At 47.7% G+C, this 144,179-nt stretch overlaps 2 protein-coding genes across 9 annotated transcripts in view; one reads left to right on the plus strand and one right to left on the minus strand.

Moving 5' to 3' along the window:
- Positions 1-686: 686 nt before the first annotated feature.
- On the plus strand, positions 687-84,800 carry CPLX2 (complexin 2). 8 transcript variants are annotated; one of them, XM_041750018.1, is made up of 5 exons: positions 703-1,165; positions 13,214-13,294; positions 79,330-79,449; positions 79,598-79,773; positions 80,532-84,800. In XM_041750018.1, the coding sequence occupies exons 3-5, from the start codon at positions 79,419-79,421 to the stop codon at positions 80,727-80,729; spliced, it is 405 nt and encodes a 134-aa protein (XP_041605952.1). In that variant the 5' UTR covers positions 703-1,165; positions 13,214-13,294; positions 79,330-79,418; the 3' UTR covers positions 80,730-84,800. The 8 variants fall into 8 exon arrangements, with proteins under 8 accessions (XP_041605948.1, XP_041605951.1, XP_041605949.1 ...); XM_041750020.1 differs by lacking the exon at positions 703-1,165 and adding an exon at positions 2,338-2,480; XM_041750014.1 differs by lacking the exons at positions 79,330-79,449; positions 79,598-79,773; positions 80,532-84,800 and adding exons at positions 39,027-39,187; positions 39,356-39,651 and having other exon boundaries at positions 687-1,165; positions 13,194-13,294.
- A 51,494-nt stretch (positions 84,801-136,294) lies between these two features.
- THOC3 (THO complex 3) overlaps positions 136,295-144,179 on the minus strand; it is a 20,805-nt gene continuing 12,920 nt past the window's right edge. The window contains exon 6 of the mRNA XM_041746890.1: positions 136,295-136,974. Coding sequence (XP_041602824.1) covers positions 136,811-136,974 — 164 coding nt within the window. The 3' untranslated portion in view covers positions 136,295-136,810. The remainder of the gene's footprint in view (positions 136,975-144,179) is intronic.

The raw sequence follows: 144,179 nt of genomic DNA on the forward strand, positions 1-144,179 counted from the left end.
CAGGCTGTGATTAAAAGAGAGATGGAGAAAAAGAGAGAAAGAGAGAATGAGAGCGAGAGAGAGAGAGAGAGAGAGAGAGAGAGAGATTGAGAGAAATCAAATGAACAATCAAGGGCAAGGAAGTTACTTCGACCTCCGCTTCTCATATGTGCATACATTCAGCAGACACAATTCAACATCTCTTGTGTGTCAGTCATTGTGTCAGGAGATGGAGATACAAAGAAAAACTAAAATATGGAACCAGTTTTTATGAGCCTGGTAACTGAGAATATAGATGCATAAGTAATTTTAATACAAAATGATAAGAAGTCTCCTAGAGGGATATAAAGGCTAAGGGAGCTTAAGGAGGGAGTGATTGTGCCTTAGGGATCAGGAAGTTCTCACTGAGAATGAGGACACTCTAACTTGCAAATAAAGTGTAAGCAGTAAGGGGAAAGAATGTTCCAGTCAAAGGGAGCAGCAGATGCTAAGGCACTGGGGTGAACCTGTTCAGAATGAGTGGTTATCTGTTCCGGTGGGAACACACCTAGAAAGGAGGCCCTGGATCTTGCTGGAGAAGGACCTTCAGTGCCACACCAGAGAGTTTGCATCTTATTTATGATGCACTGTATATGCGGAAGCTTTGGCAAGCTCTAGGAGGGGGTGGGTAGATGACTGCCTGGAGGGAGAGATCAGAGGCACTCGCTAGAGGTGCTGCGACCGAGCAAGTACGCGACCTGCGTTTGCCTCTTGGTCACGGAAATGCGGGAGGGGGGCGGGTAGGGCAGACTCCCAAGGCAGGCTGCCCTCTGTCCTCCAGGTAACAGGGCCCCATGCTCCCAAACTTCAGGGCAGAACGGAGTCTATGGGGCGCTCCCCCCGTCTCCCTGCAGGTTTCGCGGCTGGCGCCCTCTCTCGTCCCCGTCGCTAGCCCCCGCCTCCTCTCTCAGGAAGCTTGGGTCTCCCTGGGAGCGGGTCTGCCCTTGGGGGAGGCCTCTCGGCTTTGTGCCCCGCGGCTCGGCGGACCTCGGGCGGACCGAGAGGGCTGGGCGCCCCCCGCGAGCACAGGTGCTAGCCCAGGCAGGAGGCAGCGCCCCGGCGGAGGAGTGCGGAAGGGGGAGGACGCGCGCCGGAACCTCGGTCCGGGCGCCCGCGTCGGCCGCGGAGGAGCTGCAGCCTCCAACAGGTTCGTAGAACGCGCGCTCGCTCGCCGCCGCCCTGCGCCGCCCTCCGCGCCCTCCGCCCAGCAGCTTCGAGCCGCTTCGCCGCGGCGACCCCGGCCCAGGCCCCGCGCCCCGCGCTGCCTCGGGGCCGCCTCCTCCGGCCCGCCCCGCTTCTCCGGCCGCTCTCAGCCGCCTCCGGCCCCTCCGGGAGAGGCGGGGGCCGCCGCGGGCTCCCGGCTGCAGCACACCCCGGGGACGGCTCCCGCGGCCGGGTCGGCCCTGCACCCGCGGGCGACGGCCGCCCGCCGCTCCCCGTCCCGGGGTCCGGGCTCAGCGCCACGGCCTCCGAGGACCGCCCCGAGTCCCCGCCGACTCCGCTCCCCGCGTCAGCACCGCGGCGGCAGCAGCCCCTGCCGGCCGCCCGCTCCCCGCTCCCCGCGAGCCGCGAACGACGCCGCGGCGCCGGGGCCTCTGGCTTCGCCGACCGGGGACGTCGGCTTCCCCCGGGGCAGCGCCCGCGGCGAGTGGCGGAGGGAGCGCAGTCACGGGCTCGAGGCTCTGGCTTGGGTCTGCAGCTTGCCAAGGCCTGGCCGCGCAATGGCGGGTCCCAGCTGGAAGGCGGAAAGAGGGTGGGAGGGGAGGCAGGCACGGAGGGGCGCTGGACTCCCGGGCGGCGGGCTGGGCCCAGGCGGGAAGGGAGGAAGGCGCCGCCCGCCCCACCCCCACCCCGCCCCGCCCCGCCCCCACCGCACCCCACCCCGCCCCACCCCCACCGCCCCCCACCCCGCCCCCCAGACCCCCGCCTCCGCCCTCGCTCAGGACCGCGGACTCCCTTCCGAGAGCCCAACACCGACGCCCGAGGCTGACAAACTGCAGTCTCTGACTCAGGCTGTCCCCGGAACATCCCTAGAAAGTGTGAGGCTGAGTTTCCGTGGGGGGAGGGGGCCGAGAAGCCGCGGGGAAGCCTCGGGAACCGGGCAGCCACTTGCTTCCCCTCCTTCCTGCCCAGGGTTCCGCCCCCGCCTCCGAAGTGATGCCCCAGAGGAAAGAGGGGGAAGGGAGGGACCCCGGCACCAGGTCCTGAATGGCGGCTTGGCTCCGGGAGGCTGCAGTTAGTAAGAAAAGAGGCTGAAAGAGCATGAGAAACGGGCAGCTCCCCACACTGGGAAGCCAGCTCGGCGGGGCGGCAGAAACCAAACGGGTAAGAGGAAACCTTTTCCGTGCGAGCCCAAGCCCCGAGGGCCCTTGCCTCGGTGACCCTCTCCATCACTGGTAGTCTCTACCGGAGACCCGAGGCCCCGAGACAAGCAGAATCCAGAGTTGGCGTAGAGGGCTGAGGTGAGTTGCCCAAGGTCACTCAGCCACTTAGTAGCAGAAATGGGCCTAAAGCTCAAGCTCCCCCAAATCCTGCCCCTGTTGTGTAACATTCACGGAGAAGCCTTTTCAAAACCCCAGATGCAGACAGAAGAGCCGAGCTTTTTCCATTCTGAGTCCAAAATCTGAGCTCTGTCACTTACTAGCAGGTAACCTTACGAGACTGACCTTCTGAAAGGCCAGGTTAAGATACCCCCACCTGTGGTGAGGATTTAATGAAATGCCTATATAATGAGCTTAGGGCAGTGCCTGGTACACAAAAAGTACTCAAAAAAAAAACAAAACAAAAACGAGCTACCGTTTCTGCTACTAGTCCCTCTGTAAACATGCGCTGAAGATCTCTTATATGCACTGGCTGTGCACTGGGGAAACAGAGAAGTGTCCTGGGGAGGGCATAGACCAGCAGAGGAAGCAGAAAAGAAATCAGTTGCAATAGGATGAGATAAGTGCTATAATTAAGGTGAGTACACATGGCAATGGGATCTCAGAGGCAGGAATGATGAGCTGTGGGGAGACAAGGGGAAAGGTATCTCAAACAGATGGAACTGTGTGTAAAGGCCAGGAGATGTGAGATCAGAGCCACCAGGGTGATGCCAATGTGCTGGAGAGTCCTCGGGATGGGGACTGTGAAATGAGAGTAGAGAGGAAAGCTGTAGCCAGTCCCCAAAGGGCCTTCTGTGATGAAATATTTCAACCGTATTTTAAAAAATAGAAAGAATAGTATAATAAACCCCCACGTATCCATCATCAAGCTTCAACAGTTGGCCGATTTTGTTTCATCTATACCCACACCCACTCTGATCACACTCACACACACACACATACACACAGAGCTTATTTTGAAGCAAACCCAAGACATCATATCATTTAGTGCAGAAAGATTTTAACATCAACAACAACACCCTGCCATTCAAATGTTGTTCTACCTTGGAAGTCTCTAACTCAAGCTATGACTTTCCTTCCACAATCTGTTCTAACTGTTCCTGTGGCTTAGCGGTAGGTTTTGAGAGAGGTCCACTCTATGGTGATGAGCCATGTGCATTAGAGAAACTAGTTCAGAAAAAATGGAGGGTCATCAGCCTCAACAGATTTTACCAAGCCAGAATTGTTTATCTTCACTATCTACACTGTGGCTAGAGACCAGTAACTATTTTCACGGCTGACCCAAAGACAAATTGAGACCCATAAAGAAAAAGACAAAAGTAAGAGCTTCCCTTTCAAACTAATCTGAACCATAATGTTATGAGAACAGAAGGCTTGAAGTCATGGAAGTCTCTGATTTGAAAATCATCAAACCCAACAGCCACATTTTATAGATGAGGAAGAGTCAGAAATAGAGAGGAATTTACACAAAGTTCTACAGTGCTGAGACCAGAGACAAGACCTTTGAACTCATAATCAAGAGAGAGTTCTTGTCAGTTCACCATTCTGCCTGGAAGATTAGGTCTTAGAGTTTTTCAAGCCATAAGCTTGGGATGCCATTTCCTTCCCAAGCTCAAAGAGCTGGAAGGAAGAGAGGGAAGTAGGACAAGAAATGTCCTTCCTGGTTCTCAGAGGATGGCAATGTATGGTAGTTGGTCTTTGAGACACCTTGACATGTTTCCCTTCCATATCCTTCTGAAGAATGTCTATGACAGTGGTACCTATATTCTGGCCACTGTGTGCATCTCCTGTCTCATCACTTGGTTCTCATTAACAAATTTCTTCAGTCAGACACCCAGACCTCATTTCTGTACAGTTTTGCCCATCCTGCTTGAATGATGAATATTAAGCCTCTCTTTTTCCATTTGCCCTGAATTGGGCTGCACATCTCTCTCAGCTACAGACTCTGAGGTACAAATAGTGTTTGGCCCAGGTTCTGGCACAACTCAGAGTTCTTGTGCCTTTCTGGAGCATGAAGTCTCTCCTGTTACTGATGAAATATGATGACTGTGACAGGTATGTGTGCTCCCATCGGGCTCTGGGCACTTCACAAGTCAGCATTTTGCTTTTCAGGGACGTCCCTCCCTGCAAATGGGGAAGGCAGTATCTCACAAGTCCGAGTCTTAGGTGGGCAAATTAAAGCACACATAAGGAGTTCTAAGCATCTCTGGTGAAGAGAAGTCAGCAGAGAATGGTCAATAAAATTGTCTCACTTCTGGAGTATGACTGTAGGCCAAGCTGTAGGAAGGTGATAAAGATAGTAAATTTCAGTTTGTGAAATTATCCCAGCTTTTAGTCTGAGGTGAGACCAATTCGGATATATTACATACATTATATTATTAAATTATATTTTATTTTATTAAGATTATCCATGTTTTCCCTGCTAGCTACAAGTTTGCATTATGTCATATCACTTTTGTGGAACCTACATTAGTACTCGTCTTTGCTAACCAAAAGAAATTTTTTTTTTTTTTTTACCAAAAGAAATTTGAAGAGGATTTCACTTTTACAAAAGGGTGATTGCTTCTTTGCTTTACACCATTTCGGTTTACAAAAGGTTTCATAAGAACACTCTACTTTCAGATAGAAGGGGAAGGCTGTATTACATTATATTATCCGGGCCTAGTTGAATTGCAATAGGTAAGATTCCAAAGGGACCTTAGCGAGCATTTATTCCTCTTCCAACATTTACTCATTGAGTGGCTGTTCTGGGTCAGGCATGGTTCTAGGTATGAACAAGACACCTCACATGCCTGTTCCCATGCGACTTACAGACTTGCAGTAGACATAATTGTTAATAACAATTTAAAAATTAATAAAAAACATTTAAGCAAACAGATAGATAGGAAGGGTCTATCTGAAATGGCTACGGGAAACTCAAGCCCAAATAACAAGAAGTCAGTCATGTGACGATGTGGGGCCAAACACCCCAGCAAAGGAAATAGCTCTGGAAGAGGCCCTAAATGTGAGCCTGGTCTCTTTGGGGACAGACAAGAAAAGACCAGTGTGGCTGGAGCAGGAAGCAAGGGGAAGAGTGGCAGCAAATGAGGGTAGAGAGGGGACAGAGACCAGTGCCTCACACAGAGCCTTCTATGCCAGGGTCAAGATTTGGGATTTTATTCTAAATGCAATGGATTGTCACTGGATGATTTTAAGCAGGAGAGTGATATAAACTGATTTTGCTTTAAAAAGATGCCTCTGGTTACTGCATGGAGAATGGATGATGTGAACCTGCTGGGCTAGGCAAAGAGCAAGCAGAGAGGGTGAGACACAGCTTCACCCATTGAGGTGCTCAGCAACCATTGAAGTGTTCAGCACCCAGCAGAGGAACCAGAATAGCAGAGCCCTGGGGGAAGGGCTGCCATGGGGAGGGATGTGCAAGGCATTGTGGGAACACAGAGCTAAGAACTCATTGAACCTGGGAGGCATCAGGGAGGACTTTGTGGAAGTGGACAATGGCTGTTGGAGCACAGCTAGGAAAGGATAGAGCAGGGCTGGTACCAAGGACAGAGGGCATGAGCTGGTGGCCAGGCTGCCGGGGTTCAAATCCCAGCCACACCATTTCATAGCTGTATGGACTTAACACAAGTTGCTTACTTCTCCGTGTCTCAGGGTCCTCATCTTGAAAGTGGGGATGACGAGAATCCCAATATTTATTTTAAGGGAGTTCTGTGAGGGTCAAGGAAGTTAAATTTTGTGAAGCCCTCAGACAGTGCCTGGCAAGCACTTAGACAGTGCTGTTATGTGTGTTGGTAAATAAAAATGGAGTGAATGGAAGTGGGAGAGCAGGAACCTATGCTGGGAAAGGTCAAGTAGATAGAGCCCAACTCTGAGGGACCTTGAAGACCAAGCCAGAGATGCTCATCTTCTCTGTGAGCAACAAGGGGCCATCAGAGGCCTTGAAGCAGGAGAACCAGGGGAGGAGAGTAAGCTTAAACCCAAAGGCCTGGAGAGGGAGAGGGACCTACCCACAGTCACACAGCCAGTTACAGGTGGAACGCTGTCATTGGTCCCCCTACTGCTTCAATATTGTAGGAAGGTTAGGGCAGTATATCTTTTGTTCCCCCATTGCATCCTTAGGAGTAGAAGGGTGCCTAGGAAATTCTCAGGATTTGCTAAACCAATGACTACATCATGCAAGGAAGATCAGAAACCTTGAATCCTCAAGGTCAGTGTATTTCCAACAGTGGAGAAACTGCCCTCAGGAAAACTGACTAAACTAGTGATATTGACTTGGGGGCCTCATGCCCTCTAAACCCCCGCTCCCCCTGTGACTGAAGATACTGCTGCCCACACTGCCCCAGACACCCACTCAAGCTGCAACAAGCATTGCTGCACAGGTTCAGAAGTTAATCTTGGTGAAGTGCTTGGCAGATGAAAAGCTTTCCCCAGACATCCAGCGTAGTGATTGCCAATGCGGAGAAAATGTATCTCTACATTTGCAAGAGGCAGGCCTTTGTGTTCCACAAGAAAACAGCCATTAGAATTCTCATCTCTGAATCGTCAGGAAGCTGTGACAGCCTGGCAGGCAAAGGAGGGTCTTGCAGTTCAAGCAGCAGATGGCAAGAGACTCGGAGGAACTCAGATCTAGCTATCCCATTCCTGGACTCCTGCTCTGGGCAGGGTGTGGGGCCAGGCACTTCTCCAAACTGGAGAGAGCCCCAGCCCCTTCATTTCTTGGCCGGTGACTTTGGACAAGTCCCATATTTCTCCGAGCTTCAAGTTCATCAGCTAAACAAGAGGGATAATACTGCTGGCCCCAAACTGGGTCATTTTACTTTTGATTCTGACCGTGCTGGGTTCAGGTTGCAATCCCATTTCAGAGAGCTGGAAACTGAAGCCCAGGGTATGGTTCACTGATTCCTCAATACTCACTGAACACCCATGATTGGCCAATAACTATCTGAGAGCTGAAAAGCCAATGAAGAATAAGATAGACAGGATAAGGTCCATGCTTTCCCTGAGTTCACATTCTAGAGTGGAGACAGAAAAGCAATAAAATAATTTCACAAAGTCATAAAGGTGCTAGGAAGGAAATAGGAGAGGATGTATCAAGGAGGCAGGAGCTGTTGGTGTAAGACAGATAGGGATTTAAGGAACAGGCACTGAAGCTGACATCTAGACAGGGAGAAGCTGCTGGCCATGGGACAAGTGTCGAGGCAGACCGTGCTGAGGTAAGAAGCTGAGGAAGAGAGGGAGCGGGTGGTAGAGATAAGGGCAGAGAGCAGGCAGGGCCTTAAAGACTGGGTGAAGCAGAGGGGTGGCATAATCTAGACTGCAGTGAAGTCACTTCGCTTCCTCTTCTCACTGGTAAGGGGCCTGATGGAGCAAAGCCCACATCAGAGGGATCACCCGGACCCCCATTAGGCCCACAGTTCCTGCTTCCATCTCTAGAGCAGGTCAGCCAAAAGGCAAGCAAAGTGATGGATTCCCCTGCTGAGAAATAAATGCATCGGCTGGCTGGCTGCTGGGTGGGCACCGCAGCACCTTGCAGGCAGCATCCTAATGCCATGAGGCAGGAGGGGGTGGGAGAAACATAGGGCTGGCCAGAACTGGGATGAGGCAAGGGAGAGAGGCACCTGTCTCAGGTACAAAATGTAAAGGGATGTTAAAAAGCTCAGTCACCAAAATGAATAACATCTGGTGCAATATTTTTTAAAAACAAAATTAGTGCCCCCAAAATCCATGATGAATGAAACATTACAATTTTCAAAGAAAGGGGCACCTGCCTTTGGTGGCTCAACTGGTTAAGCATCTGCCTTTGGCTCCAAGGTCATGATCTTGGAGTCCCAAGATTGAATCCAGGCTCCCTACTCAACAGGGAGTCTGCTTCTCCCTCTCGCTCTGCCTCTCCCCCTCCCCCTGCTCTCCTCTGTCTCTGTCTCTGTCTCTCTCTCTCTCAAATAAGCAAACATAGTATTTTTAAAAATAAACATAAATAAAATTTTCAAATAAGGACAGGATTCCAAAAGGGCCAGGTTGAGGGTAAGACACATGGGGTGAGTCATACATGCACAGAATCTAATCCTGATTCTGAGATGTTCATTCAACTACAGGGACACTTCCTGGGCCAGGGCTCTGTTCTCACTGGAAGCCAGAACCCAAAACTGGTCTGCTCATGACAAACAGTACAAAACAATTCCCAGTAGGTGCCTCAGGGACCACCCTCTGCCTTGGCTGTGGAGACAGAAGCCTAAGCAGGGACCTCACAGCCAGGAGGTAACACCTGGCATGCAATCCCTGGCACCACATACTCCCAAGCAGACCTAAGTTCGAAATCACCCCTTGTATGCTATGGGACCCTGAGTGAGGTACATTGCCTCTCAAGCCTCAGTGTCCCCACCTGTAACCCCAGAGCTAAAAAGACCTAGCACCCAGAATTCAATAAGATAATATTTGAAGTCCTCCAGCACCTGGCTGCTGGAAGTGTGGTCCCTGGACCAGCAGCATCAGCATCTCCTAGGAACTCATTAGAAAAGCAGAATCTCAGCTGCATCTCAGACCCACCCAACCCCCCTCTCCCACCAGGGATTGGCATGCACGGAAAAGCCTGAGACGCTGCTCAATTCTTGGACTTTGAAGATGCTCAATAAACAAATGATAGTACTGCCCCTTTGCCCACCCACCAAACCCTGAAGGAGATCCTGACTTCGGGCAAGGGGAAAAACTTGAGCAGTAGAGAGAAGGAATCTGAGGTGAGCACCTCATTAAATATTAAGTGGTCAAGTTTTAAAGCTGAGCTCCTTCTATACAGAACCATATCAGCCTTCCCTTGTTCATCTGGAAAATGGGAATAATAGCAAATACCTTACATGGTTGTGGTGAAGATGAAATCACATAATATGAGTAAAACCTTAGCACAATGCTTGGCACACAGTAGGTGTTCAGTAAATGCTTGCTGGTTGTGGGAGAGGTGGAGGGGGTTCAGTAAATGCTTACTGAGCACAGCCCATGTGATGAAATAGGTCACGTTTGCATAGCTCCTTGCCACTTATATTTTCATTTATACCATTTCTTCTCATAACCTCTTGGGCACGATACCATAAAATATATTCATTTTACAGAGGGAAAAAAATCTAGGCTCAGAGAGGTAGAGTGATTTGGCCAAGTAAACCAGGATTTTTTTTTAATTAATTTATTTTAGAGAGAGAGAGAAAACAGGAGCAGGGGGCAAGGAGCAGAGGGGACAGAGAGGGAGAGAAATAGAGGGCTGGTGGAGCATAGAGCCCCACTCAGGGCTTGATCTCATGACCCTGAAATCATGACCTGAGCTGAAACCAAGAGTTGGATGCTTAACTTACTGAGCCACCCAGGCGCCCTGCAAACCAGGATTTAAACCCCCAGAATCTGACACTAAAATCTGTGCCAGCAACAGAGCATCCAACCAGTAACCATGGGGAAAGGTCAGAAATGGAATAAGATAATATTAGACTCTAGAGATGGTGTTGTTCAATCTCCTTATTGTACAGAAGAAAAACCTGTGGCCCAGGGAGGGGAAGAGGCTCATCCAAGGTCACTCAGAGTGGCAGCCCAGGGGTCAAAAGCCAGCTCACCAGGCTGCAAGTCCAGAGTCCTATCCTGAGTCCACACCCATGTCCTGCATCTGATTAGCCAGCCTCTGCCTCATGAACCCCGGACTGTGGGGCTGTGCGGTGGGGGTGCCCCAGGCTGGTTCCCTGAGTAGATCTAGTGGACCGGAGGCATTCCAGCCCCACCTTCCTTTTCAGGTCTATCTGGAAGAGAGTGCAGAAGCCCTCGTTGCCAAGGTGAGGGCTGTGAGGTTGCTAGGACACAGTTTGGGAGCAGTCAAGTGGCAGAGGAGGGCTTGGCTGGGGCTGGGGCTGGGCCTGGGACAGAGACTAGGACCTGCCACAACCTTCTTGAGGGTTGGGGAGGACCTCCAATTCCACAGGGTGGATCAGCCAATGGGAGAGTTGATTTTCACAGACCCTCCATCTCCATGCACCACCCAAGCCAGGCAGAGTCCGATTCTCCCTCTAGCCCAGACCTCATCAAGCACAAGTCCTGCTACCAATCCTCCCATTCCCCCACTCCTGCCCCTGCCCCAGGAAGGAGCTCCCTAGAGCACAAGGCTGAGCCCTGCAGTGGCTCTCCATCATCCTCTGGGTGAAGCCCGCGCCCCAATATAGCTCCTTATAACCTGCCCCAAAAACTTCCACCCTCATCTTTCTCCCCAAGAATCTGGCCAAACGAAATTCCTCCAAGTGAGACCATGCTTCCTCCACACCTTTGCAGATGCTGCTCCCTCTAACCTGGAAAGCTCTTCCTGCTCCTCTGTCCTCTGAGCCTCAGCTCAAGACTCACCTTCTCAGGGAAGCCCTCCCCTGATACCTCCTGGCAGTGTGGCACCTCTGACAAATGTGCATTTAGGGGGATGTCACGCTGTATTTTAACTCTCTGCTTTCCTGTTTGTGTCCCCGTTAGACTGTGGGCTTTTTACGTCTCACTCCTAGAGTGAGACCCAGGTTCCAACTGTGCAAGATCAGGACTTCTCTGAGTCTCTGTACCCTCCTCTGTGTGATGGGGATTGTGACCTTGGCCTTGCCAGGCAAATGGGAGCATTCACGCTTGTGGATGTGAAGGGCTTGGCCCATCACAGAGACACTGAAAGTGCTGCTGCTGTCGCCCTGTTGTTTATGTCAATACCACGAGCACCCAACCCAGCATGCTCACCTGACGTGTTCTCAGTGTACCCCTCACCTGCACCGGAGAACAATAACTGCCGTGTGAATGGGCTCGGAGAACAGTGAAGCCCCATTCAAGTGTACGTCATAATAATTCCAATCCTTAGCACTCTGGATCCCCACAAGCCCTTATTTTTTTTTTTTTAATTTTTATTTATTTATGATAGTCACAGAGAGATAGAGAGAGAGGCAGAGACACAGGCAGAGGGAGAAGCAGGCTCCATGCACCGGGAGCCTGACGTGGGACTCGATCCCGGGTCTCCAGGATCGCGCCCTGGGCCAAAGGCAGGCGCCAAACCGCTGCGCCACCCAGGGATCCCCCCACAAGCCCTTAGACCTGAGTCATCCTGACACACTCTGCCTGCCCCTTTGAACAAATGGCTTTATTCACTGAACAAAAGTTGAAGTACCTACTCTGTGTCAGGCAGTGTGCTAGCTGTTGGGGACTCAGCAGCAGGGAGACGTTAAATACATAATTGCACCACCTTTCTTTCCTGGCCTCCTTACAGGTCAGCCTCCCCACCCGGAGCACAGATGGCTCTGCCAGAGGCCAGGGAGGCCACCTTTTGCTCCAAGGTGCTCCCTGGGCAGTCAGCAGGCTGGCAAACACTCCCTCCCCTCTTCCCCACCCAGCCAGTCAGAGAACAGTCACAGCTGCCCGGTTTCTAATCTAGTCACTAGTTTTCAATTCAAATATTATCAGGATCCTGAGAGCCAGAGCATACTTGCCCTTTTCCCTGCGGTGTCGCCAGCATTTCGAACACAGCCTGACAGTCATTCAGCCACTATTTACTCATTCATTCACTCACCCAACAGATATTTATCAAGTCCTGCTAAGTGCCGGGCTCTGGGGAATCAGCGGGGCCCTTCCTCACTCAGCTCCTAGTCTAGTGGTGGGACTGGGACAGGAGGAGATTGTAGGAGGAGGTAAGAGTGCCTTGGAGCTGTGGAGACCGAGATGTTAGGTGCCGTGTTCCCAGGATTGTCCCAGAAGACCACCAGTCCAAGGAAGGCGCTAGGGTCAGCTGATTGGTTGGAATCCGTGCTTCACCCGTACTGTATCCCGGGCACATCCTCGGTTCCCATTTCTGGAAATGATACAAGAATGTTCCCTTCTATGAGTCACAGCAGGACTGTGGTTAAAGGAGGGAGGGAAAACAGTGGAGGACATGGCACCATGTTGTACACAGGTGCCTGCGATTGCTGGAGCTTTAGCATCCAGCCAGGAGAGGCCCTGATTGTGGGGCTCTGGAGGGGGGATGGCCTAGAGTGGGGACTGTGGGCTCTTGCCTGGCCCCACACTCACCCCCAGGGGAAGCAGAGCAGATGACCTCCCCTCTCTGCACCTGTGTGCTCCTCTGTAAAATGGGAGAGCATCAACCTCAGTAACCCTAACTCTGAGAAGGCAAACCTAGCAACCTTGCAGAGCACTGTTCAGTCGACTCATGCAAGGCTCTGGAAATGTCATGGAACCTGCCCTTGCCTTTTACGGAATGTTTGGTTCCTCCCAGGGGAAAGCAAGGGAAGGTAACTAAAATTTGAGGGGTTACAATGTAATAGATATCTTCACAGATATTCCTTGTCAACAAGGACAACAGTGATTACAACAAGTGCTTATGTGGCACTGAATGTATGAGGTCAGCACTGTCTGCAGTTCCATTTTACACATAAGGACACCGAGGCTTGGAGAGATGTCATGTATTTTCCCAAAGCTAGAATTCAAACCCAGATATGACTGACAGTAAACCCCATCCATTGACATGGATCAGAAATCACATTTAAACCAGAAAGCAGTGTGGTCAGGGGTACCATACAAGCATTGCCTGAGCCAGTGCCCAAGATGGGTAACTGGTGTCAGGGGAGTAGGTGAGGTGGGGCCAGGGGTTGGGTCTGATGCCAGGTAGGGTCCCATCTTGCCCAGTCCTTTGCTGGAACCCAGGGGATCAGTGGTGGCCTTAGGAGAAGCAAGGGCATGTCCTCAGTGGAGTCTGGGGTTCAGTGCCCTTTCAGAAAGCCAGCTACCTCAGAAGTCCTCTCTTCTCACCCTTAGCACCCTCTCTCCTGCTCCAGGAAGCTGTACATTTCTGGCATGCCACCTGCTCTGCTCGTTGACTGAAGGCTCCTATATCTCAGCTCAGCCAAGAAGCAAAGGTAAGGGTACTTCCCAGGGTCATGCCCATGGGTGGTGTTCAGGGCCTCCGCTCCTGGGGCCCTACTGAAGGGGGTCATGATGACATTTCCCCTCTGTGATCACCAAGAACACTTCTAAGTAGAAAGGGGTTGGATCAACAGGGCAATGTGGTGGAATGGTGCTAGCTTGCATCGTCAGAGCCATTTACAGCAGAGAGGCACTTTCTTGTGCATTAGACCTTTGGGAGTATTGTCCCCAGTTTACAGATAAGGAAGCTGAGGCACAGAGAGGGGACAGCATTTACAGCTGGCAGGTGGCTAAGCCTGAATTCTCACCTACATTTTCTTGACTGTATCCCAATATGTGGCCTGTGCATGTTGTCTGTGCTTGGTACATGCTTTAAGAATGAATGAGTGAATTAGTGAGCTGCTCAAGATCAATGGCAGGGCAGAACAAGGCTGGAACCTGGCTCTCCTGTCACCCCAGTTCCTATATTCTTTCTGCTAACTGTGGCTTCCTGCGCTGATGAGCTCAACACTACCCACCCCCCAGCCTGCACCCTCACCCCAGCATCCCAAACATCTCAAATTGGTGTCCATTACCCCTCCTGCTGCAGACAGAGGATGAAGGTGGAGTGGTTGGCCTCAGCCCCTCTGTCAGATGGCCCCCAAGCTTGGATCACACCCAGAGTCCCTTCATCCACATCGCCTCTTCCCCACCACCCACTACCAGTAATCCAATGTGCATAGTTGTAAACTTGTTTCTTTAAATAAACAGTCTTGAGTTTCATACCAAATAGTCTTTTAAGAGGAGGAACGTCTCCAGGCCACCTCGTATTTAGCATACAGTGAGCCACATATTTGCACAGAGAGAGTGTGTGTGGATATAGAGATCGCTTGATCGCTATAGATATCGTTGCTCATCCAGATGGGAGCTATTTATGATGCTGAGTCACTCGCAATGAATGCCACTGAGGGATTCCAGGCTGGGCTCTGAGCCCCAGCACCACAGACCTCATGGCTCTCTGCCTCATCCTCATTCTTCACAAATGAGAGAGACAGAGGGAGAGTGTCCCCCATCTCAGTGCAGGGACAGAAGGAGACATTTTTGCCACAAGAAATAAAGACTTTCTCATAACCAGGTTCTATTTCATATCCTTGTCCTCCATCCAGAAAACCACACCCTTACAGAGCATCTAGTCCAATTCCTTCCTTGTATAGGAGGGAAAACTGGGACCCGAAAAGGGAAGGACCTTGACCAGTGTCACACAGCAAGTCAGTGACAGAACTGGTCCTAGAGCTCAAGTCTTCTGATTGCTGCATGGGGGCTCTGTCCTTTTCCCTGGCCATCTTCTTCAGTTTTATCTCCAATGTCTTAGCATTTCAACCTCTCCAGAGCTTCCTGTCCTCTGAAAACTTGGAGATATCACTGAGTACTTCTCTCTTTGGGCTTCTCCAGGAGAAGAGCTAAGTCTGGTTTTTTGGGGGCTATCCCCCATACTTACTGCAAGAACTGCACACACTGGGCACTCAATGCATGTGCCTCAAGTGTTATATAAGACCAAACTCAGCACCAATTCTTGGGGAACCCTAGTTCTTCATTTGAAAAAGCATCCATTTATCCCCACCCTCTCTTTCTTGTCTCTAGAAGCCAGTTCTCTATCCATGCAAAAATAGACTCCCTCCCACTCAACACCCACCTCTGCCCAATTCTATAATGAATCAATTTTATTAATAGGCTTTGGGATGGAAATTTGACAAAGGCTTTTTGTGAACGTCACCCTTTATCTCCCTATATAGTTCACTTCTCAAAGAATTCTAATAACCTGGCTCAGTGAGATTTTGCTTTATATAAAATATTCATTAATCCATTCTTTCCCTCCATATGAAAGGTGTTTGTTTAAACAACCTTTATTATGGATGCTATCCAGTTGTTTCAAGAGACAGTGGGGTGAGAAAGAAAGAACATGGGCTTTGGAATTAGCACTGGTCTAAATTCTAACTGGCCATGTACTGGTTTTGTATCCACAATGGTTGTTGTGAGAATTAAATGAGATAATGTCTATAAAGTGTCTAGCACATGGTAAGTGCTCAAGGCAAGTTTGTGAATAAGTGAATGACTCAGGACCCATATAAACCATATCCTAAAGGATAAGGGACCAACTGACCTGCAATCTGAAGTCTTGAAGTCATGCAATCCCAGGAGGGTAGTTTGAGAAGTCTTGAGGAGCAAACTCTAGATATTACATTGCTGGTTGCGATGTCTCCAGGCTAGAAAAGGAAGCTCTTTCTCCAACCCCTTGTGCAAGGATTTCCCTCAGCTCAAGGAAAAATCAGAGTCTGGAATCTAGGTTCAAAACAGAAGACTCCTTGAGAGTAAACATTGTGTCTTATTAACTGTTGGATCCTACTTCTCCCAAAACTAGAACCTAGCTCAGGGTAGTACAAATAGGCAAAGAGATACACAGTAAGTATGCATTGAATTAAAATGAGTGAGTTGAGTTGAGTTGAGTTGGCTTAAATTGACTTGTTTTGGTTTTGCTAATAGACCCAACTCTAGGACCTACCAAGGAAAAAGCTTCCTAGCACTCAAGCTTAGCTTAGCCCAGGTCCCACAGCACAGGAGAAACCCCAAGGGTGATGGTTCTGGGGACATTCAGGGCCTTCCAAAGATGGAGGCATCTTGGAGAGAGCCAGGGCTGTAGCCAGGGCTGAGGAAAAAGGGTAGAAATTTTGGCTTGGTCAGAGGGCAGGCACCATAAGGCTGAATGTCCTTTAGTAATCTTTAAAATTTATTGAAAATCAGACAGGATCTTCCTATATTTTTAGAGTGACAGATTCTTCTCTTCATGGCAGAGAAGGGTCCTTTAAGGGAACCCACTTCAGTGGGAGATCTCTAGGTTGGAGCAGGGGGTAGTCATAGACTGCCATGAGGGTAGAAGGCAGGCTGAGGCCAGGAGCCAGTCAGAGCTCCATACTGCAGATGCTGGCACAATTGTAAATTGGAGTGAGGTTTTGGGGGTCTGAGTATGGTATGAGTCTAAGTCCAGACTTAAATCAGGCATTAGTTGCTAAAGGAACAGTGACCCAAGAACCATAGGGGGGAATCAGACAAGATCTCTGGCACCACTGGGGTCCCTTCATTGGCTCCATCTCAGGCACTGCTTCATATAGGATGCAACCAGGTACCTAAAGGAGGCAGGATCTGAGACAACAATAAGACTCAGATGAACAGGGGCTGCTCCACATCTTATTCCATTTGACTGTGTCTATCCGTCTCCCATATGGGCTTGGGAATCCATCAAAGACACTACATCTATTCCTCTTGTATTATCTAAAAATATGGATACAGGTTAGACATCAGTGTTCGATGAATGAAAAATTAGGTCAGAGAAAGCCTTCAACACCAATGGAAGATTTCAAGATAGTAAGATGGAAAATTTTAAGATTTCAAAATGGCAAAGGTCCAAAGTAGCAAGGCCCAGCCAGGAAAGATAACACAGACCCAGAAGTTGTCCCTCAGGAATTTGGCTCATGAGGAAAATTGGACTAAATGAAGTCAAGAGATAGGGTGGTTCAAAATAACATTCCTCAGAGTCCTGGGCTTCTGAGACAGGTTCTCAAGGGCCATTGTATGATGGATTAGGGCAAGAGAAGTTCCCCGCCCCCCAAAAAAGAAGCTCTGCATCCAACAATCCCATTTAAATAATTCTTTAAAACCCCAATTTTATCTGCTTTATCTATTGGATTTCCAAACACATTTTCATTTTTAACGGATTCTTTGGATTTAAAAAAAATCCATTTGGAAAGGACTGATGTTGAAAAGAGCCTTGGCATTTGGAGTTAGACTGTCTGGATTCAAATCTCAGCCCCAAGCCTTTCTGCCTGTGGGACTTCAGGAAGAGAATCCTTTGAGCCTCTACATTCATACCTATAAACCATCCTTCCAGAAATGTGTGAGAATTAACTAAGGAGCTACAGTATTTCCCAAGGGCTGGTACATGGGTGATTGATGGTGTACACAATGATTTTAAGTGGTAGATGGAAGAACATTTATTATTTTAATAGCTCACAATTGATGCATGTTAGAAAAATATAACTGACGCACCGAACTCTGTGATTTATGGAAAAAATATGGCATATCCTTTTGAAATAAAATTCTGAGCTTTCTAAAAGACAAATCAATTTAAAGAAAACTACAAGGTAAATGAATAGTACCGATATGGCAGAAATTATGAAGGTGGTAGTTGAATGAATGAAATGTAGGGAAAACTGAGATAACCTGAGTAAAATACCTATCAGTGTCTGTCACTTAGGAAGGGCTCTAAAGACTTCATTCTTGTATTCTTCTCTCAATTCAAGGGCTAGACCTAGAACCAAGTTCATCAACTGGGGCAAGGTAAGCACCCAGGCCTGGTCAGCCTGGAATAGTGTGGTGGGTATAAGTGGGGAGCCATGGTCAAGTCTGGACAGACAGCTAGCCACGGGATCTTGGAGCAGGCACAGGCTAGATAGGAACTGCTTTCCACAGGGTGGGGACCAACCATCAGTGGTCCATGATGCCATTTTAAGAGTTACTCAGGCACAAGTTAAGTAGCCCTGGGAGAGAGTTATCTCCTTGTCGGTTGATTACATCAGGGAGGAAATCTCATTTGAGGTTAGCATCCACTTAATGCCTCTGTAACACTTACTGGTCTTCCTTTTGGACCAAGAGGCCCAGATTTCCAGCACAGTATCCCTCTGAAATTAAAAAACAATGTTGTATTTTCTGTGTCCTTGTTTTTACCATTATCTTCCATTTATAGAACATGATGCAGGTTTCTTGTTTATGAGAATGATCAGCATGTTCCCCTTAGATATATATGTATTAAAGGTTAAAAAGTCAGTGCGTTATTTTTGTTTGGTGTAAAGTGAGTAATAGTACAAGATGATATATGCATGGAAACAAGATAAAGGTGGTCTTGATCGAGAGAAAAGCCAGTCTGTCAGAAGCACTGAGAGGAGTCCCACAGCTCTAGAGCCCCTGCTGGGCTCACAGGCAAGATGTGTCCAGACTTATCTACAGACTTAGGTTAAGCCTTGACCTGGGAGGCAGAGGGGGCCCCATCCTAAGGAGCCAGACTGCTGGACAAGTGACCCTGAGCCTCCAGACTAAGCTGCTAGTTCAGGGATGACAACAGTGGCCCAGCAGCAGTCAGTATAGTCAGGGCTACCCCCAGAGGGTGTGCCTGGAAGAAATACCAGTCCTCTGGTTTCTGGTGAGGCTGGGACTGCAAAAGGATGACCTAGTGATTCCAGAAGAGGAGAGGGAAGGAGCTGAGGGTAAGGAAAAGCCTGCCTCTACAGCCTATGTAAGCTTGGCTTGGCATTCAGGGGAATCCAGTGTGAACCCAAACCATTCACAACTGCCTTTGAGAGGGGCTGTGTATGATTGTTGGTAGCAAATAACAGAAACCAAATCAAACAGAACCAGGGGTTATTGAGAAGTTATCAGATAGCATCTAGAAGCAAAAGGCTGGGGATCAGACCCAGGAAAGGACAGGAACCAGAACAGACCAGGGCTCTGGCAGCAGGAACTGAGGCCAGTTTTTCTGAGTTCTTCCTGTGGGATATATTAGCCACTATGTCTGTTCCTCCTTGCATCACTCTGCTCATGATCCATAGCCCCAGGAGGGGCACCAGCTGGCCTGGCTTGGGTCCTGTTTCCTCCGCTTAGCCAGCAGAAAGCACGAAGCTTGATCAAACTCCCTCCAAGATTTAAACACTGAGGAAGGGATGACTCTCAAAAAGAAAATCAAGGGACTATTTCTAAAAAGAGGAGACCTGGACTCCGGGCAGCCAAAAGCAGCAAATGTCTACTATGAGGAGCCAAGGGAGGAGTGAACAATGAAGTCCCCTAGGCCCAACTCTTTGGAGCCATCCCTGGGGTTTCCTTTTGCCCACACTGGCTGGACCAGGGTCACTGTCCTGATCTGGGACCAGTAGTCAGCCATAGTCAAGACAGGAGCCCCTCAGACTTCTAGGGAGGGGCTTCTGGATCCTCTAATGAGCTGTGGGAGGGAGAAAGCTAGATAAGCCTGTCCCTTAGCCCCATGGCTGAAAAGGATCTCTGGGTTGAAGAAGTCTAATGAGGATTACTCACTCAGGGGCAGCAAACCCAATTGTCTGCAGGGCTGGCCAAGAGCAAATACATGAAAGGAATTATGGTGATCTGGAAAATGCATGCCTGTCTAAGGGGGCAGCCACTGCCAGCTCCAGATAATTCTTGCTATACAGACTCATGGCCTCAGTTGTTGGTCGATATCCTGACTTTTTAAAGTAAATCCCCAATTCCAGATTTTTTTATGAGACTCCTCCTTTTTAAGTATTGCTAACTATCAGAAAAACAGTTTAAATACTGTGCTGACCAAACAATACATCCACCAGTTTGTGACCACTGAACTAGCTTCTCTTCATCCACTACAACTCAACTAAGAAGTCACTTCCTCCAGGAAGCCTTCTGCCCTCTGCTTTGCCACCCTTTCTCTGGATTCCCACAGACCCTGTATTTCCTCCTATCACAGCACTCCGAGTTATAAAAACTCATTTGTTTCCATCTGCTGCTCTTTAACTATGCTTCCTAGAGGGTGAGGGTGTCCACCACGCCTTCCATCCATGCCCTGCCTAGTGCCTGACACATTCGAGGCACTGTGGCATCAATAAAAGGGGAGATATGGGGACTGCAGTCAAGATGGCTAGGTTAAACAATGGCAATGAAGGAGTCCTGAAACCTCTGTGACTTTAATACAAGAAAGGCATGTGTCTCCCTCATCTCCTGTGGAGCCAAGCAGTTGTCCAGGTAGCTTCCTTCCAGGCGATGACTCAGAGACCCAGGCTGGCTCCACCACTGGTTGCCAGGGGAGGAGAGCCAGCCGAGAACTCCCACCCACTCCAATAAGTCAGCCTACAAGTGGCATTTGTTGGGTCCCTTCACAGTGCCTTGGTCAGAACCAGTCCTGTGAGCTCTCACTTCAAGGGCAGAGCCCATGGGACCCACTGAGTCCATGTCTCTGTGGCACAGACCCGGGGCAGCAGCTGCCAGTGCTGAGGCTTCCTGGGGTCCAACAGGTAGACTCCAGCTGCTGGTGGGCAGAGGCAGCCAGGTTCATGGGAAGCAATGAGACTCTTCATAGTCAGCACATAGAAGCCACCTCTTAATTTGTACATTTAACTCAAGACATCTGGAAAAATGGGACGAGCATGAGGAGAGAATTTCATTAGCTTGAGCTTTCCACCTCTCCTTATTTTCCAATCAGTAAACATTAGGAAATGGAAATGAAGTTGATGGAAAATAGAGGTCAAATGCCAATGAGCAACCCATTTAGAGTGAAATTGCCACCTGGCCCCCTTAGCATCTCATTTGAGGTCCGTGACGACCTGGGTGTGACTGCAGCTGCTCATAGGACCTGTCTCTTCTGTGATCAAATGCCAGTGCACTCAGGGAACCGGATCCCTACCGTCAGCCTTGCCCAGAGCTTCAGCCAATGGTGCGTTCCCCAGGCCCCACCCGGGGGCTCCAGGGCATTTGCCAAGCCTTTCATCAGCCTGGGAGCAATGCAACAAACAGCTAATGTTGCCTTGGAATGTAATCATGGGATTTTAGAGATGCTCTAGAAAGAGGGCCAGCTTGGGAGCCAGGAGGATCTGGGTTCAAATTTCAACTCTTTCCTAGTAACTCAAATTCCTAACAAGACCTTTCACTTCTCTGAGCCTCAGATTCATCATTTCTAAAATAGGCACAATGATAACACCTTCCTCCCAGACTAGCTGTGCAGTCTATGAGATTACATATGTAAAGAGCCTGGTACACAGAACCTCAGTTGATGTCCTTTCCCTTCCTTTTCCCCATTGGGCTGGAGGGATAAAGTCTAACCTCCCACCCATATCACCCCCAACTGCAGCCAGCCAGTTTCCATTTGCATGCTTCTGGTGACAAGAAGCTCACCACCACACCCTCACCTCTTAAGCATCCCACTCCACTTTCAGACCACTCCCATGGTGTTTGTGGTGAAAGGATCCAATGTCACTAGGGTCTAGGCTTTGAGGGAAAGGCACCTAGCCCAATTCTAACCTCTGGCTGACCAGACACTGCCTTGGCCCCCAGAAGTTATCAGGGGAACTGATTGCAGTAAAAATGGAGGACTTGGGGACGCCCAGGTGGTTCAGCGGTTTAGCACCTGCCTTTGGCCCAGGGTGTGATCCTGGAGTCCCAGGATCGAGTCCCACATCAGGCTCCCTGCAGGGAGCCTGCTTCTCCCTCTGTCTATGTCTCTGCCTCTCTCTCTGTGTCTCTCATGAATAAACAAATAAAATCTTTAAAAAAAAAAAAAAAGGACATGAGGGTAAGGGAATGTGTGTCCATTTCCCAAAGAGAAGACAAAGAAATCCATCACATGGGAGATAGGATCGATCACAACTGGAGACATTTATCCCAGAGAAGAGAAATCTCTCAGAGACTGTCACAAAACAATGATGGAGGTTTAGCTTGATTAAATGAGGGGAGCATGAGAGGGGCAAATAAGATCCCCAAATAAGAATGTCTGTTCCTTCATTCATTCTGCAAACACTCAGTTTGTCTTCCATGCCAGACCCCCCATACTGAGCATTGAGGACAGAGAGACTAATCAGCCACAGGCCCTGATCTTATGGGAGTGGGCAGGGATGTAATACTAATATTAAAACCACATGGGGGAGTGTGGAATGGGACCATGAGAGATCAGAAGAGGAGGGGTACCTGGCCCACCCGGGGATGGGGTATCCAGGAAAGGATGAGGAGACAGACAAAATGGGGAGAAAGGGAGGCCTGCCTGGCTAAGGGACAACATGAGCAAAGGCCCAGAGTTGAGAAATAGCCTGGCATGAGGGAAGACCTACCCACTGTCCCAGAAGTGATGACGGAGGCCAGAGCAGGCAGCAGAGGGCCTTGATGATGGCAATGGAGCCAGGACCCTGTCCTAGGCTAGAAGGGCACCGTGGCAGGTGGAGGTTTTGTAGGAAAATGTTGTTGAAACATCACCTACACTCATAGAAGTACTCTACTCATACTCTACATCTACAGCTCAATGAATTTTCACAAAGTACACCAGCCCCACATCAAGAAACAAACATTACCACCATTCCTGAAAGCCCCTTTTCCTCCTTTCATCACCACCTCTCAGAAAAGGAACCACTATGCTGACTTCTAACCTCATTGATTAGTTGGCTTATTTTTGGATGTCACGTAAATGAAATCACGCATTCTTTTACAATTTGACTTCTTTCACTCATTGTGTTTGGGATTCTTTCATGTTATTGCATTATGTTGTGGCACTCTCTCATGTTCTTCATTCTCACTGCTAAATTATATGCTGAATATAATCACATTTGGAATTATATATATTATATTATAATATTAATACATAATGTATTAGACCATACCAAAATGTATTCATCCATTCTAGTGTTGATGAGCGTTTGGGTTGTGTCCAGCTTAGGACTCATGAAAATGCCACTATTAAGATCCTTATATGTATCTTTGGATGAGCATATAAACATATGTCTTTTGGGTCCATGCATTGGAGTAGAATCATTGCATTATAGGGGATATGGGTTCATTTTTAGCAGATACTGTCAAATGTTTTTTTTCCAAAATGGTAGTCCTGATTTACACTCTCTATGGTACTATGTGAAAGTTCTAGTAGTTCCATGGCCTCACCAATATTTAGTGTCCTAAATAATAATTATAATAATTATAATAGCAATATTATAATTATAATAACAATTATAATGATAATTTTCTGTCCTTTCCATTTTAGCCATTTTGGTGAGTATATAGTGGTTTGAATTATAATTTGCATTTCCCTGATGACTAGTGAGGTCTACCACCTTTTCATATGCTTACTAGCCATTTGGACAACCTCTTTCTTAAACTGCTTGTTCATGTCGCTGGAATTTGAGGAACAAGGTCTGCATTTCATTTTAGAAAGTCATCTCAGGCAGCTGAGTGGGGTGACCGGGATTATAGAAGCAGATTCTCTGGAACCTCTGGCTAACTCCAATGGCGTCTCACTTAGGCACAGAGCTTAAGCTACTTCCTCTTTAAATTCTTACAGCCTCCTTGAGAGGTCAGAATTGTCATCAACCTGTCAAAGATGAGGTGACCAGGCTAAGAGAGGGAAATGACTTGCCCAGGTTCTCATTGTTGGAGCTAAATGTAGAGCCCCAGCATGAGGGCTTTAGCCCTAGGTTCATTTCCTCATCAATCTCAGGCAGGAGCAGGAAGGCTGGGAAGGAATAGAAGAGAAAGGAACAGAAGGAAGGATAAACAGGGGAACCCATGTGGCTCATTTGGTTAAGGTTCTGACTTTTGATTTTGGCTCAGGTCACAATCTCAACATCATGAGATTGAGCGCCATGTGGAGCTCCACACTCAGCACAGAGTCTGCTTGAGATTCTCTGTTTCCCCCCCCCGCCCCTCCCCCTGCTTATGCCCTCTCTCTCTCAAAGAAAATAAATCTTAAAAAAAAAAAAAAAAGAAAGAAGAAAGGTAAAGAAACAGCTGTAAGAACATCTATCTCACTATTTTACACAAAAGGAAATTTTCTCTCCCTTTCTTCTCTTTCTCCCTCTTCCCTCCGCTCTCTCTGTGTCTCACCAAAAGCCCCAGCAGAGGTGAGTAGCCACCAGAAACCTAGTGACTCCCAACTCCATTATCATTTTAGATGTCCAGTGATATGAAGGGAGGAATTGGGCCAACCTGAGTTGCCTGGTCTGTCACCACTCACTCTCTGGCCCAGAACCAGTCACTTTACTTCCTTGGGCCTTAGACTCTTCCCTTGTTTTTTTGTTTATTTTAAAGATTTTATTTATTTATTCATGAGAGATACAGACAGAGAGGCAGAGACACAGGCAGAGGGAGAAGCAGGCTCCATGCAGGGAGCCCAATGTGGGACTCGATCCCGGGTCCCCAGGATCACACCCTGGGCTGAAGGCAGCGCTAAATCGCTGAGCCACCCGGGCTGCCCTTCATCTGTTTTAATAGTCCCTTCCTTGGAGCCTTATGGAGAAAGGCCAATGAGCCAGCATGGTGCCTGCTACAAAGCAGCCCCTGGTTCAGATGGCACATGCTCATTCCTTCCCTGGCCACTTCCAGGACTTGTGTGGCTCCATGTCCTGCCTCCAGCCCAGTCCTTTGGCTCTCTGCTCCCTCAGTAGCAGGGGCAGCATCCCTTCTGTCTCCTGCAGCTACAGCAGGCCTCTAGTGGTTTCCTCCCTGCCAGAGAGCAGGTGTGGCAGGGGCAGGCAGAGCATCCCTCCCCTAGGACCTCCCCGCAGCTGCCCTCACTCTGGCTGCCAGCCAGACAATTAGCCCCAGAAGGGCCTTTCTCTTCTCAAGGGCTCTCATCTCAGAGCCCAGACGCCTTTATTTTGGGAGCCTTGCCTGGCAAAGTGCTTTGTCAAGGCTACCTGCAAGCAACATCCCCACCCCCACCACACACGCACCGCACACTGCCAGCCATCCAGCTTCTTCTTCCATTCATGAATCCACTCAGCGTTTGGTGAACACCCCAGGCACACTGCTAGGCACTAGCAGACCCACAAGGTCCATATCCTCTTGGCAATGCCCCTATAGAGGGAGAGATAGATAAGAAACAAGAAGATGGACAGAATAAATAGGATCACTTTTGGATGGTGCTCCAGACTATGGATGGTGATGGCCAAAGTCATGATGGAGAGGGGCCACTGGTGGACCGCCCAGTCCCAGAACAGAGTGGGGCAACTCACAGGCCTGCTGCCTTCTCTGGTCTGGGCTCCTCGAGGGAAGGCTCACAGCAGAGCCACCACTGGTGGGGAGGTCCCCGGATGTGGCACAGGAAGGTTCTAGGTGCCACTCCCCCCAGCTGCCTTGTCCTTCCTTTCTGTCATTGTGGAGCCCTGCCAGCTCCTTCAGTTCCAGCAGCTCTCACAATTGGCTGGTCTCTCCCACCCCAGTCTGGTAGTGAGAGTGGCTACAGGGACTCTTCTTGACTCCCCAGCTACTCTCCACCCATCCCATGGGGTTTATCCTTCCAACCCTACCCGGTTCTGGGCAAACCAAGTCCTTTCCAGAGGGTTCCCTTACAAAACACCAGGAGTAAGGTCACCTGAACCCCAGTAAAAGCCAGCAGACCCTCCCAGATCTCCATACCCAGAGCATTCTCTCTGGCTTTCCAGCTCAGGCCTCCCCTTGACATGCTCTCTTTCACTTCCTCACTGACTCATTCTTCCTTTCTCTGTGCGTCTTTCTGTCTCTGTGTCTCATCTCAATTTTCCTCTGTCACCTTGTCACTCTGATTCACATCCTAAATGTACTTCTTATATGGACATTAATTTACTTCAAATATTTTTTTTTTTAAATGCATTGAACCCCTATTGCGTGCCAGGCATGGGGCAAGCAGCTCAGGTCTAATCAAGGATGAGTAAAGTACAGACCTCCCTGAAAGGGAGATGAGTCATGTACTGACATAAGTGAAAGAGGGAGGCTGAAAGTGACTGACGCTATGAAAGAGATGTTGACCAGGGCTGAAGAGCATCCAGGAGCAGGGATTCCCGGGGGCTTCATGGAGGAGGTGACTTTTCAGTAAGACCTTGAAACATAGTCATGTAATGGAATGTGGGCTGTGGGGAAGAAGGTCCTCTCCTGTGGACCAGTTCTTCAGTGTCCTCTCTGCACAAAACTGAAACCTACTCCCTAGCATCCTTCTTGTTTAATCTCCAAAGTATCCTTAATAAAACATGGGCTTTGGTGCCTGACAGACCTGGGCTGCATCCCACTGACTCAGCTCTTTGAGCTTTCATTTCACCATCTGTAAACAGATTTCTAGAGCTGTTGTGAAAATCAAATAAGACAAAGGATGTGAAAATGCTTTCCTACTGTTAATGAGATTCTTTACTGTTAATGAGGGCCCTTTTAACTGCAAGTGACAGAAACTTAACACAAAATGACTTAAAATAAAAAGAAAAGTCTAACATTGCTGGCATCTGGCACACCTGGATCCAGGGGTTCAAATGACGACTGCAAGACTTTCTATGTCTCTGGATTCTGCTCTCCTCTACACTGGCCTTTCTCTCAGGCAGGATCTCCCCCTCAGGGAGGCAACACAGCAACTACCTTTCTACAAACTGAGCAAGTCCAGTGGAAATAGGATGCCCAGCCCCAATGGTTCCAGCATAATTCTGGGACTGAATTTCAGTGGTCAGATCTGTAATCCACCCTGTAGCCAAGCCTGGATCACAAGCCCATCCCTGGAGCTGGTAATTACGTGAATCTCCCACTCAATCCATGAGGACAGTGAGAAGGAAAGGGGGAGGTGCTCTGGAAGAGGTGTTACACTATTACAAGAAGGAACAAGGAACACAGAGGAAAAGAAAGTTCACTCTTTCTTACCACTCAGGTCCAAAAACATCTCCAGCTTCTCCTCCAAAAAAGTCTCTGATCCCCCAGGACTATGTTGAGTAACCCCTTCTGTGCTCCTGCAGCATCTTACACTTCCCTTATCATCATCCTCATCACCTTTATTATCATTTTCTGTTTATTTGTCTGTCTCTTTCACAACAAAGTATTGGGAGGGCATACGCAGTGCCTGTCTTGTGTGTTGCTGTACCCTCAAAGTTGACAAATGCTACATACTTAGGAAATGGTGGGTGGATGGATGGATGGATGGATGAATAGATGGACGAATGGATCGATGGATGGATGGGTGGATGGGTGAGTGGTTGAATGTATGGATGATGGATGGATGATTAGATAGATGAATGAATGAGTGGGTAGATGGATGAATAGATAATGGATGGATGGATGGATGGATGGATGGACAGTTTGGAAGAAAACTGTGAGATCAGTTTGGGACATTCTAAGCCTAGGCTGTCTGTGAACACAGAAACAGAGCTATCCCTCAAGTCATTGACAGGTGGACCTGGAGTTCAGGAAAGAGGTCTGCGCTAGAAACAGAGGTTTAGGAGCCATTAGCATGGAGACTGTAATGGAGACCATGGGAGTGGATCAAGATCACCAAGAAGTGGGCAAAGTTGTGTAACCACTTGAACCCAGGGCTGTATAATGTCAAAGTCTGATCTCATTCCTTCATTCCAAGGCAACCTGGCCACTACTTGAGGTGGCCATACACGGTTAAAGTCTCTCCTTTCTCCCTACCCTTCCCCCTCCTCAAACCACTCAGCCAGAAGGGAGCAGCTGCCTGGGAGGACAGAGAGACAGATTATGTAAACTGTGATTGCCACCCACAGGAGGAGGAGGAGAGTGAATAGGTATTGAAATGCGCTTTCAATAATGCATGTCCTCCCCCGCAGAGGCCTGGGGCTTGGCTGCAGGGAGAAGAGCCTTAAAGGGACCGAGGCTCCCATCCCTAGTGGCAGCACCCACTGGCCCCTGGCCACACGGGTCTGTTGTCCACAATTGGAGGGCTCCATGGACATTGACCACAGGGGTCTCCAACCTCTCTCCGTCAAGGACACCTTTTTTTTTCCCCTCCCAGCCCCAGTGGATCTAAGTTTTTAAAGATTCTGTTTCCCAAATGCACTGCATTTAAGTCATGATTAATTCATTTTCCCCATTTTTTATTAATCAAAGACACTTAACTGCCAGTCAGAGCTTTGATCAGCAAGAAGTAAGCCATGAGGTGATATCGCTCCAACCCAAAGCTCAGAAATATGACAACACCATTAACCAGGCCTACCTTGCTACTGGAAAATGCCCTCTCTCCCTAGCCCCCACTCATTACTGTCTTCCCCCAGATTGGGAAGAGTGAGCCTGACCAGCACTCTCATTTCACAGAGAAGAAAACTGAGACCCAGAAAGGTGAATGGACTTGGCTGGGGTCACAGGGTCTGTGGGATCTGAAGGCTGAGACCTGACCTCTCTGGTTTCAAGTGACTTAGAATTTGACAATGTGATAGGTCATCCAAGGATTCTGAAAGTCCAGAGCAGGGCGGAGGTGGGGGGGGGCGGGGAGTCATCATAGCCAATACCTTCACTGTACCACTATTATGAGCCAGACGCAGTAGACATGTTTTCCCACTTTGTTCTCACACAACAGCCATGATCGGTGGGACTGTCATTCCCAATGAGCATGTGAGAAAACTGAGCATCAGAGAGGCTTCGTGGTTCATATAACCTACTGGGTCAGAAAGTGGAGGATCAGGATTCCAGCAGATTCTCATCGACTGTTTCACCTGACTGGCCTGGCTGGAATGAAGGGGAAGGGGTCATTTAGACCAGATTTGAAGTTCTTCTTACCACTTACCAGCTGTGTGAATTTGGCTAATGATCTTACATCTCAGGGCCTGCAGTCCCTCACCTGAGGAATGGGGATAGCCCCCTTGTTTCTAGAGTGGTTGCAGAGCATGAGAAGAGATGATGGGGTTCAGGCCCCCAGCCCAGAGCATGGCAATGGCATCCTCTTCCTCCCTTCACCCTCTTCCTTGTTAAAAAGCCTCCAAGCTGGCAGAAGCCAGGGTAAGAGATTTGATTGCTTATGTCTTTGGTTGTCTCCGGGCTGAGGATTAGGAGAACATTGCCCAGTTCTCCCTCTGTTATTAATTAAAGGGACTGTCCTCTTCTGGTCCAGTAATTCTAAGACATGAGCCAAGGATGGGATGAGACTCTCTCCTTCCAGCAGGAATGTGCTTTTGGTCATCACCATCTGCTTCTGCATCTGGTTTTATTGGCATTTGGACCAGGATACCTTGAAAATTCCCAACATCCTCCTGAAAACCCCATTGATTTCCTCAAAGCAGCCTATGAAAGTGGAGTAGAAATCTCAGCTCCCAGCAGCTAGAGGGGGTGACCTCCTGGACTTGTCGCTGTTGCTCCCCTGGACAAGGTGGAGGATGAATAACTGACTCTCTGGTCCCTCTCTCCCCTGGAAGTGGTTTTAAATGAGTAAGCACAAAAACACATGGCAAGTGGGGGGTGGTAGCACTAAGCAACTCCCTGGACATGATGCATGATGTATCAGAGGTCTGCGCTCCCTGCGCCAGGCGCTGGAATGAATGGGGCAGGGCTCCGCCCTCAAGGAGCTCCCAGAGGGTAGAAATGGACACAAAGACAGCCTAGGACCACTGGGCAATTTGAAGATGGTGATGGAAGGATGTGCAAGGTGCTGAGAGGATGCAGGGGTGGCTGGGTCGGAGTTGAATAGGGAGAGAGGCATGAGGAAGCTTCACAGAAGATGGACTCTTATGCTGAACCCACTGAGAAAAAGCCATTTCCAATAGTGGGACAGACAGAAAGATGGGGCCCTGTGATAGCATTTTAAGGAAGGTGAATGGATTGGATTTGGTGGCTGATTGGATGTGTGGATGAGAGACAGGAAGGACTCTCCCAGGATGCCACCCTGCTTTTTGGGCCCTACCAGTCCCTCTACTCCATGTAGGTGGGAAGAGAGAAGGCACTGGTGTGCATCCCCACCCAGGTTCCCAGGGAAGCTCAGAAAGGGAGGGCTTCCTGTTAGCTCTCTCTCTCTCAAAACCCGAAGAGAAACTTTGCCTCTTGCACTCTCCTACCGGTCAACATACTTGCAGTTGCAAGTGAAAGAAACTTGACTCAAAGGGTCTGGAGCAAAAGGGACAATTTATTGGTATACATGATGAGCGGCTCAAAGATGATTGGTTTCCACCACAGCTCAAATGATGAGAGCAGAGCTGTTTCTCTCCATGTCTTAGCTTTGCTTTCCAGTGTTAGTTTCATGTTCAGGCAAGTTCTCTTCTCACTGTGGCCCCTAGGCTCCAGACTTAGATCCTCTTAGCTTAGCAACCTGCCACACAAGAAGGCTTCCCCACAGCTCTAGCATAAATTCCAGAAAGAGTCTCATTGGCCTCTCTTGGTTCACATGCCCATCCTTGAGCCAATCACTGTAGCCAGAGGAATGGACAGCACTGAAAGATAAAACCCCTGTCACATGCCCTCTATTGGAGCCCCAGGTTGGGGGTTCAGTACTACCTAAAACCACATGGAGAGAGACTGGGGGAGGAGCAGTTCCAAAGGAAATTGATGCCATTATTAAAAGAAAGGGAGGGCAGCCAGGTGGCTCAGAGGTTTAGCACCGCCTTCAGCCCAGGGCCTGATCCTGGAGACCCAGGATCGAGTCCCACGTCTAGTCCCACGTCCAGTCCCACATCCAGTCCCACGTCCAGTCCCACGTCCGGGCTCCCTGCATGGAGCCTGCTTCTCCCTCTGCCTGTGTCTCTGTCTCTGTCTCTCTCTCTCTCTCTCTCTCTCTCTCTCCCCCTCATGAATAAATAAATAAAATCTTTTTTAAAAAATTAAAAAGAAAATAAAAGAAAGGGAAATGGATGCTTGGAATGCAAAACCACCAGTTAGCCTATGACCTCCTTTCCACAGTAGCCTGGGGCTGTCCAGAGTGGTTGCCATTCCTTCCCTTAGGCATCCCTGTCATGGTCTTAAACCCAGGACTGCTCAACACACCTCTAAGGTCCAGGAGGAGATGAATGAAGCAGGGACATGCACCTGACCTTTTATACATTCAAATAACCATCAACTGAACTTACCTATCCATTTGTATACTCATTCACCTCCTGTGTGTCCTGGCCAGCTCTAGCTGCTGTGGGTAACAGAAAGACCCAGACTCTCCCCCAAGGGGTTCACAGTCAGTAGAATCTATTTTAGGTATAATTCTCTGATAAAATAGTAGAGTCAGACTTACTCTCCAAAAAAAAAAAAAAAAAATACATTTCACTGCATATTTTTTTTCTGGCATTCAGATGCTTTTATTTGCTTTTAGATTAACTGCCCCACATGAAAGTCACAAATTGAAAAGGCCTTTAAAAATCCTCTTTACCTCTGAGTCAATTTTTTCTTCACTAGTAAAATTTCCTAATTGTTATTGCAGTATTGAACATCCTCAATGAGGCGGCCTGTGGTGTTTTCATCATTTATTCTTTGGAAATCTGGATCTGAATCCTGAGAAGGTGTGATGATCCTTTCACCAACCAAGAGGGTGAGGGTCTGGAATCTGTCCTGTTTGCACAGGGAGCTGCAAAATTGGGAGTCCTGACAATAGAAGACTTGGGACACGTGAACTCTGTTGATGACTATCTACCTGTGGAAGCAATGCATATTGATCCTGAGGGCTGAGGCTGGAGTGACTGGGAACAGATTTTCAGTTCAAGGTGAAAGAGAAATATTCAGAGCTATTACAAATTAAGAAGCTCCCACATAAGGTGGTGAGCTCCTTGTCCCGCAGGTGTGTAAACAGGCACTCTTGGGTGAGAGGTCGGACCAAATGATTTTTTTTTTTAAGACTTTATTTATTTATTCATGAGAGACACTGAGAAAGAGGCAGAAACACAGGCAGAGGGAGAAGCAGGCTCCATGCAGTGAGCCCAATATGGAACTGGATCTCAGGACCCTGGGATCACGATCTGAACCAAAGGCAGATGCTTAACCACTGAGCCATGCAGATGCCCCGGACCAAAGGATTTCAGTCTCCTCCATCCAAGAGATACTTGAACTATAGGTTGTAGTTCTGGCTCAGTCACTATCTTGCTGTGTGAACTATATTGCTTTGGTAAGCCCTGTCCCTCTCTGAGCCTCAGTGACCTAGATAACCCCATAGCTCCCGCCTGTTCTAAATGCTTCTCCTCAGGTTTCATGCCTGCCTCTGCACACTCAGATGATTTCTGTCCCATGCACATTTCGAGGCTCCCAAGCCTAAGTAAAGCAGCCCAGCAAGCCCTGAGGTGTGAGGCACCTTCTGTTCCTAGAGACACTGTGATTCATAGCCATGGGATGCCTCCCCCATCTGACAGGTGGAGACAGTGAGTTCTAGGGAAAGAAACCAGCCACTGAGACAAGATGCACCCACACACACCTGATTGGGTCCTTGCACTGCACCATCTCCTGGCCCCATGATTGGCCCGCAGTCCACAGATGATCTTGGGAACTGGCCTCACCTCGTGGGGTCAGGCAAAGGGCACACAAAGGCAGATGCAGATACCAACATCTGCAAGAGGTAGAAAGTTTGATTCCCACAGGTCTTTTCATGAATGGCCTTAAGACCTCTCTCATTTGATTTTTTACAGCAGCCCTGCAAAGGAGGCATTATCACTCCAGCTTGTCAGGGATATGAAGCTTGTCAGGCTGGTGATGGCCTGAGGCCAGCCCGCAAACAAACAGCAAAGAGGGCATTGGACCAGGCCCACCTGCCCACACCATGGTCCCTCCCCACAATGTTCAGAAACCTACTCTCTAGAAACAGGCATCTACTCCTTCTAGGAAGGTGCCCTTTTGCCAGGACAGTTGGCTAGAGCCCAACCACACCCTTAAGTCCCTCTGTCAGTGTTTGTCAAAGACAAAGAGAATTAGGTGGGCCTGGAGCTCCACCTGTCCTCTGAACTCTCCTGGGGGCTTTTGGAGAGACCATACTACCTCCAGGTTTCATCTGGCTGGGGTGGGGTGCTCACTTCGGCAGCACATATACTAAAATTGGCTGGGGTGGGTGCTTTCCGGCCATACACAGGCTGGACAAAGCATCTTCCACCACCTATCCTCCCTGAGACATGAGCAACAGAGTTCCAGTTGAAGACATGAGAGGCTGCATCTCATGCCCAAGGCTACACAGTCAGAAAGTCACAGAGCCAGAGATGAGGCCCAGACTCTTCACTCTTCAAAGTCAGTATGTTGATATGAATCTGTGTGTATGTGAGGATAACTGCCCCGAATTCCTGCCTAGGGCCCAAGGCCACAGGCTTCACAGATGTAAAGTTCAGCCCTGCGTCTCATCAGCTGCCAGCTCCCCCATCCCAGACCTGTCCTGAAGCCTGATTTCTGCACCATCAAAACTGCTAAGCTAGTACTTCTGTACACCACTAGCGTGGTGGTCCCCAGGACCTCCCTTCCAACACACACACACACACACACACACACACACACACACACACACACACACGGCTGCTTCCTGCACTGTGCTCTCTGGGGTTCTGAATGCAGAAATACATGGTTCCTGGTTATCCAGAAGAGAGGCACTGTAGGCAGAGGAGGCCAAAAAGAAAGACGGTAAGGCACAGCAGGCCTGGGGATGCCTACATGAACCAGGCCTCTCCTTATTTGGAGGGCAGTGAGGGCTTGGGGAGTAGAGGAGAGAGATGTCTGCACCTACCTTCTGTGGCTTAACTTTCACAACTCAAGAGGGAGAGGTGATTAGCCCCATTTTTCAATCAAAAACACTGATGCTCTGAGACATTAAGCAACTTGTCCCAGGTTACAAAGCCAGGGAGTGGCACAGCCCACGTATAAACCACTAAGTAGGTCACGCTGCCTCCAGAAGGTGCATAATGCTTCCACCCAGTAGGGCAGAGCCAGCAGCTGTCCTCTGGGAGGGGAAGGTTCAGCCATGAAGCCACCCCTGCCTGCCGCCCACCTCAAGCATTCAGCCACCTTAGGTATCTTCCTCCTAGCCACAGGTAACATGACACAACCAGGGAGTCAGGGCAGCGCTGGTGGTCTCTTGGGGGGACCATTGCACACAGCTCCATGGGTAGGCAAGGAACAAGTAAAATCCAATCTCTGGAGTCCTCATTCCCCAAGAGCTTTCCTGGGAGCAGTAGGAAGCTATTTTTAAAAGCAGCATCTACAGGCAGTAACCTGGAAGATGAGTCCCCAGCCCAATCCTCACCCCTGCAGACCACGGGTGGGGTTCACTCTGCTCACCTCTCAGCCAAGAAGCCAAGCAGCTACTCTGCCCAGCCCAAGCCTGAGAGAGAGGCCAGAGAGACATGCCACCTGCCAGAGCAGAGATACAGGTCTGCTTCAAATCCCCCACTGCAGCAGCTTAGATCCCCAAAGGGAATGTGTGTGCTTGTGCTCGCATACCTGCTGGTATCAATAAGACTGTGTGAGGATTGAAAAATCAAGTCTTTTGTATCTACAGGGATATGTGTACACAGGAGGCCAAGTGTCTCCATATCCTGTGCAAGTGTGACATTTAGGCACATGTGTGTCTCTGTGTCTCTAAAAGTCAGTATGTTGTTATGAATCTGTGTGTATGTGTACCTGGGCAGGCTGTGTGTGTTCCTGTGTGTGGCTGTGTGTACACAAGAGAGTTTACGTGTGTCTCTCAGTCTCTAAGAAACCCAGGAAATAAATGAATAAAACTTTAGAAGTGAGAGGAGCACCAGCTATCTCTACAGGACATTCTCTCCTCTCCCTAGTCCTCGAGTCACAGAGAAGTCAAAGCTCAGAGAGGTGAAGGGACTTAGCCCAGGTCAGGCAGTGGCAGAGAGAACTGGAGCCCAGTGTACTTCTTGGCTCTTAGAGCCCACCTACCCAGTCAGTAGCAGTAGCCTCCCTGCCACCATGCAAGTCAGATCAACTGGGTCCATCATCTCCATTGGCCTTTGAATTGGCTGGCTGCTGAGAAGGAGCAAGTATCCAGACACAAGTGCATTTGTTCTGGGCTCTGAGTGGAACATTCACTAGTTCAATACACCCTTGCTGTGGGGACATAGCATGACCTGAGCCTTCTAGTTCCAGAATCCCAGAGCCATGGAGATCCCAAGAGAGGCCAGACATAGTCCCTGCACTCAGGGAACCCACAGTCTGGCAGGAGGGCAGTCAGGCAAACCAAAAATCTATGACATAGGATTAAAAGTGTACAAAGGAGGCATGAACAGAATCTTGAAGGGCACTTGATTCTGCCCAGAGGGTTGAACAAAGCTAGTGAGAAGGTGACATTTGAATTCAGATTTAAGAAATAAGGAAGTATGTCAGATGAATTTCAAGCTGGGGCACAGCTTAATCAGAGGTATCTTAACCACTTCCTGATACTTTGTTCTAGAGAAATCCAACTCTTCCCTGGTCTTCCCATAATATTCTGCTTTGTCTGCCTTTCATATCTGTAGTCTGTGCTCCTGTTCTTTCCACCATCTGGAATTTATTCATTCCTTCAGCAAATGTGTCCTGGAGACCAAAATGGTACCTGGCCCCAAAAGTGGTACAGGAGGTACAGATGGCAATCAGGCATAGCCTCCATCTGAGGGCAGGAGAGGGTAGTGGGTGAGAGTCAACCACCCATGGAGCCTTATGTTCTGTGTGCCTGGCCCTGTGCCCAGTGCAGCAAGGGACAAGAAGACTGTGGGAAAGGAGAAGGAAGCTCTTAAGTGCCTTGCTCTGCAGGCAGGAGTCTTCACAATACAGAAAGGTATGTCATCATGGCCCCATTTTCAGAAAAGAAAGCTGAGACTCAGAGAGATGAACTAACTTATTCAGAGTTGAGTCAGATGTGTAGTGGGGGGATAAAGGGGACATGGCTTGACCCCCTCAGTCTTCCACACCTTCCAGGTAAGCCTCTCTGCCCAGAACTCTTTGCTGCTCGGACCAACAGAAGGAAGCATGTACTAAGAGGATCCAACGAGGTCACACACATGAATCTGCTTGCTCCAGAGGAAGCCTTCCTTAACATTAGCTAAGAAAAAATGACTAGGCTCCATTGCATGTCAGTTATGACATTTTTGAGGTTTTTGAAATCTCACTTGCGACTGAATCTTCATAATCCACCCTGTGATTAGGAATCGCCACATCCAGTTTACAGACGAAAAGCACTGCCTACTACAGATGTAGAGATGAGTAAAACAGTCCTTGCTCTCAGGGTCAGGGTCAAGAAATATGAACACACAGTAAGCCTCTAGGAAATGGTAGGACTCCTTTCCCAACAGGGAAGGCTTCCTTGAGGAGGGGACATCTAAGCTGAGACCTGAGAATGAGTCAGAGTTAGGCAGGCAAATGGAAAGAGGAAGGAATGGAAAGCAATAAAACAAAGCCCTGAGCCCAAAGCCCAAATCTCATTCTGTGGGTTCTTAGAAGCCTTGGTTTAACACATCCATTAGATCAGTGAGGTCAGGAAAGGTTTGGCAACAAGGATTTGGGGTGGGGTTGGGAGGCTGGAGAGGTGATAGCTGAACCCACATCCAAAGTCAGTTGGTCCCCAGGCTGGAGGGGCCTCTCTCTGCCCCTGCCTGCCATGGTCTAGCCCTGCTTTGGAAACTCCCTTCCACAGACCTTGCGCTGTGCTACTGCCTGCCTTCTGCTGCTGAAACTCCAGTTTCCCTGTCTCTTGTCTCTTTTCCTGGTAAGCTGTGGACCCATCTCATCTGGAAGCCCAGGCATCTGTAGGGCCCTTGTCTCCAGCCCCCATCGTGGCCCAACACTCCTCCCTGGAGCACAGTTTCAGCACCAGATTTCACCAGATTTAGGGGTGAATCCTAAAACACTTTCCAAATAGCATCCTGGCATGTAACTGAGCTGGAGGGGAGTGGTTGGATTTGGAGTCAGGAAGACCTGCCTCTGCATGCCAGCCCTGCAGTTTCCATAGCTCGGCAAGTCACTATTCTCCTGTGGGCTTCAGTGTGCATGCAAACAGTGACACCGACCACACAGAATTACTGTGAGGATTCAAATGAGAATAAGCCCATGAGAGCTCCTGTAAACTATTCAGAGGTGTGTACACATAGGTGGTTACTGTTGCTATGGCTGTGGGCATGAATAGCAATAAATGTTCATTCACTCATTGAGGGTCTGTCAAGGGCCCATGTGCCAGGCTCTGTGCTCAGAGCTGAAATCTAACAATGAACGGAGTAGATGTAGGGTCTGCCATCTAGAACTTCACAGTCTGGGACAGAGACAAACACAGACCACAGATGACGAGTTTAATATAAGATGACTCCAGCTTGGGGGCAGTGGGGGGGGGCAGTGGGGGAAGAGAGCCCAGAGAGTAAAAAGAGCCAGGAAAGTCACCTAGCCCAGCCTGGGAAGCCAGAAAAGTTTAGTAGAAGTGGTATCCCAATGGAGTAAACCAGGGCAGGGTCAAGAAAGAGAGCTCAAGGTAGAGCGAAAGCATGGACAAGCATGGGAGGTGAGATCGACAGGTCAATCTGAGACATGAAGCTGAAAATTAATCAGGGCACAGCAACTTTAAGATTAAATAAATATTAACTGTATTATATCAAATTTTTAAAAAGATCACAAACAATTTGTTGATTTTTTTTAAGTCAAAACCACAAAACCGGACACATAAATTTAGATCAGAGTTATCAGAGGCTGGAGCAGCTCAAAACAAGAATTTAGGTCACAAAATGTTGGGAAATAGTCCAGTCAACACATAAGACAGAAATCGTGAACAAAACAGCTCCTCGGTTGTTTTTTTTTTTTTAAGGGAATTTATGGCATCACAAATCTGCCTCATGCTTTTCTGGTGAATCCCACCAAACATTTAAGGAACAAATAATACAAACTGCACAAAATCTTTCAGAAAACAGGAAGGAACCTTCCCAAGTCATTTTACAAGGCCAGCATTAGCTTGATCTCCAAACCAGACAAAGCATCACAAGACCATTATGCCTCATGAACACAAACACAGACATTTTCACAAAATATTAGCAAATTAAACCTAAATAAATATTTTCATCTTATTCCCAGATGCTCGAGTCTGCGATATTCCCATTGTCAAAATCAAAGGTTCTGTCAGAATCACATTATTTATTATAGGTGAGTTAGTTTAAAAAAAAAAAAAAGTTGCCAGTGGTTTTTAGTTTTTAAATGCTCTTAGGGAAAAATGAAAAGGTAAAGTAGTGGTTCACACTGCTGAAAGTGCATGCATAGCTGGGTCCTGGTTCTTCGTAAGGTCATCAGGAAGCTAGTTCTCTCCCTCTCTCTCTCAGCTCTGCCCTCCTCCGGGTCATCCCATTCTCAGACAGGCTCTCCCTGCCCCCCAGGGTGGCAAGATGTTGCCATTAGCACCAGTTGTTTGTCCAACTGTCCCAAGTAACAGGAAAAGCAGGACTTCTCTCCCGGGAGCACCCACAAAAGTCCTAGGTTTCATTCTGATTGGTTTGGTTTAGGTCACATGGCCTCCCTAAACTAGAGAAGTGAGGTGATCTGATGGCAGCAGAACTCCAGTAGTTCCCCAAATAACAGAACAAGGAGCTGTTGCCAGACAAAGGAAAACAAAATGGGAGGTAAAGATAATGAGAGGTATAGATGATCCCCCGAATTGGTAGTCGTTTCCCTTTCTACTCTCTTTTGAGAAAGTTCAGAGTCATCCCAGGAAACATTATGGCTTTGGGTTTCATATTTTCTCTTATTTGATCCTTGCTATGGCTCTTCTAAAAGGGCGTTATCATTCCCATTTTACAGAACAGAAAACTGAGGCTTAGAGAGGTGAAGCCCTCAGGGTCCCAGAGATAAAAAGGGGCAGATTCCAGATCTGAGCCCAGGTCAGCCTGACTCCAAAGCTCATCCTCTGCACATCACCTTCTGCCCCATTGGTCCCTCTGGTCTCCCAGTATTTTAAGCAGATGAAGCCTTTTAAACCCAGCACCATGGTGAGCTTGACTGGTACTGCCTTGTTGGCTGCACTGCTCTTTCTTGCTCAGGGTAGCCCCTCTGTTTCTTAGAATCCAGAGCCTGCTTTTGAACATTTGTGTTCTGGGTCCTGGTCCCCTAACTGAATGGGGGCAGGAGGAGAGGCATGGATAGAGCCCAGAACGGTGATACATTCCCAGCCAGGCCGGGTTACATATGGATTTCGTCCCAGCATCCTACCTCCTTCAAACTATCTCCCCCCAAAACCCCCCCGCCTCTAGTCCACAGCCCAAAAGACAGACTGTGGGGCAGAAAAAGCGAGGAAACAGAAGCAGTCATTCCCATGTGTACCTCCCTCTACAGTTTCCAAGCCATCGTCTCAGCTAATGTCCACTCCACAAGGCGGCAGAGCAGGAGCCACAGTCGTGCCCATTTTGCAGATAAGAAACGTGAAGAATGAAGGAGATCACACAAGAGTTGGAGCCACTGGCTTGTGTTCAGATCTGCAAGATTCCACCTCCCAGGTGTTTTCAACTCTATGAAAGCCTCCCCAGAGTAAACCAAACCCATGCTTGGGTGTCCTAAAGGAGTCAGGGAGAAGGGATTTGTGTTTATTGGGCACTGACCATGGCCAGGGCACCAGGGCCAGTGCCTTCTCAGTCGGGTCTCATGTACCCACTCCATCCCTTCAGGACAGATATCCTGGATCTGACACTTCGAGGGGAGCCATGACCTGCTCAAGGTCACGCAGCTAGGAAGAGGAATTCAGCCCCCAAGCTGTGTTTTCCCCTGCCCTTCACCTGGCTTTTAGGATAAAGACCTCTCCACAGCCACACAGCCATGGCCCTGGGCTCCTGCATCAGGCAGGGGCTAATTGGAAGCCAGAGCGCTGAAAACCTCCTGCTGGTGCTGGGTGGCCCCGCCCTCCCTTTCTCCACCTGGAGCCAGGGCCATCTGTTCCCTTTTGTTGGGATGCAGGGGGAGATGAAACTAAATTAAATACTAATCATACTTAACACTGGTCTGGAAAGTGTTTTGCACACTAAATTGCTGGTTAATTCTCTCCAGGACCCAGAGAGATCCTGTCTTTGTGTCCCCATTCTACAGACAGACCATAGGGGACCTGGACTGGGAGGCTGGAGAGTAGATTCGGGGCTTATGGGGCAAAAGTCTGGTCTCCATCTCTACTCCACAGGATAGGGATGGGTGAATAAATCCATCCAACTCACTGCTGCTCCACAGCTAACAATAAAGCCAGAAGCTGGTCCAAATTGTGGCTTGGCTGTCTATTAGCAGCTTAATCGAGCTCAGCCTTATGTCCGTGAGTCTTTGTTTCCTTATCTGTAAAATGGGAATGATGTTCCCTTTTATTCCGGTCAGTCACTCACCTTGTGCCTTCTGCTGGGCCAGGCCTTAGGAACCCACACTGAATATGACAGCCAAGGTTCCTGCTCCCTCATGGCCCACAGTCTAGTTGGGGAGACAGATCAAACAAGATCACTATAGCCAGTGATCATGAGGTTGTTGGCAAACAATTTGTAACCATATTTTTTAAATCACAATACCCCTCAAAAGTACTTCTGGGTAATAAAGTGACTCTTATCTTTCTTGCAATGTTCATCTAGCAATCAGAGATACATTCCCAAAGTGGAGGGAGGCAGAGGCTGCCCCCACCCCGTGGGTTTCCCAGCAGGGTGCCAGAAAGCCCCAAGATGCCACAACAGGCCCTGGGGGCCACCTCAGGGATGAGAGGGACCCACGCAGAGGTCTCCAGGCACCGCTATCCTAGCCAGCACAGCTTCATTCCAAACTTCTTACATTCTGTTTCTTTAAAAGAGGTGGAAAAATAGGTGTCTTGGTGGAGGTGACCTGAGGTCAGAAGGCCAAGACTCAAATCGGACTCTCTTGCTTAATGGCAAGTGACCCTGAGCAGGCTGGACGCCTAGCCTGTAAAATGGGGCTGCTGTCTGACCAGAGGAAGTGAGACCACACAAGTGACAAACTAAGGGCAGCTCTTGACTAGGTGGAGGCACTCGAGCATTTTTTAATCTGAATCATTTCCCAGGTATTCAACAATAGAGCTGGGTTGCAATGTCCAATTTCACCACCAGGCGGACCCTGCCTAAAAAGACCGTAAGATCTGCAAAACAAACTCACGCCTTACTTTATAAAGCCTACAGCTTCAAAAATTCCGTGCATTCCATTCATTTTAAAATAGGAGTGCCTCCCTTTTTAGTTTAAGAGCTTAATGTCTAGCCTTCCACAGAGGGTGAAAAATCAGCACAATTCATCTCAAGGCAAAGTCTAGAAAGCCCACACAAGCCACGCTGTCCCAATGCCAAGGTGTGCAGTTATTCTGAGTCATGCAGCAGGTCCGAGAGGATCTCGCCTCTTCTGCATTACTTGGTGCCAGAGAAAAGGATACACATGGCCAGGAAGGAAAGAGATAGTCTTGCAATGATGTCAAGGAGCTATCCCCTGCTTACACATGGTTTGACAAGATGTCTTTCTATAGCATAGTCACCTCGAAGAACCTCCTGTGCACTGGGCACACAGGTGTCATCTCCGGTCATTACAATCGTCTGACAGAGGAACCCGGGGCCTGGGAAAGTGGGTAACTCACCAGCCTCCCGCACAGCAGATGGTGGAGCTAGGATTTGAGCTAGAACTCTCTAACTACAAAGTCTGTGCCAGAAATGTTTTAAGGTAGAGACAAGGAAAGCATTGAATTTCATTACATGAATGATTCTAGAAGCAGAGATCTCGAGGGGGACCGTGAGGCTCAGTGGCTGCTGGAGGCCCCTGTCCCCATATGTCCCCTTTGGCAGCTCTCACCTTCCATCCCAGCCCCCGACACAGACACAGACACACACACACACACCCTAAATTGCAAAGTTGTACATGGATACAAACATTCAGATGCACAGCCAGAACTCATGCCTGCACAGGTACGCACTTCATGCAAACCCCCAACAGGTGCACACACAGTGACACACAGAAGCCCACCCAGAGAGCAGTTACACCCATAGAGATGGCACCTGCACAGGGGAGATGCACAGGGAACACACAAGCTGAGCCTACTGGTGGGGAGGACCCGAACATAGAGCTGCTGTGGTCCTGCTTCGAGCCACAGGCTCCTCAGGCCCAGGCTCCTGCTACTGACGAAAATACAATTTCTGATCCGGAGATTCAAGAGTCCCTAAGCCTCCTCCTCCCTACAGGCTCCAGAGGACCAAGGTCCCACACCGTAGAGACACACAGGCACCTCAGCTGCAGAGGAGTCCTCTGAAGTGGCTCTCAGACACGTGGGGGCCCTTTGGTGCTCAGGCATGGGGGCCAGGGCAGCGGTTTCCCTTCCTTGCCTCAGACCAGAATGGAACAGTGACTAGAATCTCTCTGAGCCTCCATTTTCTCATCAGCAAAATGGGGGTATGATACCTACCTTGCAACGTTGTAGTGAGACAAGAGATAAAGTATGTAGAACATCTAGTAAGAGAAGAATAAACGTTAAGTATCTTCCCCTGGACCTTGCCCTTCCACGGCTCATGGAACTGTCAGTGCAGCAGACAGACAGACTGATCCATTTAATCAGCCATAAGCATTCCTCCCAAGGTCCCTCCCTTCCAGAAACTCTGAGAATTATGGCAAAGACAGAGATAGGGACAGATAGATTGTCCAGCAGATAAGGCTGTGAAAGAGAGGGACACAGACCCTGCGGGAGCCCAGAGGACAAAGAAGCAGAGCAGGCCACCCGGGCGGGGGGCTGGAGCTGGCCTTGCGGGATGGGCCACTGGGCCGCATGTCCATCCAGAACAGAAGGTCCCTTAGTGCGCCTTTCATAATCGCTTCCTCAGTCACTCCCAGTGTTGACACTTACTGAACACCCACTATGTGCCAGACCCTTTACATACCCGTCCCTATCTGATGAATCTGCTCCCCATAACACAGCCAAGAACTTAGTACTATCTCATCTTACAGAAAGGGAAGCTAAGAGAAGGTCTGTGACCTGTTTAAGGTCACAGAGATGAGTATCAAGTGTGGCTCCAAACTCCATATGCCTCCCCCATGTGCCCCTCTCAGCCACTGCAACAACCCCCCACCACCAACCTGACTGTGGTCCTCCCCAAGTTCATTGAAAGCCACGCTGTATCCCCTCCCCGCCCCCCAACTGACCTCTCTTTAGACTCTCAGCGCCTGGGAAGGATGGCCTTGGGGTCAGTGTTCCCCAGCACCCAGCCCTCCTCCTCTGGTCCTTACTGGCCTCAGTGGCCCTGCATGCCCTCTTTCAACTGCAAGATAGCTCTGTGGTGGCCACGGCCCAGGCTTGCGCCTCTGGGTATTGAAGCAGCCCTTCCAGAGCCTGAGCATCTGCTAGCCCTACCCTCCTTAAACTCTCAACATGCGTCTGCCTGGTGACAACCATTTTGCAGATGGGACTGAGAAAGTAAGACCAGAGGCCCCAGAGAGAAGGGCCAGAGGCTCTGGGAAAGCAGTGAGTCTGAAGGCCTAAAGATGCTTCTCACTGCATCCAGAGAATCAAGAGTCATGGCTCCAAAAAGCTAATAGCCCACAGGCTGAGCTAGGATTTAGGCAGGTTTTCCAGAGAATGGGCTGCTGAGAGAGATGAGTCACTCAGCCTCACGGGGTCAGCCAGCCTGTGCCTGGGAGGGTCAGTGAGCCGGGCAGACATCATCAGCCACCCGTGGCCAACGGGCAGACTGAGTCAGTCAGGCAGGGTCAGTGGGTCAGACTACAATGAGCTGGCCCTGGCTCACACCCTCCTCCAGGCCTCTCTCCCCATCGCTGCCTCCCGGGGAGCCTTGGGGGAACACACTCAGCTCAGAGGCATCACTGTGATGGCCTGACCTTCCTCAATGCATCCGCCAGAAAGCCCCAAGGTGTAAACAGTGAAACAGTAGCCCCTAGGAGCACACATTGTGTTTCCCCTGCTCTCCCCACATACACGTGCCTATCGTGTCATGTCACACATATGCACATGCTCAGACTCACGCACACCCACACATGCACACACCCACCACATACACACATGCGCATATTGTATGCACGTACTCACAGAGGGTGGTGCACATCCACCCGTGCACACATGCAGATACACACACACACAAACACACACACATGCACATGCTTACTGCCTCCTTCCTGCTCACGTTTTGCAATGAAGGCACTCAGGTTTTCCCCTGTGGAGGGGGCTCCTGAACAAGGGAATGCCCCAATCCCTGCCTAATCTGTCACAGAAAGGGCAGAGGAAGCCTTCAGGGGAGAGGCGGTTATTCCTCACCAGCAAGGGGTTAATGAGGGAGGAGGTGGCTGGCTCTCTGGGGCCCAGGGTCGGCTCTATGGAAGCTAAGCAGTGACCCTTCAAAATTATGCACATTGCTCCTCTCATCCGGGCTCCTCTCATGTGGACTGGGCAAATCAGCGATGAGGAGGGTTTTCTGCGAGCAGAGAGCTGTGGGGAACCCATGGCCCTCTGAGACCTCTTCCACTGCTGAGGCCTTTCCTCACCATACCCTGCATAGTCTACTGTGCCTGTTTTACTCCAAGGCCTTACCTGTGTGCCCAGATTTGAGGGCAGACGACGTGCATGCCCCCTAGAAATGCCCTTTGCCCAGCTCCTGACCTCAGGCACACTCATCTCTCTTGACCTTGGTTTCCTCGTATGTGGGACAAGGTCAATGAGTCTTGTTAAAAGGAGGGTGTGGGGTTATATGCAAAGTTGTCTAGGGAGCAGTTTGCAGATTTCTCATGAAGCCACCAGCCAGGGAAAGAAAAAGAACAACCCAGGCATAGCAAATGCAAAGGTCCTGGTGCAGGAATGAACTTGTCATACCTACAGAAACAGAACAGAGCAGAAAAAAACAGGAATAAATTAAAAAGGAGGAAGAAGAAAAGTACCTTTGCAGGGTGAAAAAGGGGCCAGATTATATAGGACATTTAGAGTGCCGAATGCAATGTTTGTCAACTACAGGGGCTGGGAAGATAAGCCTCTGTTTGGGGGCTGGATTGTACTTTAGGAAAGAATGTTTCAATCAGGAGCCCCTAAGAGAGAAGGAAGAAACAGAACCCCAGAGACACGTGTTGGTGGGCTTCCAGTCACTGCTCTGCCTAGAGCAACCCCTGACAAGGACCGGCTCCCAGATGGGGATGCCCCAGGCAGACCTGAACCTCCAGGAGGCCTTCCCAGTGCCCATGACAGGGCATGTCTGCAGGTGTGGCGGTCAGCAGCTCACGCTCCTATAGGTTTTCTCACTTTATCTTCATAACTAGCCTATGTGACAGTCCACAGCAGACCCCTTTTCCAGAACACAGAGCTTAAGTTCCAAGATGTTAGGAGGCCAAACAGTGTTTGGTGTCTCTACTGTCTGGTCCACACCATGACCTCTTGTGGGGAGCAGCTGCAGCCTTCTAACCCATCCCATGCTTTCAGCCTTCTCCCCTAATCTGTCCTCCATACAGCAGCCAGAGGGGTCTTCTTAAAAGGCAATCAAACCTGTTCCACCACTGCTTACAATCTACAGAGACCCACTATTCTCAGACAAAAATCCACAGTCTGCTCTGGGAACCTCGGCCCTGGGTGACCTGGCCCCCACTAGCCTCTCCCAGCTCATTTCCCCAACTTCCCCCACCCCGCTCCCCCAGCTCCAGCTGCATAGACCTTCTCTCTACTGCTCCAAAGCACCAAGTTCATTCCTGCCCCAGGGACTTTGCACCTGCCTCTCCCTCTCCTTGGCACATTGTACCATCTCTACCTCCTGGCAAACTCTACCTCCTTGTGAGGGCTGCTCCCTCTAGAGTAACCCCTCCCCACATCTCCTCCCCTGAACACCACACCCTGTGTTATATTTTTGGCATATTTACTGACATCTGAAATTATTTTGTCTTTTTGTTTGCTTAAGTATTGTCTATAGCTTGTTCTAGACTGCAAGCCTCCTAAAGGCAGGGATCTCATTAACACCGCTCAGTAGGGCCCGACACACCTCCCGGCACAGAGTAAGAGCCCAGAGGATATTTGTGGAATGAATGGATGGGTAATGTGCCCAAGGTCACATGATTGTCAGATAGCAGAGGCACGATTTCCACCCAGAGCCAGAGACCTCAGGACTCCAGTACTGCGAGGGAACCCAGGATGGTGGTCCTAGTATCAGGAACTGTGAGTTCATCCTCAGCTGTCTGACTGGTAGGATGGCCTATCTCCTCACCCACCCACCCCTCTCTTGAAATCAGGGGGCCAGACCTGAGACAATGACTCCTGCCACGTGACCTTCATGGCCCTTTCCTTCCCTCATTCTGAGGCTCAGCTTGCAGTCATTCACTACTGACCATGCACATACCCACCCATTTCTGGACTGGCGCCTGTCCAGTTCTCCTTGGGGGTAGGCACAGGGACACCAGAATCCCCACCCGTGACTCCTCAGGACAAGCACAACACAACAATTGGCCATGCCCATTGGTTCCCAGGAGCTCAAGGGCACGTGTGATCAATCAGTAGGCCTGCAGCGGGGTGAAGATGTGGAGGTCAGGATGAGGAAGCCAGAGACACAGGCCCCAGGCCTCTCCACCTCCCTCTAGCTGTGTGACCTTGGGCAAGCACTCTGCCTCTAAGGCTCTGTTCCCTCATCTACAAAAGGAAAGCAGGGTGGATTTAATGATCTCTGAGAACTCTTCAAGCTTCGAAGAGAAAGAAAAAGACTTTTTAGATGCCAGGCATTTATTAAACACCTGCTGTATACCACCATCGTATTTTATTATCACACAAACATACAGCTACACTCAGGGACTCAGAGAGCCAGAGGCCTGCCCTCACAGCCTGTGGGTGGCACAGCTGGGGCTTGCACCAGGCCTGGCACATTCCCTTCCACCTGCTGCTCTAAGAGCCTGCCCTGCCTCCGGACCTGCTCAATGCCCTCTACCTCACGCCTGTATGTTGGGCCTTCAGCCTCTCCCTCTGAAAAGTTTGCTTTTGTGTTGAAGCCCTCCAGGGCTGCCAGAGTGATTTGCTGCCTGACAGCTGGAGGTCCTCAGAGTGGCAAGGCTAGCTCCACCCCACAGGCCTAGCTGAGTTCAGGGACCCCAAAGCCTAGGGATCTCCAGGTGCAACTAGACCCCACCTGGGTGACCTTGGGCAAGTCAGTCAACCTCTCTGAGCCTCGTCTTCACCATATATAACATAAGAAGCATACTTCTTATCTTTTGGGTGACACTGCAATGACTCAATGAAGTGTTGGCACCAAGCAGACGAAAGGAACACTCTAGACTGGACCCTAGGCACATAAGCCAAGAGATGTGGGGCTATGGAGGGCTTGGGGTGCTGGCAAAGGAGCCAGGCTCATCCCAGGCAATGTGAGGTCACTGCAGGAAGTTTCTGAGCAGGGGAGTGATATGATGTGAGGAGTATTTTAGGAAGATTCCTCTGGCAATGCAGTACAGGTTGGCTGGGAGGAGCTGTGTGGAGGAGTGTGGGCAGCATTTATGCCTGGAAAACACTTGCAAATGAGGCCCCCTCTCCCAGCCCTCCAGCATCTGAGGGAATCTGAGAAGCAGGAGCTGTGACTAGAGGTCCAGTCTTACCCCCACCCACCCACACTGCATCCACAACCCCAGGGCCATCAGCATGCCCCAGAGCAACTGCAAGCTTGCTTCCTCCACCCCCCCCAGCTGCAGAGCACCTTTGCCATTAGAGGGTGCTTTCTTGCATGTCCCATTTTGTCACGTCCATCCAGCTCAGAGTGGCAGCAAGAATAGGAAGCTGGAACTTGAACCAGGTCTGTAGGACGCCAAGTCCTATGCCCCTCCACTCAATGTCAGAGATATCCTGGGAGGAAACAGGCTATCCCCAGAACCCTGTCTAAGCCTCAGACAGGTACCCTCTGCCCCACCTCAGTCCAGGGCAGGATCAGAGAAAGGTTCAGCCTTGCTCAGCCCAACCCCTCTACCCCAGGAGGGGCCTGACAGGTGACTGCAAAACTTCCCAGATACAGACAGGGCCCGATACTTGGTACCAGTCACAAAGGAGTCAATCCCAGATTCACCAGGCCCCACGAGACAGTAGAGAGGAGAGAAGGCCACAGGCAATGACCATGGAGGAGAGGATGCCACTGGCCCCACCTGGTCCCTGGTCTCTGTGGTTCCCCCTGCAAGGCTCAACATGTCTCACTATCAGAGAGCTTTCTGGCAACTGGTAGTAGCAATATAACTCTAGTCCCTACCCGGCTGCTGCCTCGCAGGGTTGATCCTCACTTCTTCTTCCTTCAGCAAATCCTCTTCTGTGCTTGCTTTCTGACAGGCCCTGGACATTCAGACATGGCCCTGCCCTCAAAGAGCCCACAGACTGGTAGTAGAGGCCAGAACAGTGCAGGGTAGTAAGTGCTGCAAGCGACGCAGGCAAACATAGCCAGATGCAGGAGATGGAGGGGTAGGGGGTGCTCAGCCAGGCACAGGGGTAGGCAAGGACAAAGGAGGAGTATCTCAGGACAATAATGGGGTGGACAGATTGCTATCAGTGGGGTACCTGTTGGGGTCAGGACATGCATGATTCAAGTGGTGCTGAGCTGAGTCTTGCTGGGGATGTAGGAGTCAGCCTGGTGACAAGAGGAAGTCAAGGTACTCTAGACAAAGGGAGGGGCAGGCACAGAGGCAAGAAAGAATAGGCTACTTCCGGAAGATTGCAGGTAGTTCAGTATGCCTAAAGGAGAGGGGGCTGGAGGGCAGCTTGGAGCAGTAACAGAGACCCTTTTCCACTGTGTTGAGGAGGTAGGGTTTGTGAGTGCTTTGTGTGCCCTTGGGTGACCTGGAGCAGGTTACTAAACCTCCTGGTGCCTCAGTTTCCTCATCTGTAAAGTGTGATGTCATCCACTAACAAGTGGAAGGACTAGGATCTGAACCCCAGCTATCAGCGCAAGTCTGCATTCTAAAGCACCTCCTTGTCTTCCTACTCAGAGAACAAGTCTCTGGATTGTCCTCTCTGTGCCACTGTGGGTGTTATAAGCAGCAGGACACAGCAATAAACGGGGCAGATGGGGTTCCTCTCCTCATGGCAATTTTATTCTAGTCAGAGAGGCAAGCAATAAACACATAAACAAATGTATTTAAACAAATAAAATAATTTCAGACAGTGGCAAGGGTTATAAAGGCCATTAAACAGAGTAAGGAGATAGGAGGTGACATCCTCATTTAAATAGAATTAGATAAAAGAGGCATAGTCTCTTTGAGGAGGGGACATCCAAGCCTCAAAGTGAACACCAAGAAGGAGCCAGCCAAGTAGGGATGTAGGGCGAAGGTGTTCTAGATGGAAGTAACAGCAAGTGCAAAGGTCCTGAGGCAGGAAGAAGGTTGTCAGCTTGAGAAAGACAGAGTCCTTGTGGCTGGTTGGAGCAAGGAAGGGGAGAAAGGTGGGCAGAGGGATAAGAGGGCTCAGCTCATGTGGAGACTTGGAGATCCAGGAAATGACTTTGGATTTCATTCTAAGTGTGGTGATTTTATTCTAAGCTAATAGAGGGTTTTGAAGAGAGGTGTGACATGATCTACTTTGCATTTTTTCAGGATTCCTCTGCATACTGCAGGGAGAGACTGTGTTGGTGTGTGTTTTAACGACAACCAGTATTGCTGTGCAGCTCTAATGACATACACATTTCAACAGCTAGTCAGTTTGCTTGTTTGGGTAGTGCTGACCCATCCATGTGACCAGCCACCTCCTATTGGGGGTTAGTGGCTCAAAATGATGCTTAGTCATCTAACAGGCCATTCACCCTTGAACGAGAAGAAAAGGATAGGACTTATTCCATAGGAACGCATGATGGTGAGTTTCAAAGCACTGGATCTCTCAGTCCGTATCTTCCTAGGGCTGTTCCCACAAAGACCTAGAATCTTCCTCAGGCCAAGAAACATCTATGCCTCGCCCCATACACACAACCTCATGCACGCAGCCAAACTCCATGCTAGATCCTGAAAGTGCCAAGACAAATAAGACTTGACCTTGAGGGCTCCTAGCCTGCTGGGGATGATAATCATAACACAAGCGGAAGCTCTGCCCTAGCATGGGAGTGGGCACACTCTGGATGAGGACAACGCCCCAGCAGGGGAAGTCCCACGCAGAGGTGAGGGAAACTCCTGGAGGAGATGTGCTCTGACCTGAGTCCTGGTTGGGGGCCAATAGGAGAGGCAGGCTTTAGCACTGCATTTAGCTGGGTTCCTATCCTGGTGTTACTACCTGCCACCAGGAACTGCTTGAGCTGCGCAAGTTTAAGCAGTTCCCTCCAGACTCTAGCTCCTCCCAGGGGCTCCCAGCTGGCACGGCTCTGGCCATCAGGTGACCTGAGATGTGTAAAGCATCAAATACTGTGTCCTGCGCCTCACAGGTGCTTAGTAAACATTAGTCCGCTCCTACAACATTAATGGAATTGTCCCTTGGGGGGAAACAAACATATGACAGAGCATGTTCATGTATTTTAACTTTGGGTGCTGTCTGACCAGGGTGCTCCTTGGGGAATGTAGAGTCCACGCAGCAGGCTACAACCACTGCATCAGGATATGTCAGTGGTAAGATGCCTCATGAAGGAGGGACCTGCACCGATGCTGATTAAGATACTCAAGTTTGCAAATGACTTTTTTTTAAAGCAGATTAGAGTGGATCCAAAGATTTCCGTATAATAACATCATATTCAGAATGACCTAACATTGGCCAGACTGGAGCCCAAGGGGCAAGATTTCTCTCATGCTACTATCACTTGGGAAGGCTTGAGAAAGGGTTACATTTAGGCTGGGACTGCCTGGAGGAAAGTTGGCTTTGGAGGGAAGGAAAGAGTGAGTCTGGCAGGAGGATGAGTGGGCGGCAGACAGAGGCAGGAAAACCACAGCAGGCACAGGGAGCATCCGGAGGTTCTTTTTGCCTGGAACTTTCTGGATCTTTGCAGACTGGCCAGACCAGCCATTGGAAAGGTAGGCTTGGCGATGCTATAAAGGACCTTGTCTACCCAGGTAAGGAGTTTAGGCTCTAGCCAACATGCCAGCATTCCCCAAAGTGCATTCTTCAGCACACCCCTTCCCTTGAGACTCTGCATTGAAAGGTTCCGTGATCCTATATGTGCTAGAAACACCACACATTGTGTCACCTCCCCGAGAATCATCATCCACAATAGCTCAACCAAAGGCCCCAAAAATTCCTGAAGGGAAAAATCCGTTTGACTTCATTTAGCCCAGCAATCCCCACTCACCTGACCAAGGGGCCCCTATTCACAGAGCCCCTGTTAATAGCTACACAATCCACTTTGAAAAATGCCAGCAGAGAAAAGGGTGAGTTGCTGACTGTTTTGAGCAGGGTCAGCGCTGTGTGGTCAAAGCTGAGCTCACAAAGGATCTATGAGTCAGCCCCATACAAGGCAGGTGAATGGAGATGTGACCCAGGGAGCCAGGTAGAGGAGGGGAGACGCAATGAGGAGGCTGGGCCAGAGTGCAGGGACCTTGGGGGTAATGGGGGTAAGGCCTGAGGAACCCACAGGCAGTGGGGAGGGAGGCAAGAAATGGCTCGGGGCAAGTAGTCTGAACTTGGACCTGCACATCCATGCTGACCAGGGCTTTCAACTTGAGGAACCAGGGAGACAGCAGAGCCCCAACTGTGACAGCTCTGGCGGGAGATGAATGAGTCAGGTTCGGGGCATCTTGTACGAAAGAAGCCTATGAGCAAGTGGCTAAACCACTCCAGAGCCAGGAGCCTGTTTTCTTGTCTCCCTGAAGCTACCCTCAAGTTAGGAAGCTTGAAAGAGGTCCTATATCCTCTCTTGCCTGACTGAGTGCTGAATCAATCTCTGTGGTTTGAGTTGAGGAGCCCCTCAAGGAAACACTCCAACACCATTCACTCCTTCAGTAAACATTTGTCAGGTCCACGCTGGGCAGGCCCACACTTGGTCCTGCACCCAGAGATGACTTTGCCCTCTCTGACAAGCAGCTGTGCCAGGTTGCTGGGCAAGCAAATAAGGGCCAACATGAAGCCCCCACTAAGTCCCGATGAGGGAGTTGCCCAGAGGAAGAGACCTGTGTACTGGTTGGGAATGATTGTAAGAGGGAGGAAGAGCATCCTAGGCAGAAGCCACAGCAATTCAAAGATGCAGAGGAGGGCTCGGAGAAGAGGACCATGTGGCTAGGATGAGATCTCATCACCAGAAGTCACTTCATGGACTGCACCTCAGCTTTCTCACCTGTGAAATGGGTATGATAATCCCTCTGCAGCCTCCTCTGCAAGTTCCACAGAGGAAGAGCTATGGACAACCCCATTCCACTTGCCAGACCCTGCCAGGCCCAGTGCCAGCCATGAGGACCACAGAGACAAGCAAGCATGGAGACCAATCTGGGTTCCTTCATGCCAGACATAGGAAATCTATTTTTCGCCCTCTAGTGCTTGGAAAGTGGTTATTGCTGGAATCAAAGCCAGAGCTGTCCTCAGCTCCCAGGGGCCGAGTTCCAGATGTGCACGTCTGGCAGCCGTTCTTTGGTCCTGGCGAGAGTCTGAGGATCCGTGGGCCGCTCAAGAAGAGGCAGATGTATTTTGACAAGCCTGCCACAGCTTCTGCAGCATCCTGAGTCAAAATAAGCCCTTCTCTTGGGCAGCCCCTGGGACGGGCTATTTCTGCACCACGTTCCTTTTTTCCACATGGGGGGCTGAGCAGCAATGATTCCAGCTAAAAACAGAAGCTGCCTCAGCTGGAGCCCACGACATTCCCCTCAATGACAGAGGCATCAGCATGCAGCCTATCGCAAACTCAGAAAGCCTTTCTGTGGACTCAAACTCAGATAATTTCCCCTGAGGGTGTAGATAGTCCAACCCAAGGAACACTCTGATAACCCTCCCATCCCAGAGGATTACAAATCACAAAAATAAGTCCTTATGTGGGTACAAAACTTTGCCAATGACAAAAGTATTTCCTAATCCATAGGGGAGCAATGGGCTCCTGCTAATGGGCTGCTGTTGCTCCCATTTTACAGATGAGCAAACTGAGGCTCAGGGAAGTGATCTGACCCTGGAGGGAATAAAGGAGAGAATATTTGAGTCCAAGGCTGTTGGACTCTCTAGGTAAGAAAGAGCCTGCAAGAGAGGAGCTGAGGTGAATGTGTCTGTGAGCAGAATTTCTAAATTTGAGCAGATGAGAATCAAAGGGCAGGAAGGCTCACTGCCTGAGTCCCTACTCCCTGTGCCAGACACCACACAGTCACTTTGACACTTTGATGTAGCATCTCATTCTAATCTTCCAAACAGCCCTGGCAAGAGGACTCGTCATCCCCATTTTCTAGATGAGGAAACTGAGAATCAGAGAGTCAAAGGCCTCGCTTCCTTGGTGCTGGTGGAGCTGAGGCCAGGAAGAAGTTCGGGAGGGGAAGTGAGGCTGGCCCCAGAGACAGCAGGTGGCCAGGCCACATGTCTGCCTGCCGGTGTTTTCCAGAGCACGGAAGCCTCAGCACCTCAGGGACTGGCTGGAGGTTGTCAGGCAGGTTCCGCTTTCAACAGCAAGTCAGACACAGACAGCTGCAGGGGCACCCACAAGGAAGTCTCCCGCTGGTGCCAGGGAGTCCCTACCACCTCTCTAATATTAGCCCCCTCCCTCTCAATGACCAGAGGGCTAGCCTCGGACTTAGGGCTGGTGCCAGGCCCGCAGAGCACAGAGCTGGGCATCAGCACACGCTTCCTTTTCATTGAGTTTATGTGCATTGTCACCCTCCGTTCTAGCAAGTGACACTGGTTTTCCAGTGCGAAGTGGCAAGATGAAGTTTCCTTTTTAAGTAAACGCAATGAAGGGTTTTATTTTTGCAAGTGAGTGAAATTAGAGGGCAATGTTAAGTAAATAGCAGAGGTGGTGTGTAGACGTGGCAAAAACCGCGGAGGAGCTACTTCAGCGTGCGAGAGGCGGGCGCAAGCCGGCTCCTCCTTTCGAGGCCAGGCCCGGGACCAGCCCCACACCGGCACCACCACAGTTCACGATGAGACCCTTGAGAAACCTGGCGCCGACGCCCCTCCTCCCATGTGCAGCCGAACGGGCTGTGCCTGACTGCCAGCATGGGCACCACAGGTTTGCTGACAAGTGTCTCTCCATTGCCCCCTGAAATATGTTAGGGAAAAGGGAAATTGTCCCTTGGAGGTAAAACCATAAGCACAGAAACTTGCCAAAAGAGGCAAGAGTGAAAACTGAGCAACCCCCAGCCCCTTTTCTCACTGAGATCCAAGTTCAAACCTTGAGAAGATCAGAATGATAAGGTGGAAGTTCTGGAACCACGAGGCCAGAACTCAGAGCCAGCTGCCTTGCATGTGCTTGATGACCCTGAGCAAATGGCTTGCCCTGCCCTACCCAGTCTTCTCCTCTGCAGAATGGGATCAGCGGGGAGCCCTCTCCCTCGGGTGGTGGAGAGGATGATCCAAGTTCATGCAGATGAAGAATGACAGCAGCCTTGGCCCGTAGCCTACACCACATACACAGTACCTGTTACTCTTCCTCAGACCCTGGCTAAGCAATTGCCACGTGTTATGTCAAGGCTGGCCTCAGTATTGCAGTGGGCTTGGGAGGTGCAATGCCTTGCCACAGGTCACACAGCCAGGAAGTGCTAAGGCCAGGGTAAGAGCCCAGAGTCTCCAGCTTCATGCCTGGTGCCCTTTCTCCAACACCCCTGAGATCTCCCCGACACACACACACTCTCTCATTCTGAGGGTCCCCTTCTCTCCAGACTGCTTGGCCCTCCTTTGACGTGCACGAAGAAGACTCTTCCTTTCAGCAGGGCACAACCAGGCCTCCACCTGCTGGGTCAACCTTTTAGTTCCCCTTCAGCCTCCCGCTGTTCTCGCTGCCTTCCAACCCAGCCTGACAGTCCCACATTCAAGTCACTGGGAAAATAAGTTCTCTTTTGATTGCATGAGGCAGACCCCAACTTTTGAAGCAAAAGAGGCCACAGAACCTCTCTGAGCCTTAGTTTGGAAGTAACTACAATGGGGTCATTATAGTATATTTGCATACAATTGAAACAAAGATTCGGTAAGGTAATGCGTGTAAAGCCCTCAGGGCTGTGCTTGGCAGGTGGTAAGTGCTCCTAATTAGTATTATGCCTTGTTTCATTGTTGTTAGTATCATTACTACTATCAAGGGATGATGGTCAGACACCCTGCCCCAGTCTTCAAAGAACTTACTGCCTAGTAGGGAAAACCATCTGTCAGTATTTCCACAAAGATACGGAAGCATCCAAGATCACAGGTACCCTACAAACAGCAGAGCACAAGCGAATTCTGCAGTGTCAGAATGATACAACACTGCAGTCAAACAGGTGTACAATGATCCAGGGCCGCAGTGGGAATGAAAAAGCTGCACACTTCATTTATTCAGCAAACATTTACCAGGTGCCCACCACGACCCAGGCACTGTGCCAGGCTGCGACGCTGCAACAATGGGCAAACAGACATCATCTTTGCCCCTGTGGGACTCCCCCCACCCCAGCCAAAGAGATAAACCTAGAACAAACCATTATGGAAGTTCAGTTGAGCTAAGAAGAGTACCTTGTGCCATAAAAATGTCTACCAGGAAACAGAGCTTAGTCTGAGGGTGTAGCCAGGGAAGGCTTCTGAGGAAAGGGGAGATTAAAGGGAATGACAGGAAAAGCAGGGAGGGCAGTTGGACATGACCTGGAGAGGAGATATTACAAGAGGTTTTTTGGGGGGGGGGGGGGGGGGGCTGGTGAACGAGGGGGAAAACCAGCCTCTTGCCATACAGCAATCTAGAGTCAAAATGTCTGGGGTCTAATCCTAAATCTGCCTAGCTGGGACACCTTAATCAATAAAAGTCTCTCTGAAGCTAAGTTCCCTCATCTGCCTAATGGACACCCTATCAACTACCTTGTTGGAGTAAATGTAATAACATACATGAAGTAGTTAGCATAGTGCCAGTCAACCCTATTTTACATGCAGGTAAATGCTTTTTTCTATCGAAAAAGCAATCAAAATACTTTAAGGGCAGAAAACAGGATTGTATGAGTTAGTGTGACTAAAAAATTCAAGGGTGGATTCTGGATTTCAGGAAGAGCTTGATCCAGGAATCAGACTGCATCCTTAGGGCTCAGTCTCTACCTGTTCTGGCTTGCTCAGTTTCTCTCTGGCTTGGCTTCCCCCTTACAGTCTCCTTTCACACTGTGACCTTGCAGCTCCAGGTTCATACTTTCTTAGTTCAGTAACTCCAATAGAAGAAGAATTTTTCTAACATTTCCAGAACAATTTCCATGACTAAGTCTTATTGGACCAGCTCAAGTCACACGTCCATACCTTAATCCTAGGCCTGGGTATGCACCAGTTCCTAGAGCTTGAACGAAAGAGGATTGGAGGACCCCATCCAAACCACATGACCAGAGAATAAGGGAAGGGTGGATCACCAAAGGAATATTAAGCTGCCATACAGAAGAGAGGCCACAGGGCAAGCTAAGACAATCTATGTCCACCATAGCAAGCACACAGAGACACAGGGTGACCATGGTACAGTAGTCAGTGGCACACTGAGAGTGCTGAATGATCACTTAGGGTCTCCTCACCCTACACCCAGCCGTGGAGTGAGCCCTGTCTCCCATTCTGACCTCCTGGTCCCAAAAGAGCAGAGAGGCAAGTGCAGACTCCAGGGCCAGACAGGATGCAAATCCTCAATGGCATCTTCTAGCTATGTGACCTTGACAAGATCCCTGTCATCTCTCTGCCTCTTTCCTCAACTGTGGAAAGGGTATCATATCAGTTCCTCACCTCATAAGGTTGCTGGGCAGCTTAAATAATATATAGAGAGCACACAGCACAAAGTAGCTTGGTGAAGTGTGCTCCTGTTATTATCATTATTCCACAGGCTCTGGACATTAGGGGTCACGTTGGTTCACCCCTCCCCATAGGTAAAGCCCCTTTCCATTTCTTCCAGAAGATCTACCAAAACCCAGAGAAAGGCCACATTTGACTTCTCCCATCCACTTGGTGAAATAAAATGTATATATGAAAGTCCGGTTGAGCAGGAAATCTAAGTAAGTGGATCCTGCAACGTGAGGGAGCCTGCAGCCAGCCCTGAGTTGGAGGGAGCCCTTAGGAGGAGGCACCAGAGACCCCTGGACAACCCGGGCCACATCCTCCCAGTGACCAGCCTCCCCCAGGTTACAGGCCCTGTGCAGGTCTGCTCTGGAAGCTGGCTGCTTCCCATGCCCTTACCAAGGAGTCCAGCAGCGTCCCTTCACTGTCACCTGCCTGAGCCTGCAGGCATCCAAGTGTATGGACCCTGACCTCCACCCAAAACATCTAGAGGCAAAACTGATCAGGGAAGGAAAAGAAGAAAAGGAGAAGGAGAGAAGGGAGAAAAGAGGAAACATTTTCATTAGGCACTCACATGTGTTCCACACTCGGCCCGGCACCTGTGTACAAGCCCTCATCTAATCTCCATCACGGATATGAGCTACTATCCCCCCTGCACTTCTGGTGAGGAAACTGAGGCTCAGAGAGGTGAAGTCGCCTACCTAAGGTCACTCGGCTAGTGAACAAAGGCGCCTGCCCGCCCAGGCCATCAGATGCATGTTGCCGCCATGCTCCGCACTGAGCCAAGCGGGGAATCTCACAGCCCTGCAGCCTGAGTCCAAAGAGAAAGCAGGTTTCCAAGGAGAAGGAGGAGAGGTGTTGGGAACATGCAGTTATTTACAGGGTGCCGTGTGGGCTGCTGCGGGAGGAGGGAGACACGTCCTGAGGTGAGCAGGGAGTGGGAGAGGCTGGGTCCTCAGTTTCCTCATCTACAGAGCCGAGATGATAACAGCAGCCGCCCATGGAGGTGGGAGCCCAGGAAAGGAGATAGCGCATGCGCAGGAACTCTAGCACCTGAAGCACAACAGGTTCTCAGGCTGGAAGGGATGGCTGTGGTCTCCCTCAGGTGGATCAGAGCAGGACTCCTGGGGTGGTGGGTCCCAGTTTCCTTAGAATTGAAGAGGAAAACTGCTTGGATCTTTAACAGAGACTCTTAGTTCTCCCAAAATGGCAATTTGTTAAAGAAATAGTTTGGGGGGCCTGGGGGGCTCAGTTGGTTAAGTGTCCAACTCTTGATCTCAGCTCAGGTCATGATCTGAGGGTGGTGAGTTCAGGCCCCATGTTGGATTTCAGTGTGGAACCTACTTAGAAGAAAAAGAAAGTGAGATAGATAGAGATAGAGATGATATAGAGATAGAGAGAGAGAGAGAGAGAAGAAAGAAAGAAAGAAAGAAAGAAAGAAAGAAAGAAAGAAAGAAAGAAAGAAAGAAAGAAAGAAAGAAAAAGAAAAAAGAAGGAAGGAAGGAAGGAAGGAAGGAAAGAGGGGGCACTTGGTGGCTCAGTGGTTGAGCATCTGTCTTTGGCTTGGCCCAGGGCATGATCCTGGAGTCCCAGGATTGAGTCCCACGTTGGCTCCCTGCATGGAGTCTGCTTCTCCCTCTGCCTGTGTCTCTGCCTCTCTCTGTGTCTCTCATGAATAAATAAAATCTTGAAGAAGGAGGAGGAGGAAGAGGAGGAAGGAGGAGGAGGAAGGAGGAGGAGGAGGAGGAGGAAGGAAGAAAGGGAGAAAAGAAACTGGGCAAATGAGGTCAGAGGAAGAAGACTTGGAACTGGAGACAGGAGAATCCACAAACTCACTGCAGGTTGGCCAGATGGATGTCCCCCATTCCAGTTTGATAACATCCAGGCCCCTCCCCTGGTCTGACAAGGACCCACAGGACCTGGATAGCCCACTTCTCTGTCCTGGGGTACTACCACTACCACTGTTCCCCTCCTTCCCCACACTCCCCTATCCTGGGCTCCATTCTGTCCCAGGAATGAGCCAAGTTCTCACCCAGCTTGGGGAAGTATCCTTCAGGACAAACTTTCTGCCCCAGATCTTCACACAGGCCTCTTACATTCCTTCAGATCAAGCTGAAATGTCATCTCCAGGAGGCTTTCCAGGACACCCTGCCCCATCTGTCTCACATCACCCAGTTTTATTTCTTTAGAGCTCTCATCACTCTCTGAATTATCTTTCTATTGATTTGTTCATTGCCTGTCCACTCCTACCAGAAACACTGTGCGAGGCAGGGACCTCTTCTGTCTCCTTCACTCTGTATTCCAGCACCAGATATGCTCAGCCCAGAGCACGTGCTCCAGAAACAGTGTTAAATGAGTTAATAGATGCTGATCTTTCCAAGCATGGATGTGATGGTTAATCTGGCTGTGATTTCCTGCAAGCCTCCCATGTGCCAGGGCCTATGTATGCTCTAGCTAAGCCCTGCAATGTGCCTGCAATGGAAGTGCAATATGTTTTTACAAATGAAGAAATGTAGGCTCAGAGAGGGATGTTGGCTTGCCCAATGTCACACAGTGAAAACCCAGCCAAGTCAATGCAGAAGCCCCTTGCATTCCATGCCATGGGAAAGGTGCTTTGAAGAGCAGTGTGCCACAGGAGGTGTGAAAACTCCTTGGGAAGAACTTACTGGACTCCCAGACTGCTCCATGCCGATGCCTGGGAGCTATCTGCCTGTGGTGGAGATGGCCAGGGCACACCCACACCTGTCTTAATTCTCTCCCTGAGCACAAGCAGCTCCATGCTTCCCAGCCCCTTACAGTCAGCTGGCCCAAGGCACTAGATCTGGCCAGTGAATGGGGAGCAGAAGTATGAATATTAGTGAGAATCTTGTCAGGAAACACGGGACATTCCATGACAGCCATTTGAGAGCTTCACTAAGGGTGGGCAGAACACGCAGATTTCACAAGGGATAGCACAGTTCCCAAGGGCCAGCATTAGTGCAGAGCCATTGCCACCTCTAAGCATGAATGACAAGGAGGGAGTGGCTACCAAGCCTGCAGAGGGGACATGTGTAGGAAGGACCACTGCCAGGAGCAGTCGCCTTCAGCCGAGGGACACTCTGATCTTGTTGTCCTCATGCCTCCAAACACTGCCAAGGCCTCCCTTTGATAGAAGCCAACCAGAGGACAAAGGGAACCTGCTGATGGATCCATACCCATATGCCTCCTGGGTTCACATACAATAGGGGGAGTGAATTTGGAGGAGGAACCAGAATTGAGCCTGCAAGATCACTTCCCACCTGGGGCCTCGGGGAACTCTGTGACACTCCAGCTCTCTCTTCCTACCACAGTGATCCTAGAATCTACATGTTGAGGTGGTGCATCCCAAGATAGCACAGAACCTCCTCCCTCCAACCACAGCCCAGCAGAGTCTGACCATAACAGTGAGAAACAAAACAAAACAACAGGCTAAGGAGAGGCCATTGCAAAGAGAAAGGAATCTTTTGGGAAATGTTTAAAACTGATGGCTTAGAATCAGGAAGCCTACCTGGAACAGGGGGGCTTTGAAATGATGCAGTCCAAAGACACCCTGAAAGTCACCTTGAGATGGACTGTAGGGCCCAGGATCAGAGGTCTTGCAAATCCATCAAATGGAAAGCAGGTCAGATAAAGGACCAGTGAGATGCTTGATGATCACAGCTCTGGGAGAGAGCTCCGAGATGAAAAAAAGATATCCGGAACAACTGAGAGCCTCAGCCTCAGCCATGATTGAGGAGGACCTCAGGGCAATTGCTGCTCCCAAACTGTCTTTTGGAAGTAGGGGCGCCAAAGGCACTGCTCCGGCAGGCAAATGTTCCAACTCCAATTGACAAACAAGATGCAGACAAATTGCCAGGAACGGATGGCACCCACCCAAGAACGCTGATGCCACTCAAGGGTGAAATTGCAGAGCTGTTGGCAAAAAAAAAAATACATGCATTTTTGAGGGGCTGTGGAGACATGAACTGGGATCTGTGCATATGAAATCTGAGCTTTGGCAAAGCTTTGGGTGTGGACTCACAGTGTGAGATCCTTCTCTCCCCTAAATCAGCACAACCATGGAACATACGATACAAGGGAGGAGGCTGCTTTAAGACAGAGATCCAGGAGTGGGATTATCAGCTCCTTCTTGGAAAGTGAGAATATTAAAGGAAGAATCCAAAGTCAGATCCTGCTTGATCAGAAGTTTTCTGCAAGAAGGGACACAGCTCCAAAGTTACAGATTCCAGCAGGCTTCTCCTAGGTGGAAGAGACAGAAACCTCATTCAAAAGAACTTAAGTAGAAAGGCAACATTTATTGATCACATAACGGAAAAGTACAGAAGATGAGGCTTAAAGGCACATCAGAAACTGGGCACTCACACACTGTCACCAGAAATGTGTCTCCTATCCTCCCCTTGGCGCTGCTTTTCTCTGTGTTGGCATCACCCTCCAGCAGGCTGTCCCTGGGTGGTGGCAAAACAGCACAGCTGCTCAAGCCCACAGTCCGCCAGCTCTGCAAATCCTATAGAAATAGAAAGCATCTTTCCTATAAAATCCCAGGGCTGGTTCTCATTGGCTTACCATGTGTCACTCGCCATCCTTGAGTCAATCTCCATGGCCACAGCTAATAATGTTTTAACTGGCTGCTAGAGGGTCTAATGCTCACCCATGGGAGCAGGGTGTGGAGTTAACTCCACCCAGACCATAAAGTGAAGAATAGGGGAGGACAGGGACTCCAAAGAGATACAAAATAGGCCAAAAACATATGTCACACAGCAAATGCCACCAAAGACATTCCTCATCACTGGCCACAGCGATGAAGCCAAAGCACAGAAGGAAATCATGGGGTTATATGTATGTATGGACTAAGAATGAAAAAAAAAAGTTGTGGGGGGACAAGTACAAGATTTAAACAAGGATGGCAGAATTACTATTAGCCCAAAGGGGGACTAAGTCTGCCCCTGAGATGGGGAGCCAGGACAAGTCATTTCAACCCCAAGCACGTGGGGCAATGCTATGCACAGATTTCACCTTGAGGAAGGTTCATTGAACAGTTACAAGTGAGAAGGCTTTGGGTCTGATGTTGATGTTGATGATTCAGGGATGAGTAAAACATGATTCTTGCCCTCAAATAGCTTACAATCCAGTGGGAGGAGACAACCAAGGGTGTGTAAATTAATTAAACCAAGGAATAAAATGAACATCAGAGGTGTTGAGTGTTCTGTAGCAGTGAGCGCTATGTAGGAGAGCAGTTGTGGTAAACAGGCTGCAAAGGAGGCAGAAGGCAGATCAAGGGAAGCCCTCATGGGTCTGGACGTGATGTCGTTAGGCAATAGTGAGTCATCGAAAGCTTTTGAGCATGGGAGCAACACAGGCAGGATGAAGCTTCATCGTCTTAATGGAGCCAGATAAAGCCCAGAAGAGAGTCACAGGGATGATCAAAGGGCTGGCAACAGGCCTGTGGAGGAGATAGATGAGTGAGGACTGGAAGATGAAGGCCAGTGGAAGTCTTGATCAAAGTAAGGCAGAGGAGCACACAGCTTCCTGATGCTGGACCAAGGCAGGGATGGAGCCATACCATGAAGTCAAAGAGAAATGTGGCTTTTGTTCAACTCTCATCAGGAAAGGTGAGTGTTGTATGCATTAAAAAAAATGTCATTTATATAACTATACCCCAAGAGGGGGTATAGGCTGAAAATGGAGAATAAATGACTATCAAAGAGGTTCTGATAGAGTCCAGAGTTACCAGTAGAGTCATAAAGAGAGGCTGAGGGGCACAGGGATGTCTGGGGATGTTCTTTATTCATTCATTAAATGGTCACTTCCTGAGGGCCTACTTTGAGCCTGGCCCTCCTCTAGGCTCCAGGCCCAGAGACAGGAAGCCAGGCATCCCCACATTGTATTATTTCACAGCCCTATCACTTTCTGAAATGACCTGGACCCCATGTCATTTCCTCATTTAGCATCTGCTTCCCCTAATAGACGAGAGATGGAACTTTGAATATATATTTTCACTGTTGCTTCCCCAGCACCTAGAGGAGTCTCTGGCATGTAATAGATGCTCACTACATATCTGCTAAGTGAATGCATCCCTCATCTTCTTTTTTTTTAATTTTATTTTTATTTATTCATGAGAGACACAGAGGGGGGGAGAGAGATAGAGAGAGAGAGAGAGAGAGAGAGACAGGCAGAGGGAGAAGCAGGCTCCATGCAGGGAGCCCGATGTGGGACTTGATCCAGAGACTCCAGGATCACACCCTGGGCCAAAGGCAGGTGCTAAACCGCTGAGCCACCCAGGGATCCCCATCCCTCATCTTCTAAGAGTTCAAAATCTTGGGAAAAAGTCAGACAAGGAAACCAACCTTAAGTGCCAAGTTTAGTTTCATTGGTGCTACAATGTAAAGGTCCACATGGGAGCATATGGGAGACCTCTGTTTCAATCCCATTTCCCAGGAGGGATTTCTTTATGCTTTAGCTGAGCCACAATGGTCCAAGTAGAGGCTTACCAAATGAACAGAGCAGACAAGGCCATTTCTCCAGGAGCAAACAGCATGGGCAAACGCTCATAAACACCAGGCAACAGCATGTCCAGGAGCAACATGGAACACAGGTGGCTGGAGACAGAGGTCAGAGTCTGATCACGGAAGGCCTTAAAAGCCGATTTGAAGGATTTAAACTTTCTCTTGAAGGCAATGGGAAGATGAGAAAACATCAAAGTATTTTTGTATCAAAACTAGTCAAGAGGGCAGCCCGGGTGGCTCAGCGGTTTAGTGCCTCCTTCAACCCAGGGCGTGATCCTGGAGACCCGGGATCGAGTCCCGTGTCAGGCTCCCTGCATGGGGTCTGCCTCTCTCTCTCTCTCTCTCTCTCTCTCTCTCTCTCTCGTTATGTCTGTCTCTCATGAATGAATGAATAAATAAATAAATAAATAAATAACAGAAAGAAAGCTAAAGATAAAAAAAAAACTAGTCAAGATCCTTTTGGTTACATGTAAAGAAAACAAAAACAAAATAGCTTTAACAAGAACAAGGGGAAAGAGGTAGTTATTGGCTCATAAAAACAACAAGACTTAGGAGAGCTGCAGGCACAGCTTGATCCAAGGTGTTAATGATGTCAGCAGGCTAAGGGTCCCCCACTCTACTTTTCTTGACTCTGCTGTCTCTAAGCTGGTCTCCATTCTGAGGCTTCATGTGGTAGCTCCTGAGAACCTCAGTTCACATCACAGTGGACCTCAAAGGAGAGTCCATTTCCCTCAGCTCAGGCAAAGTCCCAGAACTGAGTCACTTTGGCCCTGAGTGATCTGATTTTGGGTCTGGTGCCTATTGCTGAACTGATCTGGGGGATCAGGGAGACCCTTTGTGCTGATTGGCTCAGTCCAGGTCATGTGATGCGCCCCGGGGTTCAAACGAAATACATGTTTGCTCCTCCAAAGCTGATGCCACATGAGGGAGGAGTGGCAAAATAAGCTGTGACCACCATGTGTTTTAAGCATGGGAATGAATGATACAATCAGATCCATGTTTTAGAAAGCTATGATTCTCCTATAGATCTGGAAACCAACTAGAAAGTCAACCTAAAGGTAGGAGCAGAGGCAGGAGCAGTGGTTACACGGCTGGTGCTAAGAGCTAGGCTGTGCCAAACTGAGCAGAGGTGGGCAAAGGGCTACCACAGAAGGAGATTTCTTATATAAATCCTTTGGGCATAATTTAGGGCTGAGCTACAGCCCCAACACTCTTGATTACCTTCAGATCTAGAATACTCAGTCGCATTAAGAACCACTGTGTGGCAAGGTGTCCTAGCAGAGTCATCCAAACTGTGGGACCAGTTGTCTCGAAGCTGCAGACCCAGGCTCAGCTTCCAGAAACCCATTTAATCTCCCTCTGGAAACGTGGCCAGCTGCACAGTCACACCAAACTCAAATGCTGATGCCACTACTTCTTGGCTGTGTTATCCTGAACAAGGTGCTTAACCTCTCTGAGTCTGAATATCCCTATATGAATATGAAGTGGAGGTGATGACATTTAAAGTAATGGAAGTGCCAGTGTGGGGATTAAATCAGATAAAGATTATGAATCACCTACTGCAGTGACAGGCTTGGGGGATGAAAATTTCTTCATTCCCCTTTCTGCTTTTCCCTGGCTTCCTCTCCCTGAGACCTCTCCAACCCTTTGTTTGTTTGCCAAGTAAAAGGTGGTTTGGTTTTATTTTGTTTTCTTCCCAGGAGGAAACAACTGGAGGCTGAGTGGTACAGAGCAGCCATTTTTAGATTTGTGGGTGGAAGATTCCTCATTCTTAGGCCTGATGTCTAAGCCCCCTCTGGACTTCCTCCAGGTGGTTCCCATTTGGGAACACAATATCCTGGTCCCTTGTGTGCTGTGCAGGAGGGGAAGAAGGGGCAGAGATGTAGAAGAAACATCTCTGCTATTTTCCTCTAAGCTTCAAATTATCTTCTTTCTTGTCCCAACTTAAACAAACTCAAGGAAATGAGGCAGAGTTCTCTGGCCAAGACTAGAAAAGGGAGATTTTTGTCTAATGGTTGCACTGCCGCCCCCCAAATGCCAGAGGAGACCCCCACCTTGCACAGGTGTTGGAGGGAAAGAGAATCCAAGCTTGCTGAGGCTCGACAGCTGTCTCCTAAAACAGTGTCTTTATGTGAGCCTCACAATTGCCCTGGGAGGGTGGGATTATCCCTTCACTTTCACTGAGGTGGAAACAGAGTTTCCAAGAAATCTCACACTGTCTGGCTTGGTGGCAGGGCCGGGATGGGGGTGGGCAGGGCAGAGGGCTGTTGAGCTTGAACCCATGGCTCTTTGTGGCTGGAGCCTGAGATGATTTGGCCGCCCTGGAGGCAGCCACCCTGTCCTTTCCCTGCTTTGGGCTTCCAGTCCCATCTGGCTTGCAAGCTGTGTGTATTTCATTCTGCTCCCCAGAGCTGCCTCTTCACTAGGACAGCACTTAGCATGTTGTATTATCGTCAACTGTTTGTGGCCATCTCTCCCCCGCCTACTTCTGAGTGCTTCAAATCGGAGGCTCCAGTCTGAAAGGATCTTGAGTGTGCGAATCGGTCCGTGTGCTATCCCTCGATGGAGTATATGCATCTCTCACTGCGGACTAAAGAGGGGGAGAGAAACTCTGAAACTTCCTATACGTCTTTGTCTGCCTCGGAGAGTGCCTGGCATAGCACAGGCCCTCCATACATGTTGGATGAACGAATGACTGAGTGAACAATACCTGCCATGGAGGGCTGAGGGCTGACGTCCATAACATCCCTACAGCAATGCTTGGGACGCTGCATGTGTTCTAAGAAGTGTGGAGCTATATGCTGAGCTGTGACTAAGAAGGAATACTTAACACCGGCGCTAGGAGTTTCCTTAACCAGCTGTGTGGCTCTAAAAAAAAAAAAAAAAAAGAGGCCCTTCCCTTTTCAGGAACACTGGGTTAGATGACTAGAAAGTTACGCTTTCACTGCTGATTTTCTTATGCATGCTTCATCTCCTCCCTTCACTCCACTCCCCTACACACACACACACACACACACACACACACACACACACACGCCCATCAATCTCCAAAATAGCATTCTGCTCTCCCTCAGAGTTCTCTCTCTCTTTCATTTTTTTGACCAGAAGCTCCATGAGCTTATTAACCTCTGTTGTTTAGTCCATGTGCCTCAAATATGAAACAGCAATGATGTCCCCTCCGATTCATTTTATCAAAGAGCAGGATCTGTTCTGTGGGCCAGGGTGTGCAGGTCCTAAATGGAAAGCATAAGTCATTTCCAGCTCACTAGCTCCATAAATGCAGGGGTTCTGCCAGCTGCCTTTGCACCAAGATGGAAAGAACATTTATCTTCACAAATGTAGGCGACACCGTGGAGGCAGTCCTACAAGGGACAGGGGAAAAAGCCTTCCATTCCAAAAGGAGTGATGAGGCTGAAAAGGAAAAGTTCCTCCTAGAACAGGAACAAAATCGCACTTGAGGGTCACTTCCAACTCCACAATTCTAGGTGTTAAGATTCATAGGATCTAAGACCCTAAAGTTGGGAGAGAATGTGTGTAATTAGTTGGATCTAAGCTTTTGTGCATCCTAAAATATTCTATGATTTCATGATCCAGTATTTTTGTTTACTATAACACTACAGCCCAGAATCATCTGAGTCTCAGATTTTAGTGGCCCAAGGCAAGGGTTTTTCAACTAGTGCATATATCAAAACCACCTGGGGGCTTGATGCTGATGCAAATTCCTGGGATCCTATCTCAGAGATTTTGGTTCGGTCCACATGGGAAGTGGCCCCAAAATCTTTTTTTTAACAAGTCTCCCACCCCCAGTGGCTCAGAGTAAGGGTGGGCCACTCTTGGACATACAGTGTATCAAGAGCCTGTCATTCTAGATGTCATTCTAGATTCTGTGACTCTAAGTGTGATCCTAAAAAGGCCTTTGCTCGTGATTCTAGTATTCTGGAACTCTGTAACTCTGTTTCCGTGTGCCTAAGCAGAGGATTCTAAGGTGTAAAAATTGCCTTTCTGAGCATAAGCTTCACAGGAAGGAGGGGGAGAGGATGTCACGAGGATGGAGGGACATTCTGGAAGGGGAACCTCTTGAGGACACGGAACACACTGATGTTTCACCTTTTGTGCCTGAGCAAGTCCAGGGCTAGGACACAAATGAGGAGACTTGGAGGGATGGACTGTCTGGCTCTGCATTGACATGAGCATATAGGGCCATCAGGAAGAATTCCTGATAGAAAGGGTGGTCCAACCACATGCTGGAGAGCTGGAAAGGGCTTAGATTGGAGGACGGGAGGCAGAAGTCCCAGGGTTTACACCAAAACATCCTCCCTGTACCAGATGGTAGGGGAACTACAGACTGGTGTGGCAGGCAGGAAAATGTAAGGTTTCAGGGAAGCTCAAGACGAGAGGGAGTAACTGTGTGGGGATATCCCAGGGTACAACACGTGGGCTGAAAGAGGACTGCTTTGACGTGCTAATAAGTGCCTGGATCCGGGAGGGTGGGGATGGGATGAAGGATGGGATGAAGGATGGCAGAGGACCTCTGAGGAGCTGGTAGGAGGATGCTGGGCTGGGGAGGGGCTCTGAGTTAGGTGTAGGGCTCTGGGATAGAAAGGGGCTCCTCAGGGGATTTACACACACACACTCTATGCAACACCAATGAGTCAGGGTTCAGATGGGGAGCCTGGAACCCTCCTTTCGAGAAACAAGTGGATAATAGAGAATCCAAAGGTTTATGCAGCTTCCCAGGTGGTGCAAGAGCTAGCAGGTGAGGTTGCCAAGAGCCTCTCTGGTGGGGGAGAAAGGGAAAGGGAGAAATCGGTCACACTCAGTGACACATTTATGCCTGCACAGTGATAATGACACACTTTTGGCTACACATACACCCTTTCTGTCCCAACAATGACAGTGACACATAGGCTAGTCCATTGTGACACACACACCTCTATCCTTACCAGTGATGATGGCATCATTTCATATTGATGGCAACACCCTATCACCTGTGTCATCTCTCCTGGACAGTGACACTAAAACATACACCATTACACAGAAATGGTGATGTCCCAAGAGCCTTTGCATCTGCCACACTAAATGGTACCATCTGTGGTTGTACAGTGCAGAACCTGCACAGCTGTAGGTGGTGACGTTGCCTTACCCTCAGCCCATCATATAATGCCATTAACATATTCCACTGTGACAACAACCCACTTGGCTTTAGGGCTGTGATACACTCACACCAGAGACACTCCACATCAGGAGGGATACACCACCACACACTGAGAATCACATGGTGACAGGCCTACACCTGTCCTACTAGCACCTGTGTCCCTCCATATAGATGCTGCCTACTGCCACCTGCATGGTCCCTTACTGGTGGGCACAAACACTTATGCACCACTGCACACCAATGGGTGTACCTTCACACTGCCACTCCATGTTGAAGGAGACAGACTGGGCCCCTGGCCTCACATCCTGACAATGTCACTCTAGCTATTATCAGTGACAAGAAGGGAGGCACTCATTAGCTGAGTGAGGTGGCCTAGAGCCCTTCCTGTGCACCACCCCCATGGTTCTGTTTCTGCCTCTGGCACACAGGCCACCCCCTCAAACCAAGACCAACTCTGCCCCTCCAGGCTCAAGTTAGAATGGCAGGTGGTGGAGTCAGTGCCTGGAGCATTCAGATGCTTCCCCGCACCCACCAGCTCAACTCCCAGCTGAGGTCAGCCCAGCCAGCAAGCTCTTCCTCATATCCCGCATTGCATCCAGAGTGCCTTCTGGACTGAGGCAACTGCAGGAAAGAAATGGGCTGACCTTTGGACAAACGCCATTCTCACTGATCACTGCATTTATGGTCTGTGACAGTTGTCATTCTTCACACACTGTTCCTCGATCCTCACACAAAGTACTGACATTAGCTCTCTTGATTGGTTTCCTAGTGAACATTCAAAGCATGTACATACTATTTTAAAAATCTGTTCAAATCTGGCCCCCTGCCCCAGACCACAGGGCTTATAAATAGAAGTGGAGATTCAGCACAAGCTAGGGTAAGACACCTTAAGCAGAGCTACATCCATATTTTACCAGGTGACTCTTAGAAACTATCTACAGAGAGGGCTAGGCAGAGCTGCGGCTGCCTGGGGGAGGAGGGGGGCGCGCACAGCGGGCTGAATTAGAGATGCAAGAGATGAAGGAGATGCGGACAACCCACATGACATGAGGACCCCAATCTGGGTGTGAATTCAAGGCAGGTTTTTTTTTTTTTTTTAAGTGAGAAACTGGAGAACAGGGAAGATGATAAATGTCAATGTAAAGAAAATCTGCAGAGCAAAAGTTACATTTCCATAGGCTGTGGGATGTGTCAGATGAGAAAGCAGCCCAGGGGGGTGAAAGGACCCCCAGAGCTAGGTGGCAGGCAGGCCTGGGCTGGAATCTTGGCCATGCCAAAGACTCACTGTATCTCTCAGGGGATCAACTACCCCATCTTGGAAATAGAGGTTTGTGTGAACTAAAGGAGAGAATGTAATTTGTGCAGAGCACCAAACTGAGCATCTGACACATAATGGGGGCCTGATGGTTGCTATGATTAGTGGTATTATAATCATTAGGAAATGGCTAAAATATTTAGTGATTTTTCTACGTGGACAGTATTTAGGAACCATGTCTAGGCTGGCAAGAGCAGTCAGGGAGCAGTACTCAGCTCTCCACCATCTTTCTTCAACAGAAAGCATCAGTAGCCACAGTGCCCTGATTTATCCCTAATCATTCAACGAGACGAAGCCAATTAGGCTTGACTGAGCTGTCCTTTTATTCACCAGTAAGATTTTCTATAGCTAGACATGATTCATGTCAGCTCATACAGTTTTTTATAGACTCACAGAAGCTTGAGTTCAAAGGGGACATTAGCTGTCACCTGCCACCCAACTGTCATTTTCCAGGGAATGGGGAACTCACTACCTAATATGAGGCAGTCCGTGCTATAGCTGGACAGCTCCAAATGATAAAAGATTCTTCCTCGTAGAGCTTCTGTCTGCCTCCCTTTACCTTTCCCCCATTGCCCTAATTCTGTCTTCAGGGCTGGTAAAAACAATAGTACTCTTTCTTCCTCACAGTGGTCATTCATTCATCCAACAAGCATTTCCTTAGCACCAACTTTGTCAGGCACCATGCTAAGTGCTGGAATTACAAACTGAGCAAGTCTTGCCCCTGCAGCATTTTCTCCTCCAGGTGAAACACCCTTAAATCCTTCATCTCTCCTTCATTTGGTCTGATTTCCAGACACCCACCATCTAACCCACTCTTTCTCTCCTAAACATACACAAGCTTATTAAATCCATCTTAAAGTATGGTGTCCAGAACTCACCTCAGTATTCTTCTGAAGGCCAAGTTGGATTTTTAGCCCAGCTTGGTGGATGTTCATGTTAAAGAAAATGCCCATTGTGGAAAAACCCCAGTTGTAACTAAAGTGCTGCCAGCCAGGCCCCATTCACTGAGCTTCTGTTCTAGAAGCACAGGGAGAAAGGAGGGAGAAGGAGAGAGAGGAGGAGGACTGTGAGTCTTGAAATGACATGGTGTCTATCTCCCTACCCAGAACTCCCCTCAGGCATTAGTGGCAAGTCTAAATCACTCTAATCAAACAGCCTCCCCTCTACCCTTTCCTCCATTAGTGTCTGCCTCAGGAAAGGTAAGAAAAATTTTAAATGAGCATGCTGATGGCCCAACACATTGTTAAACAGAACTCAGCCATAAATGAAGGGCCTTCCCTATACCAAGCCCCAGAGCCTATAAGGGGAGAACAGAAGATGACTCTACAGGTGAGGAGGATGGTTCCATCAGTAGCCTCTGACCTGTGGAGGCCCCTTGCTTTAAGGTCTCTGCTGTGAACTTGTGCAAAGGAACAGTCCCCTCCTTTTGGAACAAAATCATACACCCTTCCTCTCTCAATCCTGTCCCTCTGCAGCTCTTGCTACTCCCTCCTTGGAAGGAAGCCATCCCCTTACAGAAGCAGAAGTCGTCTCCACTCTGACATAACCTCTGATTGATGCATAAACTCCTGCAAATCTTTCAAAGGCCTGATGCAAGGTCCCTCCTCTCCTAAGCCATTTTCTTACACATTGGTCTGGATTAAAGGAAGATTTTAGAGCCAAAAGATGGCAGGCAGAATGAAGAGGCTCAATAGGAGAGAGTAATAAAATGAGAAATGAGTGTGAGAGGAGAAGGAAAGTCCTGGGGTGGGGGTGGGGGGCAGCGTAGATGTTGCCCTGCCTCTTGAAGGTCCCTTTTCTTCCCTGGGCATAGAAAGAATTAGCTTTCTAGAATAAACTTTGCTAAAGGATTCCTTATTACTCACAGGATATCAGATCTACAAGGGATTGGCAAGGGGATTTTATACCGTATTTTGCAGCAGTCTTCTTCCTCTGGGTCCACATGAAGGATTCCTTACTTCTTGTTGGGGCCTTACCCACATGATCCATTGGTGTTTCTTCAGCACTCTTGTGCCAGGACATGATGCTGAGGGGCTGTAAAGATGATGTGATGGTGACCTGTAGGAGCTCACAGGAAAAGACAAGCAAACAGGAACAAGAGCCTCTGAAACAGGGGTGTGACTAGGGGTGACAGAAACCCTGAGAAGAGCGTGACCAATTCTTCCTGGAGGAATCAGGAGGGCTTTCCTGAGCAGGTGATCTTTGAGTTTTGCTTTAAAGAACCCTCCACCCTCAGTGCATTGAGGCAATAAGCTTGTGGTCTTAAAAGCTCCGGCCAGGACAAGTAGCTGTAGGGGAGGTTGGGGGGCGTCTTGGGGGGAGGGGACAGCAAAAGGTGGAGGAAAGGGACTGGAGAGAGAAAAGAGGGGAGAAGGAGGAAGAATGGGAAAGGGAGAGGAAGGGGGAGGAGGAAGAGAGAGGAGAGAGGGAGGAGACAAGGGGGAGAGCAAAAGCAGGGGGAGGAGAGGGATAGGCAGAGGAAGAGGGAGAGAGGGAGAGAGGGAGGGAGAGAGAGAGCGAGGGAGAGAGAGGGAGGGGGAGAGAGAGAGAGAGATTTGAATTTCCCATCTGGAAGGGGAGCGGTAGCACGTCAGGACCAGGCTGAGGGGCGTGATTGGAGGGCGCCTCCGGCAGCCGCCGCGGCCCCAGCTCGCCCGGTGGAGTTGCACGAGGCGGCGGCGGGAGCTGGAATAGCAGAAGGAACCGCCTCGCTGAGTACGCCCGGCGCCCTGCAGCGGCTCAGACGGCTTCGTGGGCCGCCAGGTCGGTGCAGACCACGGGCCGGGAGGGCGGAGCAGGGTCCCGGCTCTCGCTGTGAGGCTGCGGGGCAACCTGGGAGGCCGGGGTGCGGCTTTTGGGGGACAGCTCCCCAAGGCCCGCCGGGCGGCGGAAAGGGCGGCTGCGCGGCCGCCGCTGGGACCCTCCCGGGCGCGCTCGCTGCGGTGCTGAAAGGACAGCTCCCCGCGAGGGCGCCGCGAGCCGCGGCGGGAAGGGGTGAAGCCTGCGCCAGCTGGGAGGGAGCGGTGGGCCCGGGACCCGGAGACCTCGGCAGAAGCCCGGGACAGCCTGGCTCCCGGGAGGCAGGACCGCCCCGAGGGCGGCGGGAGACTCAAGTCTGAACCCAGAGAACTTCGAGCTCCCGGGGTTGGGGATGGGTACGTCGATATAAGCTACTTCAGGCTGTTGTTAACCTGGAAGCCTCCGGAGCCCTCTTGCCCCAGGAGGGGGGAGCCGCCCCGGAGGGGGTTAAGGCGCCGGGAGGGGGGCGGACAGGCCGAAGGGGGAGGAGAGGAAAGCCTAAAGCGTGGATTGGAGGTGAGAGGCCAAGGGGACTATTTGTCCTCGGAGGAGGAGCAGCCGAGGTTTGGCCAGCGCACGTTCTCTACTTGGGGTCATTAGTTACTGTCCCATCCAAGACCCTCCCGGCCCCACTCTGCCCCCTCCCCCATCAAAGTTTGATACCTGGCTGGGTCTTGGGGTTGGAGCTTTGTGTGTTGGGGGAGGGGCGCTCTCAGTGGCCAACGAGGAGCTCCATGGCAGAGCTGCTGGCAGTGCTGGCCTCCGCAGGGGACCGGGAGAGGGGCGCCTGGATTCTTACCCTCTTCTGCGGGGGGACCGCGAAGCCCCCGCCAATTCCGCTTTTCTGACGGAGCGGGTTCCCTTACCCCCTCCCATCCTCCACTGCCCCATTCCCCTCCCCCAGTGCTTCTCCCTTCCAGGGGCGTAGAGCGGGGGTGGGGTGGGGGATAAAGGGACATCCCCTGTCTCAGCCATCGCCATTAGCATTAGGGTCCCCTGTGAAAAGCAAATGAGTGTTGGATTGAGTAGCGGTGAATACTGCCCGGACTTAAGCCATAAGAACAGAAAAACAGTCACAAGGACAAACACTGCAGGTGCCCGAATCTGCTTGTCGGATGGGGGTGGTGGGCCAGTCCCAAAACCGCTTGGGGCTCAGGAGGCCAAGCCAGAGGAGATACCTCCGCTGCCTTCGGGCTGGGACATGCTGGAGGAAGTCCGAGAGGGAAAGCTGAAGGTATGTCCTAGGTCTTGGATGCGCTAAAGGCACGGAAACGTGCTGCAGCAGCATCCCTCTTTCTCCCTGTTTTTGTCTCCCCTCCCCCAGCGCCGCACCACCACCACCACACCCCACAACCACCACCACCACCACCACCACCACCACCACCACCACCACCACCACCCTTCCCGCGCAGGGATACACCACGGTTTCCCATAGAACCACTGAGGAGCGCCTCCTGGTGGTCTGGCCAAAATCCTCAACTGCATGCAACCTGCCCGACCTCAGCACTCCTACAGGCATATGGCAAAATATCTACACACACGCCTGCACACACGCTCACGCAGACTCACATGATGCCTAAGTTCAGAGTTAAACACACAGGATCATACTCTGAATGCGTACAATCACATACTCGCTGATATACACTAAATTCAACCCAGCGAATATGTCAGGAGGTTCTACCATGAACCAGGAGATGTTATGGACTCTGGGATAACGGAAATAAACGAGATACAGGTCCTGCCCTGAAAAGAACTGAGTGATCAGGAAGGGAAAGACACACAGCTGGGCAGAGCACATGAGCTGGAGGCAGGCAAGGCTGCCCTAGAAAGTACCATAGATCTCTGAAGAGGAAGACACCGTCACGTCTCACCCAGGAGATGCAGGATATTTCATAGAGGGAGTGATTTGAGAGGGATCTTTGAAAATTAATATTGCTACTGCTAAGTATGATGATGATGATGATGATGATGATGATGATGATGATGATAGCTAATACATACGGAGCACCTACTATGTGCCAAACACTAGGCTGAGCACTTTATTTGCATTATCTCATTTAATGTTCACAACATGCCTTAGGCATAGGCATTATCGTCTCCATTTTACAGATGAGAAAATATTAAGTCACTTGCTCAAGGTCACTTAGTAAGTTGTGAAGCTAGGATTTGAACCGGCAGAGATAACGTTAAGAGGCTCCCGGGCTGTAAAAACAGCATGAACAAATGCCCGGTGGTTTTCAAATAGAATATGTGTTGGAGTATAGCTGAAGCAGAGCCACATGCAAGGGATGGGAAACTAATGGCAAGGTAGGCAGGTGCTAGATCCTGCAGGACTTGAAGGTCAGCACAAGGACTATGGTAAGTTTAACAAGGCCATGGGGAGCCATTGCAGGGTGTTTTTGAAGAGCAGATCTGCCCTTTTGGAAAATTAATTGAACAGCCATGTGGAGGATGTATGAGAACTGAGGGAGGGACAGACTTAGAGGTTATGCACAAATTCAGAACCTTGAGGCCCTGAACCAAGACATTAGCAGCCTTAGGATAAGAGGGTGTGGATGCAGGATGTACCATGAAGCTACAGTCACTGGACTTCTCTCTTAGCACCCCATCTCAATTTTAACTCACCAATTCCTTGTGTGGTCTTTTGTCCAGTGTCTTCCTCCCCCAAACTGAATGCTGTGAGAGCAAACTGACTCCCTTCTTCCCTGCCACAGCCCAGCATTGAGAACAGTGTTTGGCAGAATAGATACTCAAAGAATATCGGTAGTGTGAGTGAGTGAGTGAGTGAATGAAGAAGTCCCTGACTCCAGAATTTTCAGCTGAGGCAACTGGAAAAAACACGCTAGAAGAAAAGATGATTGGGTGAGGAAAGCAAGGGTGAGACTGATCTTTGGACAGATTGAATCTGAGATTATCCATGTGACGATATCCAGCAGAGAATTAAATGTGCAGGTGCAGGGGAGTGTCTGTGAATAAAGAAGGGCATAAATCAATAGGGTTGGTGAGATTCCCAAGGCAGACAGTGGGGGGAGGAGGGACAGCAGAAGGGGGAAGAGGGAGAGAGATTGGGGGAACATTTACATTTTAAAGGAAAGAAGTCAGCAAAGGAGAGGGAGAAGACTTGTCTGAGAAGCAAGCTGAAGATCACAGGAGTGCTCTGTCATAGAATTCAGGAGATTCAAGAAGAAGGCTGAAAAACAGAGAGATGGGGAGAGAATAGGGGTCCATCAACAACATCTAATGCTACAGAAGGATGGGAGAGCTGGAGAGCTGTGAAAACACTCCAGGGTCTGGAATCTGGGAGGCCTCTGGTGATTCTGACCAGGGCAATTTCGGTGGCAGTACAGAAGCAGCAGATCTCTGATCTCACAGAGCTGCAGCTGACCCAGAGGTGAAAGAGTGGAGGCTCCAAGTGGAGACCCCTTCATCACAATGGAAGAGGGCAGAGATTAAGGGAAAGGTGGTTCAGAGCGGGAACTGGAGAAGAGAGGGGATAAGAGACCTATAGAGAAGAGACTGAGGATGTGAGGAAGAAGGAGCATGAAAGACTCAAGGAGGAGGTATAAGGAGAGATTTGCAGCTCAGGCAGACAGATTAACTTCAGGGGGAATGAGGGAGCCCTTGTCTTCAGAAGCTAGGAAGGAAGGTTGCAGGAGCTGGCATCAATCATTTTGATAATGATAGCAGTCACCATTTACTGAGCCCCCCTCATGTGCCAAGCACATTGCATCCATTGTTTCTAAATTTTCAAAGTGGTATTGTAATCCTCACTTATAAGGAAGAGAGGTTAAGTCAATTATTCACCATCATAGAGCTAAAAAGTAGCAGATTCAGGATCGGAGTCAGGTATGCCTGACCCAAAGCCCACAAGCCTTCCAATGCACCACATGAAGTGGGAGGAAAGTCACCTGCTGAAAGGAATAGGGTAGGAAGACATTGAGCCCTGAGAAATTGGCTAGAGGAGCCTCAACCAGATGAACAAGAAATTACTTGAATGCTGAGAGAGCCTCACTGGAAGTGGGCAGCAGGACTCTAGGGTGAACCCAAGAAGCTGCTAAAAAATCCCAGCAGGCTTCAATGGTGGGGGGCGGGGGGCCCCTAGAAGGACAAGTATGTAAGTATCCAGAAGACTCAGTCCACAACGGAGTAGATGTACTTTGCATATGTGGGGGGGGGGGGGCAAGGAAGGGTACTCAATGGTAATCAACGTTTACTGAATGAATACTTAGAAGCATAGAGTCCGGAGAAGCAGATGGTGTGGTGATAGAGAAATGGCATGTTGACTTGAATGGTGCCATGGGATATCCAGAGGGAGGTGTTCAAGAGGAAGGCAAGTGTATTTCTTGACTCATTTATTGCCTATTTCCCTATGCACACACACATACGTACTCACACCACACACACTCCAGAATGTAATCTGCATGAGGACAGGGTGTTGTCTGTCCTTTTCACTATTATACCTCCAGTGCCTAACACACTGCCTGGTACATAGTAGGTGCTCAATTAAAACTTGTTGGATAGGGGATCCCTGGGTGGCGCAGCGGTTTGGCGCCTGCCTTTGGCCCAGGGCGCGATCCTGGAGACCCGGGATCGAATCCCACATCGGGCTCCCGGTGCATGGAGCCTGCTTCTCCCTCTGCCTGTGTCTCTGCCTCTCTCTCTCTCTCTGTGTGACTATCACAAATAAATTTAAAAAAAAAAAACTTGTTGGATAAATGAATATAGTGGTCTGAGAGCCCACGGAAGATGTCTAGGTATCATTAAAGCCCAAGTAAAGATGAGTTCCCCTAGGGAAGCATTACAGAGGAAAAAGAGGCAGGGGCTAAAGTCAGAGTCCTAGGGAACACACTAACTGAAGAAAGGAAAAGAAAAAAAGAGGAGGCAGCAAAACTGAGGGGTGGGGGAGAGAGGGATTAGTAGGAGAGGAGAGTGCAGAAGGAGATGAGGGAGGGGAAAGAACTGAGTCACAGAACCAAGACAGGAGCATGATTTGAGGATACAGTGGGGTGGCCAGCAGTTCAAATGCTGTAGAACTACTCCAACAGAACCACTGGAAAGAGGGCCCAGAAAATCATCTGGTCCAGGAGAGAGACTTGCCAGAGCAGCAAGTTAAGGATGAGGCTGGACCTAAAGCCCAGGTGCCTTGTGGACCCATTTGAGACATCTCAAATTGGAGTCCTGCGTCCTCCACCACCACCTGCCTATTCCTTGAGCTGCATGTAAACACAGAGGAGGAACCCAATAGTTCCTGAAATCATTTGATTATTAAATCGTTCCTTTCCTGTTCTTAGAAATGCAGACTCTTTGCAATGTTTTTGAATTGAGTGAAAACATCTTAATTGACTGAGCTGAGCTGCCTTCAAAACTCAGAATTTTGGGCCAGGGTGGGTTCTCTTGCATTTCCTGGAAATCCTGCTCCTTTTTTGCATGTCCTTAAAAATATGCAGTCAGCCACTGCCAACATTAACTGGTAACGGCTACACACAAGGCACCTGACCAGTATCTCCTCTTCTTCAAAAGTCAGTACAAGGGCAGACTTAATCCTCTTCTCACTGGCAGGAAGCACACTGCATTCTCAGGGGGTCACAGCCAGGGAGTATTGAGCCTGGACTGCGGATCAGGTATGTCTGATGCTAAAGCCCCTGGCACTTTTTTTCTACTCCATCATGATTTGCTGTCCTCCAAACAACCTGTCAGGTGGTATGATCATGTAGAAGTCCTCAAATAAACTCTCGGGCCCCATTTGATGGAAAGATCTCAGTCTGCTGATATGTTTTCTCATTTTGTAAGAAATGAGGAAAATCCATCAACCAACAGCCAGTGACCTTGAACTCAACCTGGTTGTGATACCGCCTTTCGTCTCTGCCACCATTTCCCTTTTTCCTCCCAGCAAATCATAAGGACCCCAAGGCCTTGGGGAGGAGGCCTGGCCCGAGGCCACTACATCACAATTTGGATAGCTCATGGATGTTCCCATCCACACCCAAAAGCGGATTTGTGGTGGCTTTGTCTATGGAAAAAAAAAAACCAACAAACAGTGAAACTAAACGGTGAAAATAAAAAGGACATCTCGGAGAGTTACAACATCAGGGTTCAAATTCTCCAGGATGTGGGGGGGGTTGGGAACAAGGTAGAAAGAAGTCAAAGGTGGAGGGAAGCTCTAAGCTCTCTACCCCTCCCCACTAACATTGGATGGAATAGTTCTACTTTTACGTATCTTACATATTGAGATTCCCATTAAGATTTTATTTGGAGAAAACCTTCTGAGGCCAAAATAAAATAACAACAACAAAAACATAATAAAAACTGAAAGTCGATAATTTAGAGAGAAGGGGAGGGCTAACATAAGCTGAGTGCTTACAAGGCCCGTGCTTGGTACTTTAAAGGCCCTAAGCCTCAAGAAGATTATTATGTCTCCAACCCCCCATGTGGTATTCAAAATAAAAATAAGCATTAAGCTATAAAACATGAAAACTTACATGTTTGCTTCAATAAAAGTAACTTATTTCTCCATTTGTCTAATTTCAGACGTCTGGATATGTTCATCCAAGCTGACTATTCTTTTTCTTAGCCAGCCCCTGATCTGCCAGGGCCCTAAACATGCTTATCACCTAGGGATTGATCCAGTGGTCCAGGCTGAAATTTTCTCCAGTCTCCACAGTAGCCCTGGCAAAAGAGTCACCGCCATTCGTCAGTGCCTCATACAGATGAGGAAACTGAGGCCTGAATGTCACATGGCAAATAAGGAATGAGGGAGGCATGAGAACCCAGCTCTGCCTGACTCCAAAATCCAGCTTCTTTCTAGCACTCCTGGCTTCAACCAAATAAAAGCAATTCGGTCAAGATGAAGGTTTTAAAATCGGAATCCGAAGATAGGTGACCACATACATGTGCCTGGCAGGCAGCAAGTACTCAGGAAATAGCCCCTTTCCATCTTCTTTCCAAGGGTGGCAGGGCATTGGGTCTTGGCCTCAGCTGATGGAGCCTAGGGCTTGAACCAGGGTGAGGCTGCCATCTGTGCAGAGGCCTCTCCCGTTTCATCCCCGACTCCTCTTTTGCAGGTTGACACATCTCCCTGAACCAGGCCTTGCCAGGAGCACTGCATGCAAACTCGGCTGCGCACTAGGGCACACTAACTGGAGCTGGAGTCATGGACTTTGTCATGAAGCAGGCCCTTGGAGGTGAGGCCCGAGCCCAGCACCCCTCACTCCCGAACCAGGTCCCAAACCAGATGGGAGGGGTCCGCAGAGAACCAAGGCCCTCCTCTATCCCCAACCCTGTCCCCCCACCCTGACCCCACCTTCTCCCTCCCCAAACCATCCACTGTAGGGGCCACCAAGGATATGGGGAAGATGCTGGGGGGAGAGGAGGAGAAGGACCCAGACGCTCAGAAGAAGGAGGAGGAGCGACAGGAGGCTCTGCGGCAGCAGGAGGAGGAGCGTAAGGCCAAGCATGCGCGCATGGAGGCTGAGCGTGAGAAGGTCCGGCAGCAAATCCGAGACAAGGTTGGCACCTCCCACCGCCCGCAGAGTAGAAGGCACCAAGGTCAAGCCCGTCCCCCTCAGAGCCGGGCCACAGGCTTCCCTGAATCCCTGCTCTCACCTTAGACCGCGCTTTCTCTGAGCGCCACTCTCCTCACAGGGTAAAAGGAGTATCACAGGAAAACCTCACTGGAGGGAGCGTTATGGGGATTAATAAGATAATGCACATGAGAAGTGCTCCCTAATGTTTGCTGCTATGGTCCACAATCTTGTACCCAAGACGCTGAGACCAAATGTTTACCATCCAGAATTTGGGAATTTTAGGGAAGTACAGTAGTGCCTTGAGCACCTGTTACTGTTACAAGTCATTCTCAATGGGTCTGCTGCTGCTACCTATGCCAAACAGTTCAGTGCATGTCTAGTCTCACCACTGGGGGAAAAAAAATCAAGGCATCCCATTAGCTCAAATCAAGTTTCATCATCCAAACATATAGGAGGATTTTCAGATGTCAAATATTGGGGGATTTCAAAAGAGTGGAGAAGTTATTACAAGCAGGCATTAATTTTAAAGTAAACCCCATGCACTGACTTTCTTTTATGGAGCACCTGTTAAGACAGGCACAATCCCATAAGGAAGGCATCCTTATCCCCATTTTATAGATGAGAGAACTGAGGCTTGGGGAGTTTCCATGAGAGGCCCCAGCTGAGCCTCCATGATCTTGAGACCCACCCAGCTCTCTCTTTGTCGCATTCATGCTCATGTCTGCCCTCCTCCTCCCCAGTACGGGCTGAAGAAGAAGGAAGAGAAGGAGGCCGAGGAGAAGGCAGCCCTGGAGCAGCCCTGTGAGGGGAGCCTGACCCGACCCAAGAAGGCTATCCCTGCAGGCTGCGGGGACGAGGAGGAGGAAGAAGAGGAGAGCATCCTGGACACGGTGCTCAAATACCTCCCGGGGCCACTGCAGGACATGTTCAAGAAGTAATTGGCCCTCCTGCTCTGTTCCCACTCCACCTGTTACTTTTTTTTTTGTTTTGTTTTGTTCTTTCTTTTCTTTTTATTCAGTTAAGTCTCAGTTCTGAAGGGGAAAACCTCAATTGACCTCTGCCCCTCTTCCCTGGCCAGGGACTCCTCCCTCTCAGTATTCCCTCACATACCCTTCATCCCAAGGTATCCAGCCTCCACCTCACTTCCACATTGCTTGAAAAAGGGAAGGCAGCTTCCCCCCTGTAGGGGGCATTGAACCCAGTGCCAGAGACACTGAGGGCCCCCTCCAGAAGCCTAAGGTCTATGCTAGTGTGGTAATCCCCATACATTCCTTCATGCACCCCACTGCCAGGAGGACCACCGTCCCCAGCCAGCCAAAGTAATGACACATTCCAGCCCTGCCCAGCATGCCGACCTTTGGCCTCTGACCCACAGTGGGCCTCTAGGTCAGGGCAGGGGCGTTGAGTGGCCTGGCCCTGAGGAAGGGAGTCAGGGTAAGCCTGCCCTGTGAGGACCCTGCCTGAGAGGCCCCGCTATATTCTGGCCAGGCCTAGGTCTGGGCAGGAGGCTGGGGCTCTCCTTCTTCTCTCCCCCTGAGATGACACCCACCCCAGGAACACTCCTCTCCCAACCCCCACCTGAGGAGGCATAGCCCCTGCCAATTCGGTCCCTCCAAATGGATCCTCTTTGAACTTTAACTCATCTGTAGAGAGGCCCCAGGGTAGAGCAGCCCCTTGTTTCCCCCTATTCCACTTAGGTCCTGGGCCCCCACTGCCAGGCTAGGCCCGTTTGCCCAGCCAAGGGGCTGCCCAGACCCCCAGAAAATACTTGGAGCCATTGGGCAGCGATGGCCCATGCCATGGGACCCCACCACTGGTACAGCCAAGCTGCCCCCATTCCTATCCACCCCTCTTCCCCACCCCATCCTGTCCATGTGCCTCCAGGGCCCCATGGTCCCCAGGAGGACCCTAACTGGCCAAAGCCCCAAAGCTTTGGGGAGAAGCCAGTTCCAACTTGACAGAAGGCATCTGTTCATTCATCTCACTGGCCAAGAACAGACTCTCCCCTGGATGTGTGAAAATGGCCTTTGTTCCACACTGCCCCACCCTGAACTGTCAAGACCTCCTGTTCAGGCAGGTGTGTAAGAACTGGTAGGGGAGGGGGTGGAGCAAATGAGACAGGAAAATGTGTGTTCACGCATGCATGAGTGTGTATGGCAAAGACTGCATCAGCATTGTGTGTCCAAAGATTGTACATATAGGTGTGTTGTTAGAGTGTGGGTATGTCTTGAGATTGTGTGTGTATGTTAATTGCATCCCTGTGTTAGATAGAGATCGTGTATGGTAGGCAGCCTTGTGTATGTGTGCTTGTTTGATGGGCTGTGTATGAATTGAGATTGTGTCATATCTGTTCTCTGGCCATCTTGTATGTGTCGTAGAATTTGCATGTGTTAGCTTGTGTCTGCATGTGTTTTCAAAATGGCATGCACGTCTGGAGAGATGGATATGTGTTAGATTTTGTAGAAGTATGTGTTTGAGAGAACGTCAGATGTGCTGAGACTTGTGTGCATGTGTGTGGCTCTGAATAGGTAGTTGTGTGCAGAATGTGTGCTTGGGGAGAAAGAACCTAGGTAAGATGCCCCCCCCCCCCGTCTTGGCCCTAAAACCATTGGTCATAGGTGGCCACATCCAACAGGAGACCTTGTCCTTGGCCTAGAGTCCTCCCACCCTTAGGGGGTTCCTGCCTGAGGTCCTCAGAAGTCCACTGGGACTGACCTGGCAGTGCCCCGAGAAGCCATTCTGGGCCCCTACCAGGGCCTACCCCCAAAGCAGGGCCCAGGGAGGGGGCGACTTGCCTGCCCCCGAAGCTCCTGCCCCATGGACCCCAGTTTGCATTCTGCAGGTTTTCCATTTTAGTGGATTTATGCTTTTATTTCAGAGAGAGACATGTGTCCTCTCTGTCCGTTTCCAATAGTTAAAGCCATATCAGTTAGACTGCAATACTTTAAAGACGAGACAAAACAATCCATATGTTTAGGGAACCAGAAAAATCCCCTGGTCTGTCCCTTTTCTAGGGAGCAGGGCTCCAGCAGCTCCAGCTCCCTGGATTTGCCCTTCTCCCCCGCCCCCTCCCCTGTATCCCTGTGTCTGTGCCTGTGTCTGTGATGGGGAGCCACCTCGCACCCCTATTGTCTGCTTGTCTGTGTCTCTTTTCCTGGGCAGGATGGTCATTCTCTAGAGCCCCGGGGTCCAAGGACAGAGACAGGCAGGGCCCAGTCCAGGGGCCCCAGGCTTTCCCAGACCCTGTGTGTGAGCCCCACCCAGGCACAGATGTGGATGCCAAGTATTCAAAAAAGTCTGCCCCTTGACAGGGGCACATAGATCTCACAGGTAGTGCCAGGGAACAATGGGTGCCAGATGGGCAGTGGAGACCGAGGCTCTGGAAGCTTCAGAAGAGCAGGGGAACTCAACTGTGCAAGATATCCCCGGTGGACCTGAGGGACCCCAGGCCCTCAGAGGATGTCCCTGGTGGCCTCCACAGCCCCCCTGCACCCCCAGAGCAGGCTCAGGGATTTTCCCATAGGACAGCACTCTCCAGACTGGCTGGATTAGTCTGGTGCACAGCCTAGATTCCTCTAGACTCCTCAGGCCTACTCCTGAGAAGCAGGACTAGAGGTCTTCCTGGAAGTGGGAGCAAGGGACAATTTCAGCATTGGGCATGCCTTCCTCTAACCACTGCCAGGTGATCATTGTCAGGTCCAGGGAGACATGATGACTGTCATTACTGATATAGACCTGACTGTGGAAAGAAGCTAAGGTGTGACCAGTGAAGATGTTGTGTGCAACACACTCAGGTGGAGGGAGAGGGGAAACAAAATATGTATGTAAATATGTCCTCTAGCAGGGAAGGGATGGTCACATGATGTACTTGGCGTGGGAGGTGTGTGTGGCCCACTAGAAGGGAGGGGGATGAGTTTATCTCACATAAATGGGGCAACGTGCATATAATACACTTAGGAGGCTAGGATGGGGAGGGAGCGGTCCCAGAATTCAGCACACACATACAACATATCAGGGAGACATTCTCCAGCTAGGGAAATAAGAAGGAGCAATCATTTAGATATGGCAAAAACAGTGAGATGCAAGGGACTGGGCACACCTGATGTGGGCATGCGTGGTTGCCAGGGAAGGCCACTGCCAGATGTGCATGCCTGGGAGCTCACACCATCAGAGAGGAGGGAGAAGGCTTCTCCCATGCTGGGTGCTGGCAGTGACCCAGGACTTCCACACATGGACATTCTCAGCTCCTGGAAGGTGTCCTTACTGGCAAAACTGTGTGGGGTCTTCTCCAAAGGCAAGCAGGAAGTCCAGAGACCCTCTTCAGTAGGGTGTGTGTGTGAGAGAGAGAGAGAGAGAAAGACAGAGGAGACAGCGGGGGGAGGTGGGGAGAGAGAGACAGAGAGAAGGGGAGAGACAGTGAACAGAATGAAGTATTTCAGCACCCATCTCAGGTAGGACAGGTGGGTAAAGAAGCTACCCCACAGGCTATGGCTAGAGTAAAGTGGGCAGAACCCCAACCCCAAGAGCCCCCAGCACCTAGCTGGCAGGGTTGCCCACCCCACCACCCAACTGCTCCATCCTAGGGTCCTACAAGCCCTTAACTGGAAAGGCAGCTGGGGGTCAGATGGCTCAGGGGAGGTGTGCCTCCCAGGCCTGAAGACTTGCCTTCCCCGACCCATCCCCTACTCTCTTCCCTGCTCCTGCTACCCAGTCTTCACTAGGGAGAGACCAGAAGGTGCTTGTGCTGGCCCCAGGGTGGGGGCCCCAGTGAGACCCAGGTGAGGACGACCATCCTGCTCTCGCGGGGGAATCCCTTTCCCACATCTGTGCTGTGTCCTTGTTGCTCTGCTTTCTTTAAATGTGTCAGTGCCTGGGGGGAGGGGAGGGGCACCCTCTCATGCCCCCTGAACCTGACCAAAAGCCATGGCTGTTGCTCCCCCCTTTGTATGACGCAGATGCTAAGATGTACCAAACCAACCATGACAACAAAGAAAAGACCTTGTACAGCAGCTCTTGGTCTGTCTGCCCTCTTCTGTTCATTGGCATCACCAGGGCTACACAGGGCACCAGCTGAGGTCAAGGGGGCTGACCTGCAATGCTCAAGAGGCCCTAGAATACCTTCCATTTTACCTTCATGTCTGGTTGGGACACTGGAAATGATCCCAGAAATCAACTGAGACCATAATCCAGGGCTGATCCAGAGATTCAGGGCCACTCACCTCCTGCCCCTCAAAGTAAAAGGCACAATGAACCCCTGGAGCCGGTGTTCCAGCCTGGTCACAATGCCCTGCACCCCATACCCCATCTCTGGCCATCCTTCTCCAAAAGTTCCTCGGGATATGGCATGCCAACATGAAGCCAGGTCCCATGTAGGCAAAGGTCACCGGTCATCCCACCAACACTGAGGGAGTTCCCACTGTGTGCCAGGCCATGTGTGGGAGCTGGGGACACATAAACAGGTTGCCACTGAGCATTGCTCCTGGACACAGACACTCCCCAGGCCTTGTTAAGCCAAGACAAGAGAACCCCCTTTCACCCGTGTCTGCCCCCACCATTGCCCTGCCTTAAGCTGGGCCTCATCTTTCCTCTATGTGGCTAGGTACCTCCTTCTTGTCACACACTGGCCTCCCAGCATCGGTATCTGCCCTCTGTCCATCTTCTCCCCACCACCTCACCATACCTAGAAGACACAGCAAAACAACAAACTTAACCATGTCACTCCCTTGCCCAACACCCTTCAATGGTCTTTAGGAAAGTACCTGCCTATAAGATAACATCAAAATTGTCAACATGGCCCTGTATGATATGACCCCAACGTGCTAGGTCAGACCCACACCCAACTCTGAGCCAAGCACCCTCTCACATACCATGCTGTTTGCAGGCTCCACCCCTCTGCCGGGAATGAATGGTACCCTCCCTCCAGCTCCCCGGAATATTTGTTGAACTTCTCAAAATCCAGCGAAGATGTCACCACCTGTGTGAAGGCTGCCCTGACACAGCCCCACCCCCCCTGCCCACAGCAGTCTGTTGTCATGCTCACAACAGAGCATCAGAGCTGCGTGCTCAGACAGCACTGGGTTTGCTGGTGGGTTCTGTCACCCAGCAGAGTGATCTTGAACAAGCCACTTAACCCCTCTGAGTATTTTCTCACAAGTAAAATGGGATAATAATTGTTCTGACCTCCACAGTTGTGAGGAGTAAATGGGGTCACACACTCACACACTTAGGACAGCGTGCCAAGCATTCAGTGAACGGCACCTTGCAAATTCTACTATAATTTACGTCACTGCAATGTCTCCCTCTAACTTGGGAGCTCTACAGGAGCCTCCCAGCACCCACGGCAGAGGGTCCTCAGGAACCCCAACGCTAGCTCAAGGTCCAAGTACTCAATCTCTGTCTCTTCAACTTGATGGCCACAGTCACTTTTCCTTCAGCTCTCTGTACCTACCAGACAGTAGGGGGAGGGGAGGCAGAGCCTGACCCCTCTCTCTTCTATGCCCTAATATCACCCATCTTGCCTTTCTCCCAGAGCAGCCCATCACTCTGGGCTCACTGCACTAAGGGTAGCAGGTCTCCTGGACTCTCAGAGCCAGGGGAGCTCAGTGTGTGACAGGAGGCTACATTAGTTATCTACTGCTGCAGAACGAATTACCACAAACTTGGTGGCTTAAAGCAACACATGTTCATGATCTCAGTTTCTCATAGGAGGCCAGGCACCTCTGCTTCAGTGTCTCTCACCAAGCGGCAGTCAAGGTGTGGGCCAGGGTTGGGGTCTCAGCTGATAGTGAGGACCATTTCCACGGTCATGTGATTGTAGCCAAGATTTAGTTCCTGTTGAATTGGGGGCCTCAGTCCCTGGCTGGCTGTTGGCCAGAGACTGTCCTTTGTTTCTCACTATGTGGAACCCTCTATTAGGGCAGCTCATGACATGGCAGCTTTCTTCATCAAAGTGTGCAAGCCAAGAAGGCAACAGAGAACATCAACTGGTAAGATGGCAGCTTCGGTGTTATGTAACCTGATTGGGGAAGTGACATCCCATCACTTTGGCCGTATTCTCTTGGTTAGAAGTCCATACCTATAGGCCCTGTCCATACCTATATAGAGAGGGTTACACATGATGTGAATAGCAGGGCAGGAATCACTGGGTGACTGCTTAGGGTCTGCCCCCACAGCGGCTGAAGCAACTCCCCCCTTCCCTACAAAGAAGCAGGAGTTGAGCAGGGCCTCAGAGGAGCCAAACGTCATCTACCACAGGGTCCTGAGTGGTGGAGGAAGTGTGTCAGAGCAGAATTAAGAGGCAACAGTGGGCTCTTCCCAGGCTTCTGCAAGACCAAAGCCATTCCCAGAGCCAGGGGCTGGGCTCTGAGGGCCTTCCAAGCTGGAGATTGGAGAGAAATGGAACATGAGGGATTTAGGCTTCCCTGGAAGTCCATGTGTGTTCTTTCAGCATGCCAGATGCTGTCTTCCCAAGACCCAGGTACCCCCCTCAGTAAACAAGCCAGCCCCAGACACTCAGATGCTTCTTCCCTGCCTGCCTTGTCCCTCCTTCCCACTCGGTGGCACCCCACAGTGCCCTGTGCCCTAGTGGGGAAATCTTACTTTCAATCCTGAAGGTTTTCTCCTCAGAGTCCTAACTCTCTCTTAAAGAGCTCTTCCTGAGCTCCCACCACTTACTAGGCATGAGACTAGGCCCAAAAACACTAATCACACAGTCCCTCTCACCAGAAATTTCCCTGCTAATGGGAGAAACAGATAGAGAAATAGTCCAATTAGCCACCATAACAGGTGTAGTGACACAGGCAAACTCGCGGTGATCGGGGAAGGCTCCCAGGAGGAGGCAACATTTGAAATGAGTCTTACACAAGAAGTCAACCTGGTAGCAAGGAAAGCACTCTAAGCAGAGAGGTTGGCATGGGCAAGGGCATGGAGGAGACAAATGTAGTCCACATGGGTGGTGGGTATCAGGGAGGGAGAAGCAGAGGACATCTGTAGGAGCTTATTACATTCTTGGTGAAAAGTTGAAAGCCTGGGAACAGCAATCAGGGTGCCAGGAGAAAGGACTCAGGCTCTCCCTGTAGGCCATGGGGAGCCACTGAAGGGTCTTGAGCAGAGATGTGATATGATCAGATTTGCAGATCGAGGAAGATCATTAGGGCTGTGAGGAGGAGGAACTGGGCTCCAGGAAGGAGCTGGTACAATGTCAAGGTTGCAGACTGTGAGGCCTGGCCTTAGGCAAAGGCAAAGCGCCTGGGAGAAGCAGACAGACTGGGGGGTGACATAGGAGAGCAAACTGGCAGGATTTGAGGACGAGACGTGTGGGGTATGGAGGAGGAAGGGGCTGAGGCCAAAGCCTGTATCTCCATCTTGGGTGGCTCCATTCTCCAAGATCTAGAAAGCTGGCAGAGACTGATTTAAGAAAATATAATGAGTTTGGTTTGGAGCTTCTGGATTTGAGGCACTTAGGGACAGTCTAGTGACCAGTCTGCTGTCCATGCCAGAGAAAGACAGGGAAAGCACAAACTTCACTGTGCATGGCTGGCCCCCAAATGGAGCAATGTCTCGACCATTTACTTTATTTACTACAAAGATCTAAGCACAGGAAGTCAAGAATCCATCCTTCCATAGAACCCAGGAGTCCCTCTTGTGCCATCTTGGGCAGAGGGCACTCTGCTTGCATTCCCCACAGTGTGAGAGAGCTCATTACAGTTGGACATGGGCCTTCTTTCTCCTAAACCAAAAGTTGCCAGGAGGCAGGGGGTTAATGAAGCTTCCTCCAGCATCCCTTTAATTGACTGCAAAACCCTGCTTCCAGACCACTCACTTAGCACTTGTAATTAATTGGGGCTTCTTGCCTGGACTAAGAGATGATTTGATACTCCTCACCAACCCCAGACAATGTTTTCTCAGCTGGGATTCCCCAGCTGGAACCATCTTCACACAATGGCCTATTTATAGGCACTGACCTGGATCTGAATACAGGTTTCAACTCTTTCTTCAGCTCTGGGTAAGCTGAGGAAAGCACATCTCCACCCCAGGCACATGGCTAGCATGAAGTAAGGGTCAGCAGGTAGGACCAGAGTTGCTGGTGCTACCATAGCTTTGGACTCCAGGTGCTGGCATCCACCCCATCCCAGGGCAGGCCCACCGGTCTCATCAACTCCCTGCTGCTCTTACATTAACAGACAACGACATGACCCTTTCTACATGAGGGTTACAGTAGCCCATCTTAAATACATCAGAGGAGAGAGAAGAAAAGGGAGGAAGAGCAAGGAAGCCTCCACTTCCTCAGTCCCTGCAACATGCTGTAGCAAGAGTTGTTGCTCTAATGTAGCAAGAGTTGATGCTCTAAACGCACCACCTCTGCTTATCCTGACAGGCATCTATGAAGTCAGGATTATGTTCATTTTACATATGACAACACTGGGGCTCAAAAGTAGAGGCATACAATGGGAATGAGCATAGGCTTTGGTTTTCAGACAAACCTGGGTTGGAATCTTGATTCCTTCTGTTTGGTCTTTGGTATATGACTCCCTGGACCTTGGTTTCCTTACCTATTTAAAACAAATGAACATAGACTATATGCTATCTATACTGAAATTAAAGTAAAAATAGGGCAACCCAGGTGGCTCAGCAGTTTAGTGTTGCCTTCGGCCCAGGGCATGATCCTGGAGACCCGGGATCAAGTCCCATGTCAGGCTCCCTCCATGGAGCCTGCTTCTCCCTCTCCTGTGCCTGTGTCTCTGCTTCTCTCTGTGTGTCTCTCATGAATAAATCAATAAAATCTTTTTTAAAAATAAATAAAGTAAAAATAAAATAAAAGTATAATAATCCCCACCACCACCAGGGGCATTAAGGTAACTAAATAAAATAATGTCTGTAGATATCCCCTAGCACAGTGCCTGGGCACATAATGGTACAGAAATAATGACAGCCACTGCTACAAAATGCTACTATTACTATGGCAAGACTGATGAAGCAAATGAGAAAAGGAGAATAGGAAATGGGAAAGAAGGAATGAAAAAGATAAGGAGAAGAATTAATTTCAGTAAAAATCCTCAAGTCACCCAGGGCGCCTGGGTGGCTTAGTCTGTTAAGCATCCAACTCTTGATTTCAGCTCAGGTCATGATCTCAGGGTCATGAGATCAAGCCCCATGTCAGGCTCCACACTCAGCATGGAGCCCACTTGTGATTCTCCCTCTCCTTCTCTTCCTAACCCCCCACCCATTAATCTTAAAAAAAAAAAATCCTTAAGTCATTTAAATAGTAAACTGGTAACCTGGATTTAAAACCAACTCTCATGTCTTTTCACATAATATATACAAAACAAGCTGAGAGGCAGGGGTTGCAAGTGAGAAGGGGGACAGGAGGGAAGAACTGCCTCTTCCAGGAAGTTCTCATTAGCTCAAAAGAGACTTAGCAATGTGATTAGTTATCTGTTGCTGCATAACAAATTATCCCAAAATTCAGTGGCTTAGAACAATAAGCATTTATTTTTCTCTCACAGTTTCTGAGAGTCAAAGATTCTGGAGTGGCTTCACTGGGTAGTTCTAGATTAGGGTCTCTCATGAAGTTGCAGTTACCATGTCAGCTGGGGCTGTGGTCTCATCTATAAAGGCTTAACTGGGGCCAGAGGATACAACTACAAGATGGCTCAGTCACACTGGTGGCAAACTGGTGCCAGCTGTTTGGCAGGAGGCTCCCTCTCCAAAGGGCTTCTTAAGTGTCCTCACAATATGGCAGCCAGTCTCTCCTGGAGTGAGTAATCCAAGAGAGCAAGGTGGAAGATGCAATGTCTTTTACGACCTACCCTCAAAAATCACACCATCACTTTTGCAGTATTCTGCTGGTCACAGTGTGGGAGGATCCTACACAGGGCATGAACAGCAGGAGGGAAGATCCCTGGGAGCTGGGGGCTCTCTTGGAGGCTGTCTGCCTCAAAATGCATCCTTCCACCCACCTTCAGCCCCTAGTCAGCAAATACTCCTTCATTAATCCATCCACTCAGCAAACATATCCTCATTCCTTTTTGCCTTCAGCAAACTCTTCCCAGGGTACCTCCCCATGGCCAAACACTGGGCTAGGCCCTGCCTTGTAAACCTGAGTCTGATATGGTCATGGGAGCTAAGAATCCAGACATGCACACAAACACACAGCAGAGCATCATGAGACAACATTTGGATTTTTCCCAAATAGACTTGGCTATAAGCCTAACTTGTTATGTTGAAGCCATTTGATCTTGAGCACATTATCTCAGGGCCTCCATACAAACAGATAATAATACTTGCTCTGCCCAGCTTTGCAACAAATGTATTAAAGTGCCCAGCAAATAGCACATTCTCAATAAATGATGACCAATGCTATTATATTAATATTGCTGCCCTAATAAAAGGAGGATTGCACTCCCAAACTGGACAGCAGCCCCATCTAGGTTTCCTGTGCCCCTCAAGAGAAGGCTGGGCTCTTGTACCCCACGGCTGGCCCCCAGCACCTGCCTGCCACTTCCACTCAAAGGCCTGGCTGAGTCCTGTGGTGGCTGTGACAGCCAGAGGTCTCCCTGGCTGCCAGCCCTAATCAGCAGCTCCAGCCGAGACCTCAAATTGATTTGCCATCGTTTAGCTGGGAAGCGAGAGTTCTTCTTGACTCGCGGCCAAAATCCATTTTGAGAGCAAAGTAATCACCTCCATGGCGGGTGTCCGGAGAATGTTATAGAGATCTAGGACAAAAAGTCTCCATCCTACCACCCAGAACCACTGTGTGTGTCCTCACAGGGCAGCATGTCCCCCCACCCCATGCTTCACGCGTTCTAATGCAGTGAGTGCCTCTCAAACTTTGCAGCAAATGGGACAATCTGGGGATTTTTAAGAAATACTGGGGACTGCCTTGGGCCCCCAGATGTTCTGACTCAATTGGTAAGGGCTGTACCCTGGGCATCGGGGTTCTTACAAGATCTTCAGGTGGTTTGAAAGGGCAGCAAGCCTGGTGAACTGGTAATCTAAAGCACATAGCATCCGCATGCACATACCTCTGCATTATTCAAACAATTGTTTATCGAGTACCTATGATGTGCCAGGCACTGTTCTAGAAGCTAGAGATAACACAGAGAACAAAGTGGTTGTCCTCATGGAATTGACATTCTAGACAAAGAAGGCAAACAAAAAAACAGAAGAATAAGAGAAATATATATTAGACAAGAATAATTGAGAAGCCACGTGTGGCCAGTCAATTTTATATGGCACTTGGGTCCCCCAAACATCAGCTGATAGCATCTGTGCTGTCTACTGCTGACCAGCATCTGATCCCCATCCTGGACCCAGACTGAGTCTTCACCCCAGCCACACAGAGATGCCAACTCACACAATAACCCCAACCGTGGCCACATGCTAAAGCCCGACATAAGCAGAGTGAGGCTTGACCCCATTGACAGACAAGCCCTAAATCTTGATATTCCCTGGCCATTTGTTCAGGACCCCAATTCTCCCATGAACCCAGCACTTCATTTGCTCTAACCCACCTCCCTGGCCCTGTCTCAGGTCCCAAACGTGGCCTTATTCGGTGCAACTTCCCCTACAGAAAAAACTCAGGTTTTCTAAGGATCTTTACTACTAGGATCTAGACGCACAAGAAAACAGATGGGCTAAACAGATGGGAAAGGCCTCAGAGTGGTAAGGTCCCTTGGAGGGCATCCCACTTTACCCCCTCATTCTATAGCCAGGCCCAGAATGGTTAATAAGTAACTCACCTCAAAGTCACACAGCAGCAAGTTGGCAGTGGAACCAGAATCAGGACCCAGGTCTCTTCTTAATCCAGGGTTCTTTTCACTACTCCATCTTGCCTTCCTTCAAGAACCACGGGAACATCACCTATCTGGGAAAACAGCCCCCAGAATTTCCTCTAGGAACCCACTCTTCCTTTGTTCTCTACCCATGACTTGGGTAAAATCCAGTCCCATAGTCCCCTGATTCGTTCGGGGCTAGACGCAAGACTCGGGCAAGGCAAGGCAGGACAGGGAGGCCTGCTGAGATGTAGCAGGTGCTCTGGTTCACTAAACCTCAGGACCACAGGTGACAGTGGCTGCTGCCATGTTGCCATCTCGTGGGGGCTGAGGATGAAGCCCAGCCAGGATGGAGAGGAGATTTGAGAGGTAGAGGGAAATGAAGTTGTGGGACATCCTCTGACCCTCAACCTAGCCATACCTGGAGAAATTCTCACCTGTGACCTTTTAGTCAAATGGATCAGTAAATCTCCCTGGTGTTTAAAGCCAGTTTCGGCTGGGTTTCTGCCACCTGCAGGCCTGACCATTATAGACAGGAATTCCTTTCTGGCTCTCCCAGAAACTCTCTTACCTGCATCAAATCATCCTACTCTGACCCAGGCTGTCCTTTTGCCCTTTGTCTCCTCCATTCTTAGAGTCTCACAGAGGGGTGCCTCTCCCTCACATGGCACTGGCTTCTCTAGCTTCTTCTTTATTGTGTTGGGCAGGACAGTGGCTACCCAAAGATGTCCATGTCCTATTCGGAACATGTGAATACGTTGTTACCTTATATGGCAAGAGGAATTAAGACTGCAAATAAAATTAAGGCCATTAATCAGTTGACCTTAAAATAGAGAGATTATTCTGTATTTTCCAGTTGGGCTCAATGTAATCATCAGGGTTCTTAAAAGTGAAAAAGGGAGGCAGAAGAGAGAACCAGAGAGATGGTAGCATGAGAAGGACTCAGACCACCCTGCTGGCTTTGAAGATGGAGTGCCCACAAGCCAAGGAAAGTAGAAAAGGCCCCAGGAACAAAAGGCAAGGAAATAGATTCTCCCCTATAGCCTCCAGAAGGAACGCAGACCTGTCCATACCTTGATGATGGCACAGTAAGACTGAGCCCCATCAGATTTCTGGTCTTTAGAATTATGGGAGACTAAATTTGCATTGTTACTGAGTTTGCAGCAATTTGTTACAACACAGACAGGAAACTAATACACATATCAAAAGACCCTGATGTTGGAATTTGAGAGATTGGTTGACATTTCATTTCTTCTGTAGCCCTACTTAAGCACTTACCATATGTCTGACTCCGCTGGATGCTAGAAAGAGCAAGATCAACAAGACGCCCAACCCTGGCTCTCCAGGCTCCCACAGCTAGCTGAGGGCAGGAGACAGATCTGTAGTCAACTCTGATGGACAGTGCTAAATGCTATGATGCAAAAGCATGTGGGATCCTATGAAAGCCCACAGTAGAGATACCTAGACCTGCTAAAGTGGGAAGTAGGGTGTTCAGGGAGCATCTCCTGGAGGCGGCAAAGCTGATCATACAACCAAAAGTGGGGAGAGGCATTCCTGGGAGGGGGAACAGCATGAGCAAAGGCTCAGAGTGGGAGGGAACACAACACATTGTGGTACCTGGAGTATGCAAAGGATTGGAGGGGAACATGCAAAAGGTGGAAGCAGAGGCTGCAGTAGAAGTGAGGCCACATGGAGCCCAGAATACCAGGACAAGGAACACAGACTTCATCCACAGGTGCTGGGGAGCTACTGAGAATTGTAAGCAGGAAAGAGATATGGACAGGCAGCATGGAGGGTCAACCAAGGGCTCAGAGACCAATGTGGAGACTCCAGGAAGAAAGGAAAGTTGTATGAGCCAGAGAGCAGCCATGAGAATGAAGTGGAAGGAGACAATGGAAAGCTAGTGAAGGGTTGGCTTGCCTGTGGCAAGTCAGGGGAGGAATGGAGTTGGGAGTGACTGTGCTCTGGTCTGCACTAGTGGGCAGACAGTGGAGCCCTTCTCCAAGATGGGATGCCACAGAGGCAGAGCAGGGCAGGGGGATGAGAAGAGGTGGAGTCTGTGGAGCCTGGGAGCACCCCTGGGAGATGTCCAGGAGGCAGCTGCTCAGCAGGAAGTCTGAACTGGAGGTAGCATTTGAGCCATCACTGCTGACCTTCAAGGCCCTACAAGCTAATGACCCAAGGGGCTGGTGGTAAAGAAGAGAAGTCTGGGGGAAACTTAACAGATTTCTCTCCACATGAGAAAAGGAAAAATGACGTGGGAGATGGGTCTACACTATGGAAGCAGCAGTATGCAGCCTTAAGAGTACAAGTAGAACTAGTGGGATTCTCAGAAACAGTACTAGGGGTGAGGGTCCAATAGACACCACAGCCCAGCTCAGCCAACCAAACCATAGTAGCCAAGAAGCCCCCCGGATGGGGGTACACCTTTCAGAGGCCCTAGGAACCAGCACTGGAGTCAATCCAGCTCCCTGCCTGCGTCCAAGGATGCCCATGACACTATCCCTGCTGACAAGGAGGGGCTTGCTCCATGGTGACAGGTGTAGACCCTGGAGAATCCCCAACTCAGCCTTCCCCTCATATGATGAAAGGAAGGTGTCCCCTAGCCCAGAAGAGGCAGAACCAATTGCAGCACCCCCCCCACAACTCCCATGGCTGTTTTGTTCCCTCACCTGCCAAGCTCACCATCCTAGGGAGCGACTAATAACTGGCTGCCAAATTCCCTGGGGACAGACTAATGAAGCTGCCCTCCCTGCCTCCCACCTCCTCTGGGGCCTTGGCTCTGAGCCCCACCCCTTCCCATCTACTCCCACCCCTCCTGTCCCTCTCTGAAACCTCCCATGCTCCCCACTGAAGTGCTCAGGCCTAAGGGCCTCCATCTGGGCCCCAAACTGCTGGCCTTTACATAAGAAAAGGAGCTATGAAAAAAAAAACTAAAAAAAAAAAAAAAGAAAAGAAAAGGAGCTATGGGCTCTGGGAGAGGCCACAAGGGAACTATCTGGGGCAGGACACCGTGGGGCCAGAAAGAGAAGCCCCTGTCCATGCCTCATTTTCGAGCATCCTCAGCATGGGGAATCTCTCATTGAGTATCTGCTGTGTGGCTATGGGATACAAGTAGCTCAGGCCACTCACCACATTTCAGGGGGTGTTGGGCTGCAACTGAGTCTCTGGGCCCCAACATTAAAGGAGCCCCAGCTGAGAAGAACCAGCGCTTGGACATCAAATGGGCACTACACCCTCTTAGTATGTGACCTTGGGAGAAGTTTCCTAGCTTCCTGGAGCCTTGGTTCCTTTCTCTGTAAAATGGGGACAATCGGATACCACCACCTCACACAGGGAAGATGAAAGGAGGTCTTATATGTAAAGCACTTGACATAGGGCCCGGCCACAGAATGTTTGCAATAAATTACATGCCAGAATGTTTCAAACTGCCCTCCTCACCAAGGTGAGGTGTCCAATCAGGATGTGGTTTCCCTGGAAACAGGTTTCTCTGTACAAAGTGTCAGTGGATGCCCTGGGGACTGGACTCCTCTCTCTTGGTTCCCCTGGGCTGGTTCTGTCCCTCCTGGAGTTTGTAAAACTCTTTCCTCCTTTTGGTTAACCACTAAGAATCCTTGGAGGCCCTCAACAGGCAGAGTCTTGATGCCTACTCCATGAATCATGGAGGCTCAGATGCTTCCATCACAACTCCTTGCTCCAAACAGCAATCCAGAGAGTGCAAGGAGGGCATAGGACAGCTGCCCGCCACACCCAAGGTGTGGACCATGACCAAACCAATTCACTGGCATAACTCCTCCAGCACCAGGGACTATTGCACTGCCATGCATGCTGCTGCCTGGGGCCAGGTGCCTTTCCCTAAAGGGCTCCAGGTAGGCTTTACTGACTCTGGCCCAGATGCCCCAGGCTTCCCTCAGACTGAGGTCATAAGAGATCAATGGACGGGTCTGTCTCCACAGCCCAGGCTGTGGGGATCTTCTGGGGCTCTGTGAGGAACACCCACTGAGTTCTCCAGCCAGCCATCTCCCCTTTTTTCTGGGCGCAGGACCCCAATATCCCCTGGCTGCAGGTCGATCATGTGAGAGGCCTGATTTGTGAGAGGACCACATTCCCCTAGCCATTCAATTGTTCGTTGAAGGTCATGTGACCAAGTATGACCAATGAGAGGACCATATCCTCTTAGCCACTTGATTGGTTCAGGATGGTCATGTAACCCCGGTGTGATTAGTGAGAAGACCACATTCTCCTAACCATTAGCTTGGTGATGGCCTTGTGACCCAAGTTTGACCAGTGAGAACTCTCTCTAGGACTTTAGCTGGAACCACTGGGAAGAGACTCCCTCTCTCCTTTGCAATGGCTCTCCCAGCCCAGTGAAGGCGTGGAGCTGCTAGCAGCCATGTGCCACCTGGGACGGGAGCTCACAGAGCAAGGCGGAGCTGAATGATGGTATCCCAGTTTGAGCACCAGGCAATTTTTCTTCCTTCAGATGCCAAGGCTGCCCCACATGCCACAGCAACCCAACTTAACAGCTCTGAGCTGCACACAGATGGGTCTTGAGAGTGCTCACACTCACATTCTGAGGTGAGCATTAACCAGTGGGCTCAGAGTCAGACAGAACTGGGTATGGAGCTCTGCATTCCTGTATGCTTGATTTTGAGCAGCCACATCTTCTGCATGAGATTTGGTTACATCCTCCTTGAAATGGACTTAGCACTTGAAGGCAAGCTGGGAGACCCCATACTATTTCCTGCGTTAGAATGTACTACTCCCATTGTCTTGTGAACTTCTACTTAGCCTTCAAAGCCCCACTCACTGTCACCTCCAAGCAGTCTTATTCCTTCCACTAGGCCTCCACAGAGATAATACATATCAGAAGTTTACTATATGCTAGACATTGTGCTGTTGCATTTAATCTGCACAATAATCCTAAAAGACAAGAACTAAAATATCCCTGTTTTTGCAAATGAGATACCAGAAACTCAAAGAGTTTAATTAATTTACCCAACAACCAAGATCATACCCTCCACTCTAGTCTTATAATTATCCATTTGCTTCATTTTGCTTTCCTGCTGCCTCCAACAAGACTTTTAACTCCTGGATCTTGTTCATCCTTGTATCCCTATCCACTCACCAGGGAGCTTTTAAGCCAGACCAAAGCATCCATTCACATGCTGACCACCGAACCCACAAGTACCACCTCCTATTCATCTTGTCCTCCCATAATCCAAATGCTTGCCCACCCCCCTGCTCAGGCCCTAGCATTTGCTGAGTGTCTACAGGATAGACAAGGAAGACTGAAGTCTAATGTTCCCAGGGGCCCACTGGATATGCAAGAAAGAAAAGTGGTATAGGGAGATTTCAGTTAATGGGGTACCTGTCCCCTCCGGAGCGCCGGCATCTCTCTGCAGATTTTGAAATATCTGCTAGACACATCATTAAGTAATCAAAACAAAGGTAGAACCTATTATAAATGAAAGAGAGCTGAAGGCATAGCTATTCATATTTGTTTGTATCTGCATTTTTAAAAAATGGAAGGATACAGGAGAATCTGATACAAGGCTTTATTTGTGGTGAGGGGCTGAGAAAACAATGAATGATGACAGGTTTGGGAGTCAGACTTTTCATTCTTTACTGCCTTTTATTGTTTTGGTTTTTGAACCCTAAGAATGGATTGTCTATTTAAAACAAATTTTAAAATGTAAATCACAAAAGAGTAAAGTCCCACTCATCTCTAGCAGACTGTTGCTATGCAAAGGTACAGGCCCTGGGTTGTGGGAATTTGCAATTATTCAGAAGAAACCAGAATATAGGAGTTTAATGTGAAACAGCCCCATTTTTTAAAATGTTGGTAATTAGCAGCACATTTTTCATACGTTAACATCATTAAAGTTTTGGGGTTTATCTTATAATCACTGGCATGTCAGAGTTTGTGAACTTTTTTTCCTTAATGGTACCTAAAACAGAAGCATATTTTGCAAGAAGTCTCATAGTAGAGCTGATGAGATAATACAGTAATGGTAATATAAATAAATGTTTTCACATGTTTGTCAGCCAAAGAGAGCATAATTGAAGGCCTGATAGGTTCAGGGGCCTAAGGGTCTGGCCCCCCTCAGCCATCCAGCTCCCTGATGCCATGTACCACGGCACACAATGAGGCCAGGTCCTTAGTCACCCTGGTTCCTCACTGGGGAGAGGGCATCAGACACTACCACCAGGGCCCAGTACTGGGGCTGGCAAAAGTAGATGCTAATAAATTGTATTGAATGGATGCAAAACTGGCAGAGAGAATGATCTAGAAGACAAATTGGAGTTGGAAGTTGCCTCTCAATCCACCTAGACTTGACCTCAGTCTCTGGACCCAGCAGGTGCACCTCAGAATCATGTCTGGTAGACCATGCAGCATGTTTCTAGGCAGCCACATGTCTACATGTGAGACATATTTTTGAACTTACCACATGCCCTCACATGGGCAAGATTGGTCTGATGCTCTTCCATCCTCTAGATGGAATAAAAGAAGTCTTCCAAGGCGGAGAGAGTGCAGATTTCTCTCTCTCTCTCTCTCTCTCTCTCTCTCTCTCTCTCTCTCTCTCCCTCTCTTTTAACCAGCATCTGCTGCTTTTTATTTTGCTCACAGCGTCTCAGTTTTCCTTTGAGACACCTCCAATCCCCAACTTCCCATCAAGAGAGGCTGACCTCATCCTTTCTCCTGGGCCTCCTTCTCAAGATGGCCATATGACCCAGAGCTGGCCAGTGTCAGCCCTGGAGTGTATCCTAACTAGTCATCACTGGGGGCAGGTTGGCCCCTCTTTCTGCCAATGTTCCTCAGCTGGCTGGATGTGGGCCTGGAACTTTTGGGGGTCACCTTTAGCTCCACGAGGGCAGATTGCCCGAGAGTGGAGGCAACACAGAGGAATTCAGGACTTAGAGATGTGTGTGTGTATATAGAAAAAGAGATTTAGATCTATCCTGATGAAATCCTTTGAGCTCCCGCATCCATCCATTCCTGAAGTCAATTAATTCCATGTTGCCAATTATGTGAACATGTGAATTCCTTTCATTATTTGAATTATTTTGAGTCAAAGTTTTATCACTTATAAATATCCTCAGGAATGCCTGAGTGGCTCAGCGGTTGAGTGTCTGTCTTTGGCTCAGGGCATGATCTTAGGGTTCTGGGATTGAGTCCCGCATTGGGCTCCCCACAGGGAGCCTGCTTCTCCCTCTGCCTTTGTCTCTGCCTCTCTCTGTGGCTCTTATGAATAAATAAATAAAATCTTTTTAAAAAATCCTCAAATAACTACCTATAAAGTTTGCAGGAGCTACCATTTATGGAGTCCTTATCAATTAACCAGGCAATAGCTAGGACTTTTTTTTATCTCTGTCTTACAGACAAGTGAACTCACAGGTTTGGGCGTAGATACTGTGATAGAAATAAAGACCCTATTACCCACTTGGCAGAAAGTAAAACCATCAAGCAGAGAGCCCTCAGCTACCAGTACCTTCAGGGACTGCCTTAGCAGCAGAAGACCATCTCACCTGAGGTGACACCTTGTTCCCAGGGCTTCCAGGGCCTTTTGCCCCAACCTAGAACAACTCTAAAGGATCATACCACCTTCAGGACTCACTGCAGGGTTGAAGCTGAAGCTTCAGTCAGCAACCTGATTTCTCTCTCTGTTCAATCCTGTTTCTGTCCCTCCCCCTCCACAGGTGTTGATCCTAAGAATAATTCTTAATAAATACCCCACATGCTGAATTCTGTCACAGAGTCTGCTTTCTGGGAACCCAAACTGTTACATACAGTTGGTACCAAAATTGGGTCAGTAAAGCAGACACCAGGATGGGAGTTTGGAGCTGAATCACCTGCAGCCCAGCTGGCTGAGTGATGAACTAGGACTGACAGGGAATCCATTAATTGGTGTGGTGTATTTAAGAAATATGGAGGAATCGATAACTTATAAGGACAATTGAATTGGGTAGCTGTCGTTAAACCTCATTGATCCGGAAAACGATAACAGAGCTGAGTGTAATTAGTCAGCAATTAAAAGCTAAATGTGAAAGCTAGGGGCCCTTCTTTTGGTGTTTCTCATCTCCTGCCATGGAAGGGCAGAAAACATGAAAACTTGTCCCAGGCTCAATTCCATCCAAGACACGACCACACTCAAGATCTGCCCCACTTCTCCTGATGCCATTGGGCCAATAATTAGGGTTAAATCATAACATAAACTAGCTGTGGACACATTGGGCCCCATGTGGAAAGATGGGGGTTATCCCCCAAAGTGGCTGCAGTACCTAGTCAACACAGGACTGGACTGGGATGGAGGGTGAATGGTCAACAGAGCCAGAGCATAAATCCAGACAAACGGAGCGTTTATCAGTATGGCAGCACCCACCCAGAACGCAAGATTTAACACCCTCCCAAGTGCCCTTGGAGATAGTACAAACTCACTCCTGCAACAGTCTCCAGAAGCATGGAGAAATCAGTGGCCCACGTGTAGTGAGAAGTGCCACAGCAAATGTTGAAGAAGGGATTGAAAGACTCAGAGAAGCAGGCCTGGCGGAGGGGACGTCCTATACTATGTAAGGTCAGAACCCCCCGCCTCCAACCAGAAGCCTATGTTGCACAGAAGACCCAGAAGACATACCACCTGCAAGACTGTCAGGAGTGCACTGGTGAGTGGTTCCAGCATAATTTGGGGATTCAAGGATAGCTCTTCTCTCTAGGCTGGGGCTGGTAGGGAGGAGTTACCATTGTAAATGAACCCACTCATAGCAGTGGGGATAATGGAGCCCTGAAAACATGGGAGACACCTGAAGGCAGGAAGATCCAATTTCATGAGTGGTAAGGTGGAGGGACAGGCAGGAGAGCCCAAGCTGCAGAGAGTCGGAGAGTTACTAGAACATGGCATCCCTAGAAGCAACATAGATGGGCTGCCAACCAGGGTACTACTCCATCTACATAATAAAAAAAAATCTAGGATAGTCTGAAGGTGAATTCCTGAAGTTTAGGATAGGTAACTAAAGATAGTCACCCCAATAAGAAGTAACAATCCCTTCCCCCGTTTCATACCTGGGCAGGTTTACGACCTGGAAGCCATTGGTTGAAGGAAAGCCCATGTCCCCAGGAGGAAGGATGCTGCAATAATACACAGCAATGATTCCCCCAGTCCTTTCCTCACGTTACTCAGGTAACTGAATACTGTGGAAAGGGAAATACTCAACCATTTCTAGGACAGATAGAGAATGGAAGATCACTTTGCTACCTGGAAACTCAAAGCATCAACATGGTCCCTGTTAAGGGGGCCAAGTGATAAATGGAGTTCTAGCCCAGACCCTGGTCACAGCAGGTCCACTGCATCCCACCCAGTGGTCTCCAAATGTATCAAAATAGTAACCAGCACAACCTCCCTTATTCTGTGAGGTAAGAGCTGTCAAGGTGGGGAAGAACAAGTGGATGCCTCTGAAACTGCCCCTTGTGGGTAAGATAGTAAATCAAAACTAGTATCATATCCAGGGAGGAATGGTACTCTCTCTTAGTGCTACTCTCAAAGATCTAAAGAATGCAGGGGGTGGTAATTCTTATCCTAGCTCCATTTAATTCACAAGTCTGGCCCCCATAGAAACCAGGTAAATCCTAAAGGATTGTAGACTGCCAGAAACACAACCAGTAGTAGTCCCAAGTACATCCCCCTTGCCAGGGGTGGTCTTGCTGCTAGAGCAGATCTGTGTGAAATCAAGTACATGTTACAAAGCCATTGATTGCTCAGTGTATTCTCTTATATCCCAATCAAGAGAGAGAATCAGAAACAGCACATGTTTATAAGAAAGAGACAACAACATACACTCGCCACTTTCACCAGGGCTCTGTCATGGTAGTCCAAGATCAGGACCATTCATACATGCTGTGGAATATCACACCGTCCCATTACACTGATGACGTCATGCTGCTTGAGCCAATGAATAATAGGTGCCTAGCTTGCTGGAGGCCAGAGGATGAGAAAGAAAACTAATGAGGATCCAGGGGCCCACTATGTCAGTAAAATTTCTAGGAATTCTGTGGTCTAGTAAAGACTGGGACACACCTTCAAAGACAAATTATTTCCCCTTTTACCTCCCATCATAAAGAAGAAAGCACAGCATCTGATAGGTAAGTTTAGAAGCAAAATATTTCGTACCTGGGAGTACTATGACATGAAGGGCTGCCAAGGCCCAGAGCAAGGAAGAACTCTGCCAAAGGTTCAGGTTGCTGGCACCAGCACCTGTATGGCTTGGGCCATCAGACTCAGTAAACTGTATGATGTTAGACATATAGGACAGTGACAGGAAAGGGTGCTCTGTGAAGTGCCACAAGCTTTGAGGGGATACCCCAGAAATTCTGGAGCAAGTGCATATAATTTGTAGCAAAGAATTATACATGTTTTGAGAAAAGGGTTGTGGTGTGCTCCTAGCTCTGGTAGAGACAGAGTGCTCGATTATGAGACATCAAGTGATCATGTACCCAGAACTGCCCATCATGAGTTGGGTCTGTCAGAACCACGGAGTCAGAAAGTGGGTTATCCTGAGTTGAATATGAGCAGGACTTGTGTTCACCAGCAAGCTGCACAGTAGGTAGAAAGACTCCTGTCATCCACTACTGTTGGACTGGTACCCCACCTGGGATCCTGGGCCACCAGCTACAGAGGAGGACAAAACCTTAGATTGATTTGGATCATTATGTGGTAGATGATGACTTTGGACTCTTCCACCATAGAAAGACCAGGAATATAGACATGTTCCTGACACAGATTGCTCTTCCTTGCACACGGCTTTCTATACAACAGCATATGAGGTGTTAGATCCACAGGTACTTGATCCCACATAACATCACTTCAGACCAAATAACCCATCTTATAGCAATAACCCAGAAGGTGGGGGAGTGAGCTGCCATCGCACACCCCAAAAGCTGCTGGCCAGATGGAGCAAAATAACAGCCTGCTGAGACATAGCTGAAAAGCAACCTCAGAAACAGTACATCATGAGATTTGGGCATCATCCTCCAAGACACAGTATCACTTTAAATCAAATATCTTATATGGCACTGTGTCCCCAGTGGGTGGGATACATGGGTCTAAGAAACAAGGGGGGACGCTGAAGTGGCCCAGCTTACCATCACTCCCAGTGACCCACGTAGGAATCTGTGCTCTCCATCCCCTCAACTCTGGGTTCTGTGGGCACCTTGTTCCCAAAGGGAAGGTACCTTTTATTTAGTGGGCACAGGAAGAGTCCCTTAAACTATAGACTACAAAAATAAAATAAAATAAAAAATAAACTATAGACTACAACCACCTCCTTGGTACTTCGGGCTTCTTGAGTCAGGGAACCAGCAAGCAAGAATCGTCGCCATCCTGGTCAGAGCAACTGATTACTCTGGTCATCAGGAGGAAGTCACACTTGGGGACAGAGAGAATATGGTGACTCATAGGTGATCCCCTTGGGTGCCTCTTAATGCTCCTTTCCTCATTTTGATGGTAAATTACAAGTGCAGCCACCCTGGCCTAAAAAGGGCATGGTGACCAGAGTCTCGTCCCCACAGAGCTGTCACCTGACAGTGACACCTTGAGTGAAAAATACAAGCTGAAACCCCATTGCTGTCCTCATGGCTAATGGAGGAAGAAGCTGAAGAATGTTGGTTGCAGCTGTGATACCACAAAAGCTTCAGTAGGAAGGGTGAGGGGTTCTGTAGTTCATTCACTAGCCTTCTTTTTCAACTTCCCTCCAAGAGGAGCCTCTCCCCAGAGAGGCCCAAGGAATAGCCTGTGGTGGGCTCTGTGAGGTACCACCCAGGTCCCCCTGCAAGAAGAAAGCAGTAATTCCCCCAGCTTCTGGGTGTGCTGCTGGCAGACTGTTTCCAGCCCCTCATGCTCCATGTAGTGGCCTATATACAATGACAGATCAACATGGGGCGCAAAGGTCCAGCTCTTTGCCTCAACTCAGAACAGCCCTGAAGAGCCATCCCATCCTCAGAACTCTGTGCAGGGCCAGCTGAACTTTCATCAAGACAGCATTATAGGTCTGCTTCCTCCTCTGGCTAGTCCTGTGTCTGTCTCCTCCCTTCATACTGATCTCAAGAACATCCCCTGGATAAACTCCCTGGATATTGTATTGCAGAGACCAGCCCAAGATCATACATTGCCCTTGAGTGACAAATACAAGCTAAAAACCCACTGCTGTCCTCATCCGAAGCCCATGCAGGCTCCTTCCTCTAGAGCTTCTCTGGCCCCTTTACCGAGAGGTCCCAAAAGTCAGCACCCAGAAGGGGAGACACAGAGCGAACCTCCTGATGGAATTCCCAGCACTAGTTCAATTACCTAAGCTGCTCCAGAATGACTGGTGGCATTGCTGAGTCCCCATTCCCGGGATGGGGGAGAGCAGATGTTCAGCCTCAGTTTCCCCAACTCTAAAATGGGACCAATAAAGATGTACCTGTGCATCTTGTGCAGCTTCAAAGTTTGCACATTTGCAAGGCTCCTGGCATGCAGACACCTCTCCGTGAATGTGGCCATTATTATTCAGGAGCAGCAGAGCTAATTAGCCACGTCGCTGATGCAACAGGAATTCACAGCCAGCAACTGGCCTGTGAGGGGAGGATGAGGCTAGAACATCTCATTTTGACAAATGGCTTTTGTTTACCCACGACTGGCAAACAAACACTCCATGACATGCGGCTAATCACCTAAAAATAACAGCACATATGTTCCCTCTAAGGAGTGTTCCTTGCTAACAAGCACAGTGGCCGTGGGGTGCTGGAGGGGGAGCAGGCTTTGCAATCCTTTCCCTACCCCACAGCCCCATGAAAGCCTGAAAACTCTGGACATGCACCTTCTGAGTACCCACACTCAACTCCATCAGTCCCACACAAGCCCACCCCGGCTCCAGCCCCCAGCTGCAATCCTGGGGTCAGTCCTCTCTGCCTCTTGCCAAGACTGGCACCCCAGTGTCCTCACTGTGCTCCCAGCTCCAGCTCCACAGTGCCCCTCTCCCCCCTGCCCTGGATTTAACTCACAGATCTGGTACAGAATCCTCTTAGAACCCTCCATGGCCTCCAGTCCACAAGGTTGGGCCAGCCTCATTTTCCATACCAACTTGGCCAGCAGTACTCAACGTCTCCTGGCATCCTGAGCACACCATGAACTCTCAAGCCTCAGGCCTTTGCAGATGCCTGGATTAGGGCCACTTCCATCTACCTTCTACCTCAGTACTCTCAGCCAAGCCAGGCACAGCTTTCAATGACATCTATACTAGTGACTTACAAGGGTCTTCTCCCTGAAGCCCAGGTCCATGTGTCCAAGCATGTCCTGGATATCTCTTCTTGGTTGAAGAGTAGGTATCTTAACAATGTGTCCAAGCATACACACATGCATGCGCGCACACACACACACACACACACACACACACACATACACGTGCACACATATCTCCTGCCATTGTCTTAGTATTTCCAGTTGCTCAGGCCAAAAGCCATTGAGTCTTCTTTGACTCCTCTCTTTCTCTGCCACCCCGCAACCAACCCATTAGCAAATGGGGTCCCCTCCATCTTCCAAACATTTCTGGTGCCCCCTCAGCACTTCCACACTGGCCCCCATCTCTCACCTCCCATGGGCCCCCCAGCTTCTGCCCATGCCTACTGCAGTCTGGTCACAACATAGCACCCAGAAGATCCCTTTAAAATTGATCACATCCTGTCCCTCCTCCGCTCCAAATCCTTCAGCGGCTTCTATCTCAAAGTCAAGCCAAAGACTTAGAGAGAAAGCAAAACACTAGGGTGGCTAAATTTAGCAAATGAAAATACAGGACACACAGTTAAATTTGTATTTCAGAGAAAGGCAGTCTTGCATGGCTCATACTTATACTAAAAAATTATTTGTTTATATGAAATTCAGATTTAACTGGGTGTTCTGTATTTGTCCAGCAGCCAAACCCACAGGGCAGTCCCTACTCCCCACACTACCTGCACGCCCACCACCCTCCCGGCAACTCCCTGGTTCTGCAAGGGTCCTCCACCTCAGGGACTGTGCACTGTGTTCCCTCTGCCTACAGTTTTCCCCGAGTCTCCATCTGGCTCACTCCCTTGCCTCCTCCAGGCCTCTGCCCAAATGGCACCTGTCACCAATCCCTACCCTGAGCACCCGATACAAAACAGCAAGCACCATCACTACTCTGCTTTACCCCTCTCCACAGTACTGTCACCCCCCACCAGAAAGTCATTTCCTTGAAAGCAGAGATTTGTCTGTTTTGTTCACAACTGTATCCCTGTCCTTAGAACATTGCTTGGCACACAGTAGCAAGCAAATATTTTGTTTGATTAATGACATCTCTGCTGTCCCATGCCTAGGCTACCTAGGCTACCTCTAACTGCAGGTACAGCTCCATGTCCCCTCCTCTGAAAGAATCTCCTTGATGACACACATGTGCTCCAGGCAGAACATGTCACCCCTTACCCCAGCTTCCAGGGGCTGGGTTGGCCATTGCCACAGCATTACCTAGTCTGTCCTGGCTGATTCCAATCCCACAGCACCAAAGAACTTCAGGTATGTTGTCACATTTTGCCACAAAAAATAAAAACAGTGACGGAGATTAGCAATGTGTTAATGAGGACCATGAGACAGTACATTTGAAATCAGGATGTGTGGACAAAATCCAGGCTGCAGAGTCCCTAAAATCAACAGCCTGCCTTACCCAAATTCATGGCAATGGTCCCTTTACCAGAATTCCCACTCAACTGGCGGCCCCGCAGAGGTGAGAATCATGTTCTGTTCACCGTTTTATTGCCAGTGCCCAGTCAATAGCGGCCCATGGGAAACACTCAATAAATGTGTGAGTGAGTGAATGAATGGAGTGAATATTTGAGTAAAGAAATGCATAACTTAGGAAACAGAGTTCTGTTTCTAAGGCTCCCCGTGGAGGCTGGCTTAACTCCCATTGTCCCCAAAGGCATAGAATTTTGCTGTTTAGCACCACTAAAGAACAATCTTGAAAGAAAAGCAAAAGGAGAAGACGAATATGCCATCACATCCCTCTGGTTCACACTCCACAAAGCACATCCACATTCATGAGCCTCTCAGCAGCCCTGAAGAACTGCTTTAACTACCCCCTGGTCCAGATGAGGAGATGGACCCAAAAAATGGAGTTATTTACAGAAGGCCACACCATGAGAGGTGAGAGGTGCAACTGGGACCCAGCCACCACACAACACTGCCTCTCCAACTGACCAGACATTACAGTGACCCATGGGGAAAAGGTATTATATTCCCTGGATTCTTTGCTGGACAGTCCAGGGAGGGAGGAATCAGACTGCACAAGAGGACAGACTCTGCCCAAGTTAGAGCTGCTTTGCTCCTCCCTTCCCACTGGGCATCCTTGAGACCAGGCCTGGTTCTCCTCCCACCACATCAGCATTGTTCCCTCTCTGCCTCTCACCACAGTTCCTTTGCCCGCACCAGCTTCAGAGCTATCCCTACACAGGCACCTAGCCTGAATCACTGCATTTGTTTCACAAGTTTTTGGATATTAATGTCATTCTGCACTAATGAGTCCAGCCTACTTGGTCCCAGCTGGAGCATAGAAGATTGGCTGATTAATTGGTGCAGAGCTTTTGGAGGGAGGCAAGGAGAGTCAGGGGGGAAGGCAGAGAAGAGTGGTTTCCAGCATAGAAACACTTTTCCTTGGCTTACCAGTGATTCCTCCCCTCACTCCCACTCTATCCTTAAGTTTTCAGCTGGTTATGGGGCAGAAACTAGAAGGCTACCCCATCCTTAGCAGCTTTGTCCCCAGTTCAGGAGGAATGAGACCCATGGACACAGCCCCAGGGTGCATAGGGGTGGGCTGGAGAACACAAGTCAGGAATTGGAAGACTTGGTATCTGTCTCACCCCAGCTCTGCTCAGTGCTCCCTAGGGCAAGTTGTTGACCTCTGTGAGCTTCATTTTTCTTGTTCGTAAAATAGGGACAAAAATCTTACCATAGCACAGAGAGTTTAAAGTTCTCAAGTTTGATTATTTGGCTTCTGATTCCTACTCCTTCATTTATAGTCTATGTGGCCTTGGGCAAGTCACTTAATCCCATCTGCCAAACAGGAGAGTGAACACACCTACCTGAGTAGCAGTAAGGACTGAATAAGCTAATGAAGATGCTCTGCTTGGCCTGGCACCTGGCAGGATCAAGCGCTCAATAAATGGTAGGTACTATCACCATGTCCAGCAACAGTCAACTGGTTAAGTCTGTGGAATACCACACAACCTCCAAAAAGGATGCATACAAGATGGTGTGGCCCAGGAAATGCCTGTATTAAAATGCCTCTGTACTATACCTACTTGAGGGAATCTTATCTCCAATTTACAGAAGGGGTGGCCAAGCCTCAGAGAAGGGGCTGGATTTGTCCCAGGTTGCAGAGTAAGTAAACAACCATGCGGGAAATGGAATGCAAGGAAGACCTGCCTCAGAATGCAGACTCTTTCTTCTTTGCTACAATTCCTGCACGTCGAATTTTAAAAAATGATTTATTAAAGTCTTGAGCCTTGCAGGCATTTCGCTCTGATTTCTGTCCATGTGATCATGATGTTCTTCTGCCATAGATAATCACTTTTTAAGGCAGATATTAATGCCTGTCCTGTGCTCCCCATGTGGCTCATGGGCAGATCAAAGGAGCTAATGGCTGTGCAAGGGCTTTGGGAACAGAAAGTGCTGGCCTATAGGAGCATTACAGGATTTGGGTGGTTTGGCTTAACATTAAACATTCATTCATTCACTCATTCATTCACTCCGCATTCCTAGAGCCTAAAAGTACAAGTTCTAAGCTTCGAAGACACAGCAGTGAACAAAAGAGATAATACTCTGTCTCCTTGCATCTGACATCACCATGGAGGAAATAGACAGCAGGCAAACAGAAACAGGTATTACAGAAGAAAATAAAGCAGGGTAAGCACACTGGGGAATGAGGCTTTTTTGTCTACAGTATCATGGAAGGCCTCTCTGGTAAGGTGGCACTGGAGCCTCAGATTTAAACAAAATAAGGCAATAAAATCATGACTCCAAGGGGAAAGCTTTCCAGACAAAGGAAGCAGCAAGTGCAATGGCCCTGGGGCTGGAGTAGCCTTTTTTTGTTCAAGAAACAGCAACGCCAGTGTGGCTGGGGTGAGAGGAAGGTAACAGGAAAGGGGGTGCAGTTGAGACAGCAGATGATGGGGGCCTTGTGGGCCATCATAAGAACTTCAGAATTTATACTGTTCTACTCAAAGAGTCTAGCGTATCACGTTCTCATTTGTATTCTTTGCATGACCTTTACCTTCCAATAATTTCCTATTTCCAACTAGATAAAACCAAACTCCTTGGCATGGCATTCAAGACCTTTCAGAGTCCCAGCCCCTACATAATTTTCCAGCTTCCAATCTCTTGGCTCCCTGCCCCACCTCTAACCCTGCATCACACACATCACAGAGCTCCCCTCCCCGCTCCTCAGTCTTCACTCAAGCCACACTTAAATACTCGGTGAGCACCTACCAGGTGCTGGGCACTATGGAGGTGCTGGGAAACCATGGGGAACAAAATCATCTCTGTTTCTGCACTTCCAGCATCTAGCAGAGAACACAAACAGTAACCAGCGAAGTAGGGGAAGTGAGTAGGTGGTTTCCATGAGCTGTGGGGCCATGGCTAAAGCTAACAGGGCACCTACCCACTCTGGAGTGGGAGGTGGTCAGGGAGATCTGAGAATGACCAGGAGTCAACCCAGGGCAGAGGTGGGAAAAGAAAGACCCACCCTCCTGCCGCTCCCAGGGAGCAGCACATGGGACATCTGCAAGAGGAGAGAGGAAGAGGCAGGTCTCACAGGACCCTGGGGCCCCAGCTAGGACTTTATACTGAGGCCTGTGCAGGGTTTGGCCGCCAAGGAGGCACTCTCGACTCCCCTATCTACCACATTCTCTGCTGCCCCAGCTTCCTCTGGGGCACCTGAGTCAGGCCAAGAATAGAGCTCAGCAAACAGGCAGTGCCTGCTTGGCTCACTGCTGGGTAAACAGGACTCTGCCCAGCACCTGCGGCCTCCACTCAGCCCACAGCTGCACAGGGATAAATATTTGCCAACAGCCCCATCTTGCCTAATGACTGTTTGGGCATCCGCTAGGCAGGCTGGTCCCAAAGGGACCTGGCAGGAAGGGGGACAGCCCTGGGGGACCCCAGCACCCCACTCCCTTGGGCCCTGCAGTGCAGGACCCAGAATTGGAAGGTCCACAGCCAGCATGTCATCACCAGCACATCAGTGGGATTCCAGGGTGCCTGATGCCTAGAAGCCAAAGAAAGTGAATGACCTTGAGAAGGGCAGCCCTACACCTGGCCACAGAGTATCAGCCAATGCACCCCATCCACCCTTATTACTCATTCTCTTCCCCCTCCTCCTTCCAAATATCAGAAATACATGCTAAGAATACATTACTTCTCTATCAGGTAGCTGGAGAGGGTAACTGTACACTTCCCTTTGTGCGTTTTGATGAATGTTTTCACCTCATGCATTATTATTAATGGTAGTCAGATTCAAGGTAGTCAAATAAGCAAAGTAAGTAATATATGTTTATAATTTTTTAAAAATCTAATTATTAGTAAGTTGAAGATAAAATCTCCTTATCCATTATTTCAACGTTCTAATTGAATTTCATCTGAATTTTGGTAAGATTTCATTTTTGTTTCAACACAAACAGCATTGTGCCACCCATCCTGTTCTCCCCTACCAATATGGTGTACCCTAGACACCTTTCCACACCCACACCTCCAGGGCTACCTCATTCTCAGCAGCAGCTGAAATGTATTCCATAGTTTGGATGCACTGTGTTTCATTTAGACAGTCTCCATTTTTTTAAAGATGTTATTTATTTATGGAGAGAGAGAGCACATGCACTAGCAGGAGAGGGTTAGACGGAGAGGAAGATAGAATCTCAAGCAGATGTGAGCGGAGCACAGAGCCTGATGCGAGGCTCATTCCCGCAACCCTAAGATCAGGACCTGAGCGGAAACCAAGAGTCAGTCACTTAACTGACTGAGCCATCCAGGGGCACCTAGACAGTCCCCTTTTAAAGGGCATTGTTTTCAGTTTTTGCTGTTATAATATTGTACTGAACAGCCTTTTACTTGCATCTTTGCATATTTGTTGGTGTTTACCTGTAAAGTAAATTTCAAGCAGGAAACGTGCATTTTTACATTCAACAGACATTGCCAAATTACCCTCCAAAGAAGCATGTGCCAGCCCATGAAAGTGTCTGTCTCCTCAGCCCCAGGTGTTAGGCAATATTTAGCTCTTTAACAAACTCATGAGTGAAAATGATCTCATCTTTATTTGTGATTCTTAATTATTAGTGAGATTGGACATTTTTCAGGTGTGTGTTTGTTGTCTATATTTCTTTTTCTGTGAACTGCCTCTTCATACACTTTGCACACTTTTTTGTAGGGGTGTTCTTTCTTTGCTTTACTTCAACAATGTTTGAGCACCTACTCTGTCATGGGTATTGTGCTCAACAACCTTTTGTGAAACTTGGGATAAAGTATGTCCACACATGAGTAGGCATTGGAGGCAATGAAGAGTTCCCATATGGGACATTCCCAAGACAAAAGAGAGTCACCAAGCCTTGATTTTCTTTACCAGTAAAATAGAAAAAAATCAGTAATTCCTATCTGTTAATGGGGGGAGGGGGGGAGCACAAAACAGTTTGTATAAGTCAGAGTAATTTCAGGTGCAAGTGACAGAAAGTCAATCAAAATTGGCATAAACAGGACAACCCGGGTGGTTCAGCGGTTAAGCACCACCTTCAGCCCAGGGTATGATCCTCGAGACCTGGGATTGAGTCCCGCATTGGGCTCCCTGCATGGACCTTGCTTCTCCCTCTGCCTGTGTCTCTACCTCTCTCTCTCTCTCTCTGTCTCTCTCTCTGTCTCTCATGAATAAATTAATAAAATCTTAAAAAAAAACTTCAAAAAAATTGGCATAAACAGGAAAAAAGAAATGCATTTAGGCATGGCTGGATCTACGTACTCAAACAACAATATCAAATATCATCTGTCTCTCTCCATCTTTCAATTCTGCTCTCCCTGTATTGGGTTCATTCTTAATTTAGATGTGCTAAGATGGCATCAGCAACTTGAGACACATCCCATGGATATGTCACAGATTCAACAACCTGTGAAGAGTGACTGTTTTCCATTAGGCCCAGCAAAAATCCAGGGATGAATTTTGATTGATCCCAACTGGTCATATGTCCACCATCAAGCTAATCAATGAGGCCTGATTAGATCACATAGATTAGCCCTTATGAGAGATGAGGATGAGTCCTGCATGAAGCATACACCCTGAGTCTGAGGATGGGGAAATTCAACATCCATTACTGAAAGAAAGGGCAGGCTAAAATTACAGATATCCCTACACTGGATTCTAGCCCAACCTCATCTATGTGATGTTGGACAAATCACTGCTCCTCTTTGACTTATAAGTTCCTCATCTGTAAGATTTGGACATCAAGCTCAATCACTGACTTTTATATGTTATAGCAGCAGAAATTTTTGCTTGATATAGAAGAGATAAGAGCTATGTTTTCTTAGAAACTATGTTTAATCCCGTTTTAGAGTAGACCAGGACTTGTTGTAATAACAAACCCCAACATCTCAGTACCTTAACACACAAAGACTCGCTTCTTATTCATGTCACAGTTCAGTGACATTCAGGAAGCACTTCGTGGCAGATCCCCAGCTCTCCCAATGACCCACCATCCCACTATCTTGTGATTCTGCAATGATAAAGCCCTGACCCCTACAGAAGGAAAAGAAAAAGAGCATATACCATTTCTGCCCATATCCTGGTGGCCCTTGACACCCAGTCACATGTCTCCATTCAAATGCAAGGGACTCTGGGAAATGTCTTCCTCTGCCAGTAAAAGACAAGTTTTTTTGGTATCTCTGCCACAAACTATAACATTTACTTATTATAAGGTCAATCACTGAGAACAATAAGATTTTTTTAACAGATCAAAAAGAATAGGAATTTTTTTTTTTTAAGATTTTATTTTTCTTGGGCAGCCCCGGTGGCGCAGCAGTTTAGCGCCACCTGCAGCCCAGGGTGTGATCGTGGAGACCCGGGATCGAGTCGCACATCGGGCTCCCTGCATGGGGCCTGCTTCTCCCTCTGCCTGTGTCTCTGCCTTTCTGTGTGTGTGTGTGTGTGTGTGTGTGTGTGTGTGTGTGTGTGTGTCTCATGAATAAATAAATAAAATCTTTAAAAAAAAAAAAGATTCTATTTTTCTATTCATGAGAGACACAGAGAGAGAGAGAGGCAGAGATGCAGGCAGAGAGAGAAGCAGGCTCCATGCAGGGAGCCCGATGTGGGATTCGATCCCAGGTCTCCAGGATCATGCCCTGGGCTGAAGGCGGTGCTAAAGCACTGAGCCAACCGGGCTGCCCAGAATAGGAAGTTTTTTTTTAAAAGAATAGAAAATTAGGTATTATGATGACAGATGCAGTCATGTTTCAACCTCAGCAATAACTTTAAAGCCCTACTCTTTTTACAATTATAAATATGAAGGTAATCCCTGGTTGCAACGAATAGGAGTTGGAGATACTAGTGGTATTTAAAAGTTTGCTTTGTAATTTCAGTATTCTTTTCAATTACACATACAGAAACAAAAGGAGAAACTTTAGGGTCAAGCCTACACATACCTGAGTTAACAGCTTAAGAAACCATGCTGGTCACCTCCAAAATGTTAATATTTAGCATGCAGTGTATCTGAGGTTCTTGTTGCATTTAATACAATGTTTAAACAGTTAAACATATTTAAAAGGTGAAGTTCAAGTGTGTTTGTGGAAGCCTCTGCTTTGGAGAGCACAGTGATGGGTGGGTGACCTCTGAGCTTTACACTCAGTCCAACAGAGTGGAGCCCTGCTGAGTGTCCTCAGGCAAGATGCTTTACTTCATTAGGTATTGGTTTTCTCATCTGTCATAAGGACGGCTTAGCAAACTCAAGGGACTTGATCAGAGAAATAAAAATTAAAAAAAAAGAAAAAAGGACAGACCAAGGTGTACCACTGTACCACACAGACATCTGTACTCAGCTGGCTGCCTGTAATTTAGCAATGTGCAAAGAGCATTCAGTTGAAACATATGAAACCCCTGTTTTAATAGATCAAAAACAGCCAAATATAACCATATATTTGCAATATATTGCATATTATATACAATGTAATTTTGCATATAATATAAACTAATGTATGAACACTGGTAGCCTGTGGTCCTTTTCTAGCCCATAAACATGTTTTATTTTTATTTTTTTTTTGACATGTTTTATTTTTAAAAACACAAACTGAGATTTTTCAGATGAAAAGCAGACTTCTGGCCTCTCTTTAGAAAAAAAAAAACTGGGCAGCCCGGGTGGCTCAGCTGTTTAGTACTGCCTTCAGCCCAGGGCCTGATCCTAGAGACCCAGGATCGAGTCCCAAGTCAGGCTCCTTGCATAGAGCCTGCTTCTCCCTCTGCCTGTGTCTCTGCCTCTCTCTCTCTCTCTCTCTCATAAATAAATAAAATTTAAAAAGAAAAAAAAACTGTGAGCAAACATAGGAGAAAACCTTTATGATCATTGGTTAGGCAAAGATTTCTTGGGTATAACATAAAAGAATGATTCAAGTAAAGTTGGTAAATTGGACATCATGAAAATTAAGAATTTCTACTCTTCAAAAGACACTGTTAAGAGAATATAAAGACTACATACTTGGGAGAATATGTTTGCAAATCATATATCTGACTTAAAACAATATGTATCCAGGCCATATATAGAACCCTCAAGTCTTTAACGTCACATATGATTCCATTTATATGAAATGTCCAGAATAGGCAAATCCCTATATAGAGAAAGAAAGTAGATTAGTGGTTGCTTAGGCCAGGGGGAAGAAGGGTATCCTGGGGAGTTGTGGGGTGATAGCTAAAGTCAATATAGTTTGAGGTGATGAAAATGTTTCGAAATTGACTGTGGAGATAGCTCTTTGAATATACTAAAAATCACTGGATTGTATACTTTAAATGAGTATATTTATGGCACATGCTTTTTCCCCCATTTCCTGGAAGGTACTCCCTCCTGATGGCCATGTGATGCTTCCCTCCATTTAGGTCTCGGCTTAATGGTCATCAGAGGAGCTTCCCTGAACCTCCTATATAAAACAGGATCTCCACCTCCCAGTACACCTGCCCTGTACCCTATTTCATTTTTCTCCACAGCACTTAACCACCCTCTCTCAAGTATTTATTTGTTCACTACAATAGATCAATGACATTGATAGAATAGATCAGGGACATTGTATCTTATTCACTCTATGTCCCTGGTGCCTAAGGGACACCCTTAGATGTGCTCCACATCCCGCCTGCCCTGGGGCCCCCTGTGTGCCCGCTCCCCGGGGGGCTGGGGGCCAGGGACGGAAGACCGGAGCATTCTCACGCTTTTCCTTTCAGCTCACTGAGATTCCATTGTCACACGTTTAATATATGGATTTTTTTTTATTTAAGAGAAAAGGCAAGGACCTCTGTCCCTTGGGTTTGTCCCCTTGTCTTCTGTGCTTCAGACACACGGGTCCTTCCCGAGGGGGGGCAGTGCCTTCATCCATCTGGGTGACAGGGCCTCCTGTGTCCTCGCCTCCGTTGCTCGGCTGTTCCATTTCAATATTTATTTTTGTGCTGCTTTTATGGTATAAATTATTGAGAAGAGACCCCACGTTGTGGTCCTTGTCCGTTTGACACGTGCCCTGCGCCTGCCCTGTCCCCTCACAGCCACCACCTAATTTATTGCTGTACATCTCTGCTGTGATGCTTTTGTACCTTTGCAATAAAGTCTTCTGGTTTCAAAAAAAAAAACAGTATCTGGTTTCAAAAAAAAACAAACAAACAAAAAAAAAAACAACAACAGTATCTGAGTCAAAGCAAGGGCTTGATAAAATATTTGTTGAATAAATGAATCCCAATTTTACAAACAAGGAAACGAAGTCCCACAGGTAGTAGGTGGCAGAGCCAGGATGCAGTCCCAAAGCTCATCAGTTTGACTTTAAAGGATGTTCTTTTAATTAGGATCAAGTGGAGGGGGCCTCGGAGCACAGGCTTTGGAATCAGAAAGACCTCGAGCTAACCTCGTATGTCTTTACCATTTGGAATCACTGACCTTTGATAATCTGTTGAAAGTTTAGGCTCTATACTCTCAAAAAGGGACAGAAGTGCAAATGTAAACCATTTTGCAGATGACCATAAGGAGCTCTTGGGTACTCTTTGGTAGCTTTCCTGAACTTCCCGGCTTGTATCTCTCGACAAGTCACCTTAGCCCTCTGAGTTTCAGTCACTGCCCTGAGGTGGAGATAGTGACTGCCCTCTCAGGGTTGAAGGCAGATGTGAGGACATCAGCATGATCATCTAGTGTTCAAATACTGTCTGTCTGCACTGCCCCTGACCCATCGAGCCACGGTGTGACAAACTGGGGAAACAGACTCAAGAGACCTTGTTCCAGCCTGTGTAACTCTGAGATCCTTATTTTCTATAACCCGTGCTTGCACCCACCAGGAAAATGAGATTATTGCTCATTTAACAGACAGGATAAAATGAAATAGTTGAAAGCCCTTAGGAAACCCTAAAGTTTCCTGGAAACATTTCCCAAGACATTCCCACTGAATGCCACAAATTGTTTTACTGTTTCAATTTCAGCTACAAAAAGCATTCAACAGACCCAGGCCTAAGGAGTTCAAGGATAATTCGGGTCAAATCCCATTATACCAAATCCTCTCATAGTGCCACTTTGCTGCACAGAGGTACCTGGTGACTTTAATCCCAGAGCCTCTCTGGAGATGTATGGTGCTAACTGGCCAGCTTCTGGGTTTCCACCACAGGTGGCCTAGCTTTCTGTTTCTTCTGTTCTGCTAAAACAGTTATCATCCATCCAGTTTCTTTCCAGCCTCCATAATTTTGTTGCTCCTGTTACATCCTCTCCCGTTTTCTTAGTCATTGTGAGTGAATACCCTTTAAAGCTTTCTTTGTCACTAGAGGGGCCCTTGGTGAGGGAGCAGAGGAATGTGCACCTGCTCAACCCACCATGTCAGACCAGAAGTTCATCTTTGCTCAAGCTCATTAGTTTAGGATTTCGTCACTTGTAAGTAGAGTTGTGACCCATGTAATTATTATTTCCCTTTGCAGATGAAGAATTCGAGACCCAGAGAGGGCAATCTATAGGCCCAAAGTCACACAGCTGGCATTTGGAGTGATGTCAAGATTGGATCTCATATCTGCCTGACTCTACAGCCAGTGTTCTCTTCCTCCTTCTCCTGACCCCTTACCCAGTCCTACTGTGTCTAGCAAATAAGATATTTTAGTAAATTAAATTTGGAGGAAGTAAATCTTGGTGGCCAAACATTTACACAGAAGTCTGACAAAAATCAGAAGTCAATACATTTTGTCCAACAGAAGTGGGGAGTAGTAGCCTTCTACACTGACTGGAAGGCTGATATCTGCATCTGAGGCCTCCCCTTTCCTAGAATTACACAGTAAACAAGCCAAGGAGAATTATAATCAAGTGTTTTAAATAGTATCCAAAAATTTAGTCTGGAAGGTTGTTATGGGCTGACTTGTGGTCTCCCAAAGACCATATGTTGAAGCCCTAACCTCCAGCACCTCGAAAGGGGGCTGTATTTGGAGATAGGTCCTTTAAAGGGTGATTAAGTTTAAATGACTGGACCAGCTTCACTATTGCCTATCTCTGGTGATTTCTGTGATAGGGGAAGGGAACATGCTGCACGGCCTCACAAGGCCATCAGGACCCTCTGGAGTTAGAAGGCTGAGTGGAGTAAATGCGTTCAGAGTCACATAGCCCTCTAAACAGAAATCAGGCCTTCAGAAGGAGGAAAGAGAAATGTCACTAGAATTTCCTATTTTCCTTTGCTTCTATCTGCATGTCTGCTTAATTCTTTCAAGTCAGTGTCTCCACAGGGCAAAGAATGTGTCTGTAAAATGATAGCTATGCTATGCTAAGGGGGTAAACAGGGTTGTCAGCTCTACTTTAAAAAAAAAAAAAATCCCTAAGAGAGGATATAATTGGCCTCGTTTAGGTCACATGCTCATCATGGCCCAATCACTGTGGCCAAGGAGATGGAATACTTGCCTGGCACAGCTAGGGCCAAATACATACACTACCTTGACTAGTGGCGGGTGCTGGGTTGCACAGACAAAATCACAGGAATCCTCTCAATCATATCTATAAGGCATAGTTGTTGCAAGAATGTACTCTAAGTTTCTTTTTTTCTTTGGTATCCAATGTGTCTTCAATTTATTTTATTTTCTCAACCCACCACCCTCACCCTGCTCTCCAGCCCCAAATTTGCCAAGCTAAAGAGCAGGTCCTGGGAAAAAACACAAAAAACAAAAAACGCATGGGTAAGTTCTGTCTAAGCAGGCTCTGGCTCCCTTATTAACATCTCTCTCATTTAAAATAAATAAATCCAAGCCAAAGGAGCTTGAGTAAACCACCATGTCCTTGAGACTCAGATTCTTCAGCTGTCAGGTAGAGTTAGTAACAGTCCCTACCTCAGAAAGTGCTTGTGATATGAACCAAAATGACATATATGAAATGGGCTCTGAACATACCGTAGCGACTTAGTGAATGGTAACTATTATGTTCCATCCCATTCTGTACTTTTACAAACCCAGTCAAAAGGCAATCTCACTAAAAAGAATTATCCAAGAACATTTCAAAGCCTCCTCCATGGCCAAGAAAAGACCATATCACCTTCTCCCCAGGGAGCCCCTGTCCCTTGGTATCACCCTCCATACCTCCACCTGCGACTCTGCACACCCAAGCTGAGTCCTCTCCACCCGTTTCTGAGAGTTCAGATCTGCACACTCCCCTCCAACTCCTCCCTCCCCACCCTCCAGTCATCTGTGCCACCCAGCCCAGCTGGGCAAGCTGCCTATCTCTCTAACACCTCACCTACTTCATTATTTTATTTTCCCACTTGTCCCACTCTGTGAAAGCTTGGAGCACAAATAATCACGCAAGGCAGGAGACCCTGAGAGCCAGCCAGATGCAGCCCCTGACCCCTGGTGCCATGCCCCCACCCACAGCTCCCACAAACCTACCTCTGGCCTTCTGATGCTCCCCTTTTCCTCCGCATACCTCTCCTATCACTCCCATGCTGAGCAACCAGTGCTTTCCAGTCCCCACCTCTCTTCCCTTTTGCTCTGCCCAAGACGGCTCACAAAGCCAGGCCAAGTTCCAGCCCCTCCATGTCCACGGCTCTGGCAAAAATGCTCAATTCTCCTATTGGGCAGGATTTGTTAGCTAGGGCACACTCTGAAGTAGGTTGAGGGAAGGTGTAGTTGGAAGACCACTCACTGAGATCCCTAACCCTCTACAAACTCTAGGCTCATTAGCCCTGTGACCTTGGAAATGTTACTCTGTGAGCCCACCTATTTATCACCCCTCCCCCAACAAATACTTCTAAAAATGTAATACCAACCCTTACTTCATGTGACTCTGTTTCCCCTCCGGAACTATGAGGGCAGCACAGTGAGTGAGGATGAGACTTAATCCCCTTCTAGATTGTGTGATGTTGGACAAGTCCCTTTGCCTCTCTGCAGCTAGGTGCCTTCATCTGTAAAATGGAATGATCTGACACCTGCCTCAGGCTTGATTTGAGAGACAAAACAATGACAGCATAATAGGAACACACTTTGTCAAACTGTTGGTTCTCACGGAGGAAGGTTTCTTCTAAGGTGGATTTTGAAAACAAAATAATGGAATAAAAAGATCAAGAACACTTCTGCTTGCAGCAAATTGGAATAATGGAACAGATTTAACACAACAACAACAAAAAGTGAGAATATGAAACCATTTTCAAGACAGTGGACACAAGGCAATATAAGGCAACCAAGGATAATGACCCCTGTGAGAGAGAAAATGAATGAAGTGAGCCCTACAGTTACCATACCTCACTGCCTGGAAGGAGAGTCCTGGCTTGTGGTTCAGGGAGCAGGAAGACACAGGCTGGCAGACAGCGTGAGTTGATGAGACAAAGCTGAGAGCTGGGAGGTACCAGGGTGTCTATAGGATGAACCACAAAGTGCCAGAGAGAAGTGAGCACATGGGGAAAGCTGTGGAGGCCCCTGGAGCCTTTAGCAAAGCACTGAGCAGTGCATGTGAGTTTGTGAGGAAACTAGCTGAGGCCCAGAAAGACTCATCCTGTGAGAGTGTTTGAAGGACAACTGTAGGCCCTTGCACAGGCTGGGAACCATGCCTGTTCCTACCATCTGGTCTGTAAGGCCCCAAGCTTCACAAAGTTTAGGTAGAACACTCACAGTCCTGCCTTCATAAGGAACAATTAGCCCTTCACTAATACAGGCTCTGCTCCTATGTAGTAATCTTGAAAGTGAAATACAAAAAATAAACTGTTTTCAAGTAATTAAACTGCTTTCTAAAATAAAGCTCAAGACTTTTTGTAGAAAAATTAAAACAGCCAGCAACCAACCAGGTAAAACTCACAATTTTTGATATCCAATAAGAGATTTATAGGCATGGAAAGAAGCAGGAAAATATGACCCACAATGAGAAGAAACATCCATCAAAATAAGTCTAGAGCCAATACAAATGTTGAATAAGGGCAGCCTGGGTGTCTCAGCAGTTTAACACAGCCTTCAGCCCAGGGCATGATCCTGGAGACCTGGGATCGAGTCCCTCGTCGGGCTCCCTGCATGAAGCCTGCTTCTCCCTCTGCCTGTGTCTCTGTCTCTCTCTCTGTGTGTCTCTCATGAATGAAAAAAATAAATAAAATCTTTAAAAAAAAGTTAGAATAAGCAAAAGACATTTAAAAAATTATTACATTTTAATATCCCATAACATTATGTATATTAATACTTTATCATATTCAATATATTATGTTAAAATATATTTATATATAATTCATACTTATATATAATATATAATAAATACAAAATATATTTAATATGTAAGAATGTATTTGATATGATATATATTTTTCAGAAAGGTAACTAAAGATATGGAAAATATATTTTTATTTATTTATTTTTTAATTTTGATTTGTATATTTGAAATAGAGCCAGTGTGTGAGAGGAGCACAAGGGGGAGAGAGAGAGGGAGAAGCTGGCTCTCCACTGAGCAGGGAGCCTGACACGGGGCTCAGGATCATGCCCTGAGCCAAAGGCAAATGCTTAACCAACTGAGCCATCCAGGCGATCTGAAAATATATTTTTAAATATATTTTTAAAAGATCCTAATTTTTAAAAACGGAAACTACAATACCTAATGAAAAATAACCTGAATGGGATTAATAGTAAATCAGTCATTACAGAAGCAAATATTAGTGAACTCAAGGATTTAGCAATAGAAACTATCCAAAATAAAACATACAAAGAAAAATTGTTTTAAAGATGTTATTTTTAGGTAATCTCTATACTCAACATGGGCCTCAAACTCAACAACACCAAGATCAGAAGTCGCATGCACCTCCAACTGAGCCAGCCAAGTGCCCCCCAAAATAATTTTAAATAATGACAAGAGTGTCAGTAAACTGTGGAACAACTTTAAGTGACTATATATATGTATATATACACTCATAAATTTATATTTATATATGCAATTGAAATTCCTGAAGAAGACAAGGATGGACAGGAAACTATTTGAATAAATGACAACCAAAATATTCTAAATTTGATGAAAAGCACACAGATTCAAAAAGCTCAACAAACTCCAAGAACAAGAAACATTAAGAAAACTATACCAGGATATATCACAATAAAATTGCTCAAATCTAGTAAGTGGGAAAATCTGAATACAGAGAAAAAAAAGTACATCATATATAGGAAAACAAAGATAAGAACACAGACTTCTCATCAGAAACAATGCAATCAAGAAGACAGACAATGGACAACATATTTAAAGTACTAAAGGAAAAAACTGTAAATCTGGATATACCTTGTTACTGGGCTGGAATACTCAATATTATGAATTGTCAATTTCCCCCAAATGGATGCATATATTCAACACAATCCAAGTCAAACTATTCGGAAGTTTTTGTATAAATTGACAAGCTAATTCCAAAATTCATATGGAAATGCAAAGGAGCTAGAATTCACACACACACACACACACACACACACACACACACACACCTCTGAAAGAGAAGAAAGCAGAAGGGCTAAGACCACCTAATTTCAAAAATTATTACATTAATCAAGATAGCATGGTATTGGCATCCAAGTAGCCACACAGACAAATGGAACAGAAGAAAGTCAAGAAATACACCCACTCATATCTGGGGTTTTGACAAAGGTCCATAGGGAATCCAGTAAAGAAAGTGCCCCCAGGGGCAGCCCGGGTGACTCGGTGGTTTAGCTTCACCTTTGGCCCAGGGCATGGTCCTGGAGACCTGGTATTGAGTCCCATGTCGGGCTCCCCTCATGAAGCCTGCTTCTCCCTCTGCCTGTGTCTCTGCCTCTCTGTCTCTGTGTCTCTCATGAATAAATAAAATCTTAAAAAAAAAAAAAAAAAAAAAAGAAGAAGAAGAAGAAAGAAAGTGCTGCCAAAACAAATCTCAATAAATGATACTAGAACTGGATATCCACATTAAAAAAATTGTCAATCCATACTTTTTACCATCTCTAAAAATAACTCATAAATGGATCACACAGAGAAAAACCAACACTGTATGATCTCACTTATATGTGGAATCTAAAACAAAACAAAACAAAAAAACAAAACAGAAGCACCTGGGTGGTTCAGTTGGTAAAGTGTCTGCCTTGGTTCAGGTCATGATCTCGGGGTCCTGGGATCTAGCCCCACGTCAAGCTTACTGCTCAGCGAGGAGTCTGCTTCTCCCCCTTCCTCTGTCCCTCCCCCTGCTCGTGCACTCTTTCTTTCTCTCTCAAATAAATAAAAATCTTTAAAAAAATTTTAAAAACGCATGCACACAAACTCTTAGATACAGAGAACTGATCAGTGGTTGCCAGAGACTGGGAGTGAGGAGTGGACAAAATGGGCAAAGGGAGTCAAAAGATACAAACTTCCAGTTGTAAGATACATAAGTCATGGGGATGTAATGTACATCATGGTGACAATAGTTAGTAATTTTGTATTGTATATTTGCAAGTTGCTAAGAGAGTAAATCTTAAAAGTTTTCAACACAAGAAAAAAATGTTTGTAACTATGTATGGTGAGGGATGTTAACTAGACTTACTGTGGTGAACATTTCACAATACATACAGATATCAAGTCATTATGTTGTACACATGGAGCTAATGTAATACTGTATGTCAGTTATATCTCAATTTTTTAAAAATGGATCCTAGATCTAAATGTAAAACCTAAAACTACACAGCATCTAGAAGAAAACATAGGGAAAAAATCTTCATAGCCCTGGGTAACACAGTATCTCAAAGAGTTCTTAGATCTAATACCAGAAGCATTACCGTTAAATAGATCAAATAGATAAATTGGACTTCATCAAAATTAAACACTTCTGTTCTTTGAAAGACACTTTTAAGAAAATAAAACAAGTCACACACCGATAGAAAATACTTGTGAAGCATATGTCTGTTATCCAGAATAAATAAGAACTCTCAAAACTCAACAGTAAGAAAACAAACAACACAATCTTTAAAAATATGAGCAGAACATTTGAACAGACTCTTAACTAAAGAAGATATACAGGTGGCAAGTAAGCACATGAAGAGATGCTGTACATCATTAGTGATTAGAGAGGTGCTACTTAAAACCACAATGAGATATCATTACATGCCCATTAGAATGGTTTAATTAAAAAGACTAACCATGGCAAGGGTTGGTGGAGATGCAAAGGAACCAAAAGTCTCATGATGGTGAAATTAAATGTATACTTACCATATGATTCAGTCATTTCACTCATAAGTGTTTACCCAGGAGAAAAGGAAATATATATCCAAAGAGTTATACACAAATGTTCATAGCAGCTTTGCTTGTAATAGCCAACCACTGGGAACAAAGCAAATGGCCATGAATAAGCAAATGGATAAACAAATTGTGGTATACCTATCCAATGGAATACTATTTAGCATCCAAAAGTAATGCTGTCTACAGAAAGAACATCATGGCTAAATCTCAAAGTAACTATGCTGCTTGAATGAAGCAAGACAAAAGAGCTATATGATGCTATTTACATAGAACTCTAGAAAATGCAAACTATGGGGTGCCCTCATGGCTCAGTCAAGAGTCTGCCTTCAGCTCAGGTCATGATCCCGTGTCCTAGGATCAAGCTTTGCATCAGGCTCCCTGCTCAGTGGGGAGTCTGCTTCTCACTCTCCCTCTGCCTCTTCCCCTTGCTCATGCACCCTCCTGCTCGCTCTCTCTCAAATAAATAAATAAATAAAAATCTTTAAGAAAATAAAAGAAAAAGAAAATGCAAACTAATCTACAATGCCACAAAGTTGATCAGCGGTTTCTTGGTAAGGAGATGGAGAACAGAGATAAACAGACACGAAGAAGTATTTGTGGGTGGTAAGTATGTTCACTACATTGATTGTAGGATCGGGTTTCATGAGAAAATGCACATGCCAAAATTTAGCAAACCATACACTTCAAATATGTGTAGCTTATTGTATGGCAATATGTACCTCAAAAAAGCTGTAAAAAAAAAAAAAAAGATAATGCTTATATAAAGGATCACTGCTACATCCAGTACAATTCACTTCGGGTCTTTTTTATTTTTATTTTTATTTTTAAATAATTTTACACTTACAGAAGAATTGCAAAGATGACACAGAGTTTCCAAATTATCATTCACCCAGCCCCACTGATGTTAACAACTTACGTAAGAATGTACACAATTTCACCACTTCCTCTTCTTCTCTAGGGCAGCCTACTGTAGTCCAAAAGACCAGTCCTCTCCAGTAAGAAGGTCTAGGCCCTGGCCTCAGCTCCAGCTTTATGCCTGCTGCAGTCAACACTCCACATTTCGGACAGCTTACCATGTTCAATTCCAGCCCCATCTCTCATTACCTCCAGATCCTACAGCTAACTGCATCCTACATGTCTCCCCAGCTATTACACAGATGGCTCAAAAGCAGCACAACTAAAAATGAATGCATAATTGTTCCTGCACCCCAAAAAATCCTCTTCCTCCTGCGGTCTTGAACTTAGCAAATGGCATTGTACCTATCATGCATCAGACATCTCAGAGTCTTCTCTGACTCCTCTCTCTGTTAGGGTCCACAAACAGTAAGAGACCATTCAAGTTCTGCTAACTCTTCCTCCACGTCATTCAACTCCACCCCTTAGGCCCCATCTCCACTGTCCACATCTTTATTCAGGCCCTGATGTCAACTCTCCTACAGTTGTCAGAACAGGCCTTAAACACTCCTGTACTTCCAGTCTATCCCCCTGACCCTCCTGCTTAGGATGATCTTTCTAAAATGCCCAGTACCCTAAGTTACTTCCTCCTTCCTAAAAACCGCACTGGTTCCCAAATGCCCACAGGGTGATATTGTGGCTTCAGGTATGATATTCAAGGTCCTTTCTGAAACAGCCTTCAACATCTTCTCTTAACTATTAGCCAGCCAGTTCACACCTTGAAGGAGCCATCAAGTTAAATGGAAGTCCTCCCCATCCCAAGCCCACAAGGCATCCTCATGCTTTTGTCCCTCAGCCTAGAAAGGTGTTTTTTTTTTTTTTTCCCATCTTCCCCACTAGGAAACTCCTACCCATGGTGCAGCTCGATTTTTACCCTCAGAATGAGCCTTCTATGAAATAATAGGAAGAACTCCAAGTCCCCTTTTGCATACCACCAGAGCCAATCATACATACTCTAGAGGCAGTTTTCTGTGTCTTCATCCACAGTATGTGAAAGGCCACCAAGCAAAGACTGATTTTTACTGATCTCAATCCCTCACACCACCATAGGATTCGGGACCTTACAGACACATTGATGGCTACAAAAATGGATAAAGACATAAGCAGACATATCATTCACAGACGGGTGGAGACAAAAGAAGACTCACAGAAAGATGAACAGAAAATGGATGCCTGGACAAATGGACAGAAGAAGACATAATAAGCACTTTGAGGGCAGAGGGTACTTCTTATTCAACTCATTTGCATACTGTCTAGAATGGAGCTGATATTCAGCCTATGTGGCTGAAGGAGTGAATGAAGCACTAGGTTATTGTGGTAAAGTTTTGGACTAAGAGTTAGAAGATCTGATCTTTAACTCTATCTGTATCATGTTATCTGTATGAACACGAGTGACTTCGCTCAACACCTTCAATTTACTCTTCTGTAAAATGGGTAGACTGGCTTAAGTGTTTTTTAAGGTCTTTTCAAAACACTGTGTTCCCTGATTTGAAGCTCCCCAAATCCAAGAGAAGGCTATGGGATAGGAAGTGGAGTTACAGTAAAGCAAACGCATGTTTATTTACAACTTGTCCTAATGCAGAGCCAATTCCAGATCCCTGCCAACAATGGGAGAGAAAAGTTAACACACTCCAGATTAGACTGTGTTCAAACTGTCTGGCTGAAAGCCTTGTGGTGGAAATGAAAGACAGGCTGATGGTAGAGCCTGAGGGGTAATTCAGAGGGAAACATGAACCCTCCCCAAGTTGAAAGGAAGGAGGGAAGGGCCAGGCTACACAATGCCTCCCAAGGCCCTTGACTGATGGCCAAATGCACTCTATCCAGAAGGATGGTTGTTTGTTCACAGAGCACGTGGCCTGTCCTCCCAGAGTCACACCTGGACTCCCAACATGCTCTGGAGTCATATTTGTGCTCAGAGCGCATCTATCATTAGTTACAGACTGCTGTGTGCCAGGCACTGTCTATCACCTCATCGCTTCTCCCAACAACCCGGGGAGGCAAGAGCGATGATCCTCACTTCTTGGAGGAGGAAAACGTGGCCAATAAGTGGCAGATTGAAAACTTGAACCCAAGGACTTTGGCTGCCTGTCTGTGGACAGCTGCCCTGGAATTGGTCAGGTAGCAATGCAGAGACTTCAGATTTCCTGCCACACCAAACTATAGTGACACCTGCTGGAGCCTGCCTGATCCCTCTGCAATATGCTCCCACACCACTCAAGCCTCCAGTGTTGACCCATCACTCCCATTTCATAGATGGGGACACTGAGACTCAGACCAACAGGTGAGTGAGCCAGCCACGGTCACACGGCTTGTAAATGGTGACTCTGGCATTCCCTCTTCGCTAGTGAATCAATCTATTCCCATGTGGCAGCTGGAATGGACATCTGTGATTTTGCCTAAACATGCATTCTACCTACCCCTGGGAACAGCATCTGAATTTTCTTTGGAAATTCACACCCACACCCCACCAGCTACCAACTCAATCCATGTTATTTGGGCCAACCTATATACCCTGTACTTTCCCAACCCCATGCAGGGTGGGCAGATGATCCCCTTCGTTCCAATGAATGCATGTGACCAAAGATGTCCAGTGAGACTAAGTCCCAGGACATTAGAGCATATCATTGAGAAAGAGGCACCCTCTTTCTACTAGGATTTCTGAGCTGGTAAAAGGGAAGCCAGAAGCTGCCAGGGGCCACCTGAGACATCGCAAAGGGACAGCCTGCCAGAGAGTGAAGCCAACACAGAGAAAAGCAGGAACAAGAGATGGGGAGACACAATTTTCTAAGGACCTGTTTTGAGACCTGAATATATTCCAGGTACACGAGCCAAATAATTGTCTTTCTACTTAAACCAGTTAGAGTCAAGTGTCTCTCACATGCACCAGAGAGGCCCTGAGTCAATAAAACCCCTTCATCACACTGAACTATCATCACTAGTGTCCTTGGCTGTTGACTAGTTAGACCCAGGTCACTTGAGGGCAGAGACTGGGTCAAGGCTACCACTGTGTCTCAGTGGCTGATTCCAAGCATGCCTGACGAATATTTGTTGAATAAATAAAAACCCAGCTTGGCTCAATGCTCCTTCGTGAAGCTGGGGGCATATTGGGCCCAAGAAGACTGACTTCTTTGGCCGGGCCCATTCTTCTCTCTCCTCCACCCATCATTTAAGGCCTAATTCAAAGGCTGTCTCTTCTGAAACTGGCCCACAGCCCTACCCTACTCCAAAAGTGCTCTTGCACACATCAGAGCATCCATAGAATGTTTCTACCTTGTGCAGTAATGAGCACCCATGACTGACCTCTCTACCCAACCAAGAAGTCCTGAATACAGGGTCTAAAATGGTATCATTTATATATCGAGCTAGCACTTGTCACTCTCCAGAGCTCAGAAAATAATTCCTGAATTCAAGGGCTCATCTCATTCAATAAACATACACCAACCCCTAGTATACACCAGGCACTGAGAATACAGAGGTGAACACAGCATGATGGTTAAAAACAATGACAATAACAAGAGCTAACATTTACTGAGTCATTTATTACCTTGTGCCAGGCACTGATCTAAGCACTCTGCCTGTATTAACTCCTTTAACCCTCAAAGCACACTAGTGAGTTAGCTACTACTATTATCCCCCATTTTACAAGTGAGGAAAGTAAGGCTCAGGTGTCAAAGAGTTTGCCCAAGGTCACAGATACGGTAAGTGGCAGAGCCAGGATTTGAACCCAGGTAATCTGGTTCCAAAGCCATACTTGCAGCTGGTCCACTATGCTGTGGGATCATGAATACTTAGTAGGCTGATCTGGCATAAGCCCAGCCTTCTCCTTCCTAACGTCTTTATACCCCACTGCTGGAAAGAGGTAAAAGTAGAACTGAACATACCCAACATTGCTGACACAAAGACCTGGATTCTGAATTTCTAATAGCACCATTCTTTGGCCAAATGTATCCGACTGTAACCTCTCTAAGTCTCAGTTTCTCCAGGATTAATAATACCTCATGGGCAGTTCTGAGGGTGAAAAGAGTAAATATGTGAATATCACTTAGCACAATCAGCAAGAGCAGATTGCTATCGCTGGTACCTTTTATTATTCATGCAGAATAAAGCAACTCATCAATGTACAGGACTTGGCACAAGATGTGCCATCAAATACTATCAGTATAGTTCTAGTTTCTTTTCCTTCCTGCACCACACTCTATGACCTTGGAAGAACACCCACACTTCTCTGGAACATTCAACCAGTGCTGTTTACCACGCCCCTAGAAAGCCCTGCTTCCAGCCAGCCTCCAAAATGGATTAAGGATTTGGAATTCCCTTTCTTTCTCCACCCACAGGATCAAAGGGTACAGGCAAGGGCTGAGGAGCGGGGGAGGAATGCAAGATGGAACAGGCCGAGCTTTGAACTGGCAGAAGAACAACTGTGGTTCATCCTAGGCTCTCCTGAGCTGCAGGGCCCAGGCCCCCATGGTCTGCTCTGCTTGTGCCCTTGAGAAATAAACACAGCTGCCAAAAAACAGGACGCTTCAGCTATGGTTAATCCTCAGCCACAAGCCAAGCAGGAACTCAGAGGTGCCCTGTGCTGCGAAGTGTTTTCCAAAAACGTCAGCAAACACACAGAGCAAGGAGGGAGGGGAGAGCACAATGCAAACACACAATTAGGCTTCAGAGCACGAATAAAGGCTGCGCGCGCACACACACCAGCGCCAGCCTTCTGGACGCCCACCTCCCTCTGGGCGGTCTTGCCTCCTCTGCCCTCTAGTGGCCAGACAGGGACACGCCCGCGGGTTTGAACCAGTCCTGGAAAGAGGTAAAACCCGGCGCCAAGGGGGAGGATCACAGGGCTTGGAGCCCGTCAGAGAAACCAGGTCCCCAACTCTCCATCCCTCACCACTGGCCTCGCTCAGCCTCTCCTTCACCTCTCGCTAGCACCTCTGCGACAACCTCCTCACTGGTTTTAATAAAAACGAACAGCCAAGGGAATGCTGACTGCAGGCACTGTGCTGAGAGCTCTTACGTTATCTCATCGAATTCTTATACCACTCTTTGAAGTGGGCAGTATCCCAGCTACAGATGAGAAACACACAGAGGCTCACACGGGTGAGGAAATGTACCAAATGCCCCATGGGTACCTACAAGTGGAAAAGAGGAGTGACCACTGATGGGTCACGTTTTTCGAGGACAAGGGTAGTAAAATGTTCCAAAATTATCGTGCAGCTCTGTGAATATACAAAAACCCACTGAATTGTATTGCATGTGTATCAGTTTCCTATTGCTGCTGTACAAATGACAACTCAGTGGCTTCAAACAACACCAATTTATTCTTTTATGGCCTGGAGGCCAAAAGTCTAAAACCAAGGTGTTGGCAGGACTGTGTTCTTCTGGAAGCCTACGGAGGAATCTGTTTCCTCGTCTTTTCCAGCTTACTGAGGCTGCCTGTACTCCATGGCATTGGCCTCTTACTGTATCTTCTGTGTGTGTCACTCAAATCTCAAGTTCTAATGTCACACTTCCCTTTTATCTTTCTCACCCATTTGCCTCCCTCCTTATAAGGACCCTCGTTATTACACTTGACCTACCAGCATAATCCAGGATAATCTTTCCATCTCCAGATCCCCAATTCATTCATATACCCAAATTTGTTTTTGCTAGGTAAGGTAACATATGCACAACTTCCGTGGATTAGGACATAGACATCTTTGGAGGCCATCATTCAACCAATCACAGTATGTGCATAATAAAACTGTTGTTTAGAAAAGCATGGGAGTGCCTTCTGAATTAAGATGTGAATGGTGAGAAAGACGTGGTGTGGGAAGAACAGATCTGGGAAAGTTCAAAGGGAAGCCACTGCAGTATTTTCAGCAAGGGAGAGACCCGATCTGACTTACTCTCCTGCAAAATCACTATCGCACTGAATTGTCACCATCTCCACACCAGGCTGTGGGTTCCCAGGGGGCAAGGACTGGCTGATCTTCATACCTGTACCTTCAGCACTCGGCCCAGGCCTGCCACAGGGTAGGTGCTGAGTGGCTAGCAGAATGAGCCTCCTTGCCCCTCATAGCTTATTTCCCTTTGGTTCATCAGGCCAAACCTTTCGCCTAGATTCTGCCCATCAGCATCATGACAGCTTTGCCACAAAGTACCACATGAAATCCAGTGTTGATGGTGCACGGTCTTCTAAGAATCCCAAGCCTTTATATCTGTGTGATTGGTACGAGACATCAAGATCCGACCGAACCTAAACAGTTGGAATTCTGGACTCATGCGTGGGGCTTCAAACTAACGCACTGACCAGGTGACCCAGGGCAAGTTCCCCAACCTCCCTGAACCTCAGCTTGCATCTGTAAAATGGGACCAAGGTATAGTAGTCTAGTCTGATCTTCCCCTCTTATACAATGCCCAGCACTCACAGGAAGCTCACACGTTTGGTCAATCCCACAAAGATTCCTTTCTACAAACAGGGTAAGAGGGCAGAAACTCGACTATGCACTTCAGCCACCATTATGGATACAGACCATCAAAGATGTTCAATATACAAGCATAGGCCTGATCGTCTTCAACCTGAACTCCATGGTGCCATCTCATTTCAGGAGAGAAACTTTTCCCCAAATTAACTTTAATCCTCACTCTGGGTACAGTTGATGACCACGTACAAATGGGCCTGTGCCCAGTCCAGATCTCCTTTGGGCCTCAAGGACATGCTCAGATGTTTTGACAGATTCCTTGCCTTACCTGTGCCATTGCCTGACCTGTATCCTAGCAGCCTTACCAAGAAGGTAAAAGGAAACAAGCTGAGCTTAGTAACTTGCTCTTGGCAAATCCAAGGTGGTCCCGGTGACCACTGTTCCTTTTAGATACAACACTTCTTAAGAGTGATTTAATTTCCAGAAGAGGGACTTGGTGATGCTCCGGCTGGGTAAATTGTACCCAGTGACTTTGTTGATAGGCCACTGCTGGCTGGACGGGCATACTTTCATACTCTGCCTGCTTCTTCTAAGGGCTGAAAGACTGAGGTGATGGATGCCTTGAGTTCAACAGCTCACGGCCCCATTTGAGCAAAAATTCAAACATGTAAACTGCTAGTAAATTTGTAAATCATTAAATAGTTTTAAATTTAGTGTCCCTAAATGCTAACAATGGGCAAGGTCTATAAATGGGCACTAAAAAATAAGCGTTAATTATTTCTTTGTCCAATTCCCGCTCCCTTTCTCCCTTTCTCCACTGTCTTCTTTATAACCTTATAACCCTCCCTTTTGCACACAATGTGGTTAGCTCAGGCACAGGGAAAGCCTCATAAGGTAGGAAGACTTCTATTGTACACAGATATAATATGAACACCTACATAATAACAGCCGCTGTTTACTGACCATCCACAATGTGCCAGGCATTTTACAAATGTCAACTCAGTTCTCATAAGCTATAGTATTATTATGTACATTTCAAGGATAAGCAAAACTGTGGAGGTGAGGTAAGATGGCCAAATTCTTCCAGAACAAGGATTTGAATCCAGGTCTATCCAAGTCTGCCCTACTCAGCAGGCCGCACTACTAACCAGTATGAACCAACATCACCAAGCCCAACACCTCCCTCCTTTCTCTCCAACCCCACCTCACATTCCACCTGACCACCTCCTCCACATCCCAGAACACGGATGCCACCTCCGCTCTGTTCCAAGCTGAAGCACCTCTTCTCACATGCCCCTCCCCCACAGCCACACCCTCTGTATTCAAGACTTGCACTGAGCCCACCTCCTCTCCATCCAATCCTCTCCCAGCCTGCTCTGCTAATAGGAGCTTTACCCTCCTCCTCCTCTTACTTCCCCCACTGGTGTGCACAGCTCTGGCTTACGCTCCGCTTGTCCACTTGCACACACAGCCATCACGGACCCAAACAGACTGCAACAGAAAGCAGATGGGAGTATTTCTCCTCTGAACCTCCCATCACGTCCAAGGGTGGCAGATAGGTCTCCTCTCTTCACAGCACCTACTTCTGGAATGACGGATGTGGCTCACTCAGCTCCAGCATTCAGAGCCACGAAAGCTGACAGACTGCTGACATGTCTCTGCGGCCAGCCTCTGTGGATTCCCATTAGAGGCTACTCCTCCCCGAGGAGAAGGGATGTGCTAAGCATCTCCCGCACACCAGGTGCTGTGTTAGACCCTCTTTACAAATATGTTATGTCCTTTGGTTCTCCAAACCACCTAAGGAGAAGAGGATTTATCATCTGCACTTTATGGGATGATGCAAGTGGGCTCAGGGCAATCACTGCTGGAGTCAAGATTCAAATTCCGTTCTGCTCACCTATGAAGCCAGCCCTCTTTTCACTGTACCGCACTGTCAGAGGGAGCAAAGGAGGTAATACTTACCTACCCGCATATAGGTGTTGCTGAGTGTGCAAGGCACTTCTAGGTGTACGATCTCTACTCCCCTTCTGAAGGATAGGACTCACCTTTTAACTCTGTTCATGGGCTTTTCTTCCCCTTCCAAAGAAGGAAGACATTTTCTGGTCCCTTTTGTGATTAAAACCCTTAGGGAGTAAAATACATCTTGGAAACAGGAAAGGGAGTATGGGGTTTATCTACCCCACTGCTGGTCATTCTAAACTAAAAGGCCACTGATATATCACACACCCTTAGCAGCTCATCACACACCCATACACAGATACACACACAGTCTTCACTCCAGAGCTCACAGAATTGAACTCTTCCTGATTCCCTTTTTTGGATCTAATTACATCTGGTCAATACTCCCTGCACTAGCCTCCCAATCCACTCCCAGGACACCTGCTCCCCGTCCCCACAGATCAGGGTAGGGAAATAATCCTCAAGGCACACACATATACCTCACAGGATCTTAACATCTGGCAGGTTTCATCCTTCCCTATTACCTAATGCCATGGGGGAACCAGAATCGTAGCACCAAATATACTATAATCTTAACTATCTATTTCTCAGCCTTACTTGTAACTCAAGTCTACATAGCAATGGGTCATTGGCATAGCAAATCCCAAACTTTCTTTACCAACTATAGCCTAACTCAGAGCAGAACTCATCATCCACTTCTGATTTGCTAGTGTTTAGAACTGTATTACATGGCTGGACTGACATCAATTGCTAGGTGACCATGACTGGTTCCCTTCCTGCTCTGAATTAGACAACTCACTCAAACCACAGGGGCATCAGGTCTGGGACAAATTATGCATTTCTCCAAAAGGAACCCAGCTTCTACATCTCCCCAGGACTCTGAAATCAAGACACAGAAATGTTGTGAGCAAGGCCCTGAGAGTCAGCAAACATTGCCACAAGCTGGAGCTCTTTCCCCACAAATCAGTGTTTCCTGTTGCTACAAGTGTCCCCCTAGTTGAAAGCAGCAAATCTCTTAGTGAAAAGTTGAGTGGATCACTACTTTACACAAACCCAGAGGAAAAAAGTCTACATGGATCAAGGGAGAGGGAACTGATCAAATACTAAGATCTAGACTAAACCTTGGTGTCTGATTCCAATGTTAAAGGGGCTATATAGAGAAACATAGCAGCATCCACAGGAATGACAGACAACCATAAAAATAAAGATCAGTGCACCACAGTTTGCTCCTAGTGACACGAACACTGAACTTCTGACATAATGAGGTAGCATGCTGGTTTACAACTAAAAAGAACCATCTTCAGGGAAGGTCATAGGCAGAGCCTGTTCTGGGCGCTGAAGGAAACACTACTGACTGAACCTGAAGAGTGGACTCAACCAATCACTCATTAAGTTGGACTAAGAGTCAACTTCTTAGAGCCAAGGTTTACTCATTTGTAAAATGGGAATGGCAAGTGAAATAAGAACAGCCGTTGTCAATAGAAGGCATGTGGACCTCTAAGCAAACCTAGATTTAAATACTGTCACTTAATGAGTTAAATTTCCTAAAGTAGTAAAATGGTGATAACACCCAACTGCAGGAGGGTGTTGCAAAAACTGAGTAAAGTGCTTATTACAGTACCAAGCCTAAGAAATATCTAATAATTAAAAATTTCTATTAAGACTTACTGAGTGTTTATAATACTGCTTAACATGGTGCTGAGCATTTTGCATGTTTTACCTTATCATACTTGATTTGTCTACTCTGCAAGATTTGTATAAACATGTTTGTGTAAACATGTTTCTATACATAAATAAGACAACAGAAAAACTCCTAAAAGGATACACACAAAAATGCTAATAGTGGTGAGTGTCTCTTGGGAGAAAAATACAATTTTTTCTTTTCACCTACTTGCTTTTTCCAAAATTTTCTATGAGTATCATTTAGTGAGGTGTATTTTTATGTTTTAAATCCCAAAATACATTAAAATACAATGAAAATCAAAAACTGCTCACAGGTAATTTCCTACACAAGCCACTTCTTTTGGAGGTAAGAGCTAACAAAAGTTCTGTTTTCCCTGAAGAACGAGCATGTGCCCTGCTTTTCAGTAAGAATTGACTTATCCCTTCTTCACTTTGCCGCCAGGGGGCACAGCCAAAACTTTAGTTCAATCATTCAGTCAGGTTCTCATTTTTTGCATATTTCTATTTTAATTTCCCCAGTCTCGCCTTCCTATTCTTATCTATTATGTCTTATTCTGATTTTGGATTTATTTATATTTTATTACTTTTCTCAGTGTTATATCATAAATGTAGTCTATAAATCCTTTGTATATTAAGGTGAGGTATACATACACACAAAATGAAGACTTTAAGGACTGCTATTGCCCATACACTTCAGGCTGGGCATTTCATAGAATACATGCTGCATTTCACAGAATTCTTGGTTAGGACATTAAATGACAGAATTAATTACAACCTCTAAATTTAATTTGAGATTTTTTTTTTAATGCAAAACTGCAACATCTTCCAATATGAGCAACAATAACAACACAAATACCGTTAACTTTTAAAGTCTTAGAAGTCCCATAAAGTCATCTTTATTAAATGCTCAACTCGAAAAATTATATACATTTCTTTTTACTATAAAAAAATCTCCATTCCCATCTCACCCTTCCTCACTCACTCCCCCACTCAAGGTAGGTATTGTCCAAGCAGAAGCAAACCCAACAAAGTCTACCATATACCAAAAAGCAGAGAAGACAGGAGGTCCCCAGAGGATAAGATATGCTGATGTTATCGTGCAGAGCCCTCCTGCAGGGGAAAGAATGGGAAAAGCTCACAAAACAAGAAGGGAACTAGAATAGGGAAACTAACAAAGCCTTGTATAATTTATACCAATTTACAAATACCTTAGGTGTCCACCAACTCCAAGAAAACAGACCAAACTAATACACAAAGGAAGGCCTCTGCCAGGGCCCCCTCTCCCTGAGGTCCTCCTATCAGGAGTCATTAGGAAGCCCAAACAGCTTCACAGTTCCTGCTTCCCGACTGCTGTCATATTTGCCATCTTTGTCATCACAGGCAAACGCCAGCAGAGGCCTCTTGGGGTGCCAAGCCACGGTGAAAGTTGGAGACTCACACTGCACCTCCCATAGCTTGTCTCCTATAAAAATCAATATAGGGAAACCAATCAATACATTAATAATAAGAAACCATATTCATTCAGTACTTGTCTACATTAAATCATTTAATCCATTTTTTAAAAGATTTTATTTATTTATTTGAGAAAGAGAGAGAGAGAGCATGAGCTGGGCAGGGGGGGGCAGAGGGAGAGAAAGAGGCAGACACCCACTGAGCAGGGAGCCCGATGCAGGGCTTAATCCTAGGACCCTGAGATCATGACCTGAGCTGAAGGGAGACACTTAACCAACTGAGCCACCCAGGTACTCATCATTTAATCCACTTATTAACCCTGCAGGATAGGTACAATTATTATCCAATTTTATAGAGAATACTGAGGCACAGAGAGAGCACAAACCAGTAGGTGGCAGAGCAAGATCTGAATGTAGAGCCTATGGTCTAAACATATTCTACACTCCCGGGGAAAACAGTAACAGCAGTTAATATTTGTTGAGCACCTCCTAAGAATCAGATGGATTATATTTTATTTTAATAAAGGATAAATACAATACAGCAAGGCAAGTAATGATTTTAAAGCCCTTTTTACAGGGACGCCTATGTGGCTCAGCTGTTGAGTGTCTACCTTCAGCTCAGGGTGTGATCCCAGGGTCCCCGGATCAAGTCCCACATCGGGCTCCCTGCATGGGGCCTGCTTCTCCCTCTGCCTGTGTCTCTGCCTCTCTCTCTCTCTCTCTCTCTCTCTCTCTCTCTCTGTCTCTCATCAATAAATAAATAAAATCTTTAAAAAAAAAAAAACCAAAAAACTCTTTTTACAGAAACAGGTGACTGAACAGTTAAGTCATACCTCAAGGAAGCAACAAAGTCAGCACATGAAGTCTGTTTCCAAAGCCACAGATCTTTCTGCTAAATCACAATGCTTTGCAAATCGATTTTTTTTCCCCAAAAATGTCATTCTTCCTACTCGTTGAAATTAAGTATGATTCTTCTTTTTTTTTCTTTTTTTTTTAAGTATGATTTTTCTAAAGCCATTATTCCTTTAGTCCTGCTTTACATTTTTTTCAACTTTAGGGTTAAGATTAATGTAGTAAAACATTAACAATGTGGTGCTAACGATGCAGGATATATCAAATTATATACTTCAAACTAGACAACAATACAGTAAATAAATTATATTTCAATAAAGCTGTTTAAATATATATTTATATACATTTAAATATATATTTATATACATTATAAATATATATTTATATACATATATGTGTGTAGACAGAGAGATTCTTTCTGTTAAATAATCCAATTTCAGGGACAGTTAACCACTCTTCATGATGCTAGTATCTGGCAGTCTAGCTTTATGTCTGAGCAAATTTTTGTATTACACAAACATAAGAATTAGTTTCAGAGGCTGCTACTCCCCCTTTTACTCCTTCTTAGGCCTTTAACTCCATCATTTGTCAAATCATTTGGGATTGTTGACAATAAAGAAAGTTATACAGTTCAAGAAAACCAGAGTAGACATAAAAAGGCCTTCTAAAACGTTTCCTAAATAACCATGTGGCTTCATAAACTTTAACATCTTGACAGTTTAAAAAAAAAAAAAAAAAAACATCTTGACAGTTTTATTGGAAAGTTTAATCTCTGAATGATAAACAAGGTGCTATCTGGGTGAGACTGACATTACTACTCCAGACCACTGAAGTTCTAAAAGACTCAGTGCAGTATATATGGTGTGTGACTAAAAAGCTGAAAGTGGACTGTTAAAATACATGCTATCAGAAATAAAATTAATTCTTACTTTGTTTTACCTTTAACCACTAAAAATACATAAGACACAAAATCTCAATATACGATTCCAATTATACATAGTATAGTGTGTGTATATACACACACACAAAGATGTATAGATATCTATATATAAAATATCTTCATAGATATATAAATATCTATATATTTAAAGAAGACTGGAAGGAAATATACTATGTTAGGAATTCACTATCTCCAAATTATGGACCCATGTGACTGTTAATTTCTTCTTTATATATTTGTCAGCATTTTCCAAATACTCTATTATATGCATATATTATTCTTATTTTACAAACTAATATACAAAGCATGCTTATTGCATAAAATTCAAATAGTGCAAAGGCACAGAGCAGCACTAGGCAACAGAAACTTTTGTGATGGAAACATTCTACATCTGCACTATCCAATACAGAAATCACCAGCCTTATGTGACTACTGAAGTCATTAAAATGAGCCTAGAGTGACTAAGGAATTAAATTTTTCATTTTATTTAATTGGTTTCAGTAATAGTAATTAAATCATAATTTAAATTAAAATTTATCTTCTTCTAGTCTTCTAAGTCTGAAATAAATTCTTTCAAAAGTCTTTCTATGAATTTGGCTTTAGTGTTTTTATCTAAATGGGAACATAATACGCATTGACTGGCTACTTGCTTTGCTCATTCAGTAAAATGCCTTACCAATCTTGCATTTCAGCACATATAGACCTATGTTTTTCTCTTGGAACACTGTAATATGTATGTATCACAACTTATTTAATTAGTCTATCATAATGAAAATTTAGATATTTCCCTTTTATGTGTAAAACAGTGCTATAAATAAATTGTGCTTCCCTTTGATAATCATCTGACTTTTAATTTTTAGCCTAGGTTACAGAGAAAAAATTTAACGTTAAAAGTATTTGTCTGAACCACTTAGAAAAGTTAATACAGCCATCTGTGATATATTCCTGAAAGACTGATTATATGTGAACTAAATCATATTTTAGGGGCACCTGGATGGCTATGATAGTTAACAGCCAGCTCTTGATTTCAGCTCAGGTCATAATCTCAGGATCCTGGGATCGAGCCCCATGCTGGGCTCTGCCCTCAGCAGGGAGTCTGCTTAAGGATTCTCTCCTTGTCCCTTGTCCCCTTCCCAAGCTTGTGTACTTTCTCTCTAAAATAAATAAATAAATCTTAAAAAATGAAAAGTCAGGGGCACCTGGGTGGCTCAGTGAGTTAGGCATCTGCCTTCAGCTCAGGTCATGATCCCAGAATCCTGGGATCAAGCCCTTCACTGGGCTCCCTGCTCAGCAGCAAGTCTGCTTCTCTCTCTTCCTCTGCTGTTCCTCCTGACTCACGCTCTCTTTCGCTCACGTGCACGCTGTCTCTCTCTCTCTCTCTCAAAGAAATAAAGAAAATCTTTAAAATTAAATTAATAAAATAATAAAATAAATCATATTTTATATGTATTAGGTGAGGTAGACAAACTTGCACAAAGATGACATGGGAAAAACAGGCACATGCAACAACCCTTCTGTAAGTGGTTTGGTCCTTCACAAAATGTGAACACCTTGGAGTCAGTCAGCAATCCCACTTCACTGGTTTACCCCAAAGGATGACCTAAAATGAAGTCCATGAAGAATATTTCTCACAGCACTATTTATAATGGTGCAAGGTGAGAAACCACCAAAGAGCTGGGCAAGTAAAGTATCTATAGGCAATACTGGCAGTTTAAGAATATACTGATATATTCAGTAGAAATCTAAAATGCATTAAATGTGGCAGTGGAACTCAGCCATCACCATGTTAAGAAGCTGTAACATTCTCAGGTGTGCCAGGCATAGCCTGGAGCAAGAGACTATCCATACATCACACAACAAAGGTGACACAAAGGAGCTTTGTATCTTTTTTTTTTTTTTAATTCTATTTATTTATTATGAGAGAGAGGCAGAGACATAGGCAGAGGGAGAAGCAGGCTTCACACAGGGAGCCCAACATGGTACTCGATCCCGGGACTCCAGGATCACACCCCGGGCTGAAGGCAGCGCTAAACCGCTGAGCCACCAGGGCTGCCCAGGAGCTTTGTATCTGAGTGGCTGGACAACACTCACCATAATGTTATCAACGGTAACATTTTTAAATTGTAGAATTTCAATTTTTTACTTTATTCTTTGATGTTTTATATACAGTTTAAATTCCTTTACTAAAGTATCATCTATTTCCAAAAACAATAAAGCTATATTACAAAATAAATCTGAGGGTAAAGCACAGAAGATGGCATCCTAAGCTCACCTCCTCCCACAGACACACTGAGGCAACAAGTGTGTCTACTGCATTAACTCTGAAAATGATCTGAAGACCATCAGAAGAGACCTTCCACAGCTAATCACAGAGAGAAGGCCACACTGAAAGGGTAGAAAGGGTGGAGACATGGCCAGGAACCAAACCCCTGGTGCAAATAACCACAAACAGGAGTGCCATCACAAGCATGGAGGAGTGAAAGGATTCCACAAAGGGCAATTCCACAAAGGGCAATCCTGGCCCTAAGAATCTACATTGGGAAGACAAGTTCCCATAATGTCTGGCTTTGAAAATCAGCAGGGCTTAACTCCAAGAGCTTTAGAAATCAGTGGGCTTAACTCCAGTTGAAATGGAGGGCAAAAGAGCCAGCACAATACTAAGTATCTCAGCCAGAGACAGCACTGAAGAAGCAGCTTGAAAAGCACCTAGGGTATACATGAAGGAGACGTACTAATTTTAGGGTGTGTGCAGAAGGGCAAACATGCAGATTTCTCCAGGTATAAAAGAAGTACTGGTGGGTGCCATTTTTCTTGCCCTCCCTGCGTCTAGATAGCTAGATGCTTGCAGAAGCCAATTCTAACACCCTCTACCTACCTTGTTAGCAACACATGCCATGCCCCAGTATTACCCTACCACCCATCCTATCCAACCCACTGGCCTCCGCAGGTACCCCTCCAAAGTGACTCCTGCTCTGGGGGACAAAGGAGATAACCCTACACACCAGCTTGCCCACAGTTCCTACAGCTGGGCCTCTTAACTGGCTGCACAAAGATCAAGCCCTGCCCTTCTATGTACCTGCAGCTGTCGCAGAAGCTAATTACACACAGCTAGGCTGAATGCCAGCCTCACCCACAATTAAGGCCATAGCAGCTGCAGCCAGGCCTCTCAACAGCATGGGAGGAAGCAACCCTGCACAGTGCTCCTGCAACAGGCAAAGCAGGTCACTGCAGCCAGCTGGGCTGAGGGTCAGACCCACCCATCAGCATGCCCATAGCAATCACAGCTCAACCACAGCAGGCAGCAGGAGGGTGCACTCAGCCCACACAGGGGACAGCCCTAGTGTGCCTGGTTCTAGTGACCAACGCAGATAAGTCTACAGGGCACCACAGGGCCTCTTCTATGTATAGCCACACTTTCAAGGTCAGGAGATATAGCTGACCTACATAACACATAGAAATAAACACAGCCAGACAAAATGATGAGACTAAGGGATATGTCCCAAATGAAGAAACAAGACAAAATTACAGAGAAAGGACTAAACAAAATAGAGATAAATGATATGTCTAATAAAGAGTTCAAAGTAATAGCCCTAAAGATACTCAACTGGACTTGAGAAAACAGCTGATGAACTCTATAAGAATTTCAAGAGATAGAAAATGTAAAAAAGAGCCAGTCAGAGCTGAATACAGTAATTGAAAAGAGAAATACACTAGAGGAAATCAACAGCAGGTTAGAGGATGCAGAAGAACGGATCAGAGATCTTGAAGACAGTAACAGAAACCAACTAAGATGAATAACAAAAAAGACAAAAAAAATAATAAAAGAATAGGTGAAGGAACCTCTGCAATACCATCAAGCATGATAACATGTACACTGTAGGAGTCCCAGAAGAAGAGAGAGGAAAGTAAACAGAAAATTTATTTGAAGAGATAACAGCTGAAAATATATCCTGAATCTAGGGAAGGAAACACATCTAGATCCAGGAAACAAAGAAAGCCCCAAACAAGATGAACCCAAAAAGGTTCACACCAAGGCACATAACAATTAAAATGGCAAAAATTAAAGATAAAGAGAGACTCTTAAAAGCTAAAGAAAAGCAAATAGTCACATGCAAGGGAAAACCCCTAAGGCTACAGACCAGAAGGGAGTAACATGAAATATTCAAAGAGCTGAAAGAAAAAAACATACAGCCAAGAATACTCTACCTGGCAAGGCTATCACTCAGAGGTGAAACAGAGTTTCCCAAACCAAAGGGAGTTCATCACCACTAAACCAGCCACACAAGAAATATTTAAGGGAATTCTTTAAGTGAAAAAGAAAAGGCCATAATCGGAAGAAAATAATGAAAGGAAAAAATATCACTGGCAAACGCAAATATATGATTAAAGTTAGTGGACTAATCACTTATGAAAGTTAAAACACAAAAGCAGTAAAGTCGGTTATGTCTATAAAAATTACTCAAGGGATACACAAAATAAAAAGATACATAATATGGTATACACATAAAATGTAGAGGGGGTAGCAAAAATTCAAAAATTCTGCTTCTTAGAATGTGTTCAAAATTAAGCAACCATCAATACAGACTGCTACACACATAGGATGTTATATATGACCCCTATGGTAACCACAAATCAAAAACCTATAATAGATATACAAAAAGCATTAAGAAAAAGTAATCCAAACATAACATTAAAGAAAATAATCAAACCACAAGGGAAGGGTGATGGGCATTAAAGAGGGCACATGATATGATGAGCACTAGGTGTTACACTATATGTTGGCAAATTGAATTTAAATAAAGAAAAAACAATTAGAACCCCAAGGGAAGAGAGCAAGAGAAGGAACAGGGAAGAACTACAAAAACAACAGAAAACAGTGAACAAGGGCAGCCCTGGTGGTGCAGCAGTTTGGCGCCGCCTGCAGCCTGGGGTGTGATTCTGGGGACCCAGGATCGAGTCCCACATCGGGCTCCCTGCATGGAGCCTGCTTCTCCCTCTGCCTGTGTCTCTGCCTCTCTCTCTCTGTGTCTATGAATAAATAAATAAAAAATCTAAAAAAAAAAAAAAAACAGTGAACAAAATGGCAATAAATACATATCTATGAATAATTACATGTAAATTAACTATGTGGTCCAATCAAGAGACGCAGGTTGACTGAATGGCTGAAAAAACAAGACCCAACTATATGCTGCTTACAGGACTCACTTCAAACCTAAAGACACATACAGACTGAAAGTGAGGGGATGGAAAAAGATATTCTACACAGATGGAGCTGAATAAAAAAGCTGGGGTAAAAATATTTTTATCAGACAAAATATACTTTACAAAAAAGACTGTAGCAAGAGACAAAGAAAGGCATTAAATGATAAAGAAATCAATCCAACAAGAGGATGTAACAATTTTAAGTATCTATGTACCTAACAT

This window comes from Vulpes lagopus, chromosome 3 (genome assembly GCF_018345385.1).
Source record: "Vulpes lagopus strain Blue_001 chromosome 3, ASM1834538v1, whole genome shotgun sequence".
Taxonomy (NCBI): domain Eukaryota; kingdom Metazoa; phylum Chordata; class Mammalia; order Carnivora; family Canidae; genus Vulpes; species Vulpes lagopus.

What these genes read in the sequence shown, in the direction of transcription:
- CPLX2 (XM_041750014.1), top strand. Translation starts at nt 813, where the DNA reads ATGCTCCCAAACTTCAGGGCAGAACGGAGTCTATGGGGCGCTCCCCCC. An exon ending in AGCTCAGCCAAGAAGCAAAG is followed by an intron (nt 13,295 to 39,026) that starts GTAAGGGTACTT and finishes CTCCCTCTACAG; the next exon opens with TTTCCAAGCCATCGTCTCAG. An exon ending in TGCAAGATTCCACCTCCCAG is followed by an intron (nt 39,188 to 39,355) that starts GTGTTTTCAACT and finishes CCATCCCTTCAG; the next exon opens with GACAGATATCCTGGATCTGA.